At 55.5% G+C, this 139634-nt stretch overlaps 4 protein-coding genes across 5 annotated transcripts; 1 reads left to right on the top strand and 3 right to left on the bottom strand.

The window, feature by feature from the left end:
- Nucleotides 1–5453: 5453 nt before the first annotated feature.
- NKX1-2 (NK1 homeobox 2) lies at nucleotides 5454–9256 on the bottom strand. Its single transcript, XM_060170946.1, has 2 exons — nucleotides 9113–9256; nucleotides 5454–6419 (listed from the first exon to the last, which is right to left on the bottom strand). Exons 1-2 carry the CDS (start codon nucleotides 9254–9256, stop codon nucleotides 6012–6014), a joined length of 552 nt encoding a protein of 183 aa, XP_060026929.1. The 3' UTR covers nucleotides 5454–6011.
- Nucleotides 9257–22424: 13168 nt separating this feature from the next.
- LHPP (phospholysine phosphohistidine inorganic pyrophosphate phosphatase) lies at nucleotides 22425–55911 on the top strand. Its single transcript, XM_007519660.3, has 7 exons — nucleotides 22425–22609; nucleotides 38620–38807; nucleotides 40224–40377; nucleotides 45091–45154; nucleotides 45449–45541; nucleotides 50020–50111; nucleotides 55430–55911. Exons 1-7 carry the CDS (start codon nucleotides 22485–22487, stop codon nucleotides 55524–55526), a joined length of 813 nt encoding a protein of 270 aa, XP_007519722.1. The 5' UTR covers nucleotides 22425–22484; the 3' UTR covers nucleotides 55527–55911.
- A 912-nt stretch (nucleotides 55912–56823) lies between these two features.
- On the bottom strand, nucleotides 56824–127940 carry FAM53B (family with sequence similarity 53 member B). Of its 2 annotated transcripts, none has more exons than XM_060171106.1 (5): nucleotides 127561–127940; nucleotides 88792–89000; nucleotides 81914–81968; nucleotides 69626–70284; nucleotides 56824–58871 (listed from the first exon to the last, which is right to left on the bottom strand). In XM_060171106.1, exons 2-5 carry the CDS (start codon nucleotides 88867–88869, stop codon nucleotides 58623–58625), a joined length of 1041 nt encoding a protein of 346 aa, XP_060027089.1. In that variant the 5' UTR covers nucleotides 88870–89000; nucleotides 127561–127940; the 3' UTR covers nucleotides 56824–58622. The 2 variants fall into 2 exon arrangements, with proteins under 2 accessions (XP_060027089.1, XP_060027090.1); XM_060171107.1 differs by lacking the exon at nucleotides 127561–127940 and adding an exon at nucleotides 117577–117711.
- On the bottom strand, nucleotides 126564–138287 carry LOC132532868 (collagen alpha-1(I) chain-like). The gene is made up of 4 exons (XM_060172253.1): nucleotides 138233–138287; nucleotides 137893–138088; nucleotides 126734–128452; nucleotides 126564–126633 (listed from the first exon to the last, which is right to left on the bottom strand). Exons 1-4 carry the CDS (start codon nucleotides 138285–138287, stop codon nucleotides 126564–126566), a joined length of 2040 nt encoding a protein of 679 aa, XP_060028236.1.
- Between the last annotated feature and the right edge of the window lie 1347 nt (nucleotides 138288–139634).

Raw genomic sequence — 139634 nt, 5'->3', positions numbered from 1 at the left:
AGTGGAATTTAATTCAATTTTGATTTATTAATCTTATTTTCAAGTTCCTTTAGTGGAGGAAATTGGTGGTTTACAGTTATTGACATGGGTTTAATTTCTCATTATCAGAGCTTCACTCTGGCACATATGGTCCTGTGGATCGAGCTCAAGGCCTCATGCCTGAGGGTCCAATGCTTTAGTCACTGTACCACCTCTCAGGCCACTGCACCTGGATCTTTTTATTTCTTTAATATTTACTTATTTACACGATATATAGAGAAAAAGAGAACCAAAGCATCACTCTGGTACATGGGAGTCTAGGGTTCAAATCCAGCATCTCTGCTCCCAGGGCCCAGCTGAATCTTTTTTTTTTTTTTAATATTTATTTATTTATTCCCTTTTGTTGCCCTTGTTGTTTTATTGTTGTAGTCACCATTGATGTCATTGTTGTTGGATAGGACAGAGAGAAATGGAGAGAGGAGGGGAAGACAGAGAAAAATAGACACCTGCAGACCTGCTTCACCGCCTGGGAAGCGACTGCCCTGCAGGTGGGGAGCCGGGGTTCGAACCGGGATCCTTATGCCGGTCCTTGTGCTTTGCGCCACCTGTGCTTAACCCGCTGTGCTACAGCCCGACTCCCCAGCTGAATCTTTTTTAATAAATAAGTAAAAACAAAAACAAAACATTTTTTTGACCTGCACTGTTTCACCCCCCTTGGTAGACTTTACTGTCCTTTCTTAAATTTCAAGAGATGGGGAGAAAGAGAGAAACGTAGAGAGAGAGAAGAAACACCACAGCACCACCCTGCAGTCACAAAGAGTCCCCAGGGGCCATACATGCTGGTATTGGGGTTGTGAAGCCAGGCCCAGGTCCTCAGGCATGGTGCTGTGTGTATTATACCAACTGAGCTATCTCCCAGCCCCTGAGTGTGTGTGTGTGTGTGTGTGTGTGTGTGTGTGTGTGTGTGTGTTTTCTTTTCTTTTACCAGAGCGCTGATGGGCTCTGACTTATGAACTTTGGAACCTCAGGCAGGAGAGTCTCTTTGCATATCCATCATGTTATCTACCCCTGCCCCTCCTTTTAAGATCTATTTTGCACCACCCTGGCCCCTGCAGTGCTGGGAATCAAACTCAGGCACCCTGTTCCCCCACCCCAAGACCTGAAATTTTTCTTGCTAAGTGTGGAGTTGATTTAATAAAGACCCTGTAAAGATCTATAACTGTTTGCTGTGACATTGGACCTGGAGGTGTTTGGCTGCTGTGGGGAGAAGGGGGTGTCAAGTCACTATATACCCAGCAAGGGTCTGCAAAGAAGGCTTAAGAGATAACAGTGCAGAGAGTTAAGCACACAGGGCGCCAAGCACAAAGACCTACTTAAGGATCCTGGTTCCAGGCCCCCCTGGCTCCCCACCTAAAGGGGGAGGGAGAGGTCGCTTCACAAGCTGTGAAGCAGGTCTGCAGGTGTCTCTCTTTCTCTCCCCTCTGTCTTCCCTCCTCTTCAGTTCTTTCTGTCCTATCCAACAACAGCAATAACAATAGCCCCCATGTCCACGTGGTCGATTCCAAATTATATTCCTCCATGAGGATCATTTCTGGAACCATCCGTTCCACCCCGGTTCCATGGCTGCCAGTTCTTAGCAACATCGCCCCGCCAGATATTCGTCGGGATGTGGCATCATCTAAGTTCATTTCCCATGTCTACGTTCGACCGGACCTGCCAATATACGCGGATATCTTCGCCCACCCTGTCCGACGCTTGACGACTCGTCACCCAATCTGGTCCCCTACGCCTACACTGAACTTCTCTGTTCCAGTCTCTTGGAAACAGAGCTGGCAGTCAGCTGAGGTCAAGAACAAACACCTCATCACAGACCCCTGCGAGCGTCAACCCGGCTTTGACCTAGCACGTTGTGATTGGGCCCTCCTCAATAGCTATCTAACAGGCCGTGGCCGGTGCGTCGCTATGTTCCATCGCTGGGGAGCCAGAGACGACCCGAACTGCCCCTGCGGCTCCAGACAGACCATGACCCACATAGTCAATGACTGCCACCTCTCCAGATTCAAAGGAGGTCTCGAAACTTGACATCAGGCTCAACCTGACGCTGTTGACTGGCTGCGGAAGAAGGGCAAACGCTAGAAGAAGAAGTTACAATAACAAGAGCAACAAAATGGAAAAGGTGACTTCCAGGAGCAGTGGATTTGTGGTGCAGGCACCGAGCCTTAGTGATAACCCTGGAGGCAAAAAAAAAAAATAGAAAAGAAAAGAAAATAGCAGCAGGAAGGGCTGGGCAGTGGTGCACCCAGTTGAGTGTATATGTTGCCATGCATAAGGACCCAGGTTCACGTCCCCAGTCCCTATCTGCTGGAGGAAAGCTTCAAGAGTGGTAAAGTCTGCAAGTATCTCTTTCTATCTGTCTCTCCCCCTTCCCCCTCGATTTCTCTCTATCTCTGTCCGGTGAATTTTATGTCTAGTAGAAGAAGGGGAAGGGAAGGAGGAGGAGGAAGAAGAAGACAGAGAAAATAAATAGGAGCAGAGGGAGAGCGAGCTAAGGAGATGGGTGGACATTAAAGCGCTGGACTTAACATGCCGAAGGCTCCAGAGGCCCCAGGGTCAGTCCTCAATGCCACCACATGCCAGAGCTGAGCGGCACTCTGACCTTTCTCTCTCCCTCATTCTCTATCTTTCAAAAATCCAAATACATATTTACAAATAAGTAGCATCAGGTAGCCTTCATCTGTGGATGCTGGCTGGTGGAGGCAAGGGTGGTGACATACACAACCTCAGATTATTACAGAATCATTTCAAAGCCTTGTAACAGTGAGCAAGAAAGAGTTAAGCGAGATATCATTACCAAAAAAAAAAAAAAAAAAGGATTTATTAGACAAACACATCAGCAAATCAAGTCTGAGAGTTTGGCTGGACAGCCACGGGCCCTTTTAAAGCAGCAGGAGTTGACAGTCAGACCCCTGGAGTGCCACTCTGTGACAAGCTGTAGGAGCCAGGTGTGAAATTGTCACCCACGGACACACAAGCCCCCTGCCTCCTGGCAGCTTCAGGGATTCTGGTACCTGAGATTCAGTTCCACGCCTTACAGAAAGTCACCTCCTTACAAACCATTCCTGGGGACAGGTGTAGCTTCTGAGAAACAGAGAGTCACAGATGGGACGCACAGCCACACGTGGAGCGAATAAAGGACAGGGCCTAGCACAGCGGTCTTGCAAAAGACTTTCTTGCCTACAAGGGTAACAGTATTTTTGAATCTCATCTGGCATCCACCATCTCTGAGATATATATGATGTCTTGTCTGAGGCCACCCTTCCTCTTTAGAACAGAAGGGAAAGATGCTAACAGACATTACCTAAACAGCAGCTCTTCTCAAATCGTATGAGAGTCGCATGAATCTGACGTGGTCATCACATTTGAGAGAAAGGGGCAGTTGCTATCATTCTTGATAAAAACTGAACTAGATCTTCCAGGATCATAATAGCATGTGTCTCTCACACCAGTGTGCTTTTAATCTATGAGAGGCTGTTGGTAGCTAGCTTGGTTTATTTTTAAATATTTATTTGATCTGTTGCATGTGAGAGAGATTCACATAAGAAAAGAAAGAGAGAGGAGAGAGAGAAGCCAGGGCACCACTCTGGTACCTACCAAGTTGGGGGTGGAACCAGGAACTTTAGGCCTGAAAGTCTAACACTTTACTAGTTAAGCGATTGCTTCAGATACAGAAGGTTTGATTTAATGAAAACCAGTGAGCACTACGGACTGGAAAAAGCAGCTTCCCTGTGCAGTACACTCGACTCAGGTTTGAGCCCAGCACCAACAACATTGGAAGAGGTTTCTATGCTGTTTCTCTGTCTGTCTGAAAAAGTCAGTCTGAAGTAGTGAAGCCCCAGAGATGGCAAAGAAAAATAATAATAATATTGATGACTATACAGCTATATCAATCAGCAAGGGACCAATAAGCGAGTGAATGAAACACACCTGACCCAGCTGGGGACATTTGGGCTTCTGCCATATGAAGTACAAACCGCAGAACTCAAAGAAACGTCTCAGTCAGACCGGGTGGTGGTGCATCTGGGGAAGAACACAGAGTAAGATGTAAAAGGACCCGGCTCGAGCCCCGCTCCCCACCCGCAACGGGATGCTTCATGAGTGGTAAAGCAAGTCTGTAGTTGTCTCTCTTTCTCTCTATCCTTTCTCCTTTTTCAATTTCTCTCTATCCTATGTAATAAAATAAAATAAAAAAACATTTTAAATGGCTGTCAGGAGTGGTGGACCCTTTGTGTCAGTACCTAGACCCAGAGATAACCTTGGTGGCAGGAGAGAGAGAGAGAGAAAGAGAGAGAGAGAGGGGGAGAAGCTGTTAGAATGCACACACATCTGTGTATTAACCTCCTGCAGGTGAGCCTCTCTGGCTTTTCAAGTCCAAGACGGGAGTTCTTAGTCAGGACCTCTGGCTCCCCCTCCCCCTTCCACCAGGAGACTGTGGGCCAAGAATTGCCCTCACATGAGAAGCTTGGGTCCAGTCCAAAAATTGTTGACTTTGTACTCTTAAAAACCAGTGCAATCCTTGGACTGGGGAAGATAGCAAAAACAGTTATGCAAAAGATGTTTTCTTTCACCAGAGCACTGTTCAGCTCTGGCTTATGGTGGTGTGGGGGATTGAACCTGAGACTTTGGAGCCTCAGGCATGAGAGTCTGTTTGCATAACCATTATGCTATCTACCCTCCGCCCTATGCAAAAGATTTTTATGCCTGAGGCTCCGATGGCACCATAGTGATCTGGAAGAAAACAAAACACAAGGGGGGCGGGCAGTGGCGCAGTGGGTTAAGCGCACGTGGCGCAAAGCGCAGGGACCGGCATAAGGATCCCGGTTCGAGCCCCCAGCTCCCCACCTGCAGGGGAGTCACTTCACAGGCGGTGAAGCGGGTCTGCAGGTGTCTATCTTTCTCTCCCCCTCTCTCTCTGTCTTCCCCTCCTCTCTCCATTTCTCTCTGTCCTATCCAACAACAAAGCAACGTCAACAGTGGCAATAATAATCGCAACGAGGCTGCAACAACTAGGGCAACAAAAAGGGGGAAAAGTGGCCTCCAGGAGCGGTGGATTCATGGTGCAGGGACCGAGCCCAGCAATAACCCTGGAGGAAAAAAAAAAAAGAAAAGAAAACAAAACACAAATGATGCAGTCAGTTCTCAGCTATTGCTGGGAGGGGGGGGGGGGACACGGACTCCTCAGATGGGTCACCCTTGAGAGCTCCAGCGGTCGGACAGGCACAGCAGAGTGTGAGTGTCAAATACTGCAAACAGCTTGGCAGTGCTCTGCAGAGACTGGAAGGAGTCCGTCGAGCTGCTAGTCCTGTTCTGATCACATCTCACCCCGGTGGGTGGGCGGGGGGGGGATTATGGAATCCCAGACCCCGCAGGACTGTGTTGCCTTGGCTGGAGGGTCTCCCCAAGAGGCTGTGATCTTCTTTCACAGACAGGGTCCGGCGCTCTTGGGTATGGCGTGTGGAGAGCCTGTTCGGAACAAGAATTGCACTGGTGTCCCAGTCCGAAGCAAAGACCTCCATAGGTGGGTGCCGGCCCTTCGAGGCAGAGCTGCGTCCCCAGCCACCTGTCCCCAGTTCAGGGCGGTGAGCAGGGACCAAGGCGAAGGCGAAAGGGACAGCAAACCACAGCCTTGGAAGCACCCTTGGGAAAGGGAGGCGAGGCGGGCGCTCCCAGGACCTCTGCCTGCTCCCCTGCGCCGGACCGCAGCCTCACTAAGAATCCTCGGTGCTGAAGGGAGCCAGATCCAAAGTGACGAGGGCGGGTAGCCTGGTGGTCAGCTCAGTCTCTCGATATTCAAAGGCGACAGTCCTGGACCGGTGTGCTGACCACGCCGGTGGGCCGGAGGGGAGATCCAGGGAGGCCTCCCGGTCCCCCACTCTGAGTGCACCTGCTGGAGGGAGGGGCGCAAGGACACCCGCTCACCGGGATGGGGGCGGGTCCCTCCGAGCTCTGGCGCGTCCGGGTGGGGGGGCCGGGGCTCACAGGCGCGGGGCATAGAAGGGGGGCAGGTAGGAGGCACCCAGGAAGGGGGTGAAGGGTCCCCCCGCGGCGGCAGGCAGCGGGAAGGGCGCGGAGGCCGGGAAAAGGACGCTGGCGGCGGGGAAGGGCGGGAAAGTCTGGAAAGGCAGAGGGCCGGGGGCACCCGGGGGTCCTGGCTGGGCCGGGCTGCCCCCCGCCGCCGCCCCCCCGGGCTGGGCTGCGCCGCCCCCCGCCTGCGCCCCGCCGTCGGCGGCACCCGGGTTCTGCTTCTTCCACTTGGTGCGGCGGTTCTGGAACCAGATCTTGACCTGCGTCTCGGTGAGGCTGAGCGCCAGCGCCAGGTTGAGCCGCTCGCACACCGACAGGTAGCGGCTGGCGCGGAACTTGCTCTCCAGGGCCGCCAGCTGCTCGTAGGTGAAGGCGGTGCGCGCGCGGCGGGGCCGGGCCGGGCGGGGCTCCCCGCGGCGGCGGCGGGGCGAGGCCGGGGGGCCGGGGGCGCCGGGAGGGGGTCGCTGCAGCCGCCCGCGCCCCGCCGCGTCCTCCTCCTCTTCCTCCTCCTCCTCCTCCTCCTCCGCCTCCGAGCCCTCCAGGGGGGACGCGGCGCCGGGGCCTCGGGGCGCAGCACCTGCGGGGCAGAGCCGGGCGGTGACCCCACAGACCCCACCCGCACCCCAAGGCCCTCGGCCACCTGCCAGCCACCGGGGCGCCCAAGAGCTGTACTGGCTGCCGGTGCATGAACGAACGAGCGCGAGAGAAATGAACCGGGCTGCCGAGACGGCCTAGGGGTTCTGCTAACAAGACTTCCGATGCCAAGGGGCACCCAAGATTCCAGGTTCAGTTCCCCACCCACCCACTACCACCAGGAGCCGGAGCTGAGCAGGGTTCTAGGACAAATAGGTCAGTAAATCAAAAAATTAAGAAAATGCTTACTTTAGGGGGCCGGGCGGTAGCGCAGTGGGTTAAGCGCTAAGCTTAAGCGTGGCGCAAAGCGTAAGAACCCGGTTCGAGCCCCCGGCTCCCCACCTGCAGGGGAGTCGCTTCACAGGCGGTGAAGCGGGTCTGCAGGTGTCTATCTTTTTGTCGCTCTCTCTGTCTTCCCCTCCATTCTCCATTTCTCTCTGTCCAACAACGACGGCGACAATAATAGTAACAACAACAACAATAAACGACAAGGAAGGGCAACAAAAGGGAAAAGGTGGCCTCCAGGAGTAGTAGATTTGTGGTGCAGGCACCTAGCCCCAGCGATAACCCTGGAGGCAAAAAAAAAAAAAAAAAAAACTCACTTGGGAGAGGGGGTAGATTAGCATAATACAAAGAGACTCTCCTGCCTGAGGCTCCAATATCCCAGGTTCAGTTCCCCGCACCACCATAAACCAGAGCTGAGCAGTGCACTTGGGGACCGGTGGTGGTGCACCCAATTAAGCGCAAGGATCCTAGTTCAAGCCCTCTGCACCCCCACCTGCAAGGGGATCGTTTTGCAATTGGTGAAGCAGGTCTGCAGGTGTCTGTCTTTCTTTCCCCCTCTGTCTTCCCTTCCTCTCTCAATTTCTTTCTGTCCTACCCAATAAAAATGGGGGGGGGGTTGGCCTCCAGGAGCGGTGGATTCATAGTACCCAGCACCAAGCCCCAGGAAGCAAAAGGAGAAAAAAAAATCCTCACTGGATACCTTGGTGGTGGTGGTGGGGACAGCTGGGATGGTGGTACGTTAATACATCGGAATGTCAGGTGAGCTGAGAGCTGTGCCCCCCCCCCCCCCCCCCCCCGCTTCCAGAAGGCAATTTTGGTCTGGGACCACCCCCGTCCCCAGCAATTAAAGAAAAAGAAGACAAAGTTATTAAAGTCCTAGCCCCCAGCCCCTGGCCAGTGGAACGCCCCCTCTCCCATCTCCTCTCTCCCTCCGAGTTAATAGAGTTTCAGATTTGCTGGTCCAGATCGATAGATGTCATCTATTAAAGGTAAGTTTTAATCGAACAATATTAGGATCAGACAGGGAAAGGGGGTTTGAAGTTGGTACCTGCCAGCTGCAGGCAGCTGATACCACGCCAGTAATAGAGTATCGACCACTGAGGGGAGAGGCCGGACAGGACAATTACCACCGGGCAGGCCGTGAGGGGTCCCCTAGGCTCCCCCAGCCCCAGACACTCGCCGCCAAACTGGGGGGGCGGGTGTGCACGGCCACTTCTAGGCTCCTCCATCAGCACTCCAGACCTCTTGTCCTTCCCTACACACACACACACACACACACACACACACACACACAGCGCCCACCTGCTCTGTTCCTTCTTCCAGAGACAAACTTTCTGGGGACCCATCATCAGATGCCCCCTCACCCCCAATTAGGAGTAATTAAAGAAGAAGAAGGAGGAGGAGGAGGAGAGAAGGAGAAATAGAAGGAAGAGAATCCCCTCCAGTCCCCTCCATCACTCCAGCCTGTCTCCAGTCTCCATAAAGAGTTGGGTCTGGGAGAGTGGGGAGGGGAGAAGGTCTCTGGGTGGTAGGAGCTGGGTGCCTAACCTGTACCAGGCCACTCCTGGGACACTCTCTACCCTCGAAAATAGCGACGATTCTTTTTTATTACCCCAAAATGAGAGACAGACTGACAGACCCAGACCGACATAGGCAGGGGCCAGAGCCCTGCTCAGCTCTGGCTCATGGTGGAAACGGGATTGAACCTGGGACTTGTCTAGAGTCGGGCGCGCTAAGGCTGCGCTGTCTCCACCCTTTCAGTGACCTGTAGTCCAGTCTCCAGCCCGGGCCCTGGCACGTGTCGGGGGCAGTAAGAGACCCCAGCATGGATGAGACTGGGCACTCTGGGTACTGGTGTCATTTGCGGGGTGCAGAGATGCAGCGACCCCCTCCGCACCCCTTTCCAAGGATACTGGACGTCCCCTTCCTGCTAACCGCCCCCCCCACCGCAACCCTGAAGACCCCCCCCCCAGCCTGCAGTGGGCCCTCTTCGCCCTCGGGACTGTGCGGCTCGGTGTCGGTCCCGGGGTCCCGCTGTCCTCCCTACTGCCCCCTCCCAGCCGGGGACCCCCTTACCTGCGGCGCCCCGCTGCGGGACCGGCTCCCCAGGGCTGGCTTCCTCCCCCGCCCCGGCTTCGGCGGGACCTGGCCGGGCTGTGCGGGGCGCGGGGCGCGGGGCGCGCGTGAACTTGTGCGGGTCCAGGATGTCGCGCACCGAGAAGGACAGGCGGCGCGGGGAGGGGGCCGCAGTGGCCCCGCCGTCCGGCCAGGCCAGCATCGCGGGCGGGTGACCTGGCCAGCCGGAGCGAGGGGCGCCGGGCCCGGAGAAGCCGGCGGGGGCGGGGAGAGCCGCGGGGGGTCGCCCGCGATTGGCACTTGCCGGCCAGGCCCCCACCCGCGGGCGCCCCCAGCGCCCACCTCCCCGCGCGCCCTGCTCCCGGCCACCTGCTCCGCGCTCCCGCGGCCCTGCGCGCCCCCGGGCTGGGGGTTGGGGGACCTGGTGTGGGAGGGCAGGCCCGAGGCTACCCTTCAGACTGTCTCTCTCTCTCTCTCTCTCTCTTTCCACCTCTCCATCTCCCCTTCCCATCTCCCCATGTGTCTCTTTCTCTCTCCAAACCCCCACCCCACCTCTCTCCCTGATTTGGGCTCGAGGTTTGCGCCCTTTCCCCAGTGTATTTTGACTGGAAGAGCAGTTGAGGCCTGGACTGGCCTCTTCAAGGCAGGACCTCCGCCACCAGCCGGCACAGCACACCCCAGGCCCGAGAGACCCGCACACAAAGCCCTGACTCTCAGAACTGCCCCGGGAGGTCTGCCAAGCACTTCAAGGCGCCCCGGGAGTTACAGATAGGGAAACTGAGGCTCACACATGACAAGTGAGGACCAGGGAGACAGCTCAGTACTAGGGCTCAAGACTTGCAGACCTGAGGCCTCAGGTTCTTCCTCTGACACTACGATATGCCCGAGTTAAGTGGTAGTCTGGTCATGCTCTTAAAAATGAAGGTATCCGGTTAAGCACACATGGTGCGAAGCAAGGACTGGAGCAAGAATCCGGGGTTCGAGCCCCTGGCTCCCCACCTGCAGGGGCAGCTCTTCACAAGCAGTGAAGCCGGTCTGCAGGTGTCTATCTTTCTCTCCCCCTCTCTGTCTTCCCCTCCTCTCTCCATTTCTTTCTGTCCTATCCAACAATAACAACAACAAAATGGGGGGAAAATGGCCTCAGGAGCAGTGGATTCAAAGTGCAGGCAAGGAGCCCCTGAGATAACCCTAGAGACATGATTAAATAAATCCTTATTTTTCAAAAAAAAAAATTAACATTTATTTTATTCCCTTTTGTTACCCTTGTTTTTTTGTTATTGTTGTAGTTATTATTGATATCGTAGTTGTTAGATAGGACAGAGAGAAATGGAGAGAGGAGGGAAAGACAGAGAGGAGAGAAAGACAGACACCTGCAGACTTGCTTTACCTCTTGTGAAGAGCTGCCCCTGCAGGTGGGGAGCCGGGGGCTCGATCTGGAATCCTTACGCTGGTCCTTATGCTTTTACGACTCCTGCGCTCAACCCACTGCACTACCTCCGGACTCCCCAAAATATTTTTTAAAGGGTGCCAGGTGGTGGTGCACCTGGTTGAGCACATATTTTTGTTTGTTTGTTTTTACCAGAGCACTGCTGAGTTCTGGCTTAAGGTGATGCAGGGGAGTGAACCTGGGAGTTTAGAGCCTTAGGCATGGGAGTCTGTTTGCATAACCATTACGCTGTCTACTTGCACCCCCAAATATTTTTTATGAGAAAGATACAGAGAGAGAGAGAGAGACCAAAACCAGAGCCCTGCTCATCTCTGGCTTATGGTGGTGCTGGGGATTGAACCTGGGACCTCAGTGCCTTAGGCAGGAGAGTCTTTTGCAGAAACATCATGATGTCCTTAAATTGTTTTTAAGTTTTTTTTTTCTTTTTCTTTTTACAAGAGCACTGCTCAGCTCTGGTATAAGTTGGTGTGGGGGATTGAACCTGAGACTTTGGAGCCTCAGGCATGAGAGTCTCTTTGCATAGCCATTAAGCTATCTTACCCCCTCCTTTTTTTTTTTTTTTTTAATTAGTCATGAAGAGGGTTACTGGTTGGTTGGTGACAGACTGGATTTGAACCCAGGTCTTCGGAATCATCAGGGTCCTTTGCATGTCCCTAGATCTCAGGAATAGAGAGAGAAATCGGGGTGCTCTACCCCAGAATTGAGCTGGCTGGAAGGAAGAGGGTTCCAGGGAGCCACAGTCAAGCTTTGGGGGCCTGGGAAGGGCTGGTGGCTGAAGACTCCAGCCCAGCTTGCTGGAATGACAACAGAAACTGGCCCTCTTTTGATCACACTTTTGATCCCATCCTGTCCCAGCCCCAAGAAGAAGCCTAAAAGGAGGGATCTAAATTTAAGGCAAAAACAGCCCCCGCATCCCTCTCACCCCCCGCCACTCCGGATCCCTGGGAAGCTTCCCCCAGCCAAGCCTTCTGAGCATTCCTGGTTCCCTTTTGTCACTGTAATTCAGACTCCCACCACCCCCCCCCACCCCCAGCCCAGCACCACCCCTCACTCCACAGCCCCTTTCTTCCCTGCCCCATGGGGCGTTCAAACAATGACTCGGCAATTAATATTGTCTGAGCAGGTAAGGAGGAGGAAGGGGAGGAGAAACCTCCCCAGTAAAGCACCAGGGGCAGCTAATCCCATCTGTCGCAGAAGAGAGGGCCCTAGGAGCGAGGCTTTTCTCATTCAAACCTGAGGGCCCCTCCCCGCAGCCCCCCATCTTCCCTGCCGACTTGAAAGCCCCGCCGAAACCCTAGCCCCCACAGCCCCCACCCCCCAGTGCCAGGTGGACCAAGCTTTAGAAAGGAGCGCAGAAAGGAAGTGTCACTCCCACCGGGGTCAGTACCGAAGGAAACCAGAGTGGAGGTCGCCCTGGGACAGGGCGGTGGGCTGCACTGCAGAGCTCAGAACCTCCCTCAGCATAGCAGAGTCCTTTGCATCTGCTGGGACGACTTTGTCTCATGCGGTTCCCATCTGATCTCGGTTTACCTGTCCGTTCCCCTCCCTCGTTCCCTCCACATTCTCATCCCAGGCCTCTTGGACTTCATTCCACCCACGTTTCTGCTTTTTCATCCTTAGGTCCTTTTGTGATATCTTATTTATTTCAGTTAGAGACCGAGAGAAACTTGGAAACTTTGGGGGGGGGGATAGGGAGAGAGAAAGAGACAGAGACACCTACAGCTCTGCTTCACCACTCCTGGGGCTTCCTCCCTGCAGGTGGGGGTCACGGGTTTGAACCCGGGTCCTTGTGCACTGTAGTGTGTGTTCAGGCAGGTGCGCCATGTTTCATAGTTGAGTTCTTGGGGTGGTGAGAACCAGAGCTCCTGGGAGGCGCTCCAGAGGACAACCTGTATCTCCCCTCAGCCCCGTCTGCTCTGTTCTGCAGTGGACCCTGCAGCTTCCCCACTGGGCCTTCCAGAACCTTCCTCACCCACCGCAGTACCCCAAACCTGAGGGACAGGGGAGGCACAGACTGCCTGGGAGAAGACCTTACTGTTTGCACTTCCTTTCACAAATTGCTTCCAAATTTGGGGTCGAGAGACAGAAGCCAACTTCCCTTTGGGGTGACTCCCCTCAGCGATCAGCAGGTGTGTCCTTTTTCCTTGGGGAGCTGAAAGGGAGAAGGGGGGAATTCAGCTCAAGAAGCCATGAAGACCACAGTCTTTAACACTCTGCGCCTTCAAGGAAATTCTTCTTTTAGTTACCCGCACACATTCACTCTCTTTTCTCATTCTTTTTAATTTTTTTATTACCTTTATTTATTTGTTGGATAGAGACATCCAGAAACTAAGAGGGAAGGAGTGATAGAGAAGGAGAGAGAAATAGAGACAGCTGCAGCCCTGCTTCACCACTGGTGAAGCTTTCCCCCTGCAGGTGGGGACCGGGGATTCAAACCTGGGTCCTTGCACACTGTAACATGTGCACTCAACCAGATGTTCCACCACCTGGCCCCTACATATTCTCTCTATATGACCTGGATCTCTATATTTTTCTTTCCTTTTATAAATATGTTTATTTATTTTATTTTGTTTTAGTGAGAGAGATACAGAAAGAAAGAGACAGCCACCAGAGCCCTGCTCAGCTGTGGCTGATGGTAGGTATGAGGATCGTACCTGGGACCTCAGAGCCTCAGGCATGAGAGCTTTTTGTATAACCATTATGCTACTCCCCTAAAAATAAATATATTTTTCTTCTTTTAAATAATTTTTTCATGCCACACAGGCTTTTTTTTTAAAAAATATTATCTTTTTTATTGTTGGATAGAGACAGCCAGAAATCGAGAGAGAAGGGGGTGATAGAGAGGGAGAGAGACAGAGAGACCTGCAGCCCTGCCTCACGGCTTGTGAAGCTTCCTCCTATAGGTGGAAACCAGGGGCTTGAACCTGGGTCCTTGTGCATTGTAACATGTGCGCTCCTCAACCAGGTGCGCCATCACCCAGCCCCCAGCCCTATAATTCTATTCCTTACATATGTATTATTATGATTATGACTATGATTATTTTGGATACAGAGAAGGAGAGAAGCAAAGGGAGAAGGTGAAGGAGACCACAGCACCAATGCTTCCTGGAGTCCAGTGGAGTCCAGGCTCCAACTTGGGTCACACACATGGCAGAGCAGCACGTTATCGGAGTGAGCAGGTTTGCTGGCCCCTGACCTGCATCTCTCACGTGAAGGCTCAGTGTGGCCTCAGGGCAGGTACTTGGGGAGTAAGGAACATTGCCTGTGTCTCACAGAAAATGCCCCCGGGCCGGCCAGTGGTAGTGCAGCAGGTGGAGAGAGAGGCAGGCTTGTAGGCCCAGGGTCCTGAATTCACGACAACCCCCGCCCAATATGTATGCTGTGGTTATACTCTGCTTCTCTCTCCTGCATAAATAAATAAATGCATCTTTTAAAATAAAAAAGGAAGGAAGGAAAGGGCTCTTTCTTATTTACCCAATTGAAAGAGGAAGTCCCCATCCAAAGAGACTAAATCATTTGTTGAGCAAAGTCTGCAGTGAGCAGAGCACTGAGGATGGAGTCCTGAATTGCATCCCCTGCACGGTATATGCCAGATTGATGCTCTTTGGTTCTCTCTCTCTCTCTCTCTCTCTCTCTCATAAATAAATAGTTAAACATTAAATGGGTCAGGGGAGACAGCAAAAGGTTCTGCAAAAGGCTTTCATGCCTTGAAGCTCTAAATTCAATCCCTAGCCCCACCATCAGCCAGAGCTGAACAGGCCTCTGGTAAAACAATAGGAACGATAAACAGGTCCTTTGTGGTAGGGGCTTGGGTGGGCTGGCCACTCGCGATGGTGATGACCAGAAGACAGTGCGCCCTCAGCCCCCTATAGGTGCACCTGGTCCCTTCCAGCACCGTCAAGCAGCCAGGGTGCTCCTGGATAATAAACACATCCCAGCCCAGTAGGCCAGGGGCCCTGCAGGGAGTCGATTTGTTTTCTCAGTGCTGGCATTAAGATTCCGCCCAAGCTCCGTCTTTAAATTGCTTTGATGCTGGGCGGGTTCCCAGCCTGACCTGTCCTGATGGCGCTGACGGCTGTAACAAGCCGGGATCAATATTCATAGCGAGTGTCCCGGGCTGATAACACTCTCCAGGACAATGTTGCCTATCGCACCGACAGCCGAGACAGTGCCCCATTAGGGGCACTGGGTTAAATAACCTGCTCCGTTTCTGGAGGCTGTTTAATGAATTTCACAGTTTAGATGGTATCTTTAAGGAGGAGGCATAGGCGATTCCAGGGGCGCTGATGCACATCGACGGTGCCGAGCCTTCCGAGCGATTCCACAAACAAAGTGGCCCGTCATTCCTGCACAGCCTGAGGACCCGGGGACAATGGGGGTGGGGGTGGAGAGGGCTGCAGCTGTGCAGAGGACAGTGACGGCAGATAGAATCAAAGGTTCCTTCTGCTCCAGTGCTGGTGAGAATGCAGGCTGGGGCAGCCCCTCTGGAAGCCTGTGTGGAGTCCTTAAATTAATAAAAATGGAATGACCCTAGGATCCAGCAAGACCACTCTGAGGTATTTAGCCAGTGGACACTCAAACACGAATTCAAAGGAACACATGCAGCCCTCTGTTCACAGCTGCGTTACTCACAACAGCCAAAGAGTGGAAGCAACCTGAATACCCATCAGCAGATGACTGGCTAAAGAAGTGATGGAATATATGTTCCATGGGATACTACTCTGCCATCAAAAAGATGATATTGTGTCCTTGGGGACAAAATGGATGGAACTGGAAGTGATGATGCTTAATGAAATAAATAGAGATGAAAGACAACGACCAGATGGTTTCGCTCATATGTGGAATCTGGAGAACTGATTCACATGAACTTGTGAAAGAAAGAGAAAAAAAGGAAAAGAAAAAGAGGAAGAAAAACCAGACACAAGTAAGCCACTTCTAAGACTTGTGAGAAACACTCAGGTGTTTATCCTTGGGAGATGGGAGGATTGAGATATAGGACCCTGGTGGTGGGTGTGGTGTGGAGCCAAACCCTGTCATCTTACCATTTTGTAACCCACTGTTAATCACGAAAGAGAGAAAGAAAGAAAGAAAGAAAGAAAGAAAGAAAGAAAGAAAGAAAGAAAGAAAAACAGAGGTTCCTGAAATAACACGCAGCTCAAATCTCTAGGTCAATGCCCAATGTGGGGGTGGGTGGAGGTAGGATAGAGGTGCCAAAGAGCCTGGCGTCATGAAACAGAGCTCAGGGACTGTCACCGGCAGGGACGCAAAGGTGGGGGCCTCCTTTCCTGAGGACCAGCTTGTCCCTTTGCAGAAGCAGAGGGAGGCCTGTGGGTGTTTGCTCAGTTCAGGACGGCTCCCTCACAGTGAGAGCCCCTCCTCCTGCCCCAGGCTTTGAACTCTGGCTGCCGAGCTGAACAAGTGCCTCTTTGAAGCCACCTCAAGTCGGATGGAGACTTTGATTTGCAAAAGCTCCCAGTGTGGCCTATCCCCAGACTGCAGCCAAGATGTAAATGCTCAGTTAAACGATTCTGTTTCTTTTTTTTTGTTGTTATTGTTTGTTTGTTTTTAAATTTATTTATTATCTTTTCTTGTCCTTGTTGTTTTATTGTGTAGTTATTATTGTTGTCGTCATTGTTGGATAGGACAGAGAGAAATGGAGAGAGGAGGGGAAGACAGAAAGGGGGAGAGAAAGACAGACACCTGCAGACCTGCTTCACTGCCTGTGAAGGGACTCCCCTGCAGGACTCCCCTGTGAAGGATCCTGGGATCCTTCAGCTGGTCCTTGCACTTTGCACCACCTGCGCTTAACCCACTGTGCTACCGCCCAACCCCCAAATCATTCTAAGACATCAGTTAATTTTTGTCTTGGAAATCAACAGTCAAAAAAAATAAATCAAGGGTGTGGCATTTCAGCCCCCCCAACTGCCCCTCGTGCTGCAGTCACCCACCTTCCTAGAAGGGCCACTGTGGGAGGCAGCAGCCATGATGTGACAGCAGACGACCCCCACACACCATGTACCCCAGATGCCACCACCTGCATGCGCCTCATCCCCTGCTCCCCCCAGGAAGGGCCTGGCTGGACTAGCAGACTGACAGCTGCCCCTCTGGAAGAGACAAGCCACCCCCAGCTCATGTCCTTCCCAGTGGGGCTCAGGTCCCCCAGAGGAGCAGGTGGACACCCCCTACCGCCTGAGGGGGACAAGAAGGAATAGGACCACACCCCGTGCCCCCAGCCCCTTCAGGGCCACAGCTCCAGCACAGAGCGGACATTCACTGGCTCCCCGGGGCCCCAGACATGGGAAGGCCAGACCCACAGAGATAGCATGGTGCCTTCTGCAACAGACTCTCCTGTCTGAGGCTCTGAGGTCCCAGGTTCAATCCCTGGCACCACCACCAGACAGAGGTGAGTGGTATTTTGGTAGAAAAAGATAGAGACTGAGATAGAAATTGAGACAGATGATGAGAGAAAGAGATTGAGAAAGAAGGAAGAAAAAAGGAAGGAAGGAAGGAAGGAAGGAAGGAAGGAAGGAAGGAAGGAAGGAAGATCCAAGCATGCAACCCCAGTGTCTTGTCCAGAGTTTTTGTCCTTGGGTGGGGGCCAGGTGGCACCAGGTAGACAGCACGTGTTGCCATGCAAAAGGACCCAGGTTCAAGCCCCCAACCCCCACCTGCAGGGGGGAAGCTGTAGGAGTGGTGAAGCAGGGCTGCAGGTGTCTCCCTCCCTCCCTATCTCCCCCTTGTTCCCTTTCAATTTCTCTCTCGATCCAAAATAAATAAATAGAAGGTTTTTAACAAATATTTTATTTATTGTATTAAGAGAAACAGAGGGACATAGAAAGAGGCCAGTGCACTGTTCAATGGTGGTGCTGGGGACTGAACCTGGGACCCTGGAGCCTCAGGTATGAAAATCATTTACATAACCACTATACCATCTCCCTAGTCCAAACACAAAGTTTGTTTTTAATATTTATTTATTCATTTTCCCTTTGTTGCCCTTGTTTTTTTTAGTATTTATTTTATTTATTTATTCCCTTTGTTGCCCTTGTTTTATTGTTGTAGTTATTATTGTTGTTGTCGTTATTGGATAGGACAGAGAGAAATGGAGGGAGGAGGGGAAGACAGAGAGGGGGAGAGAAAGACAGACACCAGCAGACCTGCTTCACTGCTTGTGAATTGACTCCCCTGCAGGTGGGGAGCCCAGGGCTCAAACAGGGATCTTTACAGCGGTCCTTGTGCTTTATGCCACATGCGTTTAACCCGCTGCGCTACTGCCCGACTCCCTTCCTGGCTTATTTTTCACCTCAACGATTTGATTTTTCTGATGTCACTTCATCCCAGCTCTGCTTCCCCCCCCCAGCAGGTAACCGCCCTCCATGTAGCCTCCCCCGCAGGTCTGTATGGGGACCTGGACAGCAGCTCCTCAGTGTGCCTGGGGTTGGCAGGTGGGGGGTTCCGGGAGCCCCAGGCCTGGCTCCTGGCCACTTCTCTACAGTGCCAGGCCCTGCCCTGGGCCTGCAGTAGCTTGGCCCCTCAGAGCTCGAGCCCCTGGGCATGGGTCTAGGCCCGGGGAGCCCCTACCCCACAAAGCCTTTGGAGAGTGTCCTCCCTGGGATTCCGAGGTCTTCCACAGGCTCTTAAACCCTTCATTCTATCCTCTGAGCTGTGGAATAAGACAAGCAGCTGGGAAGACCTGAGGAACAAAGATGAGGGAGACAGCAGAATGGACATTCGAAAAGATTCCTGCCTGAGGGTCTGAGGTCCCAGGTTCAATTCCCAGCACCAGCAGAAGCCTGAGCTGAGCAGGGCTCTGGGGAAACAAACAGGACCCAACACCAAAAACAAAACAAAAGAGAGGAAACTGCCTTGTGCCAGTAAGCAGCCTGCAAGACAGCCCCTGCCTTTCTTCTGCTCCCTCTGCCGGACCAAGTCGTCTCCTTGACTCTTCCCATGGCTCAGGGCCTATGACGAACGGGGGTCTGCTGTGCGAGGCCCGTGTGTGGTCCCCTGCTAATGTTCGTGCCCCTCACAGCGACTCCCCCCTCCCCCAGTGCTGCCAGGTGGATCATGGGTCAAGGAGCAGACACTGGGCCCTGGGGCTGTGTTGTGCCCAGGCCACTGAACCCACTCACTCTCTCCATGTGGGTGGCTCCATGGGCAGTGCCCCTTCGGAGTCAGCACTGCGCCCAGCCTGACTCCTGCCAGTGGGCAAGGCTGCCGTGACAGAGACGGGGCGGCTGGTAGGAGGCCACTAATGGTGGGGGGTGGGGTAGGGTCAGCGAGAGCTGGGAGGGAAGGACTGTCAGGGTTTTTGTCCTTGGGCCCATGAGCACAGACAGTGGCCTCAGGCAGGTGGGTTTATAGAGGGGAAGGAAAGAAGGTGACATGGGCAGTGACTCCAAATGCCACCATCTGACTAAGAGCCAGAGCTGAGCAGTGCGCTGGGTAAAAGAGAGAGAGGATGTAGGGCAGGGGAGATGGCGTAATGATTACGCAAAGAGACTCTCATGCCTGAGACCCCAAAGTCCCAGGTTCAGGGCTGGGTGGCGGTGCACCTGGCTGAGCACACATATTACCATGTGCAAGGACCCAGGTGCGAGCTCCTGGTCCCCATCTACAGGGGGAAAGTTTTGCGAGTGATGAAGCCATGCTGCAGGTATCTTTCTTTCTCTCTCCCTGTCTCCCCCTTCCCTCTTGACTTCTTCCTGTCTCCATCCAATAAATAAATAAAGATTAAAAAAGGAAGAAAGAAAAAAAACTCCCCTGGTTCAATCTCCTGCATCAGCATAAGCAGAACTGTTCAGTGCTCTGGTAGAAATAAAATGAAACTGGGGGCCCGGCGGTAGCACAGCGGGTTAAGCGCACATGGTGCAAAGCGCAAGGACCAGGACCAGCGTAAGGATCCCGGTTCAAGTCCCCGGTTCCCCACTGGCAGGAGAGTCACTTCACAGGCGGTGAAGCAGGTCTGCAGGTGTCTGTCTTTCTCTCCCCCTCTCTGTCTTCCCCTCCTCTCTCCATTTCTCTCTGTCCCATCCAACAACAACGGCATCGATACCAACAACAATAAAATAACAAGGGCAACAAAAGGAAATAAATAAATAAATATTTTAAATTCAATAGAGGAATGGTAAAATCGGCCTGGAGGACGCCACTGAGTGATGTTAGCAAATGTGCAAAGACTGGGTGCAGAGTTAAAATGCCCATTTAAGGGAGTCGGGCTGTAGCGCAGCGGGTTAAGTGCAGGTGGCGCAAAGCACAGGGACCGGCATAAGGATCCCGGTTCGAACCCCGGCTCCCCACCTGCAGGGGAGTCGCTTCACAGGCAGTGAAGCAGGTCTGCAGGTGTCTGTCTTTCTCTCCTCCTCTCTGTCTTCCCCTCCTCTCCCCATTTCTCTCTGTCCTATCCAACAACGACAATAATAACTACAACAATAAAACAACAAGGGCAACAAAAGGGAAGAAATAAATAAAATTTAAAAAATTAAAAAAAAAATAAAATAAAATGCCCATTTAAAGCCACCAAGTCCCTCCTCTGCAGTTAGGGTGGCCCGTGGCCACAGAGAGGCCAGAGGCAGACAGCTCCTGGCAAACATCATCTGGGTGTCCTCTCCCACAAACCTTTGCCCAGATTGCTCAAAAGCACTTGCGCAGAGAAGCCTCCCTCCCTGTCCCTCCTGAGTGAGGAATGTGAGGTCAGCACCTCACTGAGCAAACACACAGGTGGGACAATGTTGGGGGCTTACCGTCCCCTGTACAGGACAGACACAACAGGTCTGAGAACATCAGGTCTGCTTCAAGCTTGAGAGGGACTTTGTAGAATCTAGAGTCCAGCTGGGGAGGTGGCTCAGTGGTTCAACAAAAGCCACACATCATGAGGTGCTGGGTTTCATCCCTGGCGCCCACTCCCACCCCCACCCAAAAATGACTGCAGACCCAGCATAATGGCTATGCAAAAGGTGTTAATGTCTGAGACCCTGGGGTCCCATGTTCAGCCCCCAGTGCCCCAGGCACCCCTTCCTGACCCTGGAGCCACACTGGACCTACCACTCCTCTCTGATTGAGGGGGAGTCCTGACACAGTGCCTTTTCTTTTCTCATTAACTTTTTTAAAAAAGATTTTTATTTATTTATTATTGGGTAGACACAGAGAGATTTTGAAGGGAGAGATAGGGAGAGACAGACAGAGAGACACCTGCAGCCCTGCTTCAGCACTTGTGAAGCTTTTCCCCTGCAGGTGGAGACCAGGGGCTTGAACCCGAGTCCTTGTGCCCTGTGATGTGTGTGCTTAACCAGGTGCGCCACCTCCCTCCACCCCCTTTAAATTTATTTATTTATTATTTTTTATTTATTATTTATTTATTCCCTTTTGTTGCCCTTGTTGTTTTATTGTTGTAGTTATTATTGTTGTTGTCGTGGTTGGATAGGACAGAGAGAAATGGAGAGAGGAGGGGAAGACAGAGAGGAGGAGAGAAAGATAGACACCTGCAGACCTGCTTCACCGCCTGTGAAGCGACTCCCCTGCAGGTGGGGAGCCGGGGTTCAAACCGGGATCCTTATGCCAGTCCTTGTGCTTTGCGCCACCTGCGCTTAACCCGCTGCGCTACAGCCCGACTCCCCTTAAATTTATTTTAATGAGAAAGATACATAGAGAGACCAGAGCTCTGCTCAGTTCTGGCTTATGGTAGTGCCAGGGGTTAAATCTGGGACCTTGGAGCTTCAGGCATGAAAGTCTTTTGCAGAACCAATATGCTGTCTCCCAGGCCCCACTGCAGACTTTTAATGTGGCACTGGGGAATGCTCCCAGGGGCTTGTGAGTGCAGAGCAACCTCTGCAGCCCCATTTTTAAAAATGTTATTTCAAGAAGTGCAAGGACTGGCAGAAGGATCCCGGTTCGAGCCCCCAGCTCCCCACCTGCAGGGGAGTCACTTCACAGGCGGTGAAGCAGGTCTGCAGGTGTCTGTCTTTCTCTTCCCCTCTCTGTCTTCCCCTCCTCTCTCCATTTCTCTCTGTCCTATCCAACAACGACAACAACAGCAATAACTACAACAATAAAACAACAAGGGCAACAAAAGGGAATAAATATTAAAAAAAAAGTAAAAAAAAAAACCTTATTTTAAGGGGCCAGTAGTGGCACAGCTTGGTAAGTGCTCACATCACAGTGCTCAAGGACCCAGGTTCAAGCCCTTGGTCCCCACCTGCAGGGGGAAAGCTTTACAAGTGGTGAACCAGGACTGCAGATGTTTCTCTGTCTCTTTCCCTCTCTACCAATTAAAAAAAAAAAAAAGATTTAAAAATTTAAAAGTTTCTTAGACAATCTTACTGCAATTTTTTGCTTAATAGCTTAATAGCTTCAATATCTAGATTGTGGCAAAATAAGGACACGTGTAAAATACCTTACAATACATTAGATCCAAACAGTCTTATTTTAAAATGCTTAGGGAGATAAGCACCATTCTAAAGTCCCCTTGGTACTGGCCATGGTGCTTCTATGTCGAGACAGGGATCGAACCCAGGACTTTCTGCTCACCAACGCATGTGCTCTACCCGCTGAGCTACTCCCTCCCCTTCAAGGCTTACAGAGAGACCAGAGGACTCACTGCTCAGCTCTGGCTGATGGTGATGCTGGGGATTGAACTTGGAACCTCAGAGCCTCAGGCATGAAAGTCTCCTGCAGAACCGTCATGCTGTCTCCCCAGGCCCTTAGTTTTGTTCTTATGAGTCGGTATTTCCGTCGGACTGCTTTCTCCCTTTTCATAGAATGCTAAATACCCAGCAGCTCCGTTCTTTCCTGCTTTTCCTGTTCTTGATCCCCAGACTCCTCCAGGGCGGGGAAGGCTCCCTCCTAGTGGCCCCGCCCCCGCCTGCCCTTCGCCCCGCCCACCGTGGCCCCGCCCCGGACTACACTTCCCAGACGCCCGCGCGCGCCGCGCAGCCGCAGTTCCCGGTCGTCTGTAGGTTCGCGGAGTGTCGAAGCGGCTCGGGAAGTAATGGCCACCTGGGCCGAGAGGCTGGCGGGCATCCGCGGGGTGCTGCTCGACATCTCGGGCGTGCTGTACGACAGCGGCGCGGGCGGTGGCACGCCGATCCCCGGCTCGGTGCAGGCGGTGGCGCGGTGAGTGGGCCGCGCCGGTCGCCATCGCTGACGTGCGGCGGAAGGCGGAGGGGCGGGGCCTGGTGGGCCGAGGCTGATGGTGGGCGTGGTCTATGATGGCCCCGCCCCCGGAGCCCGGCCGGACCCGCGGGCCCGCAGCTGGGCTGCACCAGCTCACCCGGGATCTGCGCGGCTAGCGGTGGCTCCCCGGCCTGGGCGGGTCCGGCTGCGGTCCAGCAGGGCGGCAGCTGCCCGGCTGGCTGCGGAGTGTGGTCAGGCAGAAATGAGAGCGAGAGAGAACCAGAGCAGCACCCTGGCACCTCCGATGCGATGCTGGGACTTGAACTCGGGACCTCCTGCCTGAGAGTCCACCCCTTTCACTACCCCGGGGACCCCAGGAGGCAGAACTGAGATAGATGAGCAGCAAGTGCAAAGCCCATACCCACCGCCCTTACCCACCGTCAGTACCCGAACTCATTCATTCGCTCTCTTTGTATTCATATCACTTTGGAAGGATAACTTGAATGAATGTATTTGATGAAATAAAAAGCAAGTGGATTTCTCCCCTTTCCTCTCCTCCCTTTCCCTTCCCCTCTGCCAAGGGCACCACTCAGCCCTGGTTTATGATGGTGTTGGACCTTGAACCTGGGACTTCGGAGCCTTGGGCATATAGGCCTCTTGCATAACCCTCATGCTATCTCCGGGCTCCTTGAAATCAGGCCCTAGAATCCTGCCGAGCAGCCTCCTGGGCCCCAGCATTTTCTGTTTGTGAGTTTCCAAATCACTTTATTGGGGGGAGATAATGGTTTACAAGACAGCTGTCACATGAGTGCAGTTCCCGTCTGTTGGTGCTAGGTGTCTGCACACCTCCAGGGTTGTCTCTGGGGCTCAGCACCACCACAAATCCACTGCTCCTGGAGGCTATTTTTTTCCTCTTTTATTGCCCTTGTTGTTTATCTCTCTCTGATTCTTAAGTTCTGCCTCTAGGTCAGATCATCCAGTATTTTTATTTCTACTGCTTTGTTTCACTTTGCATGATTACCTTAACTTCCACCCAAGATGTGTAATAGAGAAGATTTCATATTTTTTAAAGTTATCCATGGGGAGTCAGTCGGGTAGTAGTGCAGCGGGTTAAGCACACATGGTGCAAAGTGCAAGGACCGGTGTTAAGGATCCCAGTTCAAGCCCCCGGCTCCCCACCTGCAGGGGAGTCGCTTCACAGGCGGTGTAGCAGGTCTGCAGGTGTCTGTCTTTTTCTCTCCCCCTCTCTGTCTTCCCCTCCTCTCTCCATTTCTCTCTGTCCTATCCAACAACGAAGACAGACAATAATAATAACTACAACAATAAAATAACAAGGGAAACAAAAAGGGAATAAATAAATAAATAAGTAAATAAATATTTTTTTAAAAACTTATTCATTGTTTTCCCTAAGTTTTTATTTATTTATTTATTATTGGATAGAGACAACGAGAAATTGAGAGGGGAAGGGGAAATAGAGAGGAAAAGAGACAGAGAGACACCTGCAGCCCTGCTTCACCACTGGTGAAGCTTTTCCCCTGCAGGTGGGGACCAGGGGCTTGAACCTGGGTCCTTGCACACTGTAATGTGTGTGCTTGACCAGGTCACCAGCACCTGCCCCCTCCCCCAAGTTATTATTAATGAGAGAAGTGGGAGCAAGAACCAGAGCATCACTGTGTGACATGCTGTGCCAGGGATCAAACTCAGGGACCTCACGCTTGAGACTTCAACACTTTGTCTGCTGCACCACCTCCTGGGCCGCATTTTCATCACCTCTGACAGCTGAGTAGTGTTTCGTTGTGTGTACGCATCACAGCTTTCACAGACACTCCTCTGCCGTTGGGCATCTGGGCTTCTTTGGGTGTGGGTGTACAGAGATCTCTGGATGGTATTTTTATACCATTCCTGGAAGGGAAATTGCTGGGTCTGAAGGTAGGTCCATTTCTAGTGTTCTGAGGAATCTCCAGACTGTCTTCCTTGGGGGCGGTTGGGCACAGACCTGGCACCTTGTGCTTGGTGGTGGTAGATGCCACCCACCCGGCCCCTTTCTGTTGTGCTCACTTGAGGCTCCCAGTTGTGGTGACTTTGCCCTTTATCTGTTTGGACCAGAGCCCCACTCACCTTTGGCTTCTGGTAACATGAGTTCTGGTAACATGAGGTGGCACACCAGGTGTGCCACCTCCTGGTCTCATCAGCTCTGGCTTTTGGAAGTGCTGGGGATCGAACCTGAGACCCCTCATATGCAAGTTTTGTCCACTGCCTCTTCACTGTCTTCCCAGCCTGAAGTAGCTGAAATAATTTTATCTTTTTTAAAAAATACTTCTTTGCATTAGTAATAGCTTGACTAACTTTATATTTATTTGTAGTGAAAGAGAGAGAGAGAGAGAGAAGCCGACTGAACAGAGCCCTGGCCATCTCTGGCTGATGGTGCTGCTGGAGATTGAACCTTGAACCTCAGAGCCTGAGGCATAAGTCTTTTGCAGAATCATTATGCTGTCTTCCCAGCCCTCCAATTTTTTTTTTTAAGATATATCCATCCATTTATTTAATAAGACACACACATACACACACATAAACACACACACTCACACATACACACATATACACACATATACACACATATACACACATACACACACATACACACATAAACACATAAACACACACACACACCCCCCGTAGCAGCAGCATGCTGACCCACTTGGTGCCAAGAATGGGACTTGGGACCTCACACACGCATGTCCTGAACCACCAGCCCTGATCTTTCTAAACAAGAGGGACACTAAGGCACCGCTCCACCTTCCATGGAGCTCCTCCCTTCTTAGCCTTTGTGGCCCCGACATGCTGCTGAGGAAACTAGCTGCTTCTCTAGTTGGGGGTGTCTTTGGCACCCAGCCTTCCCAGAGGCCGGCACAGCTGGGTCTGCAGCCGTGGGCAGGGAGTGTGGACATCTCACCGGCAAACCCGCTCGCCTGCTTTGAGGCTGTTTTCCGTGGGGGTTTCACACACACGGGACCTGCTGTTCTCTCTGGCGCCCCAGCCCAGAACCTTCTGTGGAACAGCCCTGTTTGCAGAGCTGAGGCCCCGCCTGGCCTGCCCTGAGCCACCTGCTGTGTCCTTGGCCCCAGCTCTGATATGCACGGCCACCAGCTTTGAAGTCCCCAGTGAGGGAGGCTGGCGAGGGACCTGCAGGTGGAGGAGAAATCCCCTGGCAGGCCACGGTGACAGGTGTCCTCAGAGTTTCTGGAAGGTTCCCTCCTTGGAGGGGGGCACATGGAGAGTAGAGGCTCTGCATTTTATCTTACTTGTTTATTTTTAAAAGATGTGTGTGTGTGTGTGTGTGTGTGTCTGTGTGTTTCTATATTATTGGCTAGAGACAGAGAAACTGAGAGAGGAGGGAGAGATAGAGAGGGAGAGAGAAAAATAGACACCTACAGACCGGCTTCATGGCTTGTGAAGTGTCCCCCCTGCAGGTGGGGAGCTGGGGGCTTGAACCCAGGTCTCTGCATGGGTCCTTGCACATGATATGTGCACTTAACTGCGTGCGCCACCATCCAGCCCCTTTCCTTTTTCTTTTTTCTTTTTTTAAAATATTTATTTATTCCCTTTTGTTGCCCTTATTGTTTTATTGTTGTAGTTATTGTTGTTGTTGTCATTGATGTCGTCGTTGTTATACAGGACAGAGAGGAATGGAGAGAGGAGGGGAAGACAGAGAGGGGGAGAGAAAGACAGACACCTGCAGACCTGCTTCACCACCTGTGAAGCGACTCCCCTGCAGGTGGAGAGCCGGGGGCTCGAACCAGGATCCTTACGCCAGTCCTTGCACTTTGTGCCACAGGCGCTTAACCCACTGTGCTACTGCCCGGCTCCCTATTTTACTTTTTTCTTAATTTTTAATGTTATTTATCTGTTTTATTGGATAGGACAGAGAGGAATTGAGGGGGGAGGAGAAGGGGGGGAGAGAGAGAGAGAGAGAGAGAGAGATACCTGCAGCCCTGCTTTACCACTTGTCAAGTTTTCCCCCTGCAAGTGGGGACCAGGGTCTTGAACCCAGGCCCTTCCTTGTGCACTGTGATGTGAGCGCTTAACCAGGTGCACCACCACCTGGTCCCTTATTTACTTTTATACATTTATATTTTTCTTTCTTTTTTTGAAATTTATTGGGGGATTAATGTTTTACATTCGACAGTAAATACAATAGTTTGTGCATGCATAACATTCCCCAGTTTCCCATATAACAACACAACCCCCGCTAGGTCCTCTGTCATCCTTCTTGGACCTGTATTCTCCCCACCCACCCACCCCAGAGTCTTTTACTTTGGTGCAATGTGCCAATTCCACAGCTATGTTTATATTTTTCTTTTTTCCTCTTTCTCTCTGCCCCCACCCCCTCCAGCCCTATTCAGCTCTGGCTGATGGTGGTGATGGGGAGTGAACCTGGGACCTCAGAGCCTCAGGCATGAGAGTCTGTTTGCAGAACCACTGTGCTGTCTCCCCAGCCAAAATACAGTATAAATCTAAAAACACATCTGAGAGAGTTGCTTTCTCTCCTCCTCCTCCTCCTCCTCCTCCTCCTCCTCCTCCTCCTCCTCAGTTGCTGCCAGAGCTTCACTGGGGCCTGAGTAATCTCACCACACCCACTTTTTTCTCTTTTTCTAGATAGAGGAAGAGAGACAGAAGGAGAACTACCACCACACTGCTCATGAAGCTTCCCCTTTGCATGTGCCCAGGGACTCGAACCCGGGTCCTTGTGCATGAAAAAGTGTGTGCTCTGCACAGGCTAAGCGCTCTCCTGGCTGGGGTGGGGTGGTGGTGGAACCAGCCAGCACTCCAGAACACAGGGGCCAGGGAAGGAACCAGGAGCCAGCCTCAGGCGTGCCAGTCTGTGCTCCACCAGCGGGCCTAGCTCCCCAGCCAGTTGAGTGCTCCTGGTCACTGAACACTGCCGTTGACCTGGGGGCTCAGGATAGCGACAAGGCAGAGGTTGCCCCCTGTGGGAGGGGTAGCAAGTGGAGGCTGGCCCTTGCGGGGCTGGGCTACGGGTGCAGAGCTGACCCCATGACATGTGGCTGGGGACAGAGTACTGGACCACCAGAGGTCCAGATGGGAAACAGGTGGCCCAGTACTGCAGGGGATTGGAGGGGAGGGGCAGGCCGGCACTTGTGGGTGGGCGTGGTCCGGGGACATCTGTAGCCACTCTGGGACCCAAGGGCCCTTTATTGGAGGGCTAGGGAGCCTTTGAGGGGCTGGCGGGGCTCAGCGGGAGGGCTGGGGACATCTGCATGTGAAAGGTGACAGCCCTTTCCTGCATCCTGTCCTCTCACTAATGCACAGCTGCCGGCCTGGCCAGGGGGTGGTCTCATAAAGCAATCCCACCCACCCGGGACGCCTCCCTCCCACCGTCCTGCTGCCAGACCCCAGGCCCCAGACTTTGCGCCCAGTGAGCCCCAGAGGCCAGGACCACCTCTCCCCTACGCGCCCCCTAGAAGCCAGGCACGTCCCTCCCCTCCCTGCCCGGGGCTAACCACTGAAGGCCAGCCAGCCCGGGGACACAGCCATGGGAGTGGCAGGACAGGCAGGGACCTCAGCCATGGTGCCCACCCCTGTCTAGTCTGGTCAGTCCCAGGTCCAATACAGGCCGTCTCAGATTGAGTGTTGGTCTTTCTTCTTCTTCTTCTTCTTTATTGGGGAATTAATGGTTTACAGTCAGTAGTAGAATACAGTAGTTTGCACATGTGTAACACTTCTCGAGTTTTCCACACCACAGCCCACATCCTCCTCCACCATCGTGTTCCAGCACCTGAACCCCCCCCCCCCCGCCGTACCCAGAGTCCTTTGCTTTGGTTCAGTGCACCAGCTGCGACCCAAGCTCTTCTTTGTGGTTCCATTCTGTCCTTATTTTTCAGCTTCTGTCTATTGGTGAGATCACCCATATTCATCCACTCATGGGAGCTGTCCAGACTCCGGACACCCTCAGGCCTCCCGTCCACAGGGCCCCTGTGTTGCTGTTTCTGGGGGAGAGGGACGTCCCACCTGGGGTGGGGGGGTGTTGAACTTGGGACCTCATGAACCCAACACATTGGGGGGGGGCAGGCACCATAACACCAGAGTTTCCCTTGTGGTGCAGTGGTTCAAACCCAGGCCATACCTGGTGAGCTGTCTTCAGCCTGCTTCATCCATCCGTCCATCCATCCATCCATCCATCCATCCATCCATCCATCTACCACTTTATTGGGGCAAATAATGGCTTACAGGACAGTGGCATTTCTCATCTGCCTATGACAGGTGTCCGCCACCCCCCCTCCCCCTCCACTGCCCTGCGCCATGTCCCCAGGCCCTTTCCAGCCCCCCCTCTCGCCCGCCTGCCTCTCCGTCCTGGGCTCTGCTGGCTGACCAGGTCTCTCCTTTGCCCCTTCCTTTTTCTGAATGAGTATATCCAGGACTCCTCCTCTCCTGCCCCCTCCTCCCCTGCTCCTCCCCTTTCTCCCCCCCCCCACTCTTCCTCTTCCTTCTCCTTTCTCCCACTCCTTCTCCTTCTTTCCTTCCTCTTCCTCATCCCCTCCTCCTCTTCCTCTTCCTCTTCTCCCACTCCTTCTCATTCATTCCCTCCTCCTCCTCATCCCCCTCCTCCTCTTCCTCCTCCCCTGGACTTAGCTCACTTCACACCACTCCTCCATGCTCCATCCATGTTGGAGTCGAAGAGGAGTCATGCCCCGTCCTGCCTCCAGCTGCCCCCTCCCCGCCTCCCTTGGCGTGAGGGACGCCTCCACACCTGGCCAGGACAAACAGCACTGCCTTGAGTGCAGCTGCGGGTAGGTCTCTGGGATAGTGTTCTGTTCTTTGGGCAGATGCCCAGCGCAGTTTTCAGCGCAGTCTGTCCGGCAGCTGCTGTCCGTGGGGTGTTTCCCTCCACGCCCTGGGGTGCCTGGCCCCGGCTGCTACAGCACTAGGCCCTGGCCCCTCTGATGACACCCAGGGAGGGTGTCCCCAGGTCAGGGAGTGACCCAAAGGACCCTTCCTCAGGCCCCCAGCTCCTCTGGTCTCAGCTTCCTCTGTGGAGCGAAAACAGCTGCTTCTCACTAGCTTGTTTTCTTGTAAAGATTTGCTGTTTATTTTATTTACTGTGAGAGAAGGAGAGACAGACACCAGAGTGCTGCTCAGCTCTGGCATAAGGCAGCACTTGGGATCGAACCTGGAACCTGTGGGGCCTCAGGCATGTGAGCTGGTGCTCTGCCAGGCTGAGCTAGGTCCTTGGCCCTACAGCTTGTGAGTGTCTTCCCCACCGTGCCGGGAGTGAACTGGGGGTCTCCCTCTGGCGTTATCCTGGCAGACAGCATCCCCTGCACAGTTTTCTTTTCTTTTCTTTTTATTTACTGAGAAGGAGATTGTGGGGGCCAAGTGGTGGTGCACCCAGTTAAGCCTACATAATACTAAGCACAAGGACCCGTGCAAGGATCCGGGTTTGAGCCCCTGGCTCCCCACCTGCACAGGAGACACTTCTCAAGCAGTGAAGCAGGCCTACAGTTCTCTCTCCCTCTCTCTCTCTCTTTCTTTCCCTCTGTATCTTCCCCATCTTTCTCAATTTCTCTCTGTCCTATCCGATATAATGGAAAAAAAAAATGGCTGCTAGGAACAGTGGATTTGGTAGTGCTGACACCAGCCATAACCCTGGAAGCTAAGAGAGAGAGAGAGAGGCATAAGAGAGAGTTGAAAGAAGAGAAGTGAGGCAGCTAGGGAGACACCACTGCACCCTCCACCACCCTCAGTGCCGTCCATGTGGTGTCAGACCTTGAACCCAGGGCCTGAGACACACTACGGCATGTGCTCCACCCACTGCACCTGCTCCCGTACAGTCTAACGGTTTTCTGGGCTGTGCGGGGGTGCAGTGTAAGTGCCCATGGCCCGAGCTTGGCCCCGGGAGGTCAGGAGGCTGTGCTCAGGCTGTGGTAGGTGTGAGGCCTGGCCCTGAACCCACCCGGGACTGAGTTGTCCCCTCGCAGGGGACACTGGCAGCTGGCCCAGACCCACCGTGTGCTTCAGGGTTCACCTGCTCCCGTGTCGTGTCCTGGGGCCCAGACTTGACACGCTGCTTCTGGCCTGGCCTCTGACAGCCCAGCTCTGGGGTAAGGGTGCTTCCTGTCCGTTCTGCAAGGCCAGGAGCCATCACCCCTGGCTCATGGCTGGGGTTCAGGGATGCGGGAACAGCTAGCCAAGGGCACAAGTGCCACCTGGGGAGCCAGACCCCATGCCCCACCCCATTCTCAGGGGGGCAGATACAACAACAAAATAAACCCCAATGGCCTCATCCAAAAATTGGGAAGAGGATATGAACGGAATAATCACAAAAGGAGATCTAAAAGGTCAACAGACATATGAATAAAAAAAAATGCTCCAAGTCAGGGCTTGTCAGAGAAATGCAAATAAAGACAGCATTGAGATACCACTTCACTCCTGTGAGAATGTAACACATCAGAAAGGACAGTAATGACAAATGCTGGTGAGGTTGTGGGGGCAGAGGACCCTCCTGTGGTGCTGGTAGGAATGTAAATTAGTTCAACCCCTGTGGAGAGCAGTCTGGAGACTCTCAGAAGGCTAGAAGTGGACCTACCCTATGACCCTCCATTTCCTCTCCTGGGGATAGATCCTAAGGAACCCAACATACTCAAAAAGATCTGTGTACACCTATGTTCATAGCAGCACAATGTGTAATAGTCAAAACCTGGAAGCTACCCAGGTGGCCAACAACATATGAGTGGCTGAGAAAGCTGTGGTGTATATACACAATGGAATACTACTCAGCTATGAAAAATGTTCAAGTCACCTTCTCCTCATCTTGGATGGAGCTTGAATGAATCCTGTGAACTGGGGGTTGGGTGGTAGTGCAGCGGGTTGAGTGCACGTGGCATGAAGCACAAGGGCCGGCATAAGGATCCTGTGAAGTGAGGTCAGCCAGAAAGAGAAGGATGAAGATGGGATGAGCTCACTCACGGACAGAAGCTGAGAAATCAGAACAGAAAGAGAAACACAAAGCAGAACTGGGACTGGGCTTGGTGTCTGGCACCAAAGTCAAGGACTCTGGGAGGAAAGGGGGGCTTTCGGGTCCTGGTGCTGATGGTGGTGGAGGACCTGGGCTGGGGGTGGGGGGAGAGTGTTTAGCAGAAAGTTGAGAAATGTGACACATGGACGAACAACTGTATTTCCTGTAGACCATTAATCCCCACTCCCCTCCCTACACGCACACGCGTACACACATGCACACACACACACAGCCTCTGTCCCCACTCCCCCTCCCTACACACACACACGCACACACACACACAACCTCTGTCCCCACTCCCCCTCCCTACACACACACACACACACACACAGCCTCTGTCCCCACTCCCCCTCCCTACACACACACACACACACACACACACACACACACGCATGCACACACACGCACAGCCTCTGTCCCCACTCCCCCTCCCTACACACACACACGCACACACACATACACACACACAGCCTCTGTGACTACTGCAGCCAGCAGGTGGATCCCTGGGTGACCCATTGCCTGCAGGGTGGGGCATGGAGCTGCCCCCCCCCGCCACTGGGGATGCCCTTGGCGTGACAGCTTCCTCTGTGAACACAGCTCCCAGTGCACCTGTCTTCCTTCTGTTTGAGTTAGTTGGGGTGTTGAGACAAATGGTGACGGTGCCAAGCCGGATATCAGGGTCTCGGTGCTGCAGACTCTGGTGATCGCAAGGACCGGCTCTTGGTCCTGTCTGTCCCCTCTGGGGAAACTGAAGCACAGAGCCCTCTTTGCCTGCCGAAGCCCCTATTTCTGCAGTAACGGGGTCCCTGCCATCCATGCAGGCGAGAGCGACAGGGAAGGGAGAGACCACACCGCTATAGATCTCCCCCCCGCCCAGTGCTGTGACTCTATGGTGTGATGCCGGGGCTTGAACCTGGGGACTGCACACAGCAAGGCAGGTGCCCTACACAGCAGGCTGTATTACTCTGCTCCCTCTCTCTCTCTCTCTATATATATATATTACTGAATAGAGACGGAGAGAAATTAAGAGGGGAGAGGGAGGTAGACAGACACCTGCATCCCTGCTTCACCACTCATGGTGTCCCCCTGCAGGTGGGACCCAGGGACTTGAACCCAGGTCCTTGTGATGTGTGCACTTAGCCTGGTGCACCTCCATCTGGCCCTTGCTCCCTCTTTTATATTTTAATTTTTTATTGCCACCAGGGTTATCTCTGGGGCTTGGTACTACGAGTGAGTCCACAGCTCCCCGCCTCCCCCCCCTTTTTTTTTTTCTTTTTCTTTTATTTAATGAGACAGAAATGGAGAAGGAAAGGAGGTATAGAAAGGGGGAGTAAGGGGCCAGGTGGTGGCACACCCGGTCGAGTGTACATTACAGAGCTCAAGGTTTGAGCTCCCCACCTCCCCACCTGCAGGGGGAAAGCTTTGCAAGTGGTGAGGCAGGGCTGCAGGTCTCTCTCTCTCTCCCTGCCCTCTCGGTTTCTGCGTGTCTCTATCCAATGAATAAAGATAGTAAAAAAGAAAAGTAAAGAAAGGGAGAATGAAAGTGCTGCTCATGAAGCCCCCCCCCCCCGCTCGAACCCAGATCCTTGAGCATAGTAATGTGTGCTGTCAACCCCCTGCCCCCCCTTTTAAATTTATTTTTAGGAGAGTATGGGGGGGGCGAGCAGAGCACAGCTCACTTCCGGCAAAGGTGCCTGGGGTTGAACCTGAGCTTCATCAGTGCAAGGCCTGCGCCCTGCTGCGGTGTCCCTCCCTCCACGCACAGCTTTCTCTCTGGCGCAGAGAAGCCTCTCCCCACCCCCTGTGCTCATCTCCCGCTGTCATACACCTGGCATGTCTGTCGTCACCTGGCCACCCACTCAGTGGCAGTGACCACGGGTGCCCCTGCCCCCCCACCCCTCCACCCTCAGGCGCCAGCCCTCCCGGTGGTCCTCTCTCCACCCACCCACTCCCCAGGGCTTTCTCCTCTGGAACCTTCTAGAAACCTTGCATCTGAGCGGTTTTTCCTCCTGTTATTCTGTTTCATTGACTGTTTCCACAGATATCCTCAGAGACTGGTCATTTCTATTTCCTATGAGAGAGAGAAGCCAGAGCACCACTCTGTTCCCGGGGGTTGAACCGGGAGCCTCAGGCAAGCACGTCCTGTTCCCTGCCAGCTCTGAGCCGTCTCCCTGGCCACCGAGAGGCTGTTGGAGACAGAGCAGTGGTGAGGCCCACGGTGGGGTGGCAGTGAGCACAAGCTTGCTCCCCCCCCCCGAGACCTCACAGAGAGAAACCTCCTGAACTGCCCTGGGAGCCCCCACTGGCACTGTGCCCGAGGGTCCCCTGCGGTCCCCCTGGGCGGCACCCAGCAGAACCTTCTCCCAGCTCTGCCCTCCACAGCCCTGCCCCTGGAGACTTGCCACAAGTCGGTAAACTGAGGTTCTGTTCGCTGAGTCAGTACCTGCTACTGGGGACCAGACCCAGAGCTGGAGGAGGCAGCCAGGGAAGGTCACCTCAACACCAGCCATGGGGGGCAGCGTCTCAGGGCCCCTGGAGTGGATGGAGGGGACTTTACTGGGGACGGGGTGGGGCCTGTGAGGGCAAGGCCTGGGGGCTTCCTGGAGGAAGGGACATGGCAGCCTTGAAGAATGAGCAGGGACTAACTGTGGGGGCAGTGAAGACACAGACTCAGGGTGTGGTGACTTCTGGGTCCTGTGAAGAGGCAGCACTCTGCATGGGGGACGGGGGGGAGCCCCACCCAGCCGACGGGTCGCCCCGCTCACTGCCAAGGTCACCCGGTGCGGCCCTCTCCGCCTTCCTGCCGCGAGTGAGCAAGTGGGTGGGATAATGAGCGGGTTCCATTATTTTCGGGTGAGCGCACCTGGCAGATGCGACAGGCAGCAGATGCCGCCGGGGTCCCGGTGATTCGCAGGGGACGGCGCCCGCGGTCACAGTCACCGCGAGCCATTGTCACTCAGGCCGGTCCCTGTGCACTGGAGGGAAGTAAAGGTCAGTTCAAGAGCCTGAGAGGACAGGGCAGGGCCTGGGCGGGGGTCTGCTCTGGGTGCTAGGTCTCCCCAGGCCAAATCCGAGGTGGCTGGCGTTGGGTGGCACCTGCCCTGGCACCAGGCTGGCTGGACCTTAACCTCAGGGACGGCTGCCCCCACTGTGACACACAGGACCACTGGTCACTCGCTGTCCCCGGCCTGCTAGCTGCTGTGTCCTCATGGGGTCTTCCTCGTCTGGGGGGGTAGGGTGGCTTTTTAAAAATTTTTTTATATTTATTTATTTTCCCTTTAATTGCCATTGTTGCTTTTTTATTGTTGTTGTAGTTATCGTTGTTACTGATGTCGTTGTTGCTGGATAGGACAGAGAGAAATGGAGAGAGGAGGGGAAGACAGAGAGGGGGAGAGAAAGACAGACACCTGCAGACCTGCTTCACTGCCTGTGAAGCGACTCCCCTGCAGGTGGCTTATGCCGGTCCTTGTGCTTCGCGCCACATGTGCTTAACCTGCTGCGCTATACCCAACTCCCAGGGTGGCACTTCTTAACAACAGTAGTAATACTATAGTTTTATTACAATAAAATACAATAATGAAACAATCATTATTATCATTAAAATATTCCACTATTCCCAGCAGACCTTTCTTTATTCTTTGTTTTATTATTTATTCATTCATTCGTTTATTTTTGTGCCACCAGGGGTATCGCTGGAATTTGGTGCGTGCACTACCAATCTACCTCTCCCAGTAGCCAGCTGTCTCCCCTCCCTGGGCAAGCTGGGGGGCAGCACAGTGGAGGCAGCAGTGGACTCTCAAGCATGAGGGTCCGAGTTCAATCCCTGGCAAGCATGTGCCAGAGTGAGGAACTGATTCCTTTTCCTTCCCTCTCTCTCTCTCAAAGTAGACAGACTCCCAGGTTTTCGGGGGACTGAGACCAGCTCAGAACTAGCCAGGCCTGGCAGTGGCGGACCACACAGGCACATGCCCCCGTGCACTAGGACCCTGGTTCAAGCCCCCAGCCCCCACCTGCAGGGGGGAAGCTTCATGAGCAGGTCTGCAAGCGTCTCTCCATCTTTCCATCTCTCTCTTTCTCTCACTTCTGTCGGTGAACACGGAGGGAAATGGCACCAGGAAAGGTAGAGCCGTGCAGGCGGGTTTCCCAGGCAAATCAACAAAACGGAACCATCCGCTCTGGTTCCAAAGCACAAGGTTTGCCGGGAAGGGACAAGGTTTGTGTGGACAAGGGACAAGGGTGTGTTTCCCAGGAGCCCGGGTCGGAAGCTTCTGGAAGCGGGACTGTCAGTGACCCCCCCCTCTCCGTGGAGGTTCGTCTGGTGACAGATGTGAGCCACACTGTCACCTCACTGTCCCACGCTTGCTCGCTGTTCTGAGAAGGTCACACCATCATTCATTAGATGAGATTAGTCCCCTCCATCGGCCCATTAACCTGGTTGCGAGTCGCCGGCTGCCCACCATTCATGGGGTGGGAGCTGTGGGCTGGCGTGGGGGTGGGCGGGACAGACAATTAGTTACAATATATTAACCGCCTAATTTCAAAATACAAAAGCTGTCTTTGTGAAGGGCAATTAACCAGCAGCTAATTGATGCTTCCGGAATCCTCGGGTTCTGAAAGGCAAATACTGAGCCAGCTCCCCTCTGCCTCCCCTCTGTCCCGTCTGTCTGTCTGTCTGTCTGTCTGTCCATAGATGGTCCCCAGACCCTGACCCAGCGACACAGTGCAGGAAGGCATGCTGTCACCATGCGCATTGGGGTCCCCTCTACGGAGCTGTGAGTGGCTTCACCCTCGGGTCGGCAGGGTCACGAGGAGGGGCCCCCATATAGGGCCATCTGTAGGATGGCCAGGGGTCCTGCAGTGCTCCAGGCCTTGGGGACACCAGGGAGAAGGGGCCACCCCTTCCAGGTCTCAGCAGCTCCATCCTGAGGGGGAGGGTGTAGCTGGAGGGAGGATGGTGCAGGGGGCTGTACTTCCAGGATGTCAGGGGAGGTGGACAGCCTCCCCCCCCAGGGAGAAGGGGACATGTCCCAGAGGAAGGAAGGGCTTGGGGGCCTCTCAGGGCAGCCAGCTCAGTGAAGATGAAGGGGGAGGGATATGGGAACAGTCTGGGTCCCCTGATGGAGGTTCTGGTTGCTGTGATAACAAAGAGTTGGGGGGCAGTGGGGTGCGAGACAGAGCTGAGTTCCTGAGTCCACTCATCGCCCCAATGGAGGTCGACCTCAGGGTCGGCGTTCTGAGCGGCTGAGTCATATGTGCGCACGAGAGAGGGGCCGACCTGTAGCCCTGCTCTGCTGCCTATGAAGCTCCCCTCCTGCAGGTGGGGACCAGGGGCTTGAACCTGGGTCCTCACACATGGCGATGTGTGCCTCTATCTGGTCCGCCACTACCCAGCCCAGCTGGCTTCAAGCTGGACTCAGTTTCCTGAAAACCTGGTGTGGGATGATGCTTTTGGGCGAATCTGTCCACTCTGAGACCATGACCATGAAGTCACCATGAGCTAGGGGCGGCCCAGGAGGCTGGGCGGTGGGTAAGGCGTTAGACTTGCAGGCCTGAGCATTCAACCTCCAGCACTGCCTTCATCAAGGTGATGGTCTGGGGGGGCTGGGCGGTAGCGTAGCAGGTTAAGCAAATATGGAGCAAAGCGCAAGCGTAAGGATCCCAGTTTGAGCCCCCGGCTCCCCACCTGCAGGGGAGTCGCTTCCCAGGCGGTGAAGCAGGTCTGCAGGTGTCTGTCTTTCTCTCCCCCTCTCTGTCAATTTCTCTCTGTCTTATCCAGCAACAATGACAGCAGTAACAATAATAAGAACAACAACAACAACAGTAAACAAGGCCAACAAAAGGAAAAAAATGGCCTCTAGGATCAGTGGGTTCATAGTGCAGGCACCAAGCCCCAGCGATAACCCTGGAGACCAAAAAAAAAAAAAAAAAAAAAAAATGCTGCTCTGGTTCTCTCCCTCCCTTGGGTTAATAAATACACCTTTAAAATAATAATAATAATAGCAAGGCAGTGGTACACCTGGTTAAGGGCTCACAGTGCACAAGGACCCAGGTCCAAGCCCCTGGTCCCCCCCCTTCAAGGGAAAGCTTCACAAGAGGTGAATCAGGGCTGCAAGTGTCTCTCTGCCTCTTTCCCTTTCAATCTCCTCCTCCCCTCTCAGTTGCTCTCTGTGTCTATCCAATAATAAGTAAGTATAATAATAATAATTTACAGGGGAGTAGGAGACAGCCCACCGGGTAGAGCTCACACTCTCCCATTTGCCAGGACCTGGGTTCAACCCTCCAGCACCAGGTACAGTGCCAGAAATGGTGCCTCCTCTCTCTGTCTCTCTGTCCATCTCTGAAATTAAAGGATGGCCAGATGGCCAGGAGCAGTGGAATCCAGTGTGTGTGAGGTCCAAGGTGGCAAATGAGCAAAGGACACAGTTGACGCCGTGCTCACATGTCAGGTGTGCTATAAACAGCTCACACCTGGACAGCGGACGACAGAAATGGCGCCTCCCTGCACGTGCTTACGTGTGGCTGCTCCCCACCACGTCGGGCAGGGCCTGTGTGCTACCCACCCACCACCGCCAGCCTTTGAGGCCCTGCTTCTGGGGGCCTGGCCACCCGGTCTCCTGGTCCCATCCCCTCAGGGGCCCCCGTGACCCGCCCTGCCTGCCCTCCCATGGCCTCCATGTCTTGCTCTGCCTCCGCTCCAAGCTGGTCACCTTCTTCCGCTTCCTGGCCGCTGTCCACCCACCCTCCCTCTGTCCCTGCTCCCCCGTGCCCCAGAAGGACTGTGTTGTGCTCCAGGAGGTGGGGACATGTTCCCGGAGGGGAGAGCACACGGGTGTGGGAGCCGTGTCCCTGGAGCAGCACCCCAAGGGTCCTGGTCGGGATCCCCTCTGGTTCTGGGGAGGGGGTTCGCCAGCAGCCTTTGAGGACTGGCCCCAGGTCCTGGGTGCTGATGGCCTGCCCGGTCCCCCTGGCTCCGCAGGCTGAAGCGGTCGAGGCTGAAGGTGGGGTTCTGTACCAATGAGTCACAGAAGTCTCGGGGGGCACTGGTGCGGGAGCTGCAGGCACTGGGCTTCGACATCTCTGAGAACGAGGTGACCGCACCAGCACCTGCCGCCTGCCGCCTGCTGAGGGAGCGAGGCCTGCGCCCACACCTACTGGTGCACCCAGGTGGGCTGGGCCCTCTGAAGGGGGCTGGGGGCCCTGTGGGGAGGAGGAACACAGGTGTCAGCTGACTGCAGGGACCCTGGGCCTTCCAGGAGACACGTCCATCCTGGGGCTCACACTGTAGAGGAGAGGGAGAGAGACAGACAGAAGGAGAGAGAGACAGACGGGGGCTGGGTAGTGGCCCACCTGGCTTAGTGCACATAGTATGAAGAGCAAGGACCCCGCAAGGATCCCCATTCAAGGGGGATCCCAGTTCAAGCCCCCGGCTCCCCACCTGCAGAGGGTCACTTCACAAGAGGTGAAGCAGGTCTGCAGGCCTCTCTCTCTCTCCCTCCCTCCCTCCCTCCCCCTTCCCCTCTCAATTTTACTCTTTAAATTTTTTTTTTTCCTCCTCCAGGGTTATTGCTGGGCTCGGTGCCTGCACCATGAATCCACCGCTCCTGGAGGCCATTTTTCCCCCCTTTTGTTGCCCTTGTTGTACCTTCGTTGTGGTTATTATTATTGCCCTTGTTGATGCAATTCGTTGTTGGATAGGACAGAGAGAAATGGAGAGAGGAGGGGAAGACAGAGAAGGGGAGAGAAAGACAGACACCTGCAGACCTGCTTCACCGCCTGTGAAGCGACTCCCCTGCAGGTGGGGAGCCAGGGGCTCGAACCGGGATCCTTACGCCGGTCCCTGCGCTTTGCGCCACGTGCGCCCGACCCCCTTAAATTTTTTTAAATGATCTTTATTTATTCATTGGATAGACACAACCAGAATAAGAGGGAAGGAGGAGATAGAGAGGGAAAGACACAGACCCCTGCAGCCCTGCTTCACCCCTCGAGAAACTTTCCCCCTGCAGGTGGGGACCCAGGGCTTGAACCCGGTTCCTTGTGCATAGTAACATGTATGTTCAACTAGGCACCCCACCACCTGGCACCCCCCCTTAATTTCTCACTGTCTCTATCAGAAATATGTAAAAAGGAATAAGTCAAACATGAACAAAAGAGTCATCACTCAGTCAGCCAGTGAAAAGCGAGAACCGGAGCTCCAGTCCATCAAGCAGGTCCCAGGAGGCAGCTGGGCCACAGACTCCAGAGTCCCGGGTCCCCCCATAACCCCCACTCCATACCTATCCCCTTTCCCTGGCCCGCCACCTCCATGCCCACTCCCGGGCAGCTAGGAGCAGGTCTGGGGAAGCGACAGGGTGGACATGCAGGCAGGAGTGGGCCATCACTGCCCTGACTTCCAACCTTGAGCTGTCTCTCTCTTTTTTAAAAAATAATTTCTTTATTAATGAGAAAGACAGGAGGAGAGAAATAACCAGACATCATTGTGGTACATGGGTAGCTGGGGATCAAACTCAGAATCTCATGCTTGATAGTTCAGTGATTTATCCACTGTGCCACTTCCTGGACCTCCTCTTTCTGTCTCCTCAGGCGTCCTCTCTGAATTTGAACACATCGACACATCTAACCCCAACTGCGTGTTGATGGCGGACGCAGTGGAAGGCTTCTCCTACCAGAACATGAACCGAGCCTTCCGGGTACTCATGGGGCTGGAACGGCCTGTGCTCATCTCACTGGGGAGAGGGTGAGTGTCTGGGGAGAGGGTGAGTGTCTGGGGAGAGGGTGAGTGTCTGTCTGGGGAGAGGGTGAGTGTCTGTCTGGGGAGAGGGTGAGTGTCTGGGGAGAGGGTGAGTGTCTGTCTGGGGGAGAGGGTGAGTGTCAGGGGAGAGGGTGAGTGTCTGGGGAGAGGGTGAGTGTCAGGGGAGAGGGTGAGTGTCTGGGGAGAGGGTGAGTGTCTGGGGAGAGGGTGAGTGTCTGGGGAGAGGGTGAGTGTCTGGGGGGAGGGTGAGTGTCTGTCTGGGGAGAGGGTGAGTGTCAGGGGAGAGGGTGAGTGTCAGGGGAGAGGGTGAGTGTCTGTCTGGGGAGAGGGTGAGTGTCTGTCTGGGGAGAGGGTGAGTGTCTGGGGAGAGGGTGAGTGTCTGTCTGGGGGAGAGGGTGAGTGTCTGGGGAGAGGGTGAGTGTCTGGGGAGAGGGTGAGTGTCTGGGGAGAGGGTGAGTGTCTGGGGAGAGGGTGAGTGTCTGGGGGGAGGGTGAGTGTCTGTCTGGGGAGAGGGTGAGTGTCTGGGGAGAGGGTGAGTGTCTGTCTGGGGAGAGGGTGAGTGTCAGGGGAGAGGGTGAGTGTCTGGGGAGAGGGTGAGTGTCAGGGGAGAGGGTGAGTGTCTGTCTGGGGAGAGGGTGAGTGTCTGGGGAGAGGGTGAGTGTCTGGGGAGAGGGTGAGTGTCTGGGGGGAGGGTGAGTGTCTGGGGGGAGGGTGAGTGTCTGGGGAGAGGGTGAGTGTCTGGGGAGAGGGTGAGTGTCTGTCTGGGGAGAGGGTGAGTGTCTGGGGAGAGGGTGAGTGTCAGGGGAGAGGGTGAGTGTCTGGGGAGAGGGTGAGTGTCAGGGGAGAGGGTGAGTGTCTGTCTGGGGAGAGGGTGAGTGTCTGGGGAGAGGGTGAGTGTCTGTCTGGGGAGAGGGTGAGTGTCTGGGGAGAGGGTGAGTGTCAGGGGAGAGGGTGAGTGTCTGGGGAGAGGGTGAGTGTCAGGGGAGAGGGTGAGTGTCTGGGGGGAGGGTGAGTGTCTGGGGAGAGGGTGAGTGTCTGTCTGGGGAGAGGGTGAGTGTCTGGGGGGAGGGTGAGTGTCTGGGGGGAGGGTGAGTGTCTGGGGGGAGGGTGAGTGTCTAGGGAGAGGGTGAGTGTCAGGGGAGAGGGTGAGTGTCTGGGGAGAGGGTGAGTGTCTGGGGGGAGGGTGAGTGTCAGGGGAGAGGGTGAGTGTCTGGGGAGAGGGTGAGTGTCTGTCTGGGGAGAGGGTGAGTGTCTGGGGAGAGGGTGAGTGTCTGGGGGGAGGGTGAGTGTCTGTCTGGGGAGAGGGTGAGTGTCTGGGGGGAGGGTGAGTGTCTGGGGAGAGGGTGAGTGTCTGGGGAGAGGATGAGTGTCTGTCTGGGGAGAGGGTGAGTGTCTGGGGAGAGGGTGAGTGTCTGTCTGGGGGAGAGGGTGAGTGTCTGTCTGGGGGAGAGGGTGAGTGTCTGGGGAGAGGGTGAGTGTCTGGGGAGAGGGTGAGTGTCAGGGGAGAGGGTGAGTGTCTGGGGGGAGGGTGAGTGTCTGGGGAGAGGGTGAGTGTCTGGGGAGAGGGTGAGTGTCTGGGGAGAGGGTGAGTGTCTGGGGGGAGGGTGAGTGTCTGGGGAGAGGGTGAGTGTCAGGGGAGAGGGTGAGTGTCTGGGGAGAGGGTGAGTGTCTGGGGAGAGGGTGAGTGTCTGGGGAGAGGGTGAGTGTCTGGGGAGAGGGTGAGTGTCTGTCTGGGGAGAGGGTGAGTGTCTGGGGAGAGGGTGAGTGTCTGGGGAGAGGGTGAGTGTCTGGGGAGAGGGTGAGTGTCTGTCTGGGGAGAGGGTGAGTGTCTGGGGGGAGGGTGAGTGTCTGGGGAGAGGGTGAGTGTCTGGGGAGAGGGTGAGTGTCTGTCTGGGGAGAGGGTGAGTGTCTGGGGGGAGGGTGAGTGTCAGGGGGGAGGGTGAGTGTCTGGGGAGAGGGTGAGTGTCTGTCTGGGGAGAGGGTGAGTGTCTGGGGAGAGGGTGAGTGTCTGGGGGGAGGGTGAGTGTCTGGGGAGAGGGTGAGTGTCTGGGGAGAGGGTGAGTGTCTGGGGGGAGGGTGAGTGTCTGGGGGGAGGGTGAGTGTCTAGGGAGAGGGTGAGTGTCAGGGGAGAGGGTGAGTGTCTGGGGAGAGGGTGAGTGTCTGGGGGGAGGGTGAGTGTCAGGGGAGAGGGTGAGTGTCTGTCTGGGGAGAGGGTGAGTGTTTGTCTGGGGAGAGGGTGAATGTCTGGGGAGAGGGTGAGTGTCTGGGGGGAGGGTGAGTGTCTGTCTGGGGAGAGGGTGAGTGTCTGGGGGGAGGGTGAGTGTCTGGGGAGAGGGTGAGTGTCTGGGGAGAGGATGAGTGTCTGTCTGGGGAGAGGGTGAGTGTCTGGGGAGAGGGTGAGTGTCTGTCTGGGGGAGAGGGTGAGTGTCTGTCTGGGGGAGAGGGTGAGTGTCTGGGGAGAGGGTGAGTGTCTGGGGAGAGGGTGAGTGTCAGGGGAGAGGGTGAGTGTCTGGGGGGAGGGTGAGTGTCTGGGGAGAGGGTGAGTGTCTGGGGAGGGGGTGAATCTCTGGGGAGAGGGTGAATCCTGCTCTCTGAGGGGCTCCCCTAAAGGCCTCTGGTTCATTCTCCTCTGCAGGTGCTCTGTCTTGTCTCTCTGCATCTCTGCTGAGACATTCTCTCCATCTCATGTGAAATAAATAGATTTAAAAAAAAAGACAAGAGGCTGGGCTTGGTGTATCCCATATAGTGAGCGCACACATTACATGCACAAGGACCCGAGTTCAAGCCCCCAGTCCCCACCTGCAGGGAAGGAGCTTCACACAGTGAGGAAGAGAGGGAGAGAGACAGAGAGACACCCGCAGCCCTTCTTCACCACTTGTGAGGCTTTCCCCCTGCAGGTGGGGACCAGGGGCTTGAACCTGGGTCCTTGAGCACTGTGATGTGTTTGCTTAACCAGGTGCACCACTGCCTGGCCCCTCCAATTAAAAAAACAAAGCTCTGTCAGCATGAGAGCCCAGTAAGTGCCCGCCTGAGGCACCCCAGAGGCCCTAGTTCAACCTCTGGGATCCCACAGGCCAGAATTCTGTGTTCTGCTCTCTCCCACTCTTTCTCTCTCTCTGCTCTGTGTTCTCTCTCTTTCCTTTTTAATCTTTTAAAAAATATTTATTTATATATTCCCTTTTTGTTGCCTTTTTGTTGTGCTTGTTGTAGCTGTTATTGTTGTTTTAGCTGTTGTTGTCATTGTTGGCTAGGACAGAGAGAAATGGAGAGAGGAGGGGAAGACAGAGAGGGGGAGAGAAAGACAGACACCTGCAGACCTGCTTCACCGCCTGTGAAGCGACTCCCCTGCAGGTGGGGAGCTGGGGGCTCAAACCGGGATCCTTACCCACAGGTCCTTGCGCTTGGCACCACCTGGGCTCAACCTGCCTCACTACTGCCTGACTCCCTCTCCTTTTCAATCTTTTATTAAATGTTTTTATTATTAGATAGAAACAGAAAAAATTGAGAGAGGAGAGGGAGAGAGAGAGGGAGGGAGGGGTGGTAGCACACCGGATTGAGCGCACATGGAGCCAAGCGCAGACCAGCAGAAGGATCCTGGTTTGAGCCCCCGGCTCCCCACCTGCAGGGAGGGGGTCGCTTCACAGGCGGTGAAGCAGGTCTGCAGGTGTCTTTCTCTCTCTCCCTCTCTGTCTTCCCCTCTTCTCTTGATTTCTTTCTGTCCTAAACAGCAGTAACAACAACACAAGCAACAAAATGGGGAAGAAGGTGGCTTCCAGGAGGATTCTAGTGCAGGCAACCAGCCCCAGAGACAAGCCTGGAGGCAGAGAGAGAGAGAGAGAGAGAGAGAGAGGGTGAGAGAGAGAGAGATGGAAGGAGAGAGACAACCTGCAGCCCTGTTTCACCACTTGTGAAGCTTTCCTCCTGCAGGTGGGGGGACTAGGGACTTGAACCTGGGTCCTGTAGTGTGTGCGCTTAACCAGGTGCATTATTGCCTGGCCTTTCTCTCTCTCCTCTCTCTCTCTCTCTCTTTCGAGAGCAAGTGCTAATTATATCTGTTAAAAGAAATACATGCCTTTCGATCTGAAGCAGCCCTTATACTTGGGCCGCGGCGTAACTCAGGCAGCTGAGAGATGAGACGCCTGGGAGTCCCCCTGGCTTCCAGCTTGGTGGCTCTGATCCCTTTGACCAGCAGTGTGGGTGGGCGGGTTTCTTGCTGAATGTGGGGTGCCTAGTACATGGGAACTCTGTCAGGGCCCCGGGTGGGGGTGCTCAGACAGAAAGAGAGCTTTGGAGGTCCACTGGGGGCTGCCCCCTGCACCTCCCCCCTTGCGGGAGTGTGGACCTGGGCACTGTCCCCTCCCCCCCCGTTGTCCCCCCCCAGATGGGCTGACTTTGTGCGTGGCATCTGCTTAGGCCGCGGTGGAATTGTCTGGTAATTTCCACTGTCACAGGGCTCTGGGAAAATTAAGCTGTTTACCAAACTGCCGCGGGAGGTTAATGGCTCTTGTGGGAAAGGCCAGGCAGCTGTTTTAGGGGGAGCCTTGTGCTGAATCCCGGGTGGGCGGTGGGGTTCCCCTTGTGTCCCCTGGGGGCCTGTCCACCATCATAGCAGGGTCCTCCTGAAGCTGTCCCTCACCTGGGGGGCTTCTGCAGATGGGCGGGCCCCGGCCTCACGCCGTCCCTTCTGCTCTGTCCTAGGCGCTACTACAAGGAGACCTCCGGCCTGATGCTGGACGTGGGCGCCTACACGAAGGCGCTCGAGGTGCCCGCCTGCCGGAAGCTTCCACGTTTGCTTTCTGTCACAGTGGTCCCACTCTTCGAGCCCATCAGCCCCCTCCCTGCTCTTCCCCCACTTTCCCTGACTTGGGGGGACAGCTGTGGGGGAGGCCAGTGAGGTGGGGAGGGTCCAGGGGTGCAGTCACCCTGGCAGCCCCTCACGGGGTCCGCATGCTCCTTGCCTACGTGTCCTGTCCCTGCAGTCTGCCCCACACCTGGGGTCCCCTTCCCTCCGCCCCCAACAGAAGCTTTCAAGGGCTCCCTTCCTCCACTCCCCCAGTATGCCTGCGGACTCAAGGCGGAAGTGGTCGGCAAGCCAGAGCCTGAATTCTTCAAGTTGGCGCTGCAGGAGTTGGGGTTGGAAGCCCACCAGGTAGGTCCCTTGACATTGGGGGGGGGGGGCGTCTAGGATCTCAGGGAAGCTCAGGGGCCTGACACAGACCCAGGACTAAGCAGCCAGGTGTGACCTCCACCCTAGGAGCAGACAGCAGGGCAGGTTCTGAGTATCTCCAGCCTTCTCTTCCCTTCCTTCCTTCCTTCCTTCCCTTTTTTCTATTTATTTATTGCCTCCAGGGTTATTGCTGGGGCTCCTGGAGGCCATTTTTTCCCTTTTGTTACCCTGGTTTTTTTTGTTTGTTTGTTTGTTTTTTATCGTTGCTGTGGTTATTATCATCGTTACTATTGATGTCGTTGTTGTTGGATAGGACAGAGAGAAATGGAGAGAGGAGGGGAAGACAGAGAGGAGGGAAAGACAGACACCTGCAGACCTGCTTCACCGCCTGTGAAGCGACTCCTCTGCAGGTGGGGATCCGGGGCTTGAACCCAGGTCCCTGCACATGGCAACATACACGGTCAACCAGGTGCACCACCACTGGCATCTAAGATTTGCTTATCGGGAGACACGTCAGCTGTGGCATATGAGCTGCAAGGATTGATGCTGAGGCCTCTCACACTTGCCAACTCCTGTGCTCTAACCCCTGGCAGTTCTTACCTCAGACGGTTCTGCTGTGGTGGCTGCCGGGCGGCCATGCTGGTCAACCGGTCCCGCTGTTCACTTCCACCCCCTTGTTTATGCAAACACAGCGCCAGCATACCTGCCTCACTCTGAGGCACAGCCCGTGCTGGTGGCTGTCTGACTTGTTCTCAGCTTTGCCCTTGAAGTTTTGAAGTTTTACCTGTTTACGGTATCATCTGTTTTCCATCTACACCATGCCTCGGCCTCGCGTGAGCTTCACGTGCAGCTTGGCGATTTGAGAATCCGGCGTGAAGCCCAGCCAGTCTATCTCGGCGTTACTCTCGATCGCACTCTGTCATTTCACGAACATCTCATAAAAACTGCAGCAAAGGTGGGCGCAAGGAATCACATCATTGCAAGACTGGCCAGCTCCTCATGGGGCGCGAGCGCTTCCACACTGCGATCATCCTCTCTGGCATTATGCTATTCCACTGCAGAATACTGTGCCCCAGGATGGTTCCGTAGCCCCCATGTCCACTTGGTCGATTCCAAATTATATTCCTCCATGAGGATCATTTCTGGAACCATCCGTTCCACCCCGGTCCCATGGCTGCCAGTTCTTAGCAACATCGCCCCGCCAGATATTCGTCGGGATGCGGCATCATCTAAGTTCATTTCCCACGTCTACGCTCGACCGGACCTGCCAATATACGCAGATATCTTCGCCCACCCTGTCCAACATTTGACGTCTCGTCACCCAATCTGGTCCCCTACGCCTACACTGAACTTCTCTGTTCCAGTCTCTTGGAAACAGAGCTGGCAGTCAGCTGAGGTAAAGAACAAACACCTCATCACAGACCCCTGCAAGCGTCCACCCGGCTTTGACCTAGCACGTTATGATTGGGCCCTCCTCAATCGCTATCGAACAGGCCATGGCCGGTGCGCCGCTATGTTCCATCGCTGGGGAGCCAGAGACGACCCAAACTGCCCCTGCGGCTCCAGACAGACTATGACCCACATAGTCAACGACTGCCACCTCTCCAGATTCAAAGGAGGTCTCGAAACTTTACATCAGGCTCAACCTACGCTGTTGACTGGCTACGGAAGAAGGGCAAATGCTAGAAGAAGAAGAAGAACCTGTTTATTTCACCTTTACCTTCCTCCCCTAGATTATTTCCATCTGTGGCTACTCCTGAGTGTCTCTGAGAGATGGGGATACTTTTTCCTAAAGACTTTATTTATTTGTTTATTTATTTATTTATTTATTTATGAGAAAGCTAGGAGAGAGGGAAAGAACCAGACATCACTCTGGTACATGTGCTGCCGGGGATTAAACTCGGGTCCTCATGCTTGGGAACCCAGTGCCTTAGCCACTGCGCCACCTCCAGGACCACAAGATAGAGATTCATTTTTAGTCTTCTTGTTGTTGCTGTTATTGTTATTAGATAAGACAGAGAAATTGAGAGAGGATGGGGAAATAGAGAGGAGGAGGAGGAGGAGAGAGAGAGAAAGAGAGAGACCTACAAACCTGCTTCATGGCTCATGAAGTGGACCTCCTGCAGGTGGGGAGTGGGGGCTCGAACCCCAGTCCTTGAGCTTGGTGACGTGTACTTAACTGGGGACGCTACCACCCGGCCTCGCTTTTCTTTTTTAAATATTTATTTACTGATTTATTCCCTTTTGTTGCCCTTATTGTTTTATTGTTGTAGTTATTGTTGTTGTTATTATTGTCGTCGTTGTTGGATAGGACAGAGAGAAGTGGAGAGAGGAGGGGAAGACAGAGGGGGAGAGAAAGACAGACACCTGTAGACCTGCTTCACCACTTGTGAAGCGATCCACCTGCAGGTGGGGAGCCGGGGGTTCGAACCGGGACCCTTACACCAGTCCTTGTGCTTTGCGCCACGTGCGCTTAACCCGCTGCGCTACCGCCCGACTCCCTGCTTTGCTTTTTTATGAGAGATCAGAGGCCCACTCAGCTCTGATGTGGGTGGTGCCTGGGATTGAACCTGGAGCTCAGGGGTACTGGTTTTGCACTCCACCTGCTGAGCTATCTCCCTCCTCATAATTCTCTCTGACCAGAGCACCCCTGGGGCACCCACCAGCTCGCCCAGTTCCCTGCTGCTGCACTGTCTCCCGGCCCTCTCTGAACCCAAGTTCCATGGGAAGCAGCAGCCTCCTCAGCCTGGGAGCCCTGGAGACCTGGGGGTGAGGGCAGCCAGGGTCTGTGTGTGTTGAATCTCACACGAGCACTTGTGTGATGTGCCTGGGATTTGGTGCTCTGCTTTGTAAGAGAGAGAGAGAGAGAGAGAGAGACCCCAGAGCACCAGGTAGCAGCTGGGGAGGCGAGACCCAGGTCTGGTGGGGGGCAGGGTTGGGGGGCTCTTTATTTCCCCTGACAGGGCACCTCTCGACCTCTATCTTCTCGCCAATGATTTTTTAAATCCTCGCTGATTTGGCCATAATTGTTCCTCCCGGCGCCTGATTGCCCTTCACTGAGAGTGCTCCCCGGGGACCCAGCGCCACAGACAGGTCCGGCTGCTTGGGGGAAGGGGCGCACCTCCACCCCCCTAGGCTCCCCCCACCCCACCCCCCTCGGGCCCTGGCGTCAGCTCCTCTGCAGGGACCACAGCCGCCATCCTTCCCCTGCTCCATCTTCTCTGTCCCTGTCACAGCCTCCTCATCCTGGGAGCCCTGGCGGTCTGGGGGCAGGGGCTGTGTGTGTGTTGAATCTGACATGAGCACATGTGGGCCCCCTGCAGTTGTGTGCTGTGCCTGCAGTCTGGGGCTCTGCTTTGTAAGAGAGAGAGAGTCCTGCTCAGCTCTGGCTGATGGTGGTGTTGGGGATTGAACCTGGGGCTTTGGAGTGAGAGAGTTTTTGTATAAACACTTGCTATCTCTCCAGCCTTTTTTTTTTCTTTTAGAGGTTTATTTTTAAAGGTTACATTTATTTATTAGAGATTTTATTTCTTTATTCATGAGAAAGATAGGAAGAGAGAGAGAAATAACCAGACATCACTCTTGTACATGTGCTGCCAGGGATTGAACCCAGGACTTCATGCTTGAGAGTCCAATGTCTTATGCATTTCTCCACTTCCCAGACCAGAAGGTTACATTTATTAATGAGAAAGATAGACGGAGAGAGAGAAAAAAAAATCAGACATCACTCTGGTACGTTTGCTGCCGGGGACTGAACTCAGGACCTCAATTCAGGACCTCATGCTTGAGAGTTCAGTGCTTTATCCACTGCAGCACCTCCCAGATCACAAGGTTTATTTTTTAAAAGAAAAGGAAAAAAAAAAAAAAATATATATATATAAAATATTTACTCCCTTTTGTTGCCCTTGTTGTTTTATTATTGTTATTGATGTCGTTGTTGTTGGATAGACCAGAGAGAAATGGAGAGAGGAGGGGAAGACAGAGACGGGGAGAGAAAGACAGACACCTGCAGACCTGCTTCACCGCCTGTGGCGCGACTCCCCTGCAGGTGGGGAGCCGGGGATTAGAACCCGGGATCCTTACTCTGGCCCTTGCGCTTTGCACCATGTGCGGTTAACCCAATATATTTATTTTTAATATTTTTAAATATTTACTTATTTACAATAGAAACAGAGATAAATTGAGAGGGAAGGGGGAGGCAGACAGCGAGAGAGACAGACACCAGCAGCCCTGCTTCACCGCCTGTGAAGCGTCCCTCCTGCAGGTGGGGAGCCGGGGGCTCGAACCCGGGTCCTTGTGCGCGGCGATGGAACTCAGACCCTCACGCCCGCCCGCAAGTCGGGGGCTCTGGCCGCCCAGGCCGCGGGGCCACAGGGTCTTGAGCCTGCGGCCAGGCAGGCCTCCCGAGCATGCCGCCCAGAGTCAGCAGGGCACAGCCCTCAGCCTCCGTGTGTCTGCAGGCGCTGATGGTGGGAGACGACCTCGTGGGCGACGTGGGCGGTGCCCAGCGCTGCGGCCTCCGCGCCCTGCAGGTGCGCACCGGCAAGTTCAGGTGAGCGCCCCCTGGCGGCGGCCCGCGCCCGCGCACCCTGTCTGGGAATGGGGGCGGGCAGAGGAGCGGGTGGGGGGACTCAGGGCTCAGCCTGCGGGCGCTGGGGCGCTTGTGGGCGCCTGGCCACCGGGAGTGTCTCGCTTTTTTTTTTTTTTTTGTGGAATTCTTTTTTTTTTTTTTTTAATTTTTTTTTAGATCTTATTTATTATTAGAGATAGAAATTGAGAAGGGTGGGCGAGAGAGAGAGGGAGAGAGACACAGAGACACCTGCAGTCCTGCTTCACCACTTGCAAAGCTTTCCCCCTGCAGGTGGGGACCGGGGGCTGGAACTCGGGTCCTTGTGCACTGTAATGTGAGCGCTTAACCAGGTGCGCCACCGCCTGTCCCCCTCGCCCTTTTTTTTGACCAGAGTTTTTCTTGGTTTTTGTTTTTTTAACTCTGAGTCTTTATTTTTTTTATTTATTTCTATTTTTATTTTATTTATTTATTCGCTTTTGTTGCCCTTGTTTTATTGTTGTAGTTATTATTGATGTCCTCGTTGTTGGATAGGACAGAGAGAAATGGAGAGAGGAGGGGAAGACAGAGAGAGGGGGAGAGAAAGACAGACACCTACAGACCTACTTCACCGCCTGGGAAGCGACTCCCCTGCAGGTGGGGAGCTGGGGGCTCGAACCAGGATCCTGACGCCAGTCCTTGTGCTTTGCGCCACCTGCGCTTAACCCGCTGCGCTACAGCCCGACTCCCTCTGAGTCTTTTTTTAACTCAGCTCTGGCTGATGGTGGGGTGGGGGATTGAACCTGGGACTTTGGAGCCTCAGGCACAAGAGTCTGTAGATAGCATAACCATTATGCTATCTACTCTTTTTTTTTTTTTAAGAACTATTTCTTTTTTTTCTTTCTTTTTTTTTTTCTTTCTCCAGGGTTATTGCTGGGGCTCGGTGCCTGCACCATGAATCCCCCGCTCCTGGAGACCATTTTTTGCCCTTTTGTTGCCCTTGTTGTTTCATCATTGTTGTGGTTATTATTGTTGTTGCTGTTGTTGGATAGGGCAGAGAGAAATGGGGAGAGGAGGGGAAGACAGAGAGGGGGAGAGAAAGATAGACACCTGCAGACCTGCTTCACCGCCTGTGAAACGACTCCCCTGCAGGTGGGGAGCCGGGGGCTCGAACCGGGATCCTTACGCCGGTCCTTGTGCTTTGCACCACGTGCGCTTAACCCACTGCGCCACCGCCCGACCCCCTGGAGGCTATTTTTTCCCCCTTTTGTTGCCCTTGTTTTATCGTTGTGGTTATTATTGTGTTGTTGTCGGATAGGACAGAGAGAAATGGAGAGAGGAGGGGAAGACAGAGAGTGGGAAGGAAAGACAGACACCTGCAGACCTGCATGTGAAACGACTCCCCTGCAGGTGGGGAGCCGGGGGCTCGAACCGGGATCCTTATGCCGGTCCTTGCGTTTTGCGCTAGGTGCACTTAACCCACTGCACTACCGCCCGACTCCCCACCTCTCTTTTATTAAATAGGACAGAGAGATAATGGAGAGGGAAGGGAGAGATGGAGAGGGAGAGAGGGGCCGGGTGGTGGCACACCTGGTTGAACACACATGTTACGGTATGCAAGGACCCAGGTTCGAGCCCCTTGTCCCCACCCGCAGAGGCAAAGCTTTAAGAGAAACAGTGAAACAGAGCTGCAGGTGTCTGTCTCTCTCCCTCTCTGTCACTCTCTTCCCTCTCAACTTCTGGCTGTCTCTACCCCATAAATAAAGATTAAAAATAAAAAAGCAAGACAGACAGAGAGAGAGAGAGAGATCTGCTACAGGTGGGGACCAGGGGTTCGAACCCAGGTCCTCGTGCATGGTGACATGTGTGCTCAGCCGGGTGACCACTAAACGGTGTCTTGCTTTGCTGCAGGCGGTTCTGATGGCCATCATTCAAAGTGCAGCTTGGCGCACGGCAAGAGATTTGGTCAAAGGCAGTTACGGGGGGGGGGGGTGTCAGGTTGGGGGTGACACACAGCTCTTGGGTTTGGGGTGAGGTGTGTTTCTTGGACTCAGGGTAGGGGACAGTTCTTGGGCTTGAGGAGGGGGCACCTGTCCTGAGTGACCTGCTTAGCTGGGATCACATAGACTAATGGCTGGGCTCTCGCCCTGACGCCCCCCCTCCCCTATGCCTGGCACCCAGAGGCGAGGTTGGGGACTAGGTACACACAGGTGCGAGGGCGTGGAGGTGCCCTTGGCTCCCCAGCCAGGGGGCCCAGTCCTTTGAGCCCACCACCACCATCCGCCAGGGCAACAGAGACCCTCTCTGCACTCTGGCGCGTCTAAAATACAGACCTTCCTCCCCCCCAAGATGTGGGGTTCGAGCTCCCTAGCCCCCACGGGTGTCCGTGGAGTGTGAGCACTGGGAGCCCGTGTGCAGGGCAGCGGCTTCAGTTGGGGTCTCTCTAGCCACGGCCCTGGAAACCGAGGCTGTATCTTGGCCCGGGCTACCTGTGTGTACCTAGAGGGCCCCCACACACCAGTGGACAAGGGCTATGGGAGGCTGTGTCCCACCTGATCCCACCAGGCCCGGCTTTTGTGGGGTCACCTGGGCTGTGTTTCCAGCAAGGGACGCCCTCTGACCCAGGTCCACACTGAGCCGAGCAGAGGGGAGGGAAGAGGTCTCTGCAGTGGCTCTCCCGTCACAAGGAGCAGGGACCTTCTGGGACCTTCTGGGAACTTCACCTGCCGCCTTCAGGGGGTTGATGTGACCAGGACGTTAAGCTGTTTCCTGGCTGTTGGCACTGCCCCTTCTTGCCTGCAGAGGGCACTCTGGGCACACGGCCACTTGGATAGCTGAGGCACCTAGGCTGTGGGGGGCCCCGGGCCAGGGGACGCCTCTGGTGTCAGCACCTGGTCACCGGGCTGGCTGCCCTCACTCGGCCCCCTGGCTCTGTGTCTGACCAGCTTGGCAGGCCCATGGCCCCTGCTGGGCCCAGCGTGTCCCCTCTTCCAGGTGGCTGAGTGGATGGAGGGCGGGGGTTGAGGTCGCTGGGTGGGCAGTGGGCATCTGGGCCCTGCGTGATCTCTGGCCTCAGCCAGCCCTGGCTGGGGGGTCAGTGTGGGTCCCAGGGGTGTCTCTGAGCTCAGAGACACAGAGACATAGAGACACAGACACACACACACACACTCTCTCTCTCCCAGGAAGGGTGGCGTCCAGGGATGTGGGGAGATGGGTCCAGGGATCTCAGTGAGGCCAGACCAGCCCTGTGTCTGGGGGCCTGAGAGCCCAGTGACCTGACCCTCAGCCCAGTGTGGTCATCAGAGGCTCACCCCTGCCCCCGCAGCACCTCCCCCTTCCAGTCCCCTCCTTCCGGCATGTTGAAGACCACAAGAGGGCACCAGGCTGCCAGCTCAGGCCCCACACACCTGGCCCCTCTGGGGAAATCGTGCCCTTGTCCTTTGCCCCACAAGACACCTCCTTTGTTCCTTGGGGGACAGCCCCTGGGCCCTCGAGTTGGAGTTCTGTCTTTTCCCTCCACAGCACCGCCCCACTATCCACCCACGGAGCTTCCCCCAGTGTCACTGCGCTCTCATGCGGTGCCAGGGCTCAAATGCAGAGGCTCAAACCCAGGGCCTTGGTAAAACTCGGGCTCTGCTGGGAGAGCTACCCCCGTCCCTGCCCTTCTTCCTGGCCTTCGTCTTAAAATTCATGAGGAAGAAGGAGGAGAAGGAAGCGAGGAAGGAAGGAAGGAAGGGGGGAAAAAAAGGATTTCCAGGGGTCGGGCAGTAGCACAGCGGGTTAAGTGCAGGTGGCGTGAAGCACAAGGACCCGCGTAAGGATCCTGGTTAGAGCCCCCGGCTCCCCGCCTGCAGCGGAGTCGCTTCCCAGGCGGTGAAGCAGGTCTGCAGGTGTCTGTCTTTCTCTCCCCCTCTCTGTCTTCCCCTCCTCTCTCTGTCCTGTCCAACAACAACAGCAATGGTAACAATAACAACAAGGGCAACAAATGGGAAAAAATGGCCTCCAGGAGCAGTGGGTTTGTGGTGCAGGCATCGAGTTCCAGTGATAACCCTGGAGAAAAAAAAAAAAAAGATTCCTGTTACTTATTTCATGTGTGAGAGAATGGCGGGGGAAGTAGAGCACTGGATGCTCACACCCAAGGCTCCCGGTTCGATCCCTGGCACCGCACGTACCCGAGTGCTGCTCTGTCTGTGAAACACTTTCTGTAATGAGTAAAATAGTAAATCTTTTTTGTTAGAACACGAGGAGCCAGAGCCTCGCTCGCGACGTGCCATGCAGGAGAGGGAAACAGGAGTCTGGGGGCGCTCTGCCCGCTGAGCCATTTCTTTTTGTTCTTCTCCTTCTCCTTCTCCTTCTCCTTCTCCTTCTCCTTCTCCTTCTCCTTCTCCTTCTCCTTCTCCTTCTCCTTCTTCTTTTTTTTTTTACCAGAGCCCTGCTCAGCTCTGCTTATGGTGGTGCACAGAATTGAACCTGGGAGTTTGGAACCTCAGGCATGAGAGTCTCGCCCGAGCATTCCAGGGGCTTTCTTAGTGTCAACTCAGGTGTATCCCATTCTGGGGACGTGGAGTTGGAGACTCAGTTCCCACATCCCTCAGGCAGCCGGGTCTTTGGGGGGGGGGGGTGGCTGGCTCAGAGTCACCTGGAGCAGCTGAGGTTGGCACAGGCTGTGTGGTGGCGGGGGGAGGTGTGGCTGCCTGTTCGCCTGGCCCTGAACTGGCTCCAGCTAGAGAAAACTGGCTCTGTGCCCTCAGGAGCCTGGGCATCTGGGCACCCCGTGATCCTGGAGGCTCTGGTGGGGGGGGCTGGCTTCCAAGTGCATGACTGCACCCCCCCCAAGCTGTGGACCCTGTGGAGGTCCGCGTCCCCCAGCCCTGCGGTTACTCCTGGCCTGGGCGTCCAGTCTCCTCGTACCCGAGTCACTGTGCTGCTTGTCCACGGAGCTCCCCCACCCCACTTCCGCGGCTAGATCCTCTCTCTCAGGGCTCCCCAAGTTGGGGCTCCCTCGGAGGCTCTCAGAAAGTCACTCCTGGGATATGGCGTGGACAGTGGGTGGCAGAGGAGGTGGGGAGACAGCCTCAGGTGTGGGGGGGCAGGCTGTGACTGGGCAATAGGGAGACAGCAGAGTTTGGAGGGTCAGGCTTGAGCAACCACCCTACCTCCCCTCCCCTCTGAACCTGGGGTGCAGAACCAAGCTCCACTCTGGGTCTCAGGAGAGGAGCCCTCCCACCTACAGGGCCTGTTTTTTGGGGAGGAGTGGCAGTCAGGGGCTGTTGGGTGTGGCAGTGTGAGACCCCTGCTGACCATCCCCCCCATCTGTCCCTCAGGCCCAGTGACGAGCAGCACCCAGAGGTGCGAGCAGACGGCTACGTGGACAACCTGGCAGAAGCTGTGGGCCTGCTGCTCCAGCACGGGGACCAGTGACCTGGGCCCGACATGCTGACCCAGGCCGGGGGATACCACCCTTCAGGCGGGGGGACACCACTCACCTGGGCCATCCAGGCAGGGGGACACTGCTCACTTGAGCCAGGGGACATCGCTCACCTGGGCTGGGGGACACTGCTATCCAGGCAGTGGGGGGACACCGTTCACCCAGGCTGGGGGGCACCATTGTCCTGACCCCCCACCTTCCCCCATGTCTGGAGTAAGGAGGGTCTATGCAGCCTGCCCCCCACTGCCGGGACCTCTGCTCCCCCACCCCCACTGGGCAGTCTGGCTCAGATCCTGAGGGACATTCTGCAACCCTCACCTCTGAGTTTGGATGTGTCCCCCATAAGCAGGGACCACAAATAAAGCTCTGGGTACCCGAGAGACTGGGCAGAGTGTGGGGGCCCAGGGAGGTTGGTGGGGACACGGGGCTGGGACTCATCTCCCAACTGGCTGGCTTCTGGGGGGGGGAGCAGGCACCTAGGACCAGGCCCCGCTCCCCCAGGCGTGAAATGAAGGGACCAGGGCTCATTCGGTTTCAGAATCAGCCCCAGGACAGACCCTGCTTGTCCCCAATCAATCCTCAGGGCTCCGGGGGTGGGGATGGGGATCCAGTTGGAGACCCAATCAATCCTCAAGTCTCCGGGGGTGGGGGTCCAGGACCCTTCTTTATCCCTATTGGGGGGGCTGCATTCTCAAGTTACAAAAAGGGAAACTGAGGCACAGGGCAAGTGCTGGCCCACACTTGGGCAGGGCAGGGCTGAGACCCAGACTGACCACCTCCCACCACCACTGTCTGGTCCCCTCGCTGAACTTCCCTGGAGAGGCCCAGAAGCCTCCACTGAGAGCAGGCCCTGCCCAGTGTGGGGTGCCCTGTGAGCCCATCTGGTCCCTGCAGGGGCACAGGGCTGCCCGTGCTGCGTGGCAGGAGCTCAGAGACACGCCCACTTGGGGCATGGGGGGCCCTGTACACCCTCCCCAGTGCTCTGGGGGCCGGAACATGGCAGGAGGGTGGGTGAGGGGGTGGTCTCTGCAGCTTCTCACTCTGGGGTCCCTGCTCCTGGCTGGTGGGGTGCAGAACTGGGACCCCATCCCCATAACCCAGCTCTGGAGGGATGGCCCCCAGCAGTGGACACTGGAGCCTCTCAAGTCCTGTGTCCCTGTTCCCAGCCGCTGTCCCCACTACCAGATGCCACCTTGAGGCTCAGAGGGGACAGGGTCTGGGGTCCATGGCCAGCAGAGTCCATTCCCCCCCCCCAGGTCCTGGCAGGGAACAGGCACAAGCGGCACAAGCGGCGGTGAACCAGGAAGCTTTATTTACACAGTAAAAGTAACAAGCTGATTCCTGAGACTAGAGCGTGGTGCGTGGGGAGCACAGCTGCACCCCTTCCTGAAGCTCAGCCACACCAAGCGTCCCCCAAGAGCCCCTGTTCCTCTGCCGTAAACGCTGCGCTAGGTCAGACTACATCCCGACTCAGCGGGGTCCCCCCACCTCTCCCTCTGCATGGGGGGCGGCAGTCAGGTGCTGTGGGGAGGGGCGTCCCTAGGTGCTTCAGGGCAGCTGCTCCCCCCCAGGGTGGGTCCCCCATTTATCCTGTTATTTATTTCCCCTTTTCTTTCCACATACAAATTCACAAAACGTTTGGCTACGAAAACAGTGCGCTGAGAAGTAAGGCTTTCTGGGGCTGGGGCTCTGCGTGTGTGTGTATGTGTGTGATTGTGTGTGTGCTTGCGTGCGTGTGTGCGTCGGGGGGAGCTTCCTGGGGCCTGGGGGCCCCCCCACCACCTATAAGGCAAGAGGGTCTGGGGCCTGCACATGTGATCAGTGGCATTCACAGATGCCCAGGGACCCCCCACACACACGGGGTTCATGGGCAGGGCCCCGACAGAAGTGAGGCCCCATGCTGCCACCTGGGGGCTCCTACTGCCCCATGGAGACAGTCACACTGGGGGTTGGGGGGAGTCAAAGAGGGAGGGTCCTGTGGGGACACTGCAGAACATTCTAGAAGGCCTGTTCTTTCCAGAGGACAGACACAGGGCCAGCGAGATGCTGTCTGTGAGCAGCAGGGACATGCCAAGCCCCCCCCCCCAATGCTGGGCAGGGAGGATGGTCTGGGCAGGACGGGTGGCCCAGGGGCCACGAGGGTCTGTCATAGACACCCATCATCACAGGCTGGGCCTCGAGTGACCACCTGTTCCCGCTAAGCCCAGCTCCCCTGCCCCTTCGCACCCAGGACCATGCTTGCTGTCCACTCAGGTCAGAGGACACACCTGTGCTGGGGGACCCTGAGGTGGCCCGGAACTGCCCCCAGGCCTGGCCTCACATCCAGGATTCCGGACACGACCTTGGAGAGTGGGGGACAGAGCCGGGTCTCTACAGGGAAGCTCAGAGGGCCTCTCGGGGATCAGTGATCCTCCTCCCCACCACCTGTGGAAGCAGTGAGCAGGTGTGCCCTGGCAGGTGGGGGCTGGGGCGAGACCAGGTCCCTGGAGTGCTGAGCGTGTGGGAAGCGGAGAGTAGGGGCTGTGCCCCCTCCCCACATGGACGTGCTTGGGGGGGGCTAAAGTCCCCTAGCGGCCGGCAGGTGGCCCACCTGGACACATCATCCAGTGACGGGGGCCCTGGAGGGACAGGACACCCCCCGGGAGGGAGGACAGATCTGCTCTCCAGTTACAGAGCCCACCCACACAGACGTCCCCGAAGAGCCAGGTCCCACCTGTGTCCCAGACTGTTTCCCAGCGCCGGGATTAAGGCCAAATGGTTGTGGTGTTGCCCCAAGCCGGAAGCAGGGGCCCCTGCAGAGAAGGCACAGAGAACTGAGGGAGAGAAGCAGTGGGGCCGACCCCCCAAAACTGACCCTGAGCAGGAGGCCGGGAAGGCCAGGACCCCCACAGCCCACAGGGCAGGGGAGGCAGCAGGAGTCATGGGGTGACGCCCCACAAAGAAAGGGGGACATGGACCGAACCAGTGGCCCCCTGGCCTCCACGTTGGCCAGGGCTGAGGTGTCCGCAGAGATGCACCGCCCGTCAAGAGGCAGTGGGCTCGGCCCTGAAACCAAGGCTTCCAGAAGCTTCCGGCAGGCCAGACAGGCCTCAGTTGTTCTCGATCTGCTCGATGTCCAGCTCTCCGTCCAGAGAGCAGGGGCTGCCCCTCGCCCCACGCCCCCGCCGGCTGCCCTCGTCCTCACAGAACGGCTCCTCCCTGCAGGTGGGCGGCGGTGTGTCCAGCAGGGTCCTGCCCCCCACGGGGCCCGGGGGTCGGGGGGCGCTGGTTTGGGGGCTGGGGGGGCCCTCGTCGGCGCTGGCGCTCAGGCAGCTGAGGCTGCTGAAGGTCTGGCAGTTCTGTGGGGAGACAGACACGTCATTGCTGCACCTCCCGGGGGGCCATCTTCCCACACCCCTCTGGAGACCCCGTGTGTGGGGGGGTGCAGAGCGCAGGGCCTCCCCCTGTGAGGAAGCATCCACTGAGGAGGCCAGCGACAGTGGCCAGATGCAGCGGTCACCAGAGTGCTGGGAGTCAGCTCAGCGTTCGAGCACAGGCCTTGCACACCTGAGGTCACAAGGCCCAGACTTGGCTTCCACTGAACACGTGAACCAAAGCACTGCAGTGTGCTGGGGTGTATGTGTGGGGGGGTGTCCGGTGTGTGTGTGTATGGTGTGTGTACGGTGTGTCTGTGTATGGTGTGTCCAGTGTGTGTGTGGTGTGTGTGTGGTGTCCATGTGTCTGTCTGTGTGTGCACAGTGTGTGTGTGCACAGTGTGTGTGTGCACAGTGTGTGTGTGTGTGTGTGTGAGCAGTATGTTTGGTGTATGTGTCTGGTGCAAAGTCTGTGTGTCTGTACAGTGTGTGTTGTGCAGACAGGTCTTCTGGTGTGTGTACGCAGTCTGTCTGTCTGTGTGTCTGTCCAGTGTGTGCTGTGCAGACAGGTCTTCTGGTGATCCAGGACCTCGTGCCCATCTCTCAGCCTTTTATTTCAGAGGGAAAGAGAGAGACACACAGAGGATGCACACCCACACAGGACCTAAATCTAAGGGTCCCCTCAGAGGGGCAGGACAAGGCCGTCAGTGTCCTTTCCTCCTGCCTGCCTGCTGTCCCCAGGGCCCCAGACACCCTGGCTGCAATGCCTGTGACCTTTGACCGTGCACTGACCCAAGCCATCGGGCTCACTGGCCCCAGGAGCTGGTTCACACACCCCCTAATCCCCAGGCCTGCTGGGGAAGATGGGGTTCAGGGGACTCTGGGGGAGAGCTGGGCTTGAGAAGGGCTGGCTGGCCCACTCACGTCTCACCATGTGGGTGAGCACCCCCCCCCCCCAGCACACGGCGATCCTGGAGCCTGTGGAAGGCGGTGGTCTGGGCTAGGCTCCCCCCTCCCCACCACCTTTTCACCAGCCAGACTCCAGCCCTGGAAGACTGGGGTGCAGGCCCGGGGGAGGGAGGCCCCAGCTGACCTCGGCTAGTCCTGGAATGTCGGGGGGCCAGGCCCCCAGAATTGAGGATGTGAATAGAAACCCCAGAATGACAGCAGGAACATCTACACGGGTCCAGCATGACCAAGATCCCCACACCAGCCACCTGCCTGGACCCCTGGATGGCGTGGCACTGTCCCTGGGCCGGGGGTGTCCCTGTCATACGGGGCGAGCACCTCTGGAACATCCCTCCCACCCCCCAATACATACACCATCCATCCGGGTTCAAGGCCACTGGTTGTGGGATAGGACCCCCACACAGCCGTGAGCCCATCAGACACCAGCCGGGGCCTAGCCTGCGGACACTTCCGGAGATGTGGCTTTGGGGCTCGAGAATCAGTTCAGAGAGGGAGTCCTGCTGCCTGGTGCTGGGGCACACCCCAAGTCCTGGACCTCGGCCTCCTGGCAGCCAGCCCTCAGTCCTGGCCCGGTGTGGGGGTTGGGGTGGGGGAGTGACCAGCACCCCTGTCCCCGGGCACCTGCACCCAGTGTCACCTTGAGCTCTGTTGACTCAATGCTCAGCTGTCTGGATGCCAGCCCTGGAATGCAGCTGGGCATGCCCAGGAGGTGTGTGTGTGTGCGCGTGTGTGGGCGGGGGGCTGGGCTTGGTGGATACTCAGGACAAGCCCCCCCCCAGCCCCCGAGGAGAACAAGGTGCCCACAGGTGGCGCAAGAGACCGATAAGGAGTCTTAGCGGGGGACCCAGGGAGGAGGCTCGGGTGGGAAGGCAGGGGAACAGGGACCTGCAGCCAGCGGGAGAACAGGCTGGACAGGGAGGGAAGGCCGCCCACATCCCCACACACAGGAGACACCCCATGAAAGGATTGCCCCAGACAGGGGCTCCCCGGAAGGAGAAATGGGCTGTGTTCCCATGGTGGGCTTGTGGGTTGGGGGGAGGCTTTGTAGAAGGAAAGGAAAGGAAAGGAAAGGAAGGGAAAGGAAAGGAAAGGAAAGGAAAGGAAAGGAAAGGAAAGGAAAGGAAAGGAAAGGAAAGGAAAGGAAAGGAAAGGAAGGGAAGGGAAGGGAAGGGAAGGGAAGGGAAGGGAAGGGAAGGGAAGGGAAGGGAAGGGAAGGGAAGGGAAGGGAAGGGAAGGGAAGGGAAGGGAAGGGAAGGGAAGGGAAAGGAAAAAGGAAAGGGAAAGAAAGAAAGAAAGGAAGGAAGAAGGGAGAGAGGGAGGGAAGGAAGGAGGGACAAAATTGAGAGTGGGGAGACAGCTCGAGTGCTAGAATGCACACATCCCCATGAGAGAGGACTGGGTTTGAGCCCCTGGCCACCATATGGGAGCACCGGCAAGAGAGTGTTTCATGAGTACAGTGCTACGGGGTCTCTCTTTTGTTTACTGGGGGGGGGTCCAATGGGGAGCAGTGGGATTGTGTGTGGAGCTCCGGTGAAGAATGAACCCTGGTGGTGAGAGAGGGAGAGAGAGAGAGAGAGAGAGACACAGAGGAAAACTTTAAAAAGCCCAGACTGGGGAGTCGGGCGGTAGCACAGCGGGTTAAGTGTATGTGGGGCGAAGTGCAAGGACGGGCATAAGGATCCCGGTTCGAGCCCCCGGCTCCCCACCTGCAGGGGAGTCACTTCACAGGTGAAGCAGGTCTGCAGGTGTCTGTCTTTCTCTCCCCCTCTCTGTCTTCCCCTCCTCTCTCCATTTCTCTCTGTCCTATCCAACAGCAATAATAACTACAGCAAAACAACAAGGACAACAAAAGGAAATAAATAAATAAACAAGGACAACAAAAGGGAATAAAATATATAAAACATCTTTAAAATTTAAAAAAGCCCAGGCTGGAGCTGGGGAGACGGCATCATGGTTCTGTAGACGGCTCTGCCGCCTGTCTCCCAGGGCCCAGGTTCAATCAGCCAGAGCTGAGCAGGGCTCTGGTCTTTGTGTCTTTCTCCGTATCTTACTCATTATTAAAAAAAAAAAAAAAAAAAAAGATCACGGGAGTCGGGCGGTAGCGCAGCGGGTTAGGCGCAGGTGGCACAAAGCACAAGGACCGGCCTAATGATCCCGGTTCAAGCCCCCGGCTCCCCACCTGCAGGGGAGTCGCTTCACAGGCGGTGAAGCAGGTCTGCAGGTGTCTGTCTTTCTCTCCCCCTCTCTGTCTTCCCCTCCTCTCTCCATTTCTCTCTGTCCTATCCAACAACGACATCAGTAATGATAATAACTACAACAATAAAACAATGGCAACAAAAGGGAATAAATATTTTTTTAAAAATAGATCTATTTAAATAAATAAATAAGCTCAGGCTGTGGTCCAGCACAGAGCAAGAGGCTGGAGGGAGACCCCAAGTCCAGTCCCAGGCTGGAGGGAGACCCCGAGTCCAGTCCCAGGTTGGCACACACCAGGGTGAGGCTCCACTTCTACCTGTCGGATAAATACAGGATTTAAAAGTGTCGAAGAAACAGCCACTGTGTAGGAGGGAGTGTAGAACAGCCACTCGGGAAACAGGCAGGAGGTTTCTCCAAAGTCTAAACACTTTGGGACTGGAGAGATGGCATAGTGGTTATGTGAATGACTCTCCTGCCTGAGGCTCCGATACCCCAAGTTCAATCCCCAGCACCACCAGCAGCCAGAGGCACTCTAGTAAAAATAGATAAAAAATGCACACGTACACACACACACACACACACACACACACACACACACACACATGAAGCCACACTGTGTGTCTCCCAGAGAGATGAAACCGGGTGTCCCCACAGACGCGTGTCCCCATTGGTCACTGTGTCCTCAGCAGAACCCAGCGGCCTCCAGGGATGAAGGGGTCTGCCCCTCCCGCAGGGACCTTGGGGTGCCTCAGCCCGGGACAGGTCCTTGGACGGGCAGGTATGGGGCCCCGTCACCTGCCATCACCACCCCCGCCGGGCCAGCAGAGGACAGTGCCAGGTGGGACAGGTGTGGGCAGAAATGGCTTCTCCCCAGCAATGAAGCACAAACCACAGACATGCCGGGGAACGTCTCAGAAACAGGCTGATGCTTCCGCCCCAGCAGGCCTTGGCGTGGAAAATCCCAGAAGCGCACAGGCCTCGTGGCAGCTGACAGCGCTGCCCTCCTGTCCAGAATGACCATCACATGCCCTGGCCTCGCTCTCGCCTTCTTTGGTTTGAGAGACACAGCCAGCACTGCTCCAGTGGGCACAGAAGACAGCCCACTGGGGAAGCCACGTGAGCATGCTCTAGGCCAGGGTTCAAGTCCAGGCACCATACAGAGGTGTTAATGGCACCAGGGGAAACTCCCTCTCTCTATACACAAGAAAGTCAGCCCAGGAGAGAAAATCACGCACATGTGAGCGCTGCAGAAACGACAGGCCGGCCTGTCGGGCCAGCTCAGGTGAGGCTGTGGGGGGCCTGCTGGGTGCAACCACTCACTTTGAGTGATGGGAACTTGGGCTCAGACAGCAGGAGTGTCTCCTGCCACCTAGACTGAGGCGCCTTTGCCAAGTCCGGAGGCTCCTCAGGGCTCCCAGGAGGACCACGCACACTGCCACCCTGCTGAGCTCAGAGCACTTCGCCCCAGGCCAGGCACAGGGGTGAGCTGGTCAGTGAGGCTGGCTTTGGCTCTGACCAAGGTGGAGGGTTGGGGTGGACAGGCCTGTGGGGCCCTTCCTCTCCCGCCATTCCTGGGCAGGTCCTGGGAACATCCCTCTAGCTCCAGGCCCAGAGCCAGGCATCCCCACCCTGCCCCGAGGGCCTTGGCATGGAACCCCAATGCCAAGTGGGCTTCTTCCTCAGGCAGCCGTAGAGGGCCTGTGCCCGACCCCTCACCCCTCTCAGCATGGCCCTTGCTGGCTGTAGGGGGTGTGGGGAGGGGGGGAGGGCAGCTGGCTCCAAGGACGTGCCTCTCTGGTGAAGAGCAGGACCAGCCGGTCGGTCAGGGTCCTCCACTGAGGGTCGGAGGCAGCGGGGGGGGGGGGGGGGGGGGGCTGCCACAGCCCCGTGGGACTCTGGGTGCCAGGTACTGATGGGGGCCGTGGGGACGGTGCTGATTAAAGTTGTGGTGGCCAAGAGGAAGTGGTGGTGGAGAGGTGACAGTGGCAGAGTGCTGGTGCCCACCATGATGGAGGGGTGGTGGGGTGGCACCCCTTCCTGGAAGGCCCTCCGGCTTCTACGAGCTGCACCCCAGCCTGGGAGCTCAGCCACCATCGCCCTGAATCAGGAAGCTGAAGTTCAGCGTGGCCGCCCACAGGGGCTCCCTGGATTTCAGAACCGGCTCCTCCCTGGCCCCCTCCGAGGCTGCTCCCCACTACAACACACCTATCGGCCAGGGGTCAGCCTCACAGGTGCAGGGGTCAGAGTTCACACACCCGAGACGGGTGTGGGGGGCCAGGGAGGGCCACAGTGGGCTCTGCACCTCCCCTGGGGGGGCTACTTCCTGCTCAAGTTGAGGGGAGGTTATGGGGGCTCAGTCTCTGAACACGGACAGCGGGTGGGGCGCCCCCAGTCCCATCAGAGCCTGGATGTCGAGGCCAGGCCAAGGGCCCCAGTCTAGGGGAGCTGGGGTGGCCTTGCCTGGACTAAGAAGCAGCAGGAGCCCACAGACAGGCCCCAGGACCGCTCACTGCCTCCCTCGTGGGCAGTGCCAGTCAGCTGACTTCCTGCCCGGTGGCCAGGCTGGGGACACAGAGCTGGGCAGGCTCCCCCCACAGACCCCGTGTGCCCTGGGGCAGCAAGCCCACTGCCCCTCACGCAGCTCCCACTGACCTGTCTGGCATGTTCCACCCTCCAGGGCCAGGATGTCCATGGGCCCTTCAGAGTCCCTTCCAAGGACAACCCACCCCCACCGGGGGACGTGAAAACCAGCTGTGGTGGCGGGGGGTAGCCAAGAAGCTGGTACAGTTGGGTGGCTGGCATGTCCCTGCTGGGAACTGCTCACTCAGAAGGGGAGCAGGAGGGGGGCTGAGTGCTAGCACAGCGGGTTAAGCGCACATGGCGTGAAGCACAAGGATCAGCGTCAGGATCCCAGTTCAAGCCACCAGTTCCCCACCTGCAGGGGAGTCGCTTCACAAGCGGTGAAGCAGGTCTGCAGGTGTCTGTCTTTCTCCCCACCCGTCTTCCCCTCCTCTCCATTTCTCTCTGTCCTATCCAATGACAGCAACATCAATAACAACAATAATAATAACAGCCATGATGAACAGGGGCAACAAAAGGGGGAAAAATGGCCTCCAGGAGCAGTGGAGAAGTGCGGGCACCGGGCCCCAGCAATAACCCTGGAGACAAAATAAAGGGGGTGGGGGGACAGGAGCCTGAACAGCTGGACAGGATTGGACACAGCCCTGCCTCCCCTCCCTCCTCTCCTCTCTGCTCCTCCCCTCCCCATCCCTTCCCTCCCCTCCCCTCCCCTCCCTGGCAGAAGAAGGGAGCTGCTGCCACCTCCCCCATGCAGCCCAGTGACCTTCGGACCAGGCTCCACATCCCTGCTCTCCGCCATGGGCAGCCCTCTGCAAAGAGGTCCCCCCACGGAAGAATGGCCAATGTGTCGGGGAGCAAGGGCTTCATGCAGCCACGGCCACCAGCTCAGGGCCGCCAGCGTCCTCCTGGACTCCTAGAAGATCCAGGCAGCTCCCTTCCCTAGGCACGAGAGAGGAGGCACTCATTCGGAGCCAAAGGAAATAGGAGGCACGAGATGGGCTTGGGGACAAGTACCCCACCTGTCAGCCCTTCTGGGAAGCACATGAAAAGGACACCTGTCATCTCTGTCACCGGGAGCTCAGAGAGGCTCTGAGGGCCCAAGGTCATGGACAGGCGACACCAGGGCTGCCACGTCTGATGTCACATGCCACTTGGTGTTTAGCTGCAAAGCTGAGATGAACAGAGGTGCAGGTTTGGCTAGGCTGCACCATTCATCACGTTCCCCATGGGGACACCACCCTGGGCATCCTGGAAGGGGGGACCCATTGCCTGGCACATGGTAATAAGGTACAGGGCTGCACCCCAGGCCCCCACTGTGTTATTTCACAAGAGAGAGGGAGGGATGGAGGGAGAGAGTGCAATGTCAGGGCACCACTCAGCTACATGGGGGCCAGGGTTCAAACCAGCGGCCTTGGGCGGGCAGACACAGCCTCCTGGCCCCAAGAACATGGCCCCCACGGCTCCCCAGGCAGTGAACTTGCACCAACACCCCCCACCACGCCAGCTGGCTCAACACAGGAATGAACTCAACTGGACTCGACGGTGACATGAGAGAGAAGGCACAGCTGCCTTACCTCACAGGCGGGGAAACTGAGGCACAGCATCTGCGCTCAGACCCTGGTCCCCTCAGGCAGGCCAGGCTCATTATCAGGTGCAGGGATCTCCAAACCCCACCAGAGAGAACCCTTCTCAGATGGGCCTGCAGCCTCTGTGCCTGGCGGGCGGCAGAGCAGGGCCTGGAGAGCAGGGGTGGCAGGCACACCCACCTGGGCATCTGGCTGGGCCAGCAGGGGCTCTGATTCCAGGCATCCCCAAACGTGGCCGCCTCCCACCTCCACCTTCTTGGCTCCCTTGCTCAGAGAAGCTCTCAATTCAAGTGTGGAAAGTCACCAAGTGGCACTTGCTGTGCTCTCCCTGGACACTCCCAGATCAAAGCTGCTGTGACACCCTGCATCCCCCAGACCCCAGCAGGCGACCGACGCAACCTGGGTTCCAGGAGGTTCTAAGTGAGACAGAGAGAGCTGAAGTGGGTGGCCGGTGCTGTCCCTTTGCCCCCACGAAGGGCAGGATCTAGACCAGGAGGGCAGGCCAGCCCCAGCCCTGGAGCCCTGAGAGTCCAGGAGTCCCACACCCAGGACACAGGGAAGGGGTGGCGCTCGCGGCAAGGGACGTGCCCGAGGGCATGGCTGGGGTATGGTGGCGTGGAGGCTGCCCTGTGCAGCCCACCCTCACATCCTGGATGGGGGAGTACTGAACAGAGGGGGCGTGACTCGGGCCACAGCCTCCCCCGTTCTGAGTTAGCCCTGGTTTGGGCATGTCACATGCTCCCAGGTTCCAGAAGGGTGGGGGTGGAAAGAGAAGGCTGCTGGGAACCCCCCAGGGCAGGTCCTGAGGCTTCTGGTGAGGTCTGAGGAACACCGGCTCCCCTACCCCCTGCACCCAGAGCAGGGGGGAGCACAGGGGTGTCACCCACCAGCCGGGGCTGCCTGGGCCTCAGTGCTCCAGGGTTATCTCGGGGGCTCGGTGGCGGCACTACAAATCCACCACTCCTGGTGGAGATTTTTTTCATTTTATTGGACAGGACAGAGAGAAATTGAGAGGGGAGGAGGCAGAGAGAGAGGGAGAGAAAGACACCAGCAGACCTGCTTCATCATTTGTGAAGCACCCCCCTCCAACCTGTGTCCCTCCCTTCCACGACTATGACCCCCAGGCCCCCCATACAAGCAGGAAAGGGGTGAAGGGTAGAGGCCAGTAGGATGCTGGGTCAACTACAACAGCAAGTGGCCGAGTGGTTGACAGAAGGTCCTGAGGCTGGGGCCAGCCGCGCCAGAGAGGAAGTACCCCCACCCCAAGGCTATGGACCACCGAGGGCAGAACCAGGGCAGAGGGGGGATGCGGGGTCCAGCACCAGGCCTCAACCACAGCCCACTAGCCTCCACAAAGGCCTCTGGGGGGGCCCCTGCCTTTCCCCACTCCTGCAGGCCTCACTGGGTTATTGCTGGGGTTCAGTGCCTGCACTACGAATCCACCGCTCCTAGAGGCCATTTTTTCCCATTTTGTTGCCCTTGTCGTTATTGTTATTGTTGCCATGGATGTTGTTGTTGGATAGGACAGAGAGAAATCTAGAGGCGAAGGGAAGAGAAAGACAGACACCTGCAGACTTGCTTCACCACCTGTGAAGCGACTCCCCTGCAGGTGGGGAGCCAGGGCTTGAACTGGGATCCTTACAGCGGTCCTTGTGCTTCATGCCATGTGCACCTAACTCACTGCGCTACCCACCCGAGCCCCAAGTGATTCATTTCTGTACAGCCTCTACCGCAGCGAGGACAGGAAGCCGCTCAGTGGTGCCAGGGACGGAGTTCCAGTCCCAGTGGTAAGACAGAGTAATTATGCACAATGCTTTTTCTACCACCAGTCGGTTAACGGACGCAGAAGCCCGGACACTTAGCCATCAGCCACAGCCGGCAGGCACTCTGGAACGTCCTCCGGAGTCACCTCGGCCGCCACCCAGTCCTGGGCTGGTCACCTAGCTCTATTTCTCTCTCGGGAGGGAAGTCCCACCCGAGAGTCAATGGCTGTCAGCTAGAGTATTCAGAAGGCGCAACTGATGAGAGAAGAGCGGTGGACCGAGGGTAGGAGGCGGCGGGGAGCCTGTTCCCAGGGAACAACTTGGCTTGTGCAGGCTGTCCCCAGCCCTGCCCTCCCAGCCCTACTCAGGCCTCCCTGCTCAGACCTACCCTGCCCTCCCTTGCCCTCCCCTCCCAGCCCAGCCTACCCCTCCCATCCCTGCTCAGCCTTGCCCTCCCCTCCCAACCCTGCCCTGCCCTCCCTGCTCAGCCCAGCCCTCCCCTCCCAGCCCTGCCCTGCCCTCCCTGCTCAGCCCTGCCCTCCCCTCCCAGCCCTGCCCTCCCCTCCCAGCCCTGCCCTGCCCTCCCTGCTCAGCCTTGCCCTCCCCTCCCAGCCCTGCCCTGCCCTCCCTGCTCAGCCCAGCCCTCCCCTCCCAGCCCTGCCCTGCCCTCCCAGCTCAGCCCAGCCCTCCCCTCCCAGCCCTGCCCTGCCCTCCCAGCCCTACTCAGGCCTGCCCTGCTCAGACCTACCCTGCCCTCCCTGCTAAGCCAAGCCCTCCCCTCCCTGATCACTCCAGCCCTGCCCTCCCAGTCTTGCCCTGCTCAGCCCTACCTTGCCCTGCCCACCCAGCCCTACCTAGCTCAGAACTGCCTTGCCCTGCCCACACAGCCCTGCCCTGCACTCCTGCTCAGCCCACCCTCCCCTCCCAAACCATGCCCTGTTCAGCCCTGCCTTGCCCTGCCCTCCCAAGCCCTGCCCTATCCTCCCAGCCACAACCCTGCTTTGCCCTCCCTGTTCAGCCCAGCCCTCCCCTCCCAGCCATGCCCTGCTCAGCCTGCATTGCCCTGCCCTACTCAGCCCTGCCCTCACTGCTCATCCCAACCCTCCCCTCCCAGCCTTGCCCTGCTCAGCCCGCATTGCCCTGCCCTACTCAGCCCTGCCCTCACTGCTCATCCCAACCCTCCCCTCCCAACCTTGCCCTGCTCAGCCCTGCCTTGCCCTGCCCTCCCAGCCCTGCCCTCCCTGCTCATCCCAACCGTCCCCTCCCAACCTTGCCCTGCTCAGCCCTGCCCAGCCCAGCCCTCCCTGCTCAGCCCTGCCCTCCCCTCCCAGCCCTGCCCTCCCTGCTCAGCCCAGCCCTCCCCTCCCAGCCCTGCCCTCCCTGCTGAGCCCAGCCCTCCCTTCCCAGCCCTTCCCTGCCCTCCCTGCTCAGCCCAGCCCTCCCCTGCCCTCCCTGCTCAGCCCAGCCCCCCCTTCCCAGCCCTTCCCTGCCCTCCCTGCTCAGCCCAGCCCTCCCCTGCCCTCCCTGCTCAGCCCAGCCCTCCCTTCCCAGCCCTTCCCTGCCCTCCCCTCCCAGCCCTGCCCAGCCCTCCCAGTCCTGCCCTGCCCAGCCCCTCCCTCCCTGCCAGCCCACAGCTCATGCTCACCAGGGCCATCTTGGCAAGGTCGAGGGAGGGCCGCTGCCCAGGCCCCTCGTCAGGGCGCCTCCGTTTGACCCCCGCCTTCTTGTCGTGGAGCACACAGGGCTGCGAGCGGCTGCGGGAGAGCCCCCCAGTCCTGCGGGCCAGCTCGGGCGTGGACGCGGGGGTGCTGCTGGCGGACGGCGGGCAGTGCTCGTGGGAGCAGGACAGCGAGCGCTGCACGTCGAGGCGGCCGGACGCCTCGGGGGGCTCGGGGCTGCGGGGGCATCCGGCGGGGCCCTGGGGGGGCCGAGAGGGCAGGCTGAAGCTGGAGCTGCGCTGCATGGGCCCGGCGCCGGGCGAGGGTCTGGGCACGCTGCCCCCGCTCAGGCAGCGCCGCTTCTCCACTGGCGTCCACACCCTTGAGCCCAGGGGCCGCCAGGCCGACGACCGGCAGCTGGACATCTCGTCGGAGAAGGACAGCGAGCGGCACTGGCGTTTGCTGGGGGGCGCCGAGGGGTGCCCGTGGCGGTCACTGAGGCTGAGGTCCTGGATGAGGCTGGTGACGGCACAGGCCGCCGTGTCCCGGGGCCACAGCGCCCCATCCTGGTGCTCCCAGAGGCCGGCGCGCGGCTGCTCCACCTGCAGAGGGCACTTCCCGTCCAGCTCTCGCCACCGGTCACTCTCTGAAGCGGGAGGGACACAGAGGAAGCAGGGCATGAGGAGGGCTTCCCGCCAGCCTGTTTCAAAACAGTGTTTGGGCACGAACTAGGCAGCCCTGTGCGCACAGCTGCAGTATTCACGGCAGCCAGAGAGTGGATGCAGCCCAGATGCCCATCCACAGATGACTGGCCAAAGGACTTAAGGGATAGATGCTCCATGGAGTACTACTCTGCCATCAAAAAGATGCTATTGTGTCCTTTGGGACGGAATGGATGGAACTAGAGGTGATGGTGCTTACTGAAATAAGTAGATATGAGAGACGGGTGGTTTCACTCATCTGTGCAGGCTAGAGAGCTGATTCACATGGACTTGAAAAAAGGAGGCCAGGGAGTTGGGCAGCAGGGCAATGGGTTAAGCGCACATGGCTTGAAGCGCAAGGATCTGCGTGAGGATCCCGGTTCGAGGCCCCAGCTCCCCACCTGCAGGGGAGTCGCTTCAGAGGCAGTGAAGCAGGTCTGCAGGTGTCTGTCTTTCTCTCCCCCTCTGTCTTCCCCTCCTCTCTCCATTTCTCTCTATCCTATCTAACGACGACGGCATCAACAACAACAACAACAACAACAAAAGGGAAAATAAATATAATTTTTTAAAAAAAAAATAAAGGATGCCAGGCAGTGGACTTGTAGTGTAGGCACCGGGTTCCAACAATAACTCTGGAGGCAATCCGTCAATTAATGCAAACAAACTGTTTCTAAGACTTGTGAGAATCATGGTGGTTATCTGTGGCAGGTGGGAGCGTGGGGGATTCAGAACTTTGGTGGTGGGTATGGTGTGAACTATAAATTGTAATTTTATAATCTTGTTACATACTATTAATAACAAAATAAAATAAAATAAAATAAAATAAAATAAAATAAAATAAAATAAAATAAAATAGAGGTATTTGGGGCCTGAAAGTCCCTTCAGAAACAACCTGGGGCTGGGAGATGGCTCACCTAGCAGACTGCACACTTCGCCACATGTGGGGACCCAGGTTCAAGTCCCCGGCACCGTGAGAGCGCCAGTACCCAGCAGGGTAAGCACAGTGGACCGGCGCTGCAGGTTCTGTCCTCCTCTCCCCCCTCTCGCCCTGTCTCCTTCTGAGTTTAAAAGGGGGAAAAACAAAAGCCGCAGTGGGGGCAGCAGAATCGTGCAGGGCTGAGGCTCGGGCATGTGTGAGGGTAACGCGGGCCAGTGCCACTTCACAGGGACGGAGACCAGAGGGGACACAGCTGCCAAGTGTCCTGTCAGGTGCAGTCTCTGCAGCATTAGGCTCAGAGTTTGACCCCCACTGGCACATGTCAGAGTGATGCCCTGCTTTTGTCTCTCTTCATAAGACTAAGTTATGAGAGAGACAGAGAGTGGGAGGAGAGAGAGAGAGAGAGAGAGAGAGAGAACATCACTCTGGGGCACTAGAGACAGAGACCTGATGTTATTAGGTCCAGTGCTTTATCCATGGCACCATCTCCTGGGTTGCTGGTATCCTTCCCCCCCCCCCTCTCTCATGAATAAATTAACCTTTTGGGAAAAGAAAAAAGAAGAAGCAGAAGACCAGGCACTGCCAGGTCAGATCCTCCTGGCCTTGCCATCACGGTCTACGACCTCACAGAAGAACTTCCCCAGCAGCTGGGTGGTGGCGCACCTGGCTGGGTACACACGTTATGATAATGTGCAAGGACCTGGGTTTGAGACCCCCGTCCCCACCTGCAGGGAGAAAGCTTTGCAAGTGGTGAAGCAGGGCTGTGTTTTTCTTTGTATTCTCCCCACCCTCTCAATTTCTGGCTGTCTCTATCCAATAATTGAAGATGAAGGAGAGAGAGAAGGAAAGAAAGAGCGAAAGAAAGGAAGGGAGGAAGAAAGACTCCCACAAAGTGATTCCTTGTTTCACAAATGGGAACCCCCCCCCCACTCCTGGTGTCAGCAGGGGGGAGGGCTCCTGCTGCTCTCAGAGTTCTGCTGGCCCAGGGTCCGAAGCCAAAGGCCTGGGAAGGGCACCAACAGCAGCCAGCAGCGGCCTTTGGGTGCTACAGAGGGGAAAGGGCGGGCAAGCCGGGGGCATTGCCAGGCCAGCTCATCTGCTGGAGAGCAGACTGAATCTCTGGCTGCTTTCGGTCCCCTCCACAATCACGTCACCAGCTGCCAGTCACGGAACACGTCCCCCTTCCCACCTCCCCCCACCCCCGCCCGGTCACCTGACTTCTTGTGTCACCTGACTTGCGGCTGAAAACCCTGATTTAGAACAGTTTTGAGGGAAGGGGAAGCGACAGCGCGTCCTCAATATCTGGGAAGGTTAAGACTAAGCGCCGCTTCCCGTGCTTCTCTGTATGTTCGAGACAGCAAACCCTAAGCCCCGGTGGTCTGCAGAGCTGAATGCTCCCCGATTCTCACGGCCAGCTTTGCTCCATTTCCTGTGCTGCTCAGCACTGAGCTGTCCAGCCCGTCAGTACAGTCCTGTCCCATACCACTTGCCATGTCGTCCCCTTGACATTCATGCCTGAGGCCCCAGAGGCCCCAGGTTCAACTCCCCCCCTCCCCCCGGCCATCAACTGAGCAGGGAAGGTCTGGAGTGGAGGGTGGGGGTAGGGGGTTGTGAAGTTCTTCCAAATGACAGGAGGGACAGGCAACGATAAGTTTTCTAGAATGTTCTACGGTGGGCGGGTTGGGAGGGTTAAGGAGTAACTCGCGGCAGGGGAACAGGTCCTGCTGAGTCTACAGAGCCTGGACCCACAGGCAGGACGTCTACCTGGCAAAATACGCAGGTCTTAGGGGAAGAGGCCAGGGACAGGAGCAGGCCCGGCCCCTGCCTTTTGGATTTCCCTGCCTACAAGGACAAATGTGGTCCCCAGCCCCTGAAAGCTGGTCTACCAAGTGCACAGGGGAAATGCCCGGGGTGAGGGGGATGCCAGGGGTGGGGGGATGCCAGGGTGGGGGTTGTGGGCAGGCGCTGCAGGTCCCTCCACCTCTGGGTTTGCTCCTTTGGTCTTTCTGGAAGTTTCCATGGAATCATACATGCCACTTAGATCTCATTGGGGATAAGGAACTGAGGCCCCAGAGGGGACAGGGGTGTGCCTGAGCCAGGGGCCAGGGGGCTGGGGGTTGAGGAGACAGGGCCTCAGCCTGTGCCTTGGGAGTCTGGGGAACAGGCCAGAGGGGAGAGGAGCCTGTGGAGTCCCAGGAGCAGGGCCACACTTGGTAAACACTGCTCTGGGGCCAGGCGGTAGAGCAGCAGGTTAAGCGCACAAGGCACTAAGCGCATGGACTGGAGTAAGGATTCCAGTTTGCTGGAATTTCCAGTCCCCGACTCCCCACCTCCAGGGAGGTTGATTTACAAGTGGTGAATCAGGTCTGTAGGTGTCTATCTTTATCTCCCACTCTCTGTCTTCCTGTCTGTCCTCTCTCGATTTCTCTCTGTCCTATCCAACAACAACAGCAATAATAATAACAACAACAAGGACAACAAAAATGGGGAAAAATGGCCTCTAGAAGCAGTGAATTTGTAGTGTAGGTACTGAGCCCCAGCGATAACCCTGGAGGCAAATAACTAAATAAAATAAAGTGAAATGAAAACACAGCTCTGTTCCACTTCCGCATACCTACTTGGAATGCTCCCCGTCTCCAGGGAGCTCGCCACAAGAAAGGGAGCCAAGTTCAAGGATCCTGCCTGTGCCCTTGGGCAGTGCTGGCTGCTCCCCTGGACCCTGGGCCACCAACTGTCCACCTCCTCCAGAGAGAACCTTCTAGAACTCCCCACCTACTGCCTTCCAGAAAGCATGCTTCCGGGCCCGACTACAACCACCTCCCAGCAGACCCTGGGTGCCCGGACACAACTTCCAGGAGGGCAGGAGATTTGGGTCAGGGACACTCATCCTGACACTCACCCTCTACATCCCTGACCCCTTGCACTTGGGGCACACGGCCTACGGGCAGAGCACGGGGCACCTCTAAGCAGAGGGGCCTGACTCTACAGAATCTTCCAGGGCTGGGGGGGGGGGTAGTGGCACACACAGTGGAGTACATACATGACCACGAGCAAGGACCTGGGTTCGAGCCCCTGCTCCCCACCTGCACAGGCGGGTGAAGCAGATTTCCAGCATCCACTTCTCTCTCCTCCTCTCCCTCCTTTCAGTTTCCCTCTGTCCTAGCGTAAAAATAAAAACCCCAGTGATAACCCTGGTGACAAACAAACAAATAAACACCAGAATCTCCCAGGGCTGGGCCTCTGCCTTTGAACAAGGCCCCTGGGGCTCCCCTGCAGAGCTTCGAAACACCACCGCCCCTAGAACCTGCCTCACACCCACCTCCCCATCCACCCCACCTCCCCAGCCCTCGGAAACTCCCGGAAGGCTGATGGTTCCCATCTCTGACAACCTCTGGCTCTAGAGCGTCACGGCAAGTCAGAGGGGCTGGTGAGAGAGCTCAGCTGGGTGGGTACCTGCCTTGTCGTGTACTCAGCTCAGGTTCGAGCCCCCAGCACTACTCAGGGACCCCACAGCACCTGGAGAAACTCTGGCTTCAGTGCTGTGGTGTCTCTCTGTGTCTCTGTCTGTCTCTCTTTCTCTGAGTAGAAAGGTTGGCCCACAGTGGTAAGAACGCACATGTGTCTGTCTGTTACGCAGAAGGAGAGACTCTAGACTAAGACAGCCTGGCCCTCCACACCAAGAGCTCCCCTCTCCATGCAGAGAAGGAGCCCCAGAAGCCAATGACTGGGGGGAGAGGAAGGGCTTAAAACCCCTCATCCAGTGGTCTAGGAGGTGGTGCAGTGGGCAGAGTGCTGGACTCTCAAGCATGAGGTCCTGAGTTCAATGCCCAGCAGCACATGTACCAGAGTGATGTCTGGTTCTTTCTCTCTCCTCCTATCTTTCTCATGAATAAATAAAAAAAATCTTCAAAAAAAAAAAAAACAAACCTCATTCTCTCCCCAGATACACTCAGACCTAAAGCTTCTTGAGAAGGTTCCAGGCCCAGCCCCCAGTGCTACTGTGTCTTCAGAGCCTCCAGGGGGACACGGGCTCTCCCGTTCCACGGGGCATCTTCTCATAGGCCTGAGATTCCAGGTGGGGGAGCGTGTGTGCAGTATAAGTACTCCCCCCCCACATACACGCCAGTGACTGAGCTGGACGTTTCTGGAGGCTTCCATTGCCCCAAGAAGCACAGGAGAAGCTGGAGACGTGGGGTCCTGCTTCGTGGGTCCCCCACCCTCTTCCTCCTCCCCCAGCTGAGGCAGGCCTACGGTTCAGGGCCCAGGTCCGGAGCCAGAAGCAAACACTGAGAGGAACACAAATAACCTCTGACCTCCAGTGTCCTGGTTTCCATTTCTGCCCTGCTGGAAACCCCCAGGGGCGGGTTCTGAGCGGACGGCAAGCCTCCCCATACCAGGAGAGGGGCGAGCACAGTCTCCCGGCTCTGTCAGCCACTGCCTGGGTTGTTGCTGAAGAATTATTCTGATGCAGCCTCTGCCCCCAGGTTTTACTACGCCCCGCAAAATCCTAGCAGTGCCCCCTTCAACCAATCCTGGCCCCACACGTCACCCCTGGTTGTCGCTCAATAAAAAGCCCCCTCACCCCCCCCCTGGGCTCTCAGCTCCCCCTCTCTCAGATCTCGCCCCCTGCTCTCCCCCCCGTGCTCAGGTAGTGGGGACGGCCATTGCCGGCTGGCTCCACGTGGTCTGAACCAACCCCCCGATCCTATAATAAAGATTTGTGTACCCCTTTGCTCTGGACGTCCACTCTCTTCTCCGCGGTGCAGCCTGACACCAGACCACCACAACAACACTGGGTGACACCAGCGCCGCAGCTTGTGGCTTCTGGAAGGTAAGCAGCTGGGCCGGGCAGACTCATCCTGGAGTTTCACAGCTGCCCCTGCCCGCAGGCTGTGGCACGCTGACAGGTACCTTGGCCCCTTCCCGGTGCAAGATGGCAGACACCCGGAGCCCCACTGAACTGTCTTCTGTTTGTATATGAAGCCAACACACTGGGCTGCGGGGACCCCGCTACCTGCTGTCACCAAAATGGAGGTTCCCGGGAACTCAGACACCAGCTGCACACAGTTCAAGGCCCAGGGCGAAGGATGGGGTGGCTGGAGGGAGCCCTCCGGGGACCCCCTCGAGAGAACAGGGCGGCGGCTGGCTTTTAGGAGAAGGTGGACGGATACCCAGTGCTTCCCCGGCCGCAGTTCCCACCAGCTGGGCAGGGGTGGCCCAGGGCCACGAGGCTGCTTCCAGAGAGTTCTGCTCTCACAGGAGAGGCCCAGTGTGAGCCCAAACAGACAGACAGACAGACAGACAGGCAGGAGGTATGGAGCCTGCCAGGATGGAGGTGGACAGGGTGGGCAGGTGCATGTCTCTGAGCCCGGGGACAGCCCCCTGGCACCTCCAAGCCTCCTGGAGAGGACCCCATGTGGCGGGCAGAGCTCGTGTCTGCAACGGCAGCAAAGCCCTGGAGGAAGAGGACCCCCCACCCCACCATTCCACCCCCTTTAGCTCCATTTTAAAGGTCATCTCCAGAGCCAGCTTTAGCAGACAGAGAGAAAGAGACAGAAGGAGATGGGATGGGGGCAGCAGGGGCCAGGCGTGAACCTGTGCCGGGTGTAGGGCATGGCAGTGCAGGCCCAGGTGGGTTATAGCGCCCCCTTCCCACCATCTGAGTGCAGCTCTGGGAATGAGCCCAGAGCCTCCCACAGGGAAGATGGCCGAGTGCTCTCCGGGCCTATCTTTCTTTCTTCTTTTTTTTCTATTTTACTTGATAGGTCAGAGAGAAGTTGAGCGGGGATGAGGAGACAGAGAAGGAGAAAGACTGACACCTGTAGCCCCGCTTCACTGCTCGCGCGCGGCGGGTGGGGAGCCAGGGTTTGAGCTCGGGCCCTTGCACATGGTGCTATGCACGCTTGACTGGGCGTGTCGCCACCGGAACCTGACATCTGCACTTAAGACACAGAGCTAGAGGAGAGAGGGGGAGAGGGAGAGGCAGAGACGCGGCAACAGGGCAACAGGGCTCCACGGTCCTCGGAACTTCCTGGCTGCCGTCCATGGAGCTTCACCTGGTGCTGGGACTTGAACCCAGGGCCTTGTACATGGGAAGTCGAGGGCAGTATTGGGAGAGCCACCCCCAGGCCCTTGCCCACTCATCTGAACGGACCTGGGGTTCAAGCCCCTGGCCCTCATCTGCAAGGGGGAAGCTTCACGCGCAGTGAAGCAGGTCTGCAGGTGTCTGTCTTTCTCTCCTCCTCTCTGTCTTCCCCTCCTCTCTGCATTTCTCTCTGTCCTATCCAACAACAACGACATCAAAAACTACAACAATAAAACAACAAGGGCAACAAAAAGGAATAAATAGATAAATAAAAACTAAAAAAAGATCTTAAAAAAAACATGTCTGAATCCTGGGAAATGGCTCAGCAGATAGGCACGCACCTCAGCAAGCGTGAGGCTCTGGGTTCAAGGGGGAAGCTTTAGAAGCAGTGAAGGAGTGCTGGAGGTCTCTCTCTCTCTCTCTCTCCATCCCATCTTCCCCTTCTCTTTCAATTTCTCTATCCTAAATAAATAAATAAATAAAAATAATTACAACTTGTAAAAAAAAAAAATAGATGTCATATGGGGCCAGGGCATGTATGACTCTACTCCTGGGTCATTATTTCATTCAGACAGAGGTACACAGGTGGGGGGAGACAGCATAATGGTTATGTAAACAGACTCTCATGCTTGAACTTCCCAAGTACCAGGTTCAATCCGCAGCACCACCATCAGCCAGAGATGAGCAGGGCTCTAGAACAAAATAAAGTAAGCCCCACAGTACTTTTCCCGACTACACATGCCCCTCCTGTAGTGACAGGCTGAAATCTGGACAGCACAGGGCAAGGCAGGTGCCCTACTCGCTGAGCTGTCTCTCCAGCCCAATAAACAGAAGCTCTAAAGTGGAAAAAAAATCATACATAAATGCGGGCACATGTCACCATGCACAAGGATCCAGGTGCGAGGCCCTGCTAACCCACCTGCAGGAGGGAAGCTTCATATGTGGAGAAGCAGGGCTACAGGTCTCTCTCACCCTTTATCTCCCCTCCCCTCTCAATTTCTCTCTGTTCTGTCTCATAAGAAGAAAAAGAAGAAGGAGAGAGAGAGAGAGAGAGAGGAGTGAGTAAAGAGTTTGAAAGAAAGAGGAAAAAAGGCCATCAGGAGCGATGGTGGCAATTTTTTAAAAGTCGTGCATGTGTATGATTGGCGTCCACGTGTCATTTTTCAGGAAAATGAGCCTGACGGTGGCACACCTAGTGGAGTGCACACACGTTGCCATGCATAAGGACCCAGGTTCAAGCTCCGCTCCCCACCTGCAGGGGGGAAGTTTCACAAGCAGTGACACGGGGCTACAGGTGTCTCTCTCCCTTCCCTTCCTTTCCCCTTTCAGTTCCTTTCTGTCCTTTCAAATCCAATAAATACTTTAAAAATAAAATTTAAAAAGTGTGACCTGCCCTGGGCACAGACAATAAATACTTTAAAAATAAAATTTGAAAAGTGTGACCTGCCCACAGCCACGCTCAGGGGCCTCTGGTCTTACTCCATGCCGTCCTGGATTCTGCCCCAGGATGGAGAGGGAAGCCTGAGGGCCCCTTCATGTCCAGAGGGGCCTTTAACAGTGACTGTCACCAGAACTGCTCCTGAGGGCGGCCCCATCCCTGAGTGTGTCCCCGCCCACTGGCTTACTATCTATCTGCAAGGCTGTTCCAGACAGGCTGCCTCTCTGGTAAAACTGAGGTACATTCATTCACTCTTTGATTTCCAGAGCATCTCCTGGCCTGAGCAGTGAGGGAGAAGGGGTATGGCGAGCCCGCTGTCCTGGCTGCTGAGCCCCCATCCCCGTCACCCCAACAGGCCGTTTCACTGTGAGAGGTTCCACGGCTACACGGGTGACCTGGGCTGGCGTGAGCAAGCACCTGTCAGTCAGCAAGGGCAAACAGGGGACAGCCAGGTCCTGAGGGGCCCCTGTGGCGAGCCCACCGGGACACACCCTGGCAGCTGCCACCCGGCCCCACTTCCTGTGTCAGGCTCTGGGTCCCCAGCAACCCAGAGAGAGGACCCATCTGCAGAGGAAGCCAGCTGGCCGAGGAAGCTGGGAGACGCCAAGTCCTCAAACGTGGCGGAACCCCTCTTCCCTCCGTCCACGCTGCTGGTCCACACTGCAGGTCGACCTTGCTCCACCCCCTCCCTGCACCTATGATTCAGCACCAAGTTCCAGACGTGCAGGGCAGGGGGAGAGGACCCCGGGGGCCATGAAGCATGTCATAAAAAAAATCGCTGATGGGAGTCGGGCGGTAGCGCAGCAGGTTAAGCGCACGTGGCACAAAGCGCAAGGACTGGCGTAAGGATCCTGGTTCGAGCCCCTGGCTCCCCACCTGCAGGGGAGTCGCTTCACAGGTGACGAAGCAGGTCTGCAGGTGTCTGTCTTTCTCTCCCCGTCTTCCCCTCCTCTCTCCATTTCTCTCTGCCCTATCCAACAACAACAACATCAACAACAATAGTAACTACAACAACAATAAAAACAACAAGGGCAACAAAAAGGAAATAAATAAAATAAATATTTTTTTAAAAAATCGGTGGGGAGTCGGGCAGTAGCGCAGCGGGTTTAAGCACACGTGGCGCAAAGCGCAGGGACCCGCGTAAGGATCCCGGTTCGAGCCCCCAGCTCCCCACCTGCAGGGGAGTCGCTTCACAGGCGGTGAAGCAGGTCTGCAGGTGTCTGTCTTTCTCTCCCCCTCTCTGTCTTCCCCTCCTCTCTCCATTTCTCTCTGTCCTACCCAACAACGACGACGACGTCAACAACAATAATAACTATAACAACAACAAGGGCATCAAAAGGAAATAAATATTTAAAAAAAATTTTTTTTTAAAAATCATTGGTGAGGCCAGGTGGTGACGCACCTCGCTAAGCGCACATGTTACCATGCACAAGGACCTGGGTTCAAGACCCCAAGTCCCCACCTGCAAGGGGGGAGCTTCACAAGCGGTGAAGCAGGTCTGCAAGTATCTGTCTGTCTTCTTCTCTGTGTCATCCTTCCTTCTAGATATCTGGCTATCTCTATCAAGCAAATAAAGATAATAAGAAGAAAATAAAAATAAATCACTTGGGCCGGCAGGAGACTAACCCAGCAGAGCGCACACAGCACTGTGGGAAGGGCCTGGGTCTGAGCTCCCGGCAACATCACGGGAGTTCGAACAGCTTCAGGAGCTGAGCTGCCGTGTCTCTCTGGTCTCGTGCTCTCTAACCTACCAAAACAGAAAAACATGGCCGCTGGGAGCAGCGGAGGCAGGCAGGCACTGAGCCCCAGGAAAATGGAGCTGGAGGGAGACAGAGGACAGCACACTTCCCCTGCTCTCAGGCTGCAGGGAGGAGGCCCGGCCGGGGGCAGAGAGCAGAGAGCAGCCTGCACAGCCCCGTGTCCCCAGGGCAGTGAGCTCCAGGCTGGCAGGCTAGGTGAGCTCTGCCCCGGGCCTGCCCAGCTGGGAGCCCCTGGGAAGCGTCAGGGGGAGGGCAGCGTAGAACCGTTAACCAGCAAGGAGTTTGCAGCAAGCCCAGAAATGTGTCACCCAGGGAGCCCAGGCCAGGTGAGCACACAGCTTCCCCTTCCTCTGAGTGCAGCTCAGCTCTGAGAGGGAAGCTGGGGCTCCCCCACAGGCTTCTGTGCCCCCAGGCTGCTGCAGAGCCCAGGGGGACCTTGTGTGGAAGGGCCTTGTCACAGCCCTTCCTCCTGACACACACCTGCTCCCCTCCCATCACCCGACTCCGGAACTGAGTCTAAACCCAGAATCTTCCATGCAGCAAGGAACATGGTGGGCAGAGCAGGGCAGAGCGCAGGACCCTCGGGCAGGAGGCCCTGGGTTCCATCCCCGCATCCCTCTGGCCTCTTTGAGAAATGGCAAATAAACCTTACAGAAATAGGAAAGGCTGTACACAGGGCAGGTCGAGCGCAAAGGCAGGGGAGGCCCATCTGAGAGCCACCCAGGGAAATCTGCTTCCCACCTTAACGGGGGGTGTCACAGAAAGTCACCAAACCAGGCATCCCCAAAGGGGACGGGTGCCAGGGAGAGACAGCAAGGGGGGAAACTGTGTCAAAGGGCGTGTGTAGACCACAGAGGGATTGGTACAGCGGGCACAGAGGACATTCCCCATCAGTCTAAAAAACTGTCGCTCATACCCAGAGGACCCTGGCCACCTCTCAGAAAAGGGTGTTGCCATGAGACTGAGTACTCTGCTGCCTGCGGTCACTCCAGTCCAGTAGAGAAAGTGGCCAGAACCAGGCTGGGGACACTGCATGTCTTGGTGACAACAGCAAATCAAACAGCTCTTCTGCCCAAAAACCAACCACTCCCAGGTAGGAGGCAACACGATAGCAGCAGCAGCCGGTTGTCACCGGGTGTTGGCTGAGGTCCCCGTCTCAGTCTCTAGGCTCCTGGGGCACCACTGAGTGGGGCACAGAAAAGGCCCAACAAAGACGGCTGCCTGCAAGCCACCCATGCCCACAGCCCTGTGCACTCAGCATCTCCCACACATGCTCGGTGGTCTGCACCCACATCCAGAAGGGGTGTCGGTGGGCCCCCCGGAGGACGGCAGCGCGGCCTCTGCGGCTACTCACCCATCACTCCACAAGAGAGGAGGGTCGGTCCTCGACTCATCTTCTTTGGCGTGTGCTGCAAACAACCAGGGAAGACGTTCACTCTCCAGGCACGGCCGGTTCCTGGCTGCCCAGTCCCCACCCCCAGGAGACCTTCTGCCAGCTCAGTCCAGGGGAGGGGGGAGGAAGAAGCCTCCAGCGGGACACTGTGTCTGGAGTCTCCAGTGAGTGACCGACAGGGGGTTGGGGTTGGGATCGGGGTCGGGATGTGAGCACAGGCAAAGGTGACACTTGAGCTGGTCTGAAAATTGCCACTACCACCACCACCACCCGTTGCTGCCACCCATGGGCTTGGGGTGACAGGGCAGCTGGGTAAGAGCAGAGTTTGCATGCTAGAGGCTCTGGCCAGCCACGCGGTGCTGTAGGAGCCTGGGAGGAGCTCTGGAACTCGCTCATGTGCTCTCTCCTCTATCTCATATGAAGTAAATACACCTTTGAGGCTGGCAGTGGTACACCTGATGCATATGCACAAAGACCCAGCTCCCCACCTGCAGGGGGGACACTTCCTGAGTAGCGGGAAAGGGTGGCAGGTGTGTTTCTGTCCCTCTCCCTCTTTCTTCCTCCCTCTCGATTTCTAGCTGTCTTAACAAAAAAATAAAAAGGAGAAAAAAGAAAATGACTACCAGGAACAGAGGAGAAAGAGGAGGGTAGGAGGAGAAGGAGAAAAAGGCGGAGGGGGAGAAATCAACACATTCGGGAGCCGGGCGTAGCGCAGCGGGTTAAGCGCAGGTGGTGCAAAGCGCAGGGACCGGCATAAGGATCCCGGTTCGAGCCCCCGGCTCCCCACCTGCAGGGGAGTCGCTTCACAGGCGGTGAAGCAGGTCTGCAGGTGTCTGTCTTTCTCTCCCCCTCTCTGTTGTCGCCTCCCCTCTCCATTTCTCTCTGTCCTATCCAACAATGATAACAGCAATAACAACAACAATAATAACTACAACAATAAAAAGGGCAATAAAAAGGGAAAATAAATAATAATAATAAATTTAAAAAAGAAAAGAAATCAATACATCCCTAAAAGAAAAAAGCGGTCTCTGCACAGTCCACATCCCAGGGAGAGGAGCCAGCCAGCCTGTCTCAAGAACCAGCTGGCCGACCCCCAAAGCTGCTCCAGAGGCCAGGGAGCGTCTCTTCCCCTCCAGAGACAGGTCCAGAGAGCTCCAGCTCCCACCCCTCCCACACCCCAGGGACCAGCACCGTTGCCAGTGTCTGCCCTGAACAGCTGTGGCTTAAACCCTCAGACCCTGCATGACCCCACTGTGAGCTGTGTGTCTGCCTCAGACCCCACGGCCACCACCAAGGCCCCTGGGAACCCCGATTCCAGGCCCTGCCCCTGGGGCCCACAGCCCTCTGAGGGTGGCACATTCCTTGTAGCACTGAGGCCCAGGGCCCAGAGATGATTCTAACCTCTTGCTAGAGGAGGAGACGGGGGGGAGGGTAGGAGTTGGGCAGAGAACAGTGCATAATGGGCACTCAAAGACTTGCTCACTCAGCCACCCACCTATCTACCAACTCATCCATCTATCCACCGATCCATCCACCCTCCCATCCACCAATCCATCCATCCATCCATCTCATACATCCACCCACCCAACCACTAACTCATCCATCCACCACCCATTCAACTTATCCACCCACCCACCCACCCATCCATCCACCTATCCAACTCATCCATCCATCCATCCATCCACCCAACTCATCCACCCACCCATTCATCTACCAACTCATCCATCCATCCAACTCATCCATCCATCCATCCACCCAACTCATCCATCCACCCATTCATCTACCAATCTATCCACCCATTCAACTCCTCCATCCATCCACCACCCATTCAACTTATCCATCCACCCACCCATTCATCTACCAGCTCATCCATCTATCCATCCATCCATCCATCCATCCATCCATCCATCCATCCATCCACCCAACTCATCCATCCACCCATTCATCTACCAATCTATCCACCCATTCAACTCCTCCATCCATCCACCACCCATCCTACTCATCCATCCATCCACCCATTCATCTACCAACTCATCCATCCATCCATCCATCCATCCATCCATCCACCCAACTCATCCATCCACCCATTTATCTACCAATCTATCCACCCATTCAACTCCTCCATCCATCCACCACCCATTCAACTTATCCATCCACCCACCCATTCATCTACCAACTCATCCATCTATCCATCCATCCATCCATCCATCCATCCATCCATCCATCCATCCACCCAACTCATCCATCCACCCATTCATCTACCAATCTATCCACCCATTCAACTCCTCCATCCATCCACCACCCATCCTACTCATCCATCCATCCACCCATTCATCTACCAACTCATCCATCCATCCATCCATCCATCCATCCATCCACCCAACTCATCCATCCACCCATTTATCTACCAATCTATCCACCCATTCAACTCCTCCATCCATCCACCACCCATTCAATTTATCCATCTACCCACCCATTCATCTACCAACTCATCCATCCATCCATCCATCCATCCATCCACCCAACTCATCCACCCACCCATTCATCTACCAATCTATCCACCCATTCAACTCATCCATCTACCCACCCATCCTATTCATCCATCCATCCACCCACCACCCATCCAACTCATCCATCCATCCACCCACCCACCCAGCCATCACAACTTATTATCCATTTACCCACCCCTTGATTCACTCCTTTACCCACCCCTTCATCCATTCACGCAGCAGGCCAGCCATGACATATGCACCCACCCACCCACTATCTATTCAATCTTACATCTATCTACCCAGCCACCCGTCCACCCCAGGAAGACAACTGACAGCTCAGGTGCAGGTGTGTGTGGGCTCCCCTCAGCACAGAGGAAGGAGGCTGGCACGGAAAGCCCTCCCCTCCTAGAGATCAGAGGCCTGTGGGCAAGAAGGGAGTGGGAACGCTGGCGTTGAGGCCTGAGAGGAGGTGGGGAGGGGGCACCTGCTCCCACCATGAGACAGGGGTGAGCCCCTGGCCCTGGCTCCACCTTCCCCAGCCTGGGCTGGCTGTGCCATGCTGGTCCTGAGCTGGGTCAGCAGTGGGTGCCCTCAACCGGGGGGGGGCAGTCGGGAGCCTGGGCCCTGCAGGTGGTGGCTGGCCTGGGCCACAGGAGGTTCGGGCCTCACGGAGGACGGTCACACAAACCGTCCGCTGCAGGCTGACACTAAGGTCACAAGGAAGGCGAGTGACAGACCCCAGAGCTGGGCACGTGGGCCAGAGAGGGTCTGGTCCTTTCTGGGGCCTCACTCACTTCTTCAGCACCTACCCCTCAACCCCAGGCCCTGGCAGATTCTGTCCTCATGCACGAAAGCCAGAGACAGCATCTGTGCCTTACATCTGTGCCCGCTTTTGGGAGGGGGGAGAAGGTGGGTTTGAGAAGGGGGGTGTGGGGCAGGGCTGGCTTGCTTCCTGCATCCAAGGCTGGGCTGGTGGAAAGCAGCTGAAGGGGGACCTCATCCCAAGCCAACTACTAACTGGGTACCAGGCCCCACGCACACCCCGAGGGCTGGGAGACGTCCCCGGGCTCAACCTAAGGACGCCATTGGGCTCCAGCTCTGCCATTTTACTCCCAGAGTGCCTAGTATGAGTGCTGTTTCTACATTCAGCCTTCTGGACCCTCTCAAGGCCTCCAGCTAAACCCTGGGGTCTGGTCATAGCTGGGGGGGGGGGACACAGCCCTCGGAGGCTGCAAGAGAATGTGGACCCCAAGGAGGCTGGTGTCTGAAGGAAACTGGGACAGCCGTCTGCCCCCACCCAACTCCTCCAGCAGGGAGCAGTCTCTGCTCCCCAGCTTCCATGCTGAAGGGTTTGGCCTTGGGGAGGATCTTGACATCTCAAGAGAAGGTTCTGGGGGGTCGGGCAGTGGTGCAGTGGGTTAAGCGCAAGGACCGGCATAAGGATCCCGGTTCGAGCCCCCGGCTCCCCACCTGCAGGGGAGTCGCTTCACAGGCGGTGAAGCAGGTCTGCAGGTGTCTGTCTTTCTCTCCCCCTCTCTGTCTTCCCCTCCTCTCTCCATTTCTCTCTGTCCTAGCCAACAACGAACAACATCAACAATGGTAATAATAGTAACCACAACGAGGCTACAACAACAAGGGCAACAAAAGGGGGGAAAAATGGCCTCCAGGAGCGGTGGATTCATGGTGCAGGCACCGAGCCCAGCAATAACCCTGGAGGGGAAAAAGAAAAAGAAAAAGAAAAAGGGAGAGTGAAGGTTCTGGAGTCAGGTCTGTCAGGGCAAAGACAGCAGCTTGGAGTGTGTCTGGGCCTGCTTGACTACACGCAGGCTCCCTGGGCCAGAAGCCCGTTTCCTCAGAGCCATGGTCACTCTTGGGGCCTAGTGTTTTGGGAAGCCAGGGCAGCTCCGGCCCCAGAGGGTGGAGGGGGGTGTAGCCTCAGGCTCTGAAAGGAAACTGGACAGGACTGTGGCTCTGGAAAGCAGAAGGGAGCCTGGGGCCCAGGAAAGAGAAGCCAGTAACGGGGGGAGGGGGGGGGTGAGGGTGCTAGTGCCTGGGCTGGAGGAGTTGAGAGACGCAGGGGGGACTCTGATGCAGCCGCTGGGCATCTCAGCTGGCCCTGGACTACTCTGCTCCCTGCTGCACCCAGCTTCTGGTAGGCCTGAGGCAGCCGGCATCCCAGGCTGGGGCTGTAGAGCTGAGAGGGCTACCGTGGGTCACTCAGGGTGACCAGCACCAATACCCTCTGGGCACCGGGCAGTGGTGTACGAGGCCTCAGGCGGTCCGCTCCCCAGTGCAAGCCCCTTGCTCTGCTAACGGTGCCCACTGAGCAACCTCCCTCACTGGGGTGTAGGGGCTGGAGTCCCAATTCCCTGGGCATGGGGTTGGCACAGGGCAGGCAGGCCCTGCAGCTGTGATGCCTGGCCAGCAGGATGCCCTGGACCAATCCCTTCTGGGGTCCTGCTCCCCAACTCTCCTCAGTGCCCCGGTCTGCACTGCTCTGACAGAGACTGTCCTGGGGTGGGAGGGTCAGAGGCAGCTGAGGCCCGGAGGGGCATCCACCCGCATCTGGAGGGTGACCCAGCTTTGCATCTCAATTTGATACTTGCAGATATAGCCGCCCACTTCCCACACCAATGTGGGTCGGGGAGACACCCCCCCCAGCACTGTGCCCAGCACTCTGGTCTTGGACTCTGAGAGGCTGGCAGACCTGTGGGGGGAAGCCTGGTCTCTTTGGCAGAGCGTGGGTGTGATGGGAGGAGCGCCTCAACTACTGAGGTCACCGCTGGCGGCTGTCCAGCCGGCAGCTCCCATCAAGAGGCAGGAGGAAGGGCCCTCGGGGGAGTGGGCCAAAGGGGAAGTGGGCAGGCCCCACTAGGTCAGTCTGCTCCCACAGCAGCCTGGGGTGTGGGGCCCTCCCCAGGGCCCCATTTCAAGTCCAGAAAAAGGAGGACAAGGGGCCAGGAGGTGGTTCTGCCAGTGCAGCTCAAGCCCTGTGTCAAGCCGGGATGGTGGCAGGGTGCCCTGATGTCTCTCCTCTCTTTCTGTCTCTCATCCTCTCCTCTAAAGTAAAGAGTGAAAAAACTGGCCTGGGTGAGGCTGCTCTCCGCCACTGTGCGTGGGCTATTCTTCATCTTAAACACACACACACACCCCAGCTGCCTGTCTTCCTGTGCCGTCGAGGCGGCAGGACCCAAGGGTGCCGACCCCAGCAGAGGAGCTGAGGCTCCTCCTCCCCCACCCCCAGTTGGCCAAACAGCCTGAGCTCACTCTGTCCCCATCTGCCATCACTACGCAGGACCTGGGGGTCTTTCTTTGGGGTGACCGCACTGGGATCCCGGCAGAGTCCATGCTGGGACGTGCAGGAGGTCCAGGGGCAGCAGGCCTGGTCTTGAAGTCTACATCCAGGCACCCTGACTTCTAGACTGGAAGCTGGGGAGATGCGCCCTCCTACCCTTACCAAATGCAGCTTCCTGCCAACAAAAGGGAGTGGGGAGCCCCCGGGGAGGGGAGGACAGGACGAGGCTGGCCCCGTGTGGCCCACCACCAAGGAACCCCATCCAGACCCTCCCTCCAGAGCTGGCTGGTCCCCTGGGACTCAGAGGGGAGAGGCTGAGTGGTTCTGGGCACCCAGGCAGGAGGGTGAGTTTGGGAGAAGGAGCAGCAGGACAGAACCCCCCTTGCCCAGGGACCCTCAGCTCCCCCTCTGCCTTGCCTTTTCTGAGATGAGCGTCTTGCCCAGCAAGGAGGACACAGGGTCCCAGCAGGAGCACCCAGTGAGCTCCTGCCAGGAGCCCTGGGCCGGCTCCCGCCAGGCCTGCCATCCTGAAGAGACCCGCATGCCCAGCAGCGCCGGCTGCAGCATAGCTAGAAAAGGCAGGGGCCTGAGGCAGCCGGCCACTGAGGCACTGCCGTCTGGTTGGGGGCCCTCTGCCTTCCTCAAGGGGAACACCTGTGGCCACCACAGAGGAGCCAGAGCAAGCAGCCAGGCCCAGCACCCAGGGATCACCCCCAGCAGGGAGCACAGATATCCATGGAGAGGAGGCTGGAGGGAGGAGGCCAGCAGAAGAGGCTGACCAGGACTGAGGGCGCATGGGAGGCCTCCCTGCCTCACTGGGCACCTGGGGGTGCGTCCTCTGGACTCTGAGCTCCTTGTCTGTACCCTTGAAGCCTAACCCGGCATCACCCCTGCTCTGAGGGACCTTGCTGGTGTGTCCACACACGGACACAGGAAAGTCCTTCTGGCTGCCCCCTTGGCCCGCCCTCCCATGGGGGATGCTGTCTGTCACCTCCACTCCCAGCCCTCCTGGTTCTGGGTCCCAGGAAGCCACTCCCGGGCCCTGTCCTCACCAGCTCGGGGCTGAAGGGCTGGCAGGCCACGGCGTCGGCGCCCTGAGTGTCGAGGCTTTTCCTGAGGATCATCACCATGGTAAGGGGCTCAGGCCAGGGATGCCGTCCTGCGGCGGGCGGGCGGGCAGGCGGGCAGGCGTCTGGGCGAGGGCACCTCCGGCGGAGTCAGCAGGACACAGACGCCATTGGCCACTCAGGCTGGCTACTCGCTGGAGACAGAAAAGGAGGGAGAAGGTGGTCAGTGGCAGGCAGCAGGGGTCCAGAAGAGCCCAGCACTCACTGCCCACAGCGCAGGGACCTCCAGCCCAGGCCGGCACCCACTGGGCTCAGCCAGGTGAAGGCTTATTCTGAGCCGGCACACACCTGGGACATCGAGGGTCAGGAATGCAATGGGGACACGTTGGTCAGAACCAATAGGGGGGACCCCTCTGCAGGGAGACACCCAGGCAGCAGGCCAGGCAGCAGACTAGGGTGGAAGCTACTGGAAGGTTCTGGAGGGCCAAGAGTTCCCATTCTTGGAAGAGGCAGGTCTTACTAGTGATACATCCTAACTCTGGCGGGGAGGGGGTGTCTCTGTGACTCTGTCCCTCTCCCTCAGTGCCAAAGCAAGTCCAGTCCTGATGAGGTACCCCCCCACCCCTGCATTCTGAACTCCAGTCAACAGGATCCCCCACCCCCAGGATCACAGCAGAGAGCACCCCCTCCCGGCCCACCTTCACAGCCAAGCCATTGCCCGAAGCACTGTGAGTAATGAATTAACTTAAGGGGGTGGGGGGGGATCAGTGTTCCTGGAATGCCAGAGATCAAACCTGGGACCTGAAGCCCTGCCAACGTGCTACCACCCAGGCTTCAAGGGTGCAGATCTGTGGAGTCACGTCTCGAAGCTTAGTCTCCCCGCCAACTCTGGGGCAACCCCTTCAGAGAAAGTCTGGACAGCAGGAAGCCAGAGGTCACCTCCAGAAAGCAGAGGAGGCTGAGAGCAGTGAACACACAGGCATTCTTGGGGTGCCTCATCCCATACGAAAGCTAGCCCCCCACCACCCCCACCTGGCTGACCAGGCGGTGCACCCCACTTTCCTGCTGACGTCCACCAGACCTGACGGCGGGGGTTACTGAAGCCAGCTGGCCAGCCTAGGCCTAGGCCGCCTTCTCCTTTTCCTCGAAAACAAGAGTGCAGGAGTGTGGAAGGGGAGAGGAGGGGCTGGCCGGCCCTCCAGGATGGACTCCTCTACAAGGGCAGCTCGGAGGGCCCGGGGCCGTGCCGGTCCCCTCACGCACATGGGTCTGGAAGCCATACCACTCCGCCGAGAGCATCTGCTGAGGAAAGAATTCCAGGCTTCCTGGCCAACCCTGGCCAGACACTGGGCCGAGAGCAAGGGGGCCCCCAAGCACTGGCTGGAGAGAGAGAGGATGGGGGCGCTGCCAGGCCGGAGGGTGCCAGGGGGCGGGGTGCTGGGGGCCACCCTCAAAGGGGCCCTTTGTGCTGGCCTGGTGGAGGCCAGGCCTCCACGTCGCCTTCCTCTTTTTTGGTGCAATTTCCATTCGGTTTGGGGGTGACGGCCAGTGGCCACAGGCCCATCCCTTCGCTTTCCTCTCCCACAAGGAGGCCTCACTGTCTCAGTCCACATCAAGGAAGCCCTGAGTTGGAACCCCAGTGCTTTCTAAAAAAGACTGTTTTGGGGGGTGGGCGGTGGTGCACTAGGTTGAGCACACACTTCACCATATCTCAAGACCCAGGCTTGAGGCCCCCCTCCCCACCTAGAGCAGGGAATCTTCATAAGTGGTAAAGCAGGTCTGCAAGTGTCTCTCTGTTAATCTCTCTCTCTCTCTCTCCCCCTCCTCAATTTCTCTCTGTCCTATCCAATAAAATAGAAAGAAAAGAAAAAGGGAAAACCAGCTACCAGAAACGGTGGATTCACAGTGCAGGCACCATGCCTCAGAGGTAACTCTGGTGGCAATGAAAATAGAACAATAAAATATACAGAGATTGCTTTTATTGGATGAGCACACCACCCGGAACCACTCCCTCTGGTATGGTGCAGTGTCGGGATCAAACCCACAGAGGGGCCAGCTCCTCGCACCCAGGCCCACCCTTCCAGGGGGCACGGTAAGGACCATGGTGCCTGGCTCTGGGTGCAAAGCATCATGGGAGATCCGAGCTCAGGCCCGGCTCCCTATGGACAAGCGCCACACACAGCTAGCTGGGGGCCCAGCCCTCCCAAGCACCCCCTTTCCCAAACTCTACCAAAAAGGCCAGTCACACTGGAGAAGCATCAGGAAGCTTTAGGGGCAGGTCCCTGTGGTGTTGGGCGGTCTGTCACCATGGAAACCCACTAGGCTAGCACATGGGATGGAGGGGCTGAGGCATCCAGCTCTTACAGCTCCACCCCCAGCCCCAGGGCCTCCACAAGTGACCCAGGGTCAGAGGGGCAGCCCCAGGGGGAGCAGAGCCCCAGAAATGCCTGGGAAGCCAGTGGGCAGGCCTGCACTGGGAAAAGGAGGCAGGACAGCCCCCCCCCCCCCCCCGGAGGGAGAGGGAGACAGACAGGGCTGGGGGGAGCACTGAGCCCTCTGCCCCAGCCTGGGCACCCTCAGAGGCCCTGGTGATGCAAACCAGAGGCCATCCTACACAGTCCAACAGGGTGTCACCACCACGGCAAGTCACCATGACATGGCTAAGTGATCTCAGAGCACAGATACGGAGCCCTCTCCAAGACACACGAGCAGGACACCCTGGGCCCAAGGTACGGTCACGGCCACCCCCACCCAGAAGTGTCCCCAAGGCCACAGGGGGAGGGGACTGGGTGGCAGAGAGGGACAGACTTAGGCGACCCACTGCGGAGGGGACTCTGCAGTCACGTGGGACAGCCACCCCCCAACCTCGGTGACAGCATGGTTCTATCTACAGAACTCACTGGGGTGACACAAGGACGGGGAGGAAAAGGAGGCTGGTGACTGTGAGGCGGGCGGCAGGAGCAGGGGCTGGCTGGGGGGGGGTGGCTTCTGAAAGGGCTGCAGGAGAGGGGCCCTGGTAATCGGAAAGAATATTCCAGATCCCGCCCGTTTCCTGCTTGTGGTATTTAGGGGGGACTTTGCAAGGTATGACCTTGCAAAAGCTGATTCCAATTGTTTATATATTGTCTATTTATTTACTATTGGGTAGAGACAGAAGTTGAGAGGGGAGGGGAGAAATACAGAGAGAGACAGACAGAGAGACCCCTGCAGACCTGCTCCACCACTCATGAAGCTTCCCCCTGCAGGTGGGGACCAGGGGCTTGAACCTGGGTCCCTGTGCACTGTAATGTGTGCGATCAATCAGGTGTGCCACCATCTGCCCCCCCTTAAATTTTAGAACCCCAGGATTTCCGTGGTCCTCTCTCACCACTAATGTGGATATACAACCACCTCAAAAAAAGCTTTGATCCATCTACACGCGTCAAATTCCAACTCCCAGCACTCAACACCGTGTGACCTACCATCTACCATCTGTAAAGTCTGTAAACACTCAGCTACCCACGTGGTTCTCTCCCCCCCTCCTCTGCCTCTCTCTCTCCCCATCATTCTTCCCCCTCCCTCTTTCCCCCTCACTCTCTCTCCCTCTCCCTCTCTCCCTCTCCCTCTCCCTCTCCCTCTCCCTCTCTCTCCCTCTCCCTCTCCCTCTCTCTCCCTCTCCCTACCACAGACAAGACTGCTGAGTCGCCTTCCAGGCCCAACTCTGTTCTTTTTTTCAAAGTCATTTTTTCACTCTCATCTTTATTTATTTGGTAGAGACAGCCAGAAATTGAAAGCCAAGCAGGAGACAGAGAGGGAGAGAGACCTGCAGCACTACTCGTAACGCTTCCCTACCCCCCCACCATAGGTAGGGACTGGGGGCTCGAACATGGGTCCTTGTGCATGGTAACGTGTGTTCAATCAGGTGCACCACCAGCCAGACCCCCCTCCCTCTCTCCGTCCCTCTAAGCTAGAAACTGAGAGAACAAAGACATCATAGCACCGCTCCACCCTCCAGAACTTCCCCCAGCTGCTCCCTTGTGGTGCCAGGCCTGCGACCGGGGCCTGTGCCTGGCAAGGCAAGTGCCTTCCCAGGTGAGCTAGTTCCTGGGCCCAGTAAGTCAACTTTAAATGACCGGCAGAAGCTGGGGAGAAAGCCTCTGCTCTGGGGCTGCTGGGAGGCACAGGGAAGGGGTGCTGAGCCTGCAGAGGGACCAGAGTCGGGGCTCCTGCCTCTCCATCTCCCCACACACGTCTGAACCCACCTTCCAGGCTTCCCCCGAGTCTCCCCGTGCAGTGCTCAGGGCAGCGGAGGCCTCCCGTCCCTCCCCACACCCCGAGGTGTCTCATAGCTGCAGGGGGACAGTGCTCGGGACTCTGACCCCAGGCACCTCCGCTCAGTGACTCATGGAGAGACACAGACGGAAGGCGGAAGGCAGAGCGGCCCCACCCCCTGCCCACTAACCCCCAGTTCCCCAGCGCAATGCCCAGAGACAGGCCTGCGGATGCTTAATGCCCCCAAGCAGCAGGCCCTCAGCACGGGGACATCACAGGCCCAGTGACACCCACGGCCCCCACAAGCCCCCCAAGCACATGCTGGGGCTCTCCCACCCCACCCCGAGCACCAGCCAGGCGGCTCTGCTGATCATGACGTCACTGTCCAGCCTACCCTGACTCCAGACACCAAAGGACAAAGCGTGTCTTTGCCCAGCACCCCAGGGCCACTATGGTCTGGGGCGCCCTGACGCTGCCCAGTGAGCGCTGGATGGACAGATGGACAGGTGGGATCGTGGGGGACAGGCGGCAAGCACCAAGACTCTGTCACAGCAGGAGAGACGAACGCGTCCGCCACCCCACCCGTTGCCGTCAGACATCTGCGGTCCCCCGAGAAGGTGTGACGACACTGGATGGGGCCGGACAACCGCTCTTCCCCCTCCAGGCCTCATCCTGTGTTGGCTCCCTGGCAGGAGCCTCTCTAGTCAGCCCACAAAGAGCAAAGCCAAAACATGACCTCTGCCACTGTCCATTCTTTCTCAGTGGCTGGGGCAGCTCTCTCTCTCTCCATTCTTTCTCAGTGGCTGAGGCAGCTCTCCTCTCTCTCCCCCCCCTCTCTCTTCCTCCCCCCTCTCTCTCTCCCTCTCCCCCCCCCTCACACACACACACACACCTGGCCTCCAGAGCAGAGGAAACTGGAGGGGACAGTGACCTGCCAAGGTCCCAGGAAGGCAGAGTGTACTCTGGAACCCTCTCTTTTTTAAATTATCTTTTTTGTTATTTGGATAGAAACACCCAGAAATCAAGAGGGCAAGGGGAGAGACAGAGATACCTGCAGCCCTGCTTCACCACTTGCAAAGCTCCCCCTCCCCCCCCCCCCCCGCAGGTGGGGACTGTGCTCGAACCTGGGTCCTTACACATTGTAATGCGTGTGCTTCAACCAGGTGCGTCACCACCTGGCCCCCACTCTGGACCATCCTTTACTGGGCTCTGCTGAGGCAGAAGCGGACGGCAGATGGGCTGCGGGGCAAACGCGGGACCGTTTGAGGAAGTGACTTCTTCAGAGGCCCTACTGCCTGTGTCACGGACAAGGCCTGGGAGGCTCCAGGGGTGGCCTGGTGCAGAGGTGGGATGTCCAGCTTCCTATCTGCGTGTGTGCGTTTGGAGGGGGCAGGACCCTCAGGCCTTCTGCCTGTTGCTGCTACCACGAGCTGTCTGCACCGGCAGGATAAGACTCCAGGCCGCCCACCCGAGACTTTATCACGGTGCCTCTCTACCAGGGAGTTAGGAGAGTCTAAAAGGTGTGTCCCCAGAAGGGGTGAGGCGGACATTTAATTCTGCTGGGACCCAGGCTCCATGGCTTCCGGCCCAAATGAGAATTAACGCGGAAAGTCCTTCCTCACTTCCAGTACATGGGACAACAGTAACAAAGGCCGGCTGTCACAGCCTGGACTCTCAGGACAAGCCCAACACCAAACTTGACTGGCTTCAGAAACATACAGGCTGGCCTGGAAGGGGTGTGGCTCACCATGCTGGCGACCCAGGTTTGAGGCCCTGGACCAGAGCAACAGGGGAAGCTCCAGGGCTGTGGTGTCTCCCTGCCCCCACCATCTTCCTTTGTATCAAATAAAAAGAAATTTTTAAGGGGTGGGGAGGTTACCATAGTGGTTATGCAAAGAGACTCTCATGTCTGAGGCTCCAAAGTCCCAGGTTCAATCCCTTGCACCAACATAAGCCAGAGCTGAGCAGTGCTCTGGTAAGTAAAGAAATAAATAAATAAAGCAAAAAAAAAAAAAAAAAAAGAAAATTTTTAAAAGTCAGGGACAGAGAGAAGAGAGATTACACAGCACCACCAGTACCCCATGCTTGGGGCTTGAACTCCAGTCCTGGTGCCCCAGGAAGTGTGACTTGGTGCCCAGACTCTGCCTAGTCGGTACACTCTCTCACTCTCTTAGCTAAAGAGAAAACTGCCAACAGCAGCAGAAGCAGAAGACAGCGGGTGGGTGGTGGTGCACCTGGCTGAGCACACACCTCACCATAACCAAGGACCCAGGTTTGAGTCCCTGGCCCCCATCTGCAGGTGGGGTGCTTTAGGAGTGAAGCAGGTCAACAGATCTCTCTCTCTCTCTCCCCCTCCCTATCTGTCCCATCAAATAAAATAGGGGGAAAAAAAAAGGCTACTAGGAGCAATGGATTTCCAGTGCCAGCATTGAGCTCTAGAAATCACCCTGGAGACTGTAAAATAAGTAAATGAATAGAAATTTAGGGAAGATGAAAAGCAGGACCCTGCTCCCTAGGACCTGCCGCCCAGCCCACGTCAGCACAGAAGGGAGCCTGTCACCTGAAGAAAGTCCCCTGAGCGACCTTCCTCAGGGACAGCGAAGTGGGGAGCACTCACTCACAGGATGGGAGCCTGGGCGTGAGAGCCACGGTGGGGGCTGTGCAGAGCTGTCTGTCCCTTCTCCGTGTCATCTGTGCAAAGTGAGGCCAGGCTTCTCCAAGAGCCCAGCTATCACTACAGGGGAAGTGACCAGTCCCCCGTCACGGTCACGGTCACGTCCCAGGAGCCATCACAGGCTGCAAGAGTCATGTCCCGATGATGCTCCAGTGTATATGGGCTGAGCCCACAGGGAAGAAAGGGAGTGAGGCAGGAGAGGAGCACTGAGCGGAGAGCACCCAGTGAGAGCCCCACGCCACTTTCCCGGGTGCTAAGCCTCTTAGCCTGCGCTGACCATGACCTGCCCTTAGGGGATCAACTGCCAGCAAAGTGCACCAGACCAGGCATGAAAAGTACATCAGCAAAAGGGACAGAGGGAAACTGGAGGCGTGGGTCAGTGGATGGCGCCGAGCTCCCGTGTGAGGTCCCGCGTTCCATCCCCGGCATCACAAGTGCCACACTGGTGCTGTACTTTCTCTCTCCAATAAATCAAACTTTTGTTTCAGTGGAGAAAAGCCCAGGGCCGGGTGGGGATAGATAGCATAGTGGTTATGCAAAGAGAATCTCATGCCTGAGGCTCCAAAGTCTCAGGTTCAATCCCTGCACCACCATAAGCCAGAGTTGAGCAGTGCTCTGGTAAGAGAGAGAGAGAGAGAGAGAGAGAGAAGTTCAGGGCCGGGAGACGGCTCACCAGTACAGTACATGACCATGCATGAGGCCCTGGGTTCCAACCCCAGCACCAAAGAGAGGCACCACAGAGCATACTGGGGAGCCCCAGAGGTGATGGAGCAGTGCTGTAGGGTGTTCTTCCCGTCTGTCTCATTCCCCCCTTCCAGACAGAGTAGTGAGGACGCATCAGGAAGGCTGCTGGGAAGAGGAGTGTGTGCACAAGCTGCTGGGGTCATTCCCCAGCACTGCATAACAGACAGACAGACGGACGGGCAAGCAGGAATGGGAAGATGGCTTGCTCAGCAGGGCCTGTGCCTTGCTTGCCATGTGTGTGGTCTGGGCTCAAACCCCAGCTCCACACGAGAGCCCTACTGCACCAGGGAGAGCTCAGTGCCCTGGTATCTCTCCCTAGATCTGAAATGGGAAAGATCAAACGGTCAGCACAAGGGCAGTGAGGGGGCCCAGAGGCGGACGCAAATGAAACCCGGCTGGAAGCAGACATGGCAGGGTGGGGGCAGCCGGCTCCAGGCCCCCCTCTCCCAGCAGCACCCCCACACTACCCCCCAGTACCAGCACCTGTCCGTGACTCTCCAGGAATGGCTGCAGGGCTTCCCGGGAAGGTGGGCGCTCATTGTGCCACCTCGTGCCCTCACCCATGATGCTCAGTGTGACCTCACCCTCCCCAAAATGATGTTTTTTTTGGGGGGAGAACAGCATCCACCCGCACTACTTAAAGCTCCCTACCAGCTTCGGCTCACAGGTCCCCGGGCATGCGCCTGCTCTGCAGCTGGCACTGGGCACAGCTGGGAGCACTCCAACCTCTTTATCTCAGGGACCTGGGGGTGGGCGGCCCCCCAAACAGTATCACAGGCCCGCAGAGGGTGGGAGTGGGACATGGAACGCTCTGGGAGCTCTGCCCAGCTCTGCTGGGAGGTCACAGCCCCCCCCCCCACACACACACACACAGCCACCTGCCTGCTTCACATTGCGGGCACAGAAACGAATCAGCCGGGCTGCCAGCCTGAGCTTCCGCAGCCCCCCACGTGCCCCAGCTGCCAGGGCACTGCCACCTGCACTGAAGTCCGCTCCAGAGTCTCAGGGCCCCCTGGGCAGATACCCATGGCAGTCTGTCTGGCCAGGTGGGGAACAAAGGCCATTAGGACCCCTCCAGCCATTAGCTGGACCTGAGAGGACAGTCCAGGGACAAGAGGGCAATAGCAGCTGTCTGCCAAGCCTGGAGGGGACTTGCCCAGCTGAATGAGTGCATGGAACTGGGGATGAGACAGCCCTGGGGGGAGGGGGAGCTCCCTGGTTCTGCAGGGCGTGGTGGCTGCAGGCCGGTAGGCTGGCAGGGGCCTCTCCTGCACACTCTTCTCCACTTCCTCGACCGGAGATAACACCCAGCTGCCCCAGGTTCTGAGCACAGGCCACCAAGTTCAGAGGAAATGACGAGGGGGCACACACATTAAGTGGATGCATCCCAGGTTCAAGTCCCCGGTCCCCACCTGCAGGGAGAAAGCTTCACGAGTTACGGTAAAGCAGGGCTGCAGGTGTCTGTCTAGCTCTCCCCTCCTCTTGGTTTCCAGCTATCTCTATCAGATAAATAAAGATTGCAAAAAATTATTAAAAACAAAAGTTATGGGAGACATACTCCATGGAATACTATGATGCAGTCAAAATGACGATTTCTTGTCCTTTGGAACAAAGTGGATGGAACTGGAGGTGATTGTGCAAAAAAAAAAAAGAAAAGAAAAAAAAAACAGAAGCAAGCATAGACTTTGTGACTCACAAGACTGTGACAATTTGTGGTTATCTTTGGGAGGTGTGAGGAGGACACAACTTTAGCGGGGGGTTCAGTGTGGAGCCAGACCCTATCATTTTACAATCCTGTAACCCACTAATAATCACAAAATAAATAATAGATAATAACGAATTACTTTTTTAAAAAACAGAAGTGGAAGTCAGGCGGTAGCACAGCGTGTTAAGCGCAGGTGGCACAAAGCGTAAGGACTGGTGTAAGGATCCCGGTTCGAGTCCCCGACTCCCCACCTGCAGAGGAGTCGCTTCACAGGCGGTGAAGCAGGTCTGCAGGTGTCTGTCTTTCTCCCCCCCTCTCTATCTTCCCCTCCTCTCTCCATTTCTCTCTGTCCTATCCAACAACGACGACATCAATAATAACTACAACAATGAAAACAACAAGGGCAACAAAAGGGAATAAATAAATTAATGTTTTTAAAAAAATAGAAGCAAGGGACAACTAATCTGAAGCCCCGAGCCCTCAGCCTTGAGGTGCTGGGGTGCAAGCTTGCCTGCATGGTGTGGAGGTGAGGGAACGCCACCCTATCTGAGAACACCCCCCACACACACACACACACACACAGCCTGCAGCCACGCCTGGAGCCTCCCCAGCTGAGAGGAGACCGTCCTCCTTCCCTCCCCTCAGTCCTGGCCTCTGCAGGGGACACGGAGGCCAAGGTTCCTGGAGGCCAGGGAGGCAGCTCAGAGGGCAGAGAGTAGGACGTGCCCCCAGGGAGCCCCGACTCTGCAGCACTGTGGTCTCTGTCCATGCACACTGTCTCTGCAAAAGGTGACCGACAAGCAGAAGCTCAGGGAAGCCCACAAGACAGGATGCTGGGTTCCAAAACCATTATTATTATTATTATTATTATTGATTTAATATCGATTTACAAAATGACAACATACAGCACCGGGTGGTAGTGCAGCAGGTTAAGTGCACATGGCGCAAAGCGCAAGGACCGGCGGGAGTAAGGATCCTGGTTCGAGCCCCTGGCTCCCCACCTGCAGGGGAGTCTCTTTACAGGCGGCAAAGCAGGTCTGCAGGTGTCTGTTTTTCTCTCCCCCTCTCTGTCTTCCCCATCTCTCTCCATTTCTCTGTCCTATCCAACAACAATAGCAATGACAACAATAACAACATAAGGGCAATAAAATGAGAAAAATGGCCTCCAGGAGCAGTGGATTCGTGCAGGCACCAAGCAATCCCCAGAGATAACACTGAAGGCAAAAAATAATAATAATAACAACATAACAGGGGTACAACTCTGCACTGTCCCCGCCAGAGTTCTGGGTCCCCAGTCTCTCCACTGGAAGCTACAGCAGTTCTGCTAAGGGCGCAGACATGAGTTATTATTTCTATGACTATCTGTCTATATTTGTATATATTCCCCCCCCTTTTTTAAGGTTCCATCTTCCTTTATAAGTCACACCTACACCTATTACTACATTCAAATATCCCTCCCTTTTCCCTCTTCTGTCTCGGGGTCCTGGTGGAATTAGGTTCAGAGCCCTCTGGTTCTCTTCCCACTCTCACTTCTCCCCCACTGGGAGGATGGGCCAGAATTCTTTATGGAGTGCAGAAGGTGGGAGTTCAGTCGTCTGTCATTGCTTCTCCGCTAGGCGTGGGCGCTGGCAGGTGGGTCCACCCCCCCAGCCCTAACCTCTCTCCGGGCCACTCGCAGGCTCTCCCCTGGAGGGAGGCAGACGTGCCCAGTTGGCCGTGCAGGGGCCGGAGAGGAAGAGGGGCACCCTGTAACATGCAGGCGGGTCCCCACTGCAAGTGGACTGTGACCAAGGAGGGACATGAGCGTGGGGCCACAACAGACAGAAACGGGTGGCGGCACCCCAGGGAGTGACCTACCCCCCTGGCACCCCAGGGAGCCGGTGCTGGGTGCTAAGAGCCTCCCTCTGGCCTCTGGTCTACGAACAGGCATCCATGCCAGCCCAGTGGCTGTGCCCCTCACAGGGCCCAGGGCAGGGGCTCTGATGGCACCTGCCTCCCCAGCTCTCTGCCCCTGGGTCTGCCGGGGAGACCACTGGGCAGGCCACCAAGGTCCAAGAGGCAGAGTGGGTGAGAAGGGGGTGGTAGGGCGACCCCCAATGTGGCAGTGAACAATGCTGCCTGTCTGCCCACCCAACCCCCGCAACCGCGGAGGCCCAGGGCCGGCTGACAAAGGAGGCCTGTGCTCGCTCCCGGGGGGAGGGGCCGCCAGTCACAGCCTGTCCCCCGGCTGTCCCTGCTCGGGCATGTGCACGGCACGCGCTTGCCACATGCTCGCTCATGGGGCCCTGAAAGCACAAAGGCACAGGGTCTCTGCCTTCCACGGTGGGGGGGCGACACATAGGCACCTCAGTGCCAACCCTGACTGGAGCACTGTCCCCTCTCGCGAGAGGGGACACTCACAGGGCAGACCCTCAGAGGCAACACTGCAGGGCTGGGCCTTTCTCCTCCCAGCGAATCCAGGTTGGCCAAAGACACAGAGAGGCCAAGAGGGAGTGCCCGTCGGTAGAGTGTAGGACTTACATGCTCAAGGCTCCTGGCTCCAGCCCCCAAGGCACAGGGCCACGGTGATACCCTAACTTCTCCCTCTCTCTCCCCCTTTCCCTCTCCCTCTCCCTCTCCCTCTCCCTCCAGGGTTACTGCTGGGTCTTGGTGGCTGCTTTACAAACCCACTGCTCCTGCCAGTCATTTTTCCATTCTTTTTAATTGGATAGGACAGAGAAAAATGGAAAGAAGAGGGGGAGATAGAGAGGAGGAGAGAGAGAGGGAGACACCTGCTGACCTGCTTCACTGCTTGTGAGGCATTCCCCCTGCAGGTGAGGAGCTGGGGGCTCTAACTGGGATCCTTGAGCCGGTCCTTGCGCTTTGTGCTTTGTGCACTTAACTGGGTGTGCTACCACCTGGTTCCTGCTTCTCTCTCTCTCTCTCTCTGAAATTTCTGGCTCATATGAAACAAATATGTTTTTAAAAGGATGGGTTAAGCATGCTGTCCTGAGTTTGATCCCTAGCGTCATGTGTGCCAGAGTGAAGCTCTGGTCTGTCTGTCTCTCTGTCTCTCTCTCTCTCCTCTCTGTCTCTTTATCAATCTAAAACAGCAACAATACAGTTAACAGGCCCAGATATCACCCACCCACCGCCTGCCTGCCCGCCTGTCTCTCCCTCCTCCTCCCTAAAGGTACAAATTTGAGGCTGGGCAGTGGTGCACCTGGTTAAATGCACATGTTACCAGGCACACGGACCTGGGTTTAAGCCCTAGCTCCCCACCTGCAGGGTCGGGGGGAGGGGTGTTTCACAAGCAGTGTGGCAGGTGTCTCTCCCCCTTCAATTTCTCTCTGTCCTATCAAAGTTATATATATATATATAAAGGACACAAAGTAAGGAAAGTGGGTGTGCGGGTCCTCTGGAGTACTGTGCACACACAGAGCCTTCTGTTCACTTCCCAGCTCAATATTAAATAATAAATAAGGGCATGGGGATGGGAGACGGTTCACTTGGCCGAGCACGCACTTCAGCACGTGTGAGAACCACCCAGGAGGGAGCTGCCAGCAGCCCTCACAGCACCACGCAAAGGGGACACTGCCACACAGCTGAGCGATGCTGTCTCTCCCATCTCTCACTCCTTCTCTGTCTCTCGCCTTCTATCTGGAACCAAGTCCTCCAGGAGTGGGAAGCGGCAGTGCCACCTAGGTGTGAAGTCCCGGTGGTACACACACATGGGGGCTCAAACACACAGCCCAGGTTCGAGCCCCAGCACCGCTTGGGAACGCCGTGGCCCCAGGGGATGTCCTGGTGCTGCGGTCTCTCCCTCTCTTGCAGCCCAGAGGGGTGACATCATGCACGTGCCCAGTGCCACCCCCGAGTGAGTACTGACAGGAAGGCCGGGGTCTCCGTCTGCTCGGCGTCTGTAATGAAATGCCAAAAGCAGGGGTGCCAGAGACCTGGAGGCTGGGAAGCCCACGGTGGCAGCAGACTGGGGTTCAGGCAAGAGGCCCCCTACACACACACACACATACACACACACACACACACACTGTACCCCCTGTGTCTCTTCAGGGTCTCTTTCTTTTCTTCTAACTTTTTATTTATTATTGGATAGTAAGAACTTGAAATGGGAGGAGGAAATAAGAGAGGAAAGAGACAGAGAGACACCACAGCCCCTGCTTCAGCACTAGTGAAGTTCAACCCCCCCCCAAGTGGAGACCAGGGGCTTGAACCTGGGTCCCTGCGCACTGTATAATGTGTGCACTCAGCACCACCGCCTGACCCCCCTGTGAGGTCTCTTTTCCATGGTCACTAACCCCACTGCTGAGGGCTCCTCTCAGGACTGTGTCACCACCTCACGTCCCCAGCTCTCAGTGACACCAGCTATGGTACTAGGTCTCTCAACATGCAAATTTGGGGAGTAGGGGCTGGAACTTTTGGTACAGAAATCACGTGGGCTTGAGGGCCATCTTCCCATAAGCCTCCTAGCCAGACATCACTGCTCCATGGACAAGCTGGGGTGGGGGGTAACTAGGGTCCCAAGCAGGGAGGACATCGAAGACCTCTAGTGCCAAGGACAATTCTGCAGAGAAGAAAGCAGAGGTCACTGGGACGGAGTGTCTCGCCAAGGGCCATGAAGTCGGCAAGGGGTGGGGGGTCCCGACCACCCGGTGGGGTTCTAGAAAGAGGTGGCCTGGTGTTGGTTTTGAGGAAGACCCCCCACTTTTCTCAAGACTCTCAGCCCTGCAGAAGTAGCAGCTGGACAAACGCCCAGAGTGCAGAGGGGGCAGGTGGGGGGCACAGGAAGCGGGGGGGTGGGGGACTCCCACTCCTGCAGCAGATCAGGGAGCACAAGAAGGGATTGGGAACCGCAGGACGAGCAGTGTCAGTCTGTCTCTCTCCCTCTCTCAGCACACAATCTGGATTGGCTCAAAGAAGCCCACAGGTCAGCCCAGAGGAAGAGGAAGAGCCTGCAGAACATTCTCCAGGAAGGCAGAAGTGGGCGCAGAGAGGGCAGCGAGGGGGTGCTGATCCCTGGGAGGAGAGCCGCTTCCCGGGAAACCCTTCCACCTAGTCTCTGTCGTGAAGAACGAGCGAGTGAGAAGACTGTGTTGTCACTGTCCCTGACAAATGTTCCCCTTTGGAGGCCGAGCAGCGCTGAGCACAAGGACCTGCACTCGAGACCCCCAGCCCCCCCCCCCCAGGCCATGAAGCAGGTCTGCAGGCATCTATCTTTCTATCTCCCTCCTCTCTAACTATCCCTCTCCCCTCTCAATTTCGCTCTGTCCTATCCAATAAAATGGGGGGGGGGGGGTGATGACCTCCAGGAGCAGTGGATTCATTGAGCTCCAGAGAAAAACCTGGAGTCAAGAAAGAAAGAAAGAAAGAAAGAAAGAAAGAAAGAAAGAAAGAGAGAGAGAAAGAAAGAGAAAAGGAATATTCTCTTTTTCCAGCACCAGCACAAGTCTTCTGCTCACACATGGCCACGAGACCACACGGAGATAACTGTCCCAGATGCCACCCTCACTGAGGACACATCTCTGCAGCTTTGTTAGCACCATGGCAGCACTTCTGGAAGAAGAGGAAATGGGCGTGGGGGCCCAGACAGAGGCCAAAGAAGGACCCCGGCTCTCAGAGTCAGACAAACTAGCGAGATCCCACCCAGGGGAAGGGACCAAGGGTGGAGGGTCCAGAGCGATTACCGTGGGAGCCAGGTGGAGGGGTCTCTCTCTCTCTCTCTCTCTCTCTCTCTCTCTCTCTCTCGCAGTCCCCCTTGCATGTGAAGTAGCCAGCTCTGCAATGGAGGGGCTGGAGCAGCAAATACTACTCAGCACTACTCAGTGGGGAGCCAGAGACCCCGGACCTGCCACCAGAGTGTCCTGTCCACTCCACTCCAGGGAGTTCAAACTCACCTGCCTTCTGGGGCCAAGCAGGGGATGCACATGGGGGCAGCGTGCCACCCCCACAAAGACTGCTACTCTGGGGTTACGTACAGAAGAGGATCCAGGCTAAGAGAGAGCATCCCCGACTAACCAAGAAAACGGGGGTTACAACTCGAGACAGGCCACCCGGGAGACCCTGGGTTTGATCCCCAGCACCATGGATAGTGCCAAGGGCCTCCCTGGATGGTGGAGCAGTGCTTTGCTCTCTCTCTCTCTCTCTCTCTCTCTCTCTCTCTCTCTCTCTCGCTCATCCCCGGTTCATCCACATAAAATTAAACTAAAGGCGGAAAGCCCAGGTTTCTTTGCACGCTCTTCATTTTTCAAGCATCAAGATATGCAAAAGCATCCCAGGGCCTAGCAAATACAGGGGGAGGGCCGGGGGGGGACCACATCTGCCCCCCAGGTCACAAGAACGTCAGTTCCGGGCCAGCAGGTGCCGGAGATCCACTCCCCAAAACCAGCAGGAAGATAAAGCCCGCGTCTTGGTCTGAAGAGCCACGTGAGCTCGGCCATCCCGGCAGGCTCACCGCAAGCTAAGACGACTGCAGGGCAGCGCCCGGTAGCCCGGGAGGTGGCAGAGTGAGCGGCACACCAGACTTGCAAGCATGAGATCCCAAGTTCGGCCCCTAGTATCACTAATTCAGAGTTCTGCTCTAGTTCTCTCTCTCTCTCTCCCTCTAGTAAATCTATGAGCTGGGTTGACAGCATCATGGTTCTGCAAAGTACTCTCACGCCAGTGGCTCTAAGGTCCAGGTTCAATCCCCAGCACCACCATCAGCCAGAGCTGAGCAGTGTTCTTCTTCTTCTCCTCCTCCTCCTCCTCCTCTCTCTCTCTCTCTCTCTCACACACACACACAGCAGGGCCCCAAACCCCAGGTCTCTCTCTCTCTCTCTCTCTCACACACACACACACACACACACACACACAGCAGGGCCCCAAACCCCAGGTGCCTCTCTCTCTCTCTCTCTCTCTCTCTCTCTCTCACACACACACACACACACACACACACACAGCAGGGCCCCAAACCCCAGGTGCCCCTCCCTCTCTCTCTCTCTCTCTCTCTCTCTCTCACACACACACACACACAAACACACACACACACACACAGCAGGGCCCCAAACCCCAGGTGCCCCTCTCTCTCTCTCTCTCTCTCTCTCTCTCTCTCTCTCACACACACACACACACACACACACACAGCAGGGCCCCAAACCCCAGGCACATCACACAACTGAAGGGAACTCCAGTCCCTGATGGGAAGGTGACCGACCCCTGGCTCAGTGGCCCTGCCTGCGCCCCCCAGGACAGCCTCACCCTCCAGACCTCCCCTCCACCCTACCACATCGTGGGGCCAGAGCAGGAAGAGGCTCCTCACCGAGTGCTTTGAGCATGCACGCGTGTACACACACACACACACACACACACACACACACACACGCAGACAGGCTGGAGGGCCTTGGCTCTGCCGCCCACAGCTGGCCGGCTCGCAGGGTCAGGGGAGCACACCAGCTGCTTCCTCCACCGAGGCTCCTGCCCAGAACACAGGATTCTGTTTTGATGGCTTGTACACGAGATGTAGAAATGAGAGGGGGGTTTCCTGCCTTTTATTTCAAAATAGCCTGGGACAAAAGAAGACTTTTTGTACCATAACAACAGCGTCAAGGGAAAGTTCAGTGAAGGGGTTTTTTCCTAAATGTCAACCCGCAGAGCCGCCTACTTCTCCACCCACAGACCTGGATGAGAATCATGACGGGGGCACCTCCAAGAGCTCGGTCAGCCTGGGTGCTAAGGAGTGATGGCTTTGGGGTATTTGGGGTAGGGGGTCCCAGGAAGATTTCAGATTGCCAGCACCCACCCCACCCCTCCCCCATTCTCTACTGAGCTCTGAGCTGATTCTCACCTGCAGAGCAGGGCATGCCACCCAGCACCCTAGTGTGTGCCTGCAGTAGGTGCCCAGGAAGTACCAGCTCTTGCTAGGAAACACATGGCCCACTGTAAATTCCTGTCTCAGAGTTATCTCTGGGCCCCTGCAACCCCCCCCCCCACTCTTTGAGTCTCCTGGGCCCAGTCCAGCCTGCCACTGGCTCAGGCCCCCTGTTCCACGGGGAGACCCAGCAGGCTGTTCTGGGAGTGGCTGGCTGGAAGCTGGCAGAGGGAGAGGCAGAGGGAGGGCGGCACCCAGGCTGAGTCTCTTTGTTCTGAAAGCAGGAGGTGGTACAGCCATAAAGCACTGGGTTTGCTGCTGCATGGCCCAGGGTTCAATCCCCAGCACCCCTTGTGCCAGAGCAGCACTCAAGAAAGCAAGCCAATGCATCACGAAGGACCAGAAAGAAATCTCACCAGGGTGGCCCGGGAGGTGGCGCAGTGGATAAAGCACTGGACTCTCGAGCAAAGGGTCCTGAGTTTAGTCCCTGGCAGCACATGTACCACAGTGATGTCTGGTTCTTTCTCTCTCTCCTCCTATCTTTCTCATGAATAAATAAATTCTTTTTTAAAAAGGGGGAGTAATTCAGCGGGTTAAGTGCACATGGCGCAAAGTGCAAGCACCAGCATAAGGATCCCGGTTCAAGCCCCCGGCTCCCCACCTGCAGAGGGGTCACTTCATAAACAGTCAAGCAGGTCTGCAGGTGTCTGTCTTTCTCTCCCCGTCTTCCCCTCCTCTCTAGATTTCTCTCTGTCCTATCCAAAAACAATGACGGCAATGACAACAGTAATAATAACGATCAACAACAAGGGCAACAAAAGGGGGGGGGAAATAGCCTTCAGGAGCAGTGGATTCATGGTGCAGGCACTGAGTTCCCTCTGCACCTCCCTCTGTATGTCTTTCTGTCTGAATGAAAACTCAGCCAGCCAGCAGTGAAACAGAAACCCAGAGACAGGGGTCCAGGAAGTAGCTCAGTGGACAAAGCACTGGACTCTCTGCATGAGGTCCCCAGTTCAATCCCCAGCAGCACATGTGCCAGAGTAATGCCTGGATGTTTCTCTCTCTTCTCCTATCATTTCTCATGAAAACATAAGTATAATCTCAAGAAAGAAAGAAAGAAAGAAAGAAAGGAAAGAAAGAAAGAAAGGAAGAAAGGAAAGAAACTCAGGGAAGAAGGAGGAAGGAGAGAGAAAGAGAAAGAGAAAGAAGAGATGCATTCTGACTTTGGACCTATAAGACATTTCATCTAATTACTGAGTGACCTTTTCGTATATTAGGGGTTTTTGTTTTGTTTTGCTTTGCTTTCCCAGAGCACTGCTCAGTTCCAGTTTATGGCAGTGCAGGACACTGAACCTGAGACCTTGGAGCTCAGGCCGGAGAATCTCTTTACATAACCATTATGCTATCTACCCCCGCCTTATATTCACTATTAACTATCACAGTTTTGGTGATAAAACTGTATCATCAAGTAAAATGGTTTGTAGTAATCACTACCAAATGCTGTGACTAAATTATTCAGAGTCAGTGATCTGGGAGGTGGCACAGTGGGTAAAACACTGGACTATCAAGCATGAGGTCCTGAATTTGATCTCTGGCAACATATGTAGCAGAGTGGTGACTGGTTCTTTCTCTCTCTCTCTCCATTACTCTCATGTAAACAAATTAATTAAATTAAATTAAATTAACAAGTAAATCTTCAGAGACGTAAAAAGAAGGAGGAGGAGGAGAAGAAGAGGAAGAAAAAAGTTCACAAATCTTAAAAAAAAAAAAAAAAAATGAATGGGACCAGGCGGTGGTGCACCTGATCAAGCGCACACATTACAGTGAGCAAGGACCCAGGTTCAAGCCCCCGGTCTCCACCTGCAAGGGGAAAAGCTTCACAAGTAATGAAGCAGGGCTGCAGGCATCTCTGTCCCTCTCTATCTCCCCCTCCTCTCAATTTCTGGCTGTCTCTATCCAATTAATAAAGATAATAAAAGGGAGTCGGGCGGTAGCGCAGTGAGTTAAGTTTGTGTGGTGCAAAGCACAAGGACCGACGTAAGGATCCCGGTTCAAGCCCCCAGTTCCCCACCTGCAGGGGCGTCGCTTCACAGGTGGTGAAGCAGGTCTGCAGGTGTCTATCTTTCCCTCCCCCTCTCTGTCTTCCCCTCCTCTCTCCATTTCTCTCTGTCCTATCTAACAACGATGACATCAATAACAACAACTACAACAACAATAAAAAACAACAAGGGCAACAAAAGGGAAAATAAATAAATATAAAGATAATTTTAATTCAAAAGATAATCAAAAAAAATTTGTAAAGAGTGAAACAGAAGGGGAGAAAAACTGTGCACACCCTCCCTTAGCCCTTCCCCATGCAGCTGTCACTGGATAAATGTACCAGGTCTGTCAGGTTTGGGGGTTCCCCTCCTTTTCACTCTTGCCCAAGATCCTGAATGTTCTGCCAAGTAGCTGGTGTTTGGAGAGACGAAATGTCTGTGTCTTGGTTGTGAAGGGGTTGAAGGACACTGTTTGAGCCAAGGAGATGGGCACAGCTAGTACCCTGTCAGTCCAGCACCCCTGAAAAGTACCTGGATGGAGCAAAGGCAGGAGCGGCCAGGACTCCAGACGTCACAAGACAGACCCACCAATTCGAGCACCAAGATACTCACGGCGACTGTTAGTTAACTAAGGAGAATGGTCGACAGCAAGGCAGCCCTTCCCCTCCCACTGGCGGAGAGAGAAATCCTCAAGCATGAGGTCCTGAGTTTGATCCCTTGCATGGCCTGAGCTGGAAGGATGCCCTGGCTCCCTCGCGCTCTCTCTGCTTCTTATTAACTAACAGAAAATCTTTAAAAACAAGTCTCGTGCCGGGTGGTGGTACACCTGATTGAGCGCACATGTTACAGTGTGCAAGGACCCAGGTTCGAGCCCCCACTTCCCACCTGCAGAGGGAAAGATTTGCAAGTGGTGAAGCAGGGCTGCAGGTGCCTCTCTCTCTCTCCCTCTTTCCCCCTTCCCTCTCAATTTCTAGCTGTCTCTATCCAATAAATAAATAAAGATTAAAAATAAAAAAAAAACAAGTCTCAGGGGCTGGGCACATGTTACAATGTGCAAGGACAGAGGTTCAAACCCCTGGTCCCCACCTGCAGGAGAGAAGCTTCACAAGCAGTGAAGCAGGGCTGCGGGTATCTCTCTTGTCTCTCTCCCTCTCTCTATTTTATTCGGCAGGACAGAAAAATTTGAGAAAGGAGAGGAAGAGAGAGTGGAAAGAGAAAAATAGGCATGTGCAGACAGACCTGCTTCACCACTTGTGAAGCGTCTCCCATGCAAATGGGGAGCCGAGACTCAAACCCGGGCCCTCGCGCCGTGATCCGTGTGCGCTTAACCAGGTGCGCCACCATCTAACGCCCTCTCTCTTTATCTCTCCCTCCCCTCTCAATTTCTCTCGGTCCCTATCCAAACAAGAAATAAAATATTTAAGTCTCCACTCAAGGAGGCTGAAATTGTAGCAAGCCTCTTTTCAGATCACAGTGGAATAAAAGTAGCCCTGAGCCATGAAGCGAAAGCTGGACTAAAAACGGGAGCGCACACGGCAGAGGAAACCACTTGCTTCTGGAGAGCTACGGAGTCAAAAAGGATATGAAAGAATTTGTTTAAAACCCTGGAAACAAATGAAGGCCCCAGCTCTCAGGGCTTTGGGGTTCAGAGGGAATTCCACAGCATTATAGACCCACGGCAGGAGTCAGGGTAAACATCGGTCCATCTAACCTCTCAAGTAAAGGAACTGGAAGAGAATGAATGAGACCTAAAGCCAGCGGTGGGAGATAAGGCAGACAGAAGTCAAAAAGTCAAAGGACTTTCGTGGTGAAGCAACAGCTTATTGTCCCAAAGGGTGAACAAAACTGAGACCCCAGGGCAGCCTGCCCAGCCGCATGAGACCAGCCGGGAGTGATCACACGGCTGTCCCCCTGCCCAGAGCCCGTGGCCGCGGCAGGTGAAATGTGGACATGGCCCCAGCACCACAGCATTATGGGCCAGGTGCAAAGACCTGGACCTCTGTGCTGTCCACATCTGCCTTCGCCCTCCCTGACCGACACCGTCTCTACTTCTCTTCCAGAGAGATTCGATCCGGAGCAGATGAGAGGGGAGTGAGAGCAGAGGTCCCACAAGACAGCCTGCGACCGAGAGGACCACATGACGCCGGCCGCCTGGCCCGTAGCTTGTCTGTCTTCCTCATGCCGCTCATTCTCAACAAACAGAGTGGCTCCTTATCTGTTACCCGTGGGATCCGGCCCTTTCATCCACACACAAACAGCCTGACCTCCACACGGCTACGTGTGTGTTCGAGTCCTGAGTATGCATGCTACATGTGTTTCTGCAGGGCCCGGAATGCAATCGTGGTGTGTGCATGTGTGTTTGTGTGCACAGGATCACGTGCACGTGTCCCGGTCAGCAGAGCCGAGGCATCCACGGTGTCACAGGCCGGAAACCTCTCGCCACTGGGGACTGCGGCCTGGGCTGGGCAAGGGTCTCGGTCACACCCCGTCCTGTCCCATCTCCCCACTGCTCTGGGTCAATCTGGGTCCTCCCTGCTGGGGAGTCCCCGGGCAGGACTGGCCACTGGAACACTGTGAGGGTGGGGTGGCTTTGAATCTCTGGTCGGACACGCAGGGAGACGTCCCCCGTAAGCGTGACTGGAGAACTGAACTCTCCGTGTCACTCGGGGTCATCAGCCTGTACAGCACACAGATTGTGACGATGGCAATGGCGGTGGCTACCCTATCAGCACAGGTGGGGGCAGGGTGGGGACTCTAGGGAGAAGGGGCCTGCAGCTTTGGCCAGGGAATAGACACGGGTTGTCAGAAAAGTCATGATGTACCTTTCTATGAAAGAATGTGTAGTGGTTCTTCTGAAAATCCAGTATATTAAGAGATTTAGCTGATACTTCCATACTTCCTGATAATGCCATGGATAACGGACCAGTGCTGCTGTCTCTCTCTCTAATATTGTATTTATTTATTTATGAGAAAGCTATAAGGGAGAAAAAGAATCAGACATGTGCAGCTGGGGATTCAACTCAGGACCTCATGCTTGAGAGTCCAGTGCTTTTATCCACTGCTCCACCTCCCAGACCACGAACTAATATTCTTTTTAAAAAATATGTTATTGGGGGCCGGGCAATAGCACAGCGGGTTAAGCGCACGTGGCACAAAGCACAAAGACCGGTGTAAGGATCCTGGTTCGAGCCCCCGGCCCCCCACCTGCAGGGGAGTCGCTTCACAGGCGGTGAAGCAGGTCTGCAGGTGTCTGTCTTTCTCTGCCCTTCTCTGTCTTCCCTTCCTCTCTCCATTTCTCTCTGTCCTATCCAATGACGACGACAACTCTAAGAACTACAACAATAAAACAACAAGGACAACAAAAGGGAATAAGTAAATAAATATTTAAAATATATACATATTTCATTATTTATTGTTGGATAGAGACAGGGAGAAATTGAGAGGGGCGGGGGAGACAGAGAGAAAGAGACAGACACCTGCCTGCGCCCGGCGTCACCGCTTGTGAAGTTTCCCCTGCAGGTGGGGACGAGGGGCTTTGAACACAGGTCCTTGAGCACTGTAATGTGTGTGCTTAGCCAGGTGCGCCACCACTGTTCTAGTGGGTGGGCCACCAGGTGCCACACCCAGAGCCTCACTCTGGAGCTTGGGTGATGCAAGTCCTGCACACCACCTTCTGAGCCCCTCCCCGGCCCCTTCATATTCGTGGGCTCTGTCATCTGATCAGTTCTGTGACATGACATGAACAAGAGGTGCAGCTGTGGGGCCGGGTGATGGCGCACCTGGTTGAGCGCACATGTTACAGTGTGCAAGGATCTGGGTTCAAGCCCGCAGTCCCCACCTGCAGGGGGAAAGCTTCATGAGTGGTGAAGCAGGGCTGCAGGTGTCTCTGTGTCTCTTTATCTCCCCCTCCTCTCAATTTCTGACTGCCTCTATCCAATAAATAAAGTTAATAAAATTTTTTTTTTTAAAAAAGAGGTGCAGCTGTGTGTCAACAAAACTTTATTTGCAGAAACGGGTTGCGGGCCAGAGCGGCCTGTGGGCTCAGCTCGCCAACCTGGATGCAGAAATCCGAGGTCAGGCCGGGGCCACTGCCGCCAGTGGAAGCCCCTGGCCCGTTATCTCTCTGCACCTCAAGTCCTTCAACCACAGTGAAGAGGCAGGCCCAGCCGCGCACCTCACGGTGGTACCAAGAACTCAAGGAAAGGGCTCGGGCAGTTCACCTAGTGAAGCACTTACGTCCGCCTGTGGGAGACCCAGGTTTGAGGCCCTCACACCACATGGCAACACCTATGCAGGGAAGCTCTGTGAGCACTGGACTGTCTCTCTCCTTCTCCCTCTCCCTCTATAACAACAATAACAAAAGCCACCGGGAACGGGGGACACCTGCAGGCTCGGAGCCCCAGTCAGTGGCCTGGTGGCCACAAAAAACCCTACGACAACAGGAACCTCACATCCCCACTATAGAGCCTCTATTTCCCCCAGTCCTGGAACCTTAGGGTAGGGCCCACTTTCCCGCATGCCTCTCCCAATCCATATCAAATAATATTGCATCTGCCAACCGCAACCTGATCAACGCAACGACCGCCACCTCAACATGCTTCAGCTCAGGCCGTGTCCAGAGACTTCACGTGTGGAATGACAACCCTTCAGCTTCATTACTCAGGTGAGACCTTTCCTTTCATAGTATTCTCTAATTCCATCCCAGGTGGTTCACTTTCTAACAAAGTCCCAAAACCTAGATATAGACCAGGTTCTGTGAGAGAGAGAGCATATGTTCACACGTATCCATAAACTAGTGCAAAATATATACCTGAAAGCAGAAATACACTAGAGTTTGCAGTGAGTACTCCCCCAACACTTCCTCTCCACTATTCCAAGCTTTGGGTCCATGATTGCTCAACAATTTGTTTGGCTTTGTATGTTAACTCTCATTTCAGCCCCCAGGTTCCAGATGCCATCAGGATGCCGGCCAGGCTTCCCTGGACTGAAGACCCCACCAATGTGTCCTGGAGCTCCACTTCCCCAGAGACCCACCCTACTAGGGAAAGAGAGAGGCAGACTGGGAGTATGGACCGACCAGTCAACGCCCATGTTCAGCGGGGAAGCAATGACAGAAGCCAGACCTTCCACCTTCTGCAAACCACAATGACCCTGGGTCCATGCACCCAGAGGGACAGAGAATGGGAAAGCTATCAGGGGAGGGGAGGGGATATGGAGATTGGGTAGTGGGAATTGTGTGGAGTTGTACCCCTCCTACCCTATGGTTTTGTTAATATCTCCTTTCTTAAATAAAAAATAAATTTAAAAAAAAAGACAGAGACTTCAGAGGGAGAGAGCTGAGAAGGGAGAGGGCGGCTCAAAGGTGCAGCACACATCCTACCATGCACACGGCGTGAGACCCCGGGGTCCACCCCCAGCACCTCTCTGGAGCACCAAGGACAGTACTGAGGGAACTCCCTGGATGGTGCTGAGGGCGCTGCTGTCTCCCTTCCTCTCTAACTAAACAGGATCTTAACCACTGAGCCAGGCAGACATCACACTTGCACAAGGACCTCAGCACACCCCAAGGTCACGTACACGAGGCCTGTAAGGTGTGACCAGAGCTGGCGTGGGTGGGGGCCACCTAGGCAGACCTGAAGTTGGCCTAGAGGTCCCAAATATGCCTCCTGGGCTTCCCTGCACTGTACCCGGGGACGGCCAGCCTGCTCCCAGAGCAGCCTGGTGGGCAGCTGAGTGTCAAAGCCGGGGTGGCAGGGTCAGCTCCAGGGCTCCCCCAGCTGACCCGGTGCCCCTTCTCTTCCTCCAGGACCTCTGGCCGCCCCGTCCCACCGCTACCCGCCTCCCCTGAGCAGCTGGCCAAGGCTCCCGGGGAGGAAATGGTAAGGCAAAACACAGAAGCCGATTTCCTGAGGGCCCAAAGCAGCTCACTCTGCCAGTTCCTATTCTGGGTGGGGCCTGGAGTCCTGTCACTGCCCGTGACCACAAAAGCACCCACACCCCCCCTCCGGCAGGCTGTGGCCCACCCACACCCTGGAACAGGCTCCCAGGCTACACGAGGCAGGGTGGGAGTGAGGCTCAGGGGGCTGGCTGTCACCTGCGTGGCGTCACACGCCATGAAGCAGGAACCCAGGTGGGCTCCTCGGGCCCACAGCAGGGTGCACCCCAACTCTCCCCAGCACCATCCCAATTCAAGAGCAGCACACAGAACTGGGGATCCCAGCTGGATCCACTCTACACTGGCAAAAAGCCAGTGAGCAGAACAGAGAGCAGAACAGAGCAGGGAGGCCGGCGGGCAGGCAGCAAGGGGCCCGGGAAGGCCTCCTCCCACCCTGCCGAGCCACTCACCGCCTTCCATAGGGAGCAATGCCAGTCTCCCAGCCCCAGCAGGGAAGACTATGCCTGGCACTGTCCCTCACGTCTGGAGCTGAGCAGGGTGCCAGCCCCCAGAGAGCCGAAGCAGAAAGGAGCAGAAAACAAAAGGGGAGCAGCAGCCCATGGCAGCCCAGCCCAGCGTGGTGCCAACCGCAGTCTCTTCTGTTGACACTGGTGGACACGCCTGGCTACACACCTGCAGAAGAAACCGCTCAGTGATGCCAGGACCCTAGCGCACAGCACCCCACCACCAAGAGGCTTTTCCCAGACAGTTTCTCGTTCTTTGGTTTTAAGGAGGAGAGAGGAAGACGCTACAGCCCTGCACCACCATCTGTGACGTGCCACTGTGGTACCAGGGCTTGAACCCAGGGCCTCACACGTGCAGAGGCACGAGCTCTGTGAGTGAGGAGTCTCCCAGCCCCATGCGCTGGTTGGTTGGGTAACGCAATGGCAGACAGTGAGTTCAGGTGTCATGGACGGTCTCTGCCCTTGGTGCCCCCCAAGGATGGCAGTGGTCAGACCCACACCTGTGGGGAATTCAGCCCAGAGTCCCCACTCAGCCCCCTCGCCAATGACAACATCATTAACAACAATCATAACTACAACAACAATAAAACAAGAGCAGCAAAAGGGAAAATAAATTTAAAAAAATTTTTTTAATCCAGTTAAACGGGGGCTGAGTGGTGGTGTACCTGGTTGAATGCACATGTTACGATGCACAAGGACCCGGGTTCAAGTCCCCAGTCCCCACTTGCAGGAGGAAAGCTTTGCAAGTGGTGAAGCAGGGATGCAGGTGTCTGTCTCTCTGTCTCTCACCCTTCTATCTCCCCTTCCCTCTTTATTTCTGGCTGTCTCTATCCAATAAATAAATAAATATAATAATTTTTTAAAAATTTTAAATTCCAGTTAGGACTAAGGAAGACAGACTAATGGTTCTGCAGGAAGGCAGAGCCCAGATGGTGGCTTGAAGACAACTCCTGGCTTACTCTCTGCAAAGGGGCTGCTTAAAACATGGGAATTCCGGGAGTGGGCAAGACTTCCAGGAGAGTGGTGGAGGAAGTCCATAGGGAGGGGTCAAAGTGGAGCCAAGGCGGAGAATGACAAGTCACTGTAGGCTGGCAACGGGCTGCTGGAAAAAGGACAACACGGTTCAGAGCTGCTCCACCCAGCTGCAGATGCTGCCATGATGCCATCTCGACCTCCCTGGGCAGACGGCCTCACCCATGTGTCCTGGATCCCCATGTCCCCAGAGCCCTGCCCCACTAGGGAAAGACAGAAACCGGCTGGGGGTGTGGGTCCACCTGCCAGTGTCCATGTCTAGTGGAGAAGCAATTTAGAGACGTCAGAACTCCCACCTTCTGCATCCCATAAGGATCCTGAGTCCATACTCCTAGAGCAATAAAGAACAGGAAAGCTTTCAAGGGAGAGGATGGGATACAGAGCTCTAGGGGTGGGAACTGTGTGGAATTGTACCCCTCTTATCCTATGGTCTTATCCGTATTTTCATTTTATTTAAAAAAAGAGAGGATGGGGAGTCCGGCTGTAGCGCAGTGGGTTAAGCGCAGGTGGCGCAAAGCACAAGGACCGGCATAAGGATCCCGGTTCGAACCCCGGCTCCCCACCTGCAGGGGAGTCGCTTCCCAGGCGGTGAAGCAGGTCTGCAGGTGTCTGTCTTTCTCTCCCCCTCTCTGTCTTCCCCTCCGCTCTCCATTTCTCTCTGTCCTATCCAACAACAACAACAATAATAACTACAACAATAAAACAACAAGGGCAACAAAAGGGAATAAATAAATAAAATAAAATAAAAAAAAAGATTAAAAAAAAAAAAAGAGAGGATGGTTCTGCAAAAGACTTTCATGCCTCAGACTAGGAGGGTCCCAGGTTCAATCCCTTGCACCACCATCAGCCAGCGCTGAGCAAGGCGGTTTCCTCTCTGGACCTTTCTCTCTCTCTTTTTTATTGAAAACATCGACAATTTTAATACAATTCTGAGCAGTGGTGCACTCTCGCTCTCTTCCTCTGCATCTCTCCCTTCTTCTCTCTCAATGTCTCTGTCGCCACCCAAATAAACAAGATATTTGCAGAGATTCATTCTGCAGAACCGCTCTGCAGAGAGTAAGCCAGGAGTTGTCTTCAGGCCACCATCTGGGCTCCGCCTCCCTGCAGAACCATTATTCTGTCTTCTCCAGCCCTTTAACTGGATTTTTTAAAATCTGCAATTTATTTATTTATTGCCTCCAGGGTTATCGTTGGGGCTGGGTGCCTGCACTACGAATTCACTGCTTCTGGAGGCCATTTTTCTCATTTTTGGTTGGGTTTGTTGTAGTCGTTAATTGTTGTCAGAGCTGCTGTTGGATAGGATAGAGAGAAATTGAAAGAGGAGGAAAAGACAGAGGAGGAGAGAAAGACAGACACCTGTGGACCAGCTTCACTGCTTGCAAAGTGACCCCCCGCAGGTGGAGAGCTGGGGGCTCGAACCGGGATCCTTAAAAATTTATTATTATTAAAATTTGATTATTGGAGGAGTCAGGCGGTAGCACAGCGGGTTAAGCACAAGCGGCGCAAAGCACAAGAACCGGCATGAGGATCCCGGTTCGAGCCCCCGGCTCCCCACCTGCAGGGAAGTCACTTCACAGGCGGTGAAGCAGGTCTGCAGGCGTCTGTCTTTCTCTCCCCCTCTGTCTTCCCCTCCTCTCTCCATTTCTCTCTGTCCTATCCAACTACAACGGCATCAATAACAACAATGATAACTCCAACAATAAAACAACAAGGGCAACAAAAGGGAAAATAAATAAATATTTAATTTTTTAATTTGATTATTGGGGAGGCAGCAATATAGTTCACCTGGGCAGTATGCCTGCTTTGTGCCATGAGCAAGCCAAGTTCAAGCCCAGCCTCCACTGCACTGCAGGAAGGTTCAGGGCTGTGATGTCTTTCCCTCCCTCTCTCTGCCTCTGTCTCTCCACCTGATAAAGTTAGCCCAGAGTGCAATGGCGATGAGAAAATGAACCAAGCTTTTGCTGGCTAACGGAGCTCCACAGGAGGGCGACAGCCCCACCCCACCCCACCCCAGCATCCCGTACCCTGCACCCCCTCTGGAGTCCCAGAACAGACCCCTGCTTCCCCCAACCCCAGGCCTCACCGGCAGCCAAGGAGAATGGAGTCTCCACCTCAGGGTGAGCAGAGGCCGCCCAGTGCATGGAGCCTCGCTGTTCTCGCAGGGCCCCTGGCCAAAGTGGATGCCAGAGCAGGGGAATTCCAGGCGGGCCTGGCACCTCCCCCAGCTGGGCTGTGTCCATCAGGGCGGGGGGGGGGGTGGACACAGGCAGTGGCAGCCACCCTTCCCCCAGAGCAGTGGCACTGCAGTGGCCAGACAGAGTGACCACAGACAGACCCAGGAGTTCTGTCTCCTGCGCCCCAGGCCCCTCCTGGAAGTGGTGGTGTGGTGGCGTCCAGGCAGGACCCAGAGGAGGCAGGACCCAGAGCAAGCTGCAACCTCACCGTCCCTGCCTGACCAGGAGACACCTCTGGGAGCCAGCAGTGCTCCCAGCTCAGCACAGGAGGCAGCCCAGCAGGCTCTCACAGTCCCCACAGGACACCAGGTACTAGGTTTGAGTCCCAGCTCCGAGGGACATCTGTGGATAGAGGGAACTTGCTGTAGTTTCTCTTGTTACAAAAACTGGAATCGGGAGCTACTCTCTGCCCTAATCCAGCTTTCTATTCTCAACTCTGGCAGCATATTCCCAGACAATATTTTTAGCCCACCTCCATGTTAACTACCAAGCTCAGGCAAAAAAAAAAAAAAAAAAAAAAAATCACTAAAATCAGTGCCCCTCCCCCCTGGAACAAACCTAAAATAGATTTCCTAGCTTCTCTCCACTCTAAAATCCCTATTCTCACCTGCTCTATTCCTACTTTCTGATATTAAACATTTTGTACTGCCTCATAAGTTACTGCCTTTCAGACACCAAGTTGCAGATGCTACCATGATTCCAACCCAACTTCCCTGGACAGACGACCTCACCCATGCGTCCCGGAACCTCCCCTCCCAAGAGCCCTGCCCCACTAGGGAGAGACAGACACAGGCTGGGGGTGTGGATCCACCTGCCAACGTCCATGTCCAGCAGAGAAGCAATTAAAGAAGCCAGAACCCCCACCTTCTGCTCCCCATAAAGGATGCTGGTTCATACTCCCAGAGGGGGAGAAATGTTAGGGGAAGATGACCAGAGGCCTCTCAAACCCAATTCCATCAGGATCCAGAGAGTAGAAGAAAAAAGGGAAATTCAGAAATAGTATTAGGTGTAGGTGTGACTTAAAAAAGAAAGAGAAGGGGGTCGGGCGGTGGCGCAGCGGGCTAAGCGCATGTGGCACAAAGCACAAGGACCGGAGTAAGGATCCCGGTTCGAGCCCCCGGCTCCCCACCTGGAGGGGAGTTGCTTCACAGGCGGTGAAGCAGGTCTGCAGGTGTCTATCTTTCTCTCCCCCTCTCTGTCTTCCCCTCCTCTCTCCATTTCTCTCTGTCCTATCCAACCACAAATGACATCATCAACAACAATAACCACAACAAGGGTATGACAACAAGAGTAACAAAAGGGGGGAAAATGGCCTCCAGGAGCAGTGGATTCATGGTGCAGGCACTGAGCCCCAGCAATAACCCTGGAGGCAAAAAAAAGAGAGAGAGAAGGAAGGACTATAGAAAAAAATGGGGGAAATATATATCTATATAGATACAGATAGATAGATAGACAGATATGCAATAATAGTCAAGCCATATCTGTGACCTTGGGAGAACTACTGCAGCTTCCTACGGAGGGGACAGTGACATAGAACTTGGGAACAGCGTGGAATTGTAACCCTGTTATTCTGTAAATCACTAATAAAATCATCTGAAGGGGAGTCGGGCTGTAGCGCAGCGGGTTAAGCGTAGGTGGTGCAAAGCACAAGGACCGGCATAAGGATCCCGGTTCGAGCCCCAGGCTCCCCACCTGCAGGGAAGTCGCTTCACAGGCGGTGAAGCAGGTCTGCAGGTGTCTGTCTTTCTCTCCTCCTCTCTGTCTTCCCCTCCTCTCTCCATTTCTCTCTGTCCTATCCAACAACAACAACAATAACAACAACAATAAAACAATAAGGGCAACAAAAGGGAATAAATAAATAAAATAAATATTAAAAAAAATCATCTGAAGGCTGCTCCAGGGTACTGGGCAAGGCAGAGAGCCTGGGTCCACTTCCTGCTGACGCAGAGAAGCTGAATGATGAACAGTGAATCGCAGAGCCCAGCTCCACAGGGAGCAGGAAGGAGGGAGGGGGGGCCTGTAGACACCTCTCCAGCTCCCGCAGCGGCAGAAGCCCCTCACGCACCCACAGGAGCCACTGTAGATAGACAGACAGACAGACCAGCGTCTGCCCACGGAACCCCAGCTTCTGCTGCTTGGGGGCGACTGGGGGGAGAGGCAAGAAGGAAGTGCCAGCAGGCAGAGCACAGGCCTGCACACCTGAGGCTGCCAACTCCCTCCCCAGCACTCCTTCAGCTCTCAGGTGAAACTCTCCTCACGGGCTCATCCTTTTAAGATTTGTTTATTCTGAGAAAGAGCACACAGTAGTGCCTGGGATTGAACCTGGGATGTCTGGGGCCTCAGGCATGCAAGTGCTGTGCTCTAAAGGTGAGCTGTCACCCCTGCACATTCTCTCGGAAGATTTAAATGAGGAAACAGAGGCCCGGGAGGTGGCACAGTACATAATGCACTGGGCCCCTGAGCATGAGGCTCTGAGTTCGAGCCCTGGCAACACATGTGTCGGTGATGCTCTGGTTCTCTCTCCCTCTTCCTCATGAACTAAATAAATAAATCTCTAAGTAATAATAAAGGAAATATTTTTAACAGAAGAATCAGGCAGGAGGGTTTAAGGTGCCCAGGTCAGGTGGCACGTGTGATGTGAGTGAGGGCTTCTCTGAGCTCCGGGGATCACGGGAAGGGGGGTGGGGGGGCGGGGCTGCTCCCTATGGACACCGGCAGGTCATCCTGGGGTAGGTTTCTCCTCCACCAGGTCACAGCTGGCTCCACCCCGGCTCTCTGGTCCTTTACACACCCTTCCCTACAATGTCACGACGTCACCCTCGGTTCCTCTGCAGGCAGGAGCTGAGTGGGCAGGGTCAGTGGGGCAGCTGGCCATGTGGCAGTCACCATGGCCCGTCTGGAGCAGGAACAAATGGTCTCCTGAGGTCGCCAAACTGGCCCCAAACTGCTCCGTCTCTTCCTGGATCCCACCCTGTGAAGGGACAAGCAGACATGGCGGGACGGGGGAGGCGGGCTAGGCCTGCCTGGGGACCCCCGAGACTCTGCCCTCCTCATGGGCCCCGGGAGACGCCCCCATGCCCGGGCCCGGCAGGAATGGGAAGCGCCGGGATGACGTGTGTAAGTGTGGCGGGTGCTGGGCCAGGGGTGGGTGGCTTTCAGAGGCTGCTCGGCAGCAGCGGAAAATTCCAGTCGACCCACTCCACTCCCGCACAGGAAGGCCCCCCGGTTCCCGTCGCGGGCGGGAGGGCTGTGTGGACGACGCCGGTCTGGGCCTCACCGCTCCATCCTGGCTGCCCAGCAGAAGAGACTTGGAAGCCCCCCAAGTGCCAGTGCAGAGTTCCACCCCGATCCCGCGTGCAACCTGGTGGCAGGTTTTTTCCTTTCAAACCTCTTCGGGGACTCCCTACGTGCAAGGCATTGGCGACCAGATCTCCCACTCCGGGTTCTAGAAGCTCCGAAGCACGTGGGCCGTGAGCTCTTCAGGGGCAGAGGAGGCAGCAGCTGGCCAGGCGGGCCCAGCTGGGGGTGGGTGCCCTCACCTCACCTCTGCAGACAAGCCAGGGCCAACCTGGGCAGCGCCATCTGTCCCAGGCAGAGCACGGGGCTTCTGCCAGCCCCTGGCGGCCAGACAAGAGCCCCAACGTGGGGGACGCACAGCTGTGCCCGGCCACATCACGACCTCAGGCACAGCCACAAAATGGGACACTGCGGAAGTCGGGCGGTGGCGCAGTGGGTTAAGCGCATGTGGCGCAAAGCGCAGGGACCGCAGTAAGGATCCCGGTTCGAGCCCCGGCTCCCCACCTGCAGGGGAGTCGCTTCACGGGCGGTGAAGCAGGTCTGCAGGTGTCTATCTTTCTCTCCCCTCTCTCTCTGTCTTCCCCTCCTCTCTCCATTTCTCTCTGTCCTATCCAACAACAAAACAACGTCAACAATGGCAATAATAATAACCACAACGAGGCTGCAACAACTAGGGCAACAAAAAGGGGGAAAAATGGCCTCCAGGAGCGGTGGATTCATGGTGCAGGCACCGAGCCCAGCAATAACCCTGGAGGGGAAAAAAAAAAATGGGACACTGCAGAGTGGTGGTGTGCTTCTTAGAGCGGCGCATATTACCACATACAAGGATCTGGGTTCAAGCCCCTGTTCCCCACCTGAGGGGAGGGAAGTTTCACTAGCTATGCGGCAGGGCTGCAAGCATCTCTCCTCTCTTCCTCTCTATCTCCCCCCTTCTCTCTCGATTTCTCTCTGCCCCATAAATGAAGAAATAAAAGATTTTTAGATTTATTTTATTTTAGCCTCAGGGTTATTGCTGGGGCTCAGTGCCTGCATTACGAATCCACTGCTCCTGGAGGCTCTTTTTTTTCCCTTTTGTCGCCCTTGTTGTTTATCATCCTTGCTGTTTTTATTATTGTTGTCACTGTTATTGGATAGGACAGAGAAATCAAGAGAGATGGCGAAGACAGAGAGAGGGAGAGAGAAAGACAGACACCTGCAGACCTGCTTCACCGCCTGTGAAGCGACTCCCCTGCAGGTGGGGAGCCGGGGGCTGGAACCAGGATCCTTATGTCCTTGTGCTTCAAGCTTCCCCGGCACCTGCGCTTAGCCCGGTGCACAGCCCCTGAAATCAAACATTTTTTAATGTGATGAAGAACACAGCAGACAAGGTATCCACCACAAGGTGGCTGATTTGTGGACATTTCAACTGTAAGCCCAAGTGAAAGAGATAGAGAAGGGGGTGGGCTGGGTGCTCACTGGCCACGTCTCTGTCTGGACACTGGGTCTGAGTCCCTGACCGTGCTTCTTCTAGTGGCCTGCGAGATGTACTTCCGCTTTCCCCAGAGGGTCTCTGGGAATAATTAGACTTTCTCATGACTATCTGGAAGGGTGAGACAAAGCACTGCAGTCTCCCAGTTGAGGCACGGCCCTCAGTCCTATGGCATGTACAGAATCTAATAACCTAATCATTCCTTTAAAAGACAGAGCATGTGCAAGGAGCCGGGTTCAAGCCGCCGGTCCCCACCTGCAGAGGGAAAGCTTCACAAGTGGTGAAGCAGGGCTGCAGGTGTCTCTCTGTCTCTCTCCCTCTCTATCACCCCTTTCTCTTCCAATTTTTGGCTGTCTCTATCCAATAAATAAAAGATAACTTTAAAAAATTAAAAGAGAGCGAAAAGAGAAAAAAGAAGTGGGTAGGAATTGGGCGGTGACTCACTGGGTTAAGTGCACATAGTACAAAGCGTAAGGACCCACGCAAGGACACCGGTTCAAGCCCCTGCGGGGGGGGGGGGTGTTTCACAAGCAATGAAGCAGATCTGCAAGTATCTATCTTTTTCTTTTCCTATCTTCCCCTCCCCTCTCAATTTCTCTCTGTCCTATCCAAAAAAATGGCCACAGGAGCAGTGGATTTGTAGTGTAGCAATAACCCTGGAGGCAAAAAAGGAGGAGGAGAGGAAGAAGAAAAAGGTGGGGTGTGGGGCAGAGAAATGAAGCTGTTACTTTTCTTTAAGTTTCCAGGGGGGCAGGAGGCAGCTCACCCAACAGAATGCACACCTCCCTGAGCAGGAAGATCTGGGTTCGATCCCACCAGCTACATGGGAGCGCTGCAGGAGGGGGAGGCTTTGCAAGTGGTGAAGCAATGCTACGGTGTCTCTCTCCTCCCTGCTGCCTCTCCCTCCTCACCCTGTCTCTCAAAAGAGGTCGGCCGGGAGCGCTGGGGTTGTGCAGGCACCAAGCCCCAGTGCAGCCCTGGCAAAAACAAAACAAAACAAAAAAGAATAGGAAAACAAAATTCTGAGTTTCCCTGCAGTTAACAAGACTAAACAGTGTTTACATCCAGAGATAAAAACAGAACCTGAAGTCTGTCCAGTGGAGGCAGAGACTGACAGCCGCGGTTGCAGGGCTGGAGGGCCTCAGCCCCTCAGCCTTCTAAGCTGTGTCTCGCTGGGCCGGTGACTCGGCCTCTCTGGGCTTCAGGCTCTTCAGCTCAGGACCGTTTTGGGGACTGAGAGGCTGTATGCAGACCCCCTCCCCTTGCCCCCCAACAAGGAGGTGCCACCGAGTTCATTCTCTGCTGCACCCAGCTTAGGCTGGTCTCAGCCTGCGAGCTGAGGCCCTCATGACGGCAGGCAGCGGGTGCAGGGGGGAACCTGCTTCTTTGTCTCCTGGCAGGAGGAGAGGCAGAGAGAGCAGCCAGGGGTCCCCTGCCCCCAGCAGTCTGGGGTCAAACGGACCCAAATCACCCACGTGATTGCTTTCACCCTCTTGAGACTAGAGCAGTGGACGAGGGGCCCAGAGGCTCGAGGGGAGCTGCTGTTGTTCCTCTGACAGCCTAGCAGCTCTGGGCGTGGGGCCCCCATGCTCCCTCCCTGCGGCCCCACAGCGGGAGAGGAGGGGAACCGTTAGAATGGGGGGGGGGGTGCCTGTCACGCTTCCCCGTCACCCCTGACGTGATGTGAAATCTGACAAGGTAGACCCTTTGAAATGCAAAATCTTCCAGGAGTCCTTCAAATGTGTTTTTATTTGCTCTGCTTCCTCAGACCCACCCCCATAAGTCACCCCCCCATCAACCCACACTTCACACACACACACACACACACACATACACAAAGGCAGCAGCAGCAAAGACCTGTCTTTTTTTTTTTTTTTTTTTTAAAAAAAAGCTCAAGTATCTGCAGTTCCTACAAAGGAGAAGAAGAAAAAAAAAAAAATCGCACCCTGAGCTCCAGCCTCCTTCTGCTCCTCTTCCACAGTACCTACAGCCCAGTTTCCTAGGAAGATGTCTATGCCAGGCCAGCCCTGGTGCTCAGAATCCCAGAGAACTTCCCACAGCTGAGAAGGGGTGTGCCCTCTGACCCCACTGAAGACAAGACCCGGCCAGCAAAACCTTGACCCGCCGTTTCCAAGGCTCAAACCTCCATCCAAAACCGTGCAGACAGGAGGCTCACATTAAACATCAAAGAGGCCACCTCAGAACCAAGCTGTGGCCCAGCAAGCACTCCCCCTTCAGAAGCACAGAAGATTGGTTCTGAATACAGAACTCCTCTGGCGAGGTCATTAACACGTTAACATAAACGGCTCGGAAACAGAACTTTTCTAAGCCAGTCTCGGGCACATCAGCACGACTATGCCTCCATTTCCAGAGTTCACATCTCAGGCACTGAACGACTCAGCTCTGACAGGCAACAAGGTCCCGACCTTGGGTCCACAATCAAGGTGACTCAGAACCCTAGGCAGGCCAGGCAGGAAACAAGCTCCAGGAATTCATCAGAGAGGGCGATGGTTTGAGAAAGTGTCTCCCTGGGTGACCGGGAGGCCAGCTGCGTTCCAGCCAAGAGGCCTTATTCCCCACTCCCACACCCCCAGGGCCCGGGGCCCCCGCTGGGCCGGAGGAGGAGGAGACAGCAGCTGGACCAGCCCAGTGGAGTTAAGCTGCTCTGAGCCTGGCCAGGCCAGGCCATGTGCTCCTGTTGGCAGTGAACCGGGTCTTTCAAGAGAGGAAGAGAATGACATAAAGGACAGCTGCAGTGAGAGCCTCAACCCTCAGAAAATAAAGGCACTCTGGGCTTGGGGTTTTCCCCGTAGAAAAAGGGAGGGATCACCCCTGGGTGTAGAAAGACCAGCTCCCCTCCCAGAGTGCCCCCCCCATCAATCCAAGACAGCCCCCCCTCCCTCCTCATCTGGTTTCTATCGAAAACTGAAACTTGTATTATCAGCATATTACATAACAAATTATGCCTGCAGGTTTCTTTCATTACACATCAGAGAGGTGTGTGGTGGTGGTGCTGGGGGAAGGGGTGCTGATTGGAGAGCTGGCTGGTTTCTGACTCCGGTATTTGGTTTTTTGGGGTTTTTTTTTTTTTTCTTTAAGAGAAAGAAAAGTTTTCCAGATGACATGCAAGCCATGTGGCTCCGGGTAGGGGAGGTGAGCCAGGCAGGCATGTGGCACCAGACAGTGGTGGGGAGGTGGGCTTGCTCCAGGCTCTGGGCTCTGGACATGCAGACAGCTCCCTGCTTCTACCAGAAGCCCTGACGCCCGCTGGGTCGCCCCCCTGCTTCCTTGCCTCCTGAAACAGCAGCCTTTCCCCAGCTCTCCAGGGCTATGGGGGCTGCTCTAGGGGCCTAGGACAAGCTAGGGGAAGAAAGACTGCGGGCTGGAGAGAACATGCCCAGTGAGTGACAAGAAAGCTTCCCAAGAGAACTGAGTGTCATTCTTCCCTACCTATGCACATGTACACGAGGGGGGAGACCCTGACTCAAGAGACTCATTCTCCGGCCCACCTCACCGAGCTCTTGTGGTCTGTGCTTTTAAGCTTCATTTTCACACGGGGGGGGGGGGGGGCAAGTCTTTGAGGGAGCAAATCGTTGGGGAGAAAAATATGAACAGGTCTCTCTCTGGGCCACCTGGTTCTCTGGGCCAGGGTGTATGGGAGAGACATATCTCCCTGCGGGGCCAGAGTAGTTTCTGGGCTGCAGCAGCGCCGGCCCCACCTGCAGGTGAGGGCAGCAGAAGAAACCCCCCCACCCCGGGGTTGGGACTCCCAGGCTGCAGAGCCAAGTAGCCAGGGTGGACTAGCTGCTGCTCCTGGCTGTGGTGTTACCCAAAGCTAAGGGGGGGGGGGAGAGGTTTACGACAGAAAAAGGAAGAGAGAAAAAAATCTGAACCTCCAGATATGTAATTCGGTACCCAAACTGTAACTGCCACAAGTCAGTGTTAAGTAGCTCAATTAAAATGAAACCGAAATCTGGCCCAGTCAGGGGCAGTGAGTGACCCCCTCCCACCCCCTTGCAGGAGCACCGCTTCCCCAAATCCTGCAGGCGGGTGGCCCCCAGCCCGGAGCACTCAGCGGGGCAGGCGGAGGGTCAGTGCAGTGGGCAGCGCCGGGCGGCCCGCTCCGGCCGGGGCACAGGGCCTGGCAGGCGGCGGGGGTCACAGACACAGCCCCCGGCCCACCGCGCCGCCCGCTTCCCCCTGCCCACTCCGCCCGGGGGTGGGGGTGGGGGTGGGGGCACAGATGTCGCGCCCGGGTCCCGGGGGCCACCGGGGACCCCGAGTCCGGAGCGGGCGACGCGTGGAGACGCGGAGTGTGGCCTATAGGAGGCGGAATCCCATTCATCAGACGCGGCGCAGGGCTGTTCTTTGTTCCCCGTCGTACCAAGTCCGGGACGCGTTCACGAACCCCGGTTTCTGGGGGGGGGGAGGGGGCGCCCGGGGGGCCCAGCCAGTCCGCGCCCCCGAGCATCGCTCCCCGAGTCCGGCGCGCGGGGGTGGGGGGGCGCCGGGGAGGTGCCCGGGGAGCCCTTCCCCGACTCGGGGTGCGCTCGCCCCCTTCCGCCCCCGCCGAGGGTGAACCCCGACCCGGGGAAGCCCAGCCGGCTCCCACCGGCTTGCAAAGCGGGGGCTGGCCGAAGGGGGGCCCGGCCCGTGCGCCCGTGCCAGTCGGACGGCCCCCTCCCGGCCATGTGCCCGAACCCCGCGCCCCCGCCCCGCAGCCCGCCCGCACCCCGGGGCCGCCGGGCGCAAACTTCCGCGAACAAAAGAGTTGGCTGCCGGCGCTGCGGGAACTTTGGGCTCCGGGGGCGGCGGGGTGGGCGCCCCGGGGCGGCAGCGGACTCCCCGCAGACCCCGGCGGCCCGAGCCTCCCCCGCAGCGCGCTGACAAGTCTCACGCCGGCCCGGAGGTGGGGGGCAGCCGGGGCGCCCCGAGAAGCCGCCGGAGCCCCCGACCCCCGGAACGGGGTGCAGCCCAGGGAGCGCGCCGCCGACAGCCGGGCGCCCGGAAAGGCGGGCTGGATGCGGGTCCCGGTCCCCGCGCCCCGTCCCCGCACCGCAGGGCTCACCGTGCGCGGCCGCCCCGCTCGCCTCCGCCGCCGCGTCCTCGGGCCCCGCCGCCGCGCCGCGCCGCGCACGCTCCCTGCCGGCCCGGCGCTTTGTACGAGCGGCTCGGCGGAGGAAATCGACTTGTCACTTCCTGAAGCGATCGCCGCCCGGCCCGGCCCGGCCGCCGCCCGCCCCGAGCCCGCCCCGCCGCGGGGCCGCCCAGCGCGGCTGCGTGGGGAGCGCGGGCACCGGGCACCGGGCACCGGGCGGGCTCGGCGGGGCGGGCGCGGGGCGGGCTCGGCGGGGCGCGCGGCCGGCGGTGGGCGGGGAACGCGGAGGGGGTGGTCGCGGCGCGCGCCTCCGGGCCCCCGGGACGTCCTGCAGCCGCGGGAAGGGGCCCCCGCACCCCGGATCGGGGCCCCCGCCCCCGCCCCCGCCCCCGCCCGAGCCGGAGCCCAGCCCCGGGCCGCGTGGACCTCAGACGTCCGGCTTCCGGGTTGTGGGCTTCGCGGGGCTTTAAAGGAGCGGGCGCCGGGGAGGGGCCGGGCGCTGAGTCCCGGGGTCGGGGCGCTGCTGGCGGCGGGGCGGCGGGGCGGCGGGGCGGCGGGGCACCGGGCTGTGCGGCTCCGGGGCTCCGGGGCTGCGGGGCTGCGGGCTTGGGGGTGGTCGGGCTGCGGGGCTGAAGGGCTGTGCGGCTCCGGGGCTGCGGGGCTGCGGAGCTGCGGGCTTGGGGGTGATCGGGCTGCGGGGCTGCAGGGTTGTGCGGCTCCGGGGCTGCTTGGCTGCGGGGCTCCGGGCTGCGGTCGGGTGGTTGCTAAGCAAGGCCCGAGCATGTTTGGGGCTGCAGCCGGGGATGTTGACTTAGGTAGAGGAATGCGGCCGGGTAGGAGCCGCCAGCCCGGCGGGACGCACCTGGGGAGGGAGAGCCACCCCCACCGCGCCCCGCACGTCCCCGCACGTCCCCGCACGTCCCCGCGGCCCGGCTTAGGGACCCCGCGTCCGTCGAGACTCGGCAAGGGAAGGTGGTGCGGCGCTGTGTGTAGCGCACTCCCCACGCCTGCTCTGTGCTCTCCTTTGCCAAACAAACAAAACACCTCGTTACTTGACATGGGCCGTGTCTGCGCCAGTTTCAATGGGTCTATTCATAAATCGGGAGACTTGTGCTGCTGCTTCTAGGAACGTTTGATTGGTTTTAATCCAATGTTTCGACCCCGGCATCCAGCCCAAGTGAACAGTTAACTGCTGGAGCTTGTGCGTCGTGGCTCCTGCTGGAATACGAGTGTCTGGTGGTCACACTGGACCATTCTTCTTCCAGAGAGCCCCGGGCTGGCGTCTGTCTCCATCGCACTCCAGTGGCTGGCGCAGCCCCGCCAGGCTGTGGGTCCCTCAACGTGATGGGGGGGAAGCTTGTCCTCCTCACATGGTCAGATCGAGGCAAGAATGGTGCAGGAGAGCGAGATAACTGACCACCACCCCCCATGCATACACAGTTTAAAAGAAAAAGAAAACCTCCAGAGCCGATTGAGAAAGGCAGAGAGCGCCCTGAGCCGAGGCTGCTGCCCTCCTCGGCCCCCCCACACACACACACTCACTCACTCACTCACTCACTCACCTCCACCTGAATTTGATTTACTTTTTATGAGGCCCAGAGTGCCTCCTGCTGGCAGACATTTGGCTAACTCCTGCAATTACCAGTTCATGGGGTCAACTGGAAAACAAGATGCAGGGGTCCTGGGCCTGGAAGCAATTATTGCCACCATTATCCTGGTTCTTTTTGAGACTCAGGAGATTCCAAGGGTTGTGGTTATGCCAAGTTCATTTGCCCTAACGCCTCCTTTCCAACCCACTGCAGCCTGTTTTCCTGGTTCTGAGGGGGTTTTTTTTGACAAGGTACAGGACTGAAACACCCCCACTCCCATCCCCAACTCCCCCATCCCCCCCACCCCCGCCCAGAGAGCGGGGCTATTCATCAATGAGCGGCTGTATCTCACTTTCCTCAGGGGACTCTCCACAGGCTGAAAACACCCACGTGAAGGTGTCACCCTCCACACCACCCACCCTTCCCGGACCGTGGTGTGTACCAGACATAACTGCATTATAGTCAATACACCTCCACTCTTAAGGGCTGTACATTATTCATGATGAAAAGATCCCATCCAGAAGGCTGATTCTTAGTTCTACTCAGTTCAGGAGAATAAAAACTTAGCAGAACTCGATTTTAAAACCATGTAAGCTGGAGTGTGGGTGGGGGGTGGAGAGAGGGTCCAGGCCTGTCTCCCTTCCTTCTGTCTGGAAAGGTCAAAGGTGAGTGGAAACCAGATTCAGAGTCCACAGGACACCTGGACACCACTTCAGAGGACACCTTAGGAATGGTGCGATCGGGGAGTCGGGCGGTAGCGCAACGGGTTAAGCGCACGTGGCGCAAAGTGCAAGGACCGGCTTAAGGAATGGTGTGATCAGTGACTAACCCAAAGGTGACTTTAAACCCTTGTGACTTTAAAAAAATTTTTTTTTAATTTTATTTTCCCTTTTGTTGCCCTTATTTTTTTTTTTATTGTTGTTGATGTCGTCATTGTTGGATAGGACAGAGAGAAATGGAGAGAGGAGGGAAGACAGAGAGGGGGAGAGAAAGATAGACACCTGCAGACCTGCTTCACCGCCTGTGAAGCGACTCCCCTGCAGGTGGGGAGCCAGGGGCTCGAACCGGGATCCTTATGCCGGTCCTTGTGCTTTGCGCCACATGCACCACCCGACTCCCAAAAAACTTTTTAAAATTAGCTTTATCAGATAGATACAGTTAGAAATTGAGAGGGGGGGGCGGTAGGCGGTCGTGCAGCCTGTTGAGCGCACACAGTCCAAAGCACAAGGACAGGCGCAAAGATCCCAGTTTGAGCCACAAGATCCCCGCCTGCAGGGGGGGTCTTCAGGGTCACTTTGCAAAAAGTGAAGCAGGTCTGCAGGTGTCTATCTTTATCTCTCCCTGTCTCCCCTCCTCTCTCAGTTTCTCTCTGTCCTATCCAGCAGCAGCAGCAACAACAATAATGGGGAAAAGATGGCCTCCAGGAGCACTGGATTTGTAGTGCAGGCACTGAGCCCCAGCAATAACCCTGGAGGCAAAGTAATAATAATAACGATGATAATAAATATATAGTAATAAAAAGAAGAAAGAAAGAAAGAAATTGAGAGGGCAGGGGGAGGAGATAGAGAGGAAGACAGACAGACACCTGCAGCCCTGCTTCACCGCTCAGGAAGCTTTCCTCCTGCAGGTGGGGACTGGGAGCTTGAACCTGGGTCTTTGTGACATGTGCGCTCAACCAGGTGTGCCACCCCCCAAGCCCCACTTGTTACATTTCCATTTCAGTGTCTGCCCTGACCTGGTCAGGCCACAGAACACCCTGGGAAAGAGGAGGTCAGGACTGGGCACAGTCTCACTCCAGACCGGACCAGACTAGTGAAGACAGGGTGAAACACAGCAACACTGGCTCCCCGGACCACCAGGAATCCACTCACAGCTGCCTGGGGGATTCACCAGGGTGTCCTTTGCACTAGAGAGGAGTTTAATAACTCTAACTCAGGGCTCTTAAGCAACAGGAGACAATAAGGGTGTATTTTATTAAGAAAGGGTGTAGCCAGCTCTAACTTGTACCAACAAGCTAATAAAAGTATTCACCTGAGCACGTCAGAGCAGGGGACGGGAAAGGCCGGGTCTGATATGTTCTAAGGAGTGTCCTCGGAAGTTAGTGGGTGTTTTATTCTTATGCCTTGAGAGCCAGATAAATGTGGTGTTCTAACAGCAAGGAATTAGGATGCTTTGAAGTCTGAGCAAATAGCAGTGTGATTCAGTCTCTCCCATCAAATCTGTCTATGGCTATGGCTGTAAAAAGAGCTCGGCACTAAAAATGATAAACTGGACTGTCTCTGAGACTGACACTCTTCTTTCTAAACCGAGTGAGCAAAATAAACAGCGGAGAAGCTCCTCAGCGGACCCACATGCAGCCTGGATGGACATGTGTGTTAGCTCCTCTGTTGGGCCTCCGAAAGCCACTGCCACCGTGACAACTGTGGCATTAAAAGCCAGTCACCCACAGTAGTCTGGGAGGTGGTGCAGGGGCTAAGGCACTGGATTCTCAAGCATGAGGTCCTGCGGTGAAGCAGGTCTGCAGGTGTCTATCATTCTCTCCTCCTGTCTGTCTTCCCCCCACTCCATTTCTTTCTGTCCTATCCAACGACGACGTCAATAACCACAACAATGTTAACAAGGGCAACAGAAGGGAAAATAAATAAATAAATAAATATAAAAAAATTTTAAAAGAGGCACTCTGGTTCTTGAAGACAAAGTTCCTTTCCAACTCAAAAAGGAAATAAAACACATTTATTTTCACTGATAAATAATCGCAGCGGTGAATTTAATGATACCAATCTAACTCCTTTGATACAAAATGAGAGTTGAGAGCTACAAGCAGCAGATCGCTTTTTCTCCTCTCCTCTCCTCTCCTCTCCTCTCCTCTCCTCTCCAGGATCAACTAGGAATACCAAAGGAGACCACCCGGACCGAAACAAGACAGGACTAGAATGACCACAGGAACCCAGTAAATCACCCGTGAGTACAAACACGCGTGGCTGGTGACAGAGAGGAGAGAGGGGCCTAAGGAGAGATTAAGTGACTGCTAACAGTTCAACAGTTTATCAGTGGAGACACCACCTCCAGTCTGCTCCACAACAAGGGGACAGCTGAAGGGAGGAGAGGACTCCCCAGAGACTCACCAAGTGCAACTCTGAGTCTCCATTGCTACTACCCTCAGAATCTGGAGCAGCAACAGGGAGGGACACCAGGGGACAGAGATCTAACCGGGAAACTCAGGAGAAGACTTATACCTCGGTGGCATAGCTGAGGGGCTGTGAAAGTCTCTTTGCATAACCACTGGGTTATCTCTGCCACACCCTGCTTTATCTCTTGGTCAGGAGTCAGTGATTAAGCTAAGAAGCCTATTGATAGTTTAAAAGCCCTCAGGCTCCCATAGCCTACAGGGAAGAAAAAAAAAAAGAGGCTTTTACACCACTGAGCTCCAACTCAGGGATTGAAAAAACTGTTAACTTCCACCATGGTAAACCCTTTAATTAAATTACTTAGACACAAGTCAATCCAGGCAATAGTGATCAATAATTTGAAAAGTACTGATAAAGTGAACTCATAACTTAATATATAAAATGGTTAAAACAACAAGAAAAAATATTGGAGACTCGAACCAGGACAAGAGTCCAGCTAAAAGTTCTCCAGAGGGTGAAGCACAAAACAACGAGTTCAACATCCAAACTTTAGCTAAGGAAATAATAACAGGAGTGAGTAAAGAATTTGAAAAAATTGTAATCAGAAATGCAGGAACAACAAATGAGAATATGGAAGAAAATTCTAATTATCTCATGGTTATTAGAGAGCTGAAAGCTGAAATTGCTGAGCTAAGAAGGCAACTAGCTGAACAAGCTAAAGCAGTATCAGAGCAGGGCAACAAAATAGATGAACTCCAGAAAGCAGTAGAGGGCAGAGAGAATAGAATCTATGAGGCTGAAGACAGAATTAGCAAGATTTAGAGACAACTAAAAAAGAAGTAAGAGATCTCAAAAAGAGATTAAGAGATGCTGAAAACAACAACAGAGTCCTATGGGATGACTTCAAAAGAAACAATATACGCATTATTGGCTTACCAGAGGAAGAAAGAGAAGGAGAGGAAGAAAGCATTCTCCAGGCCATAATAGCTGAAAATTTCTCTAGTCTAGACAACACCAAAGACATAAAGATTCAAGAAGCCCAGAGGGTCCCAAACAGAATTAACCCAGACCTAAAGACACCAAGACATGTCATACTTAGAATGGAAAGGAATAAGGATAAAGAAAGGATCCTCAAGGCTGCAAGAGAAAAACAAAGAGTCACCTACAAAGGAAAACCCATAAGATTAGCAGCAGACTTCTCCATACAAACACTACAGGCCAGAAGAGAATGGCAAGATACCTATCGAGTGCTCAATGAGAAAGGCTTTCAGCCAAGAATACTATATCCTGCTAGACTGTCATTCAGACTAGATGGAAGCATCAAAACCTTCTCAGACAAGCAACAGTTGAAGGAAGCAACCATCACCAAGCCTGCCCTGAAAGAAGTTCTGAAAGTTCTCCTATAAACAACCAGACCACCACAAATAGGACATATATCAAAACACTCTAAAACTCTACAAGAATGGCGTTAAAATATCTTCAATCTTTGGTATCAATAAATGTCAATGGCCTGAATTCACCTATTAAAAGACACAGAGTAGGAAGATGGATCAGAAAACACAACCCAACATGTTGTCTACAGGAAACTCACCTAACGCACCAAGACAAACACAGACTTAAAGTGAAAGGACGGAAAACTATCATACAAGCCAATGGCCCACAAAAAAGGGCAGGAACAGCTATTCTCATATCTGACATGATAGACTTTAAAATAGATAAGATTAAAAAAGATAGGAATGGACACTACTTAATGCTCAGAGGATCAGTCAATCAAGAGGACTTAACAATTATTAATATCTATGCACCCAATGAGAAGCCATCTAAATACATCAAACTTCTACTGAAAGAGCTACAGCAATATATTAACAGTAACACAATCGTAGTAGGGGACTTCAACACCCCACTATCTCAACTTGACAGATCATCCAGGAAAAAAATCAGTAAAGACATAAGGGAGCTAAATGAAGAGATAGATAAACTAGAACTATTGGACATTTTCAGAGTCATTCATCCCAAGAAACTGGAATACACATTTTACTCAAATCCACATGGATCATTCTCAAGGATAGACCATATGTTAGGCCACAAAGACACCATCAGCCAATTCAAGAGCACTGAAATCATCCCAAGCATCTTCTCAGACCACAGTGGAATTAAACTAACACTTAACAGTCAACAAAAGATTAGTAACAGTCCCAAAATGTGGAAGCTCAACAGTACACTTCTTAACAACTTCTGGGTCAAAGAGGAAATCAAGGAAGAAATCAAAATGTTTCGAGAGTTCAATGAAAATGAGGACACAAGCTATCAAAATATTGGGACACAGCTAAAGCAGTCCTAAGAGGGAAGTTCATAGCTATACAAGCACACATTAGGAAACAAGAAAAGGCACAAATAAACAGCCTGATTGCACATCCTAAAGACCTAGAAGAAGAACAGCAAAGGAATCCTAAAGCAACCAGAAGGACAGAAATCACTAAAGTTAGGGCAGAAATAAATAACATTGAGAATAGGAAAACCATACAAAAGATCAATGAAAGTAAATGTTGGTTCTTCGAAAGAGTAAACAAAATCGACAAACCTTTAGCCAGACTGACAAAACAAAAAAAGGGAGAAGACCCAAATAAATCGGATAGTAAATGAAAGAGGAGATATCACAACAGACACTGCAGAAATTCAACATATCATGCAAGACTTCTATGAACAATTATATGGCACCAAGCTAGAGAACCTGGAAGAAATGGATGATTTCCTAGATACCTACCAACTTCCAAAACTAAGTAAAGAGGAAGTGGATAACATGAACAGGCCCATCACAGCTAATGAAATTGAAACAGTTATCAAAAATCTTCCCAAAAATAAAAGTCCTGGACCAGATGGTTTTACAAATGAATTCTACAAAACTTTCAAAGAAGAACTAATACCTCTACTTTTAAAAGTCTTCCAGAAGATTGAAGACACTGGAATACTCCCTGCCAGCTTCTATGAAGCCAACATCACCCTGATACCAAAAGCAGACAGGGACACAACCAAAAAAGAAAACTACAGACCAATATCTCTGATGAACATAGATGCCAAAATATTGAACAAAATTCTAGCCAACCGGATACAGCAGTATATCAAAAAGATTGTTCATCATGACCAAGTGGGGTTTATCCCAGGCATGCAAGGTTGGTTTAATATGCGTAAATCAATCAATGTGATCCACCACATCAACAAAAGCAAGACCAAAAACCACATGGTCATATCAATAGATGCAGAGAAAGCCTTTGACAAAATACAACATCCCTTTATGATCAAAACACTACAAAAAATGGGAACAGATGGAAAATTCCTGAAGATAGTGGAGTCTATATATAGCAAACCTACAGCCAATATCATACTCAATGGTGAAAAACTGGAAGCATTTCCCCTCAGATCAGGTACTAGACAGGGCTGCCCACTATCACCATTACTATTCAACATAGTGTTGGAAGTTCTTGCCATAGCAATCAGGCAAGAGCAAGGAATTCAAGGGATACAGATTGAAGAGAAGAAGTCAAACTCTCCTTATTTGCAGATGACATGATAGTATACATGGAAAAACCTAAGGAATCCAGCAAGAAGCTTTTGGAAATCATCAGGCAATACAGTAAGGTGTCAGGATATTAAATTAACATTCAAAAGTCAGTGGCATTCCTCTATGCAAACACTAAGTTAGAAGAAATTGAAATCCAGAAATCAGTTCCTTTTTCTATAGCAACAAAAACAATAAAATATCTAGGAGTAAACCTAACCAAAGAAGTGAAAGACTTGTATACTGAAAATTATGAGTCACTACTCAAAGAAATTGAAAAAGACACAAAGAAGTGGAAAGATATTCCATGCTCATGGGTTGGAAGAATTAACATCATCAAAATGAATATATTACCCAGAGCCATCTACAAATTTAATGCTATCCCCATCAAGATCCCAAGCACATTTTTTAGGAGGATAGAAAAAATGCTACAAATGTTTATCTGGAACCAGAAAAGACCTAGAATTGCCAAAACAATCTTGAGAAAAAAGAACAGAACCGGAGGCATCACACTCCCAGATCTCAAACTGTATTATAGGGCCATTGTCATCAAAACTGCTTGGTACTGGAACATGAACAGACACACTGACCAGTGGAATAGAATTGAGAGCCCAGAAATGAGGCCCCACACCTATGGACATCTAATCTTTGACAAAGGGGCCCAGACTATTACATGGGGAAAGCAGAGTCTCTTCAACAAATGGTGTTGGAAACAATGGGTTGAAACATGCAGAAGAATGAAACTGAATCACTGTATTTCACCGAATACAAAAGTAAATTCCAAGTGGATCAAGGACTTGGATGTTAGACCAGAAACTATCAGATACTTAGAGGAAAATATTGGCAGAACTTCTTTCTGCATAAATTTTAAAGACATTTTCAATGAAACGAATCCAATTACAAGGAAGACTAAGGCAAGTATAAACCTATGGGACTACATCAAATTAAAAAGCTTCTTCACAGCAAAAGAAACCACTACCCAAATCAAGAGACCCCTCACAGAATGGGAGAAGATCTTTACATGCCATACATCAGATAAGAGTTTAATAACCAACATATATAAAGAGCTTGCCAGACTCAACAACAAAACAACAAATAACCCCATCCAAAAATGGGGGGAGGACTTGGACAGAATATTCACCACAGAAGAGATCCAAAAGGCCGAGAAACACATGAAAAAATGCTCCAAGTCTCTGATTGTCAGAGAAATGCAAATCAAGACAACAATGAGATATCACTTCACTCCTGTGAGAATGTCATACATCAGAAAAGGTAACAGCAGCAAATGCTGGAGAGGGTGTGGGGTCAAAGGAACCCTCCTGCACTGCTGGTGGGAATGTCAATTGGTCCAACCTCTGTGGAGAACAGTCTGGAGAACTCTCAGAAGGCTAGAAATGGACCTACCCTATGACCCTGCAATTCCCCTCCTGGGGATATATCCTAAGGAACCCAACACATCCATCCAAAAAGATCTGTGTACACATATGTTCTTGGCAGCACAATTTGTAACAGCCAAAACCTGGAAGCAACCCTGATGTCCAACAACAGATGAGTGGCTGAGCAAGTTGTGGTATATACACAATGGAATACTACTCAGCTGTAAAAAATGGTGACTTCACCGTTTTCAGCCGATCTTGGATGGACCTTGAAAAAATCATGTTGAGTGAAATAAGTCAGAAACAGAAGGATGAGTATGGGATGATCTCACTCTCAGGCCGAAGTTGAAAAACAAGATTAGAAAAGAAAACACAAGTCGAACCTGAAATGGAATTGGCGTATTGCACCAAAGTAAAAGACTCTGGGGTGGGTGGATGGGTGGGGAGAATACAGGTCCATGAAAGATGATGAATGACATAGTGGGGGTTGTATTGTTAAATGGGAATCTGGGGAATGTTATGCATGTACAAACTATTGTATTTACTGTTGAATGTAAAACATTAATTCCCCAATAAAGAAATAAATTATTTTAAAAAAAAAGAGAGAGTTGAAAGCAGCCTGAAGGGGAATGACTAGCTATTGAAATCCGCACCTGTGAGTCTGCACAGCTTCGCAACGGGACGTCCGCCAACCACCACAGAAGTCTGAGGCTTGCCTGCTGGGACGGCACTGGACGTCACAAAGTGTGGCTTGTAAGCCCAAGTCCTGAGCAGAAACCCCAGTTTCCAAGTTGGCAGGTGCTGAGAACACAGCAAATGTCAACGCTTGCAACTCACTGGCTGGAAGAGCTGTGGGCAAAGCAGAGGGAACAAGAGCAGAGCCTGAAACTTCTGTGTGAGAGGACCTGTGGTACAGCCTGCGGTCGCTGTTGGGATATTACCCTCGTGTGAGAGGACCCGTGGTGCGGCCTGCGGTCGCTGTTGGGATGTTACCCTCGTGTGAGAGGACCGGTGGTGCGGCCTGCGGTCGCTGTTGGGATGTTACCATCGTGTGAGAGGACCCATGGTGCGGCCTGCGGTCGCTGTTGGGATGTTACCCTCGTGTGAGAGGACCCGTGGTGCGGCCTGCGGTCGCTGTTGGGATGTTACCCTCGTGTGAGAGGTCCGGTGGTGCGGCCTGCGGTCGCTGTTGGGATGTTACCCTCGTGTGAGAGGACCGGTGGTGCGGCCTGCGGTCGCTGTTGGGATGTTACCCTCGTGTGAGAGGACCTATGGTACGGCCTGCGGTCGCTGTTGGGATGTTACCCTCGTGTGAGAGGACCCGTGGTGCGGCCTGCGGTCGCTGTTGGGATGTTACCCTCGTGTGAGAGGACCTATGGTACGGCCTGCGGTCGCTGTTGGGATGTTACCCTCGTGTGAGAGGACCCGTGGTGCGGCCTGCGGTCGCTGTTGGGATGTTACCCTCGTGTGAGAGGACCCGTGGTGCGGCCTGCGGTCGCTGTTGGGATGTTACCCTCGTGTGAGAGGACCTGTGGTGCGGCCTGCGGTCGCTGTTGGGATGTTACCCTCGTGTGAGAGGACCTGTGGTGCGGCCTGCGGTCGCTGTTGGGATGTTACCCTCGTGTGAGAGGACCTGTGGTGCGGCCTGCGGTCGCTGTTGGGATGTTACCCTCGTGTGAGAGGACCTGTGGTGCGGCCTGCGGTCGCTGTTGGGATGTTACCCTCGTGTGAGAGGACCTGTGGTGCGGCCTGCGGTCGCTGTTGGGATGTTACCCTCGTGTGAGAGGACCTGTGGTGCGGCCTGCGGTCGCTGTTGGGATGTTACCCTCGTGTGAGAGGACCGGTGGTGCGGCCTGCGGTCGCTGTTGGGATGTTACCCTCGTGTGAGAGGACCTGTGGTGCGGCCTGCGGTCGCTGTTGGGATGTTACCCTCGTGTGAGAGGTCCGGTGGTGCGGCCTGCGGTCGCTGTTGGGATGTTACCCTCGTGTGAGAGGACCGGTGGTGCGGCCTGCGGTCGCTGTTGGGATGTTACCCTCGTGTGAGAGGACCCGTGGTACGGCCTGCGGTCGCTGTTGGGATGTTACCCTCGTGTGAGAGGACCCGTGGTGCGGCCTGCGGTCGCTGTTGGGATGTTACCCTCGTGTGAGAGGACCCGTGGTGCGGCCTGCGGTCGCTGTTGGGATGTTACCCTCGTGTGAGAGGACCTGTGGTGCGGCCTGCGGTCGCTGTTGGGATGTTACCCTCGTGTGAGAGGACCCGTGGTGCGGCCTGCGGTCGCTGTTGGGATGTTACCCTCGTGTGAGAGGACCCGTGGTGCGGCCTGCGGTCGCTGTTGGGATGTTACCCTCGTGTGAGAGGACCCGTGGTGCGGCCTGCGGTCGCTGTTGGGATGTT

Source organism: Erinaceus europaeus, chromosome 14, assembly GCF_950295315.1.
Source record: "Erinaceus europaeus chromosome 14, mEriEur2.1, whole genome shotgun sequence".
Classification (NCBI taxonomy): Eukaryota; Metazoa; Chordata; class Mammalia; order Eulipotyphla; family Erinaceidae; genus Erinaceus; species Erinaceus europaeus.
Note: the sequence above shows the minus strand (reverse complement) of the source record. Positions and strands in the feature narration are given on the sequence as shown.

Coding starts and splice junctions, on each gene's coding strand:
- LHPP (XM_007519660.3), top strand. CDS start 22,485: ATGGCCACCTGGGCCGAGAGGCTGGCGGGCATCCGCGGGGTGCTGCTC. Junction 38,808..40,223: donor ACACCTACTGGTGCACCCAG/GTGGGCTGGGCC, acceptor CTGTCTCCTCAG/GCGTCCTCTCTGAATTTGAA. Junction 45,155..45,448: donor CCTACACGAAGGCGCTCGAG/GTGCCCGCCTGC, acceptor CCACTCCCCCAG/TATGCCTGCGGACTCAAGGC.
- FAM53B (XM_060171106.1), bottom strand. CDS start 88,869: ATGGTGATGATCCTCAGGAAAAGCCTCGACACTCAGGGCGCCGACGCC. Junction 81,969..88,791: donor AGCCCTTCAGCCCCGAGCTG/GTGAGGACAGGG, acceptor GGTTGTTTGCAG/CACACGCCAAAGAAGATGAG. Junction 58,872..69,625: donor ACCTTGCCAAGATGGCCCTG/GTGAGCATGAGC, acceptor GTCTCCCCACAG/AACTGCCAGACCTTCAGCAG.
- NKX1-2 (XM_060170946.1), bottom strand. CDS start 9,256: ATGCTGGCCTGGCCGGACGGCGGGGCCACTGCGGCCCCCTCCCCGCGC. Junction 6,420..9,112: donor CCCGGCCAGGTCCCGCCGAA/GCCGGGGCGGGG, acceptor TTCACCTACGAG/CAGCTGGCGGCCCTGGAGAG.
- LOC132532868 (XM_060172253.1), bottom strand. CDS start 138,287: ATGGTAACATCCCAACAGCGACCGCAGGCCGCACCACCGGTCCTCTCA. Junction 138,089..138,232: donor ACCGGTCCTCTCACACGAGG/GTAACATCCCAA, acceptor CTTTGCCCACAG/CTCTTCCAGCCAGTGAGTTG. Junction 126,634..126,733: donor GGGACCCGGGCGCGACATCT/GTGCCCCCACCC, acceptor GCCGCCTGCCAG/GCCCTGTGCCCCGGCCGGAG.